The sequence below is a fragment of the Narcine bancroftii genome, chromosome 11, assembly GCF_036971445.1.
Source record: "Narcine bancroftii isolate sNarBan1 chromosome 11, sNarBan1.hap1, whole genome shotgun sequence".
Classification (NCBI taxonomy): Eukaryota; Metazoa; Chordata; class Chondrichthyes; order Torpediniformes; family Narcinidae; genus Narcine; species Narcine bancroftii.
In genome coordinates, this window is record NC_091479.1 from 63,693,895 (window position 1) to 63,803,999 (window position 110,105).

General features: G+C 41.2%; 2 protein-coding genes across 3 annotated transcripts; one reads left to right on the plus strand and one right to left on the minus strand.

The window, feature by feature from the left end:
* Positions 1-715: 715 nt before the first annotated feature.
* On the plus strand, positions 716-58,011 carry etfbkmt (electron transfer flavoprotein subunit beta lysine methyltransferase). The gene is given in 9 exon segments (XM_069902280.1): positions 716-750; positions 2,004-2,337; positions 7,445-7,476; positions 36,037-36,099; positions 36,101-36,261; positions 49,181-49,294; positions 50,659-50,909; positions 50,911-51,149; positions 56,593-58,011. Coding segments are annotated over 8 exon segments (1,158 nt in total). The 3' UTR covers positions 51,079-51,149; positions 56,593-58,011.
* On the minus strand, positions 51,650-74,863 carry amn1 (antagonist of mitotic exit network 1 homolog (S. cerevisiae)). 2 transcript variants are annotated; one of them, XM_069903147.1, is made up of 7 exons: positions 74,756-74,863; positions 67,624-67,756; positions 66,900-67,041; positions 60,546-60,763; positions 53,978-54,034; positions 52,550-52,661; positions 51,650-51,966 (listed from the first exon to the last, which is right to left on the minus strand). In XM_069903147.1, the coding sequence occupies exons 1-7, from the start codon at positions 74,788-74,790 to the stop codon at positions 51,893-51,895; spliced, it is 771 nt and encodes a 256-aa protein (XP_069759248.1). In that variant the 5' UTR covers positions 74,791-74,863; the 3' UTR covers positions 51,650-51,892. The 2 variants fall into 2 exon arrangements, with proteins under 2 accessions (XP_069759248.1, XP_069759249.1); XM_069903148.1 differs by lacking the exon at positions 74,756-74,863 and adding an exon at positions 69,565-69,646.
* Positions 74,864-110,105: the final 35,242 nt, after the last annotated feature.

Below are 110,105 nucleotides of genomic sequence, written 5' to 3' on the forward strand. Positions count from 1 at the left end.
TTGGTAAGAGGGGGATATGGGGTTAGGCACAACTGGCGACAGAACATTGACTAGAACACCACAAACTCCTTCAGCCCATGTATCCAAATGAACTAAGCCCCTCCTGCTTGCACATGACCCATACCCTCCATTTCTTGCTAAATAATATCTATCTAAAAGCCTTCAGAAACCTCCCCTCCCCTCCCCCCCCCCCCCCCAAAGAAAAGTGTAGTGCTATCAATTAGACTCCACAGACCTGGTCGAGATTAATAGGCTTTAATCGCTATAAACTTGCAGTCACATGTTACATGCCGTTGGCCGCATTCCAAGGCAGTACTGAGGGAGGGGATTGGGTGCTACCACCTTCATTAGGAATCCTTCAGGGGCGGCCCAACCAGTACAACGCCTGTAACACAGTGTTAAATTGCAAAGGCTGCCAATCTCCAGTGTAACAATTTTGCAGGAGATGCAGATATCTCTGCTGCATTGACAAGAACACATTCCTTGCAGGTCTGAGATCGAGTCGCATTCCATCTTTCTATGAAAAGTTAAAGCGTTATTGTTTATACAAGTTCTGCTGCTTCTGTCATTTCCTTATTTTGTTCCTGAATTGCAGCATCTGCTTTTCATCCAGCTAGCAGGGTTAAATTCTTCATGCACTTGTCTGCCTTCCCCCTAAAGATTACTCAGCAATGCAAAATATTCAGCAAGATATTAAATATCGGAAATACTCGGCATGTCGAAACACAAGGCACATTACAAGTGGTTGTGGTAATGTCGGGGCGAAGGGTACATTGCAACGCTGCTTCCCCCCCGGTCGCAGCATGTATTGGCAGAGTAAGGGAGCAGACACGGGGTGGGGTAGAGAGCTGAATGGTCTAGTGGTGCCAGGATTCTGATACATCATTACTCACGAAGACAAAAGTTCGGGGCAGAATTAGTCTGTGTTTTCAACAGGCAGGGGTGGGGGGAGAGGAAGGGGGGTGGGGGGAGAGGAAGGGGGGTGGGGGGAGAGGAAGGGGGGTGGGGGGAGAGGAAGGGGGGTGGGGGGAGAGGAAGGGGGGTGGGGGGAGAGGAAGGGGGGTGGGGGGAGAGGAAGGAGGGTGGGGGGAGAGGAGGGGGGGTGGGGGGAGAGGAAGGGGGTGGGGGGAGAGGAAGGGGGGTGGGGGGAGAGGAAGGGGGGTGGGGGGAGAGGAAGGGGGTGGGGGGAGAGGAAGGGGGTGGGGGGAGAGGAAGGGGGTGGGGGAGAGGAAGGGGGGTGGGGGGAGAGGAAGGGGGGTGGGGGGAGATTGGGGGAGAGGAGGGGGGAGGGGGGAGAGGAGGGGGGGGTGGGGGGAGAGGAGGGGGGAGGGGGGAGAGGAGGGGGGGTGGGGGGAGGGGAGGGGGGGTGGGGGGAGAGGAGGGGGTGGGGGGAGAGGAGGGGGGGTGGGGGGAGAGGAGGGGGGGTGGGGGGAGAGGAGGGGGGGTGGGGGGAGAGGAGGGGGGGTGGGGGGAGAGGAGGGGGGGTGGGGGGAGAGGAGGGGGGGTGGGGGGAGAGGAGGGGGGGTGAGGGGAGAGGAGGGGGGGTGGGGGGAGAGGAGGGGGGGTGGGGGGAGAGGAGGGGGGTGGGGGGAGAGGAGGGGGGGTGGGGGGAGAGGAAGGGGGGTGGGGGGAGAGGAAGGGGGGTGGGGGGAGAGGAAGGGGGGTGGGGGGAAATTGGGGGAGAGGAGGGGGGAGGGGGGAGAGGAGGGGGGAGGGGGGAGAGGAGGGGGGAGGGGGGAGAGGAGGGGGGAGGGGGGGAGAGGAGGGGGGGTGGGGGGAGAGGAGGGGGGGTGGGGGGAGAGGAGGGGGGGTGGGGGGAGAGGAGGGGGGGTGGGGGGAGAGGAGGGGGGGTGGGGGGAGAGGAGGGGGGGGTGGGGGGAGAGGAGGGGGGGTGGGGGGAGAGGAGGGGGGGTGGGGGGAGAGGAGGACAGGGCAACAACTGCAGCTGGGCTGCTGCGGGCTCGCTGGTCGCGGCTTGTTGCACAAGCGTGGCTGGCCCCTAGCGCCCTCGCCGCGGGACTTCCACGTCGCTCGGAAGGCTCGGAGCCTTCCCCACTGGAGCGGCGAGCTATTATCGTCCGGAATACGGAAGCAGTGAGCCAGCAGCTGAGCCCGGAGATTCGCCTGCGGTTCCTCACGCCGCACTGCCCGTTCTGGAGCCAGGCAGCACAGCGGTGGCCCTTCGGCGACCCCTGCTGGGGTATTTATTGGGCCGGAGGCCAGGCAGGTCGCCCAGGCTCTGTACGAGTAGGTTGCCGAAGCGCTGTCCTAGATCGCCCAGGTGCTGCTCTAGGTAACCCAGGCACTCTCCGGGTACGTCGCCCAGGCGCTGTCCGGGTAGGTAGCCCAGATGCTGTCCTAGGTCGCCTGTGCGCTGTCGGGGTAGGTCATCCAGGCGCTGTCCTAGATCTCCAGGCGCTGTCCGGGTGAAATTGAATTACCATTGTCTAAACTCCAACAGCTTCAGCCAATTCATTTGCACCTATTAGGACATCATTAAAACTGTCCTCTCTATAAATTCTTAGCCATAATGAAAGTACTTCATGCCAAAATATCAAAGAAACTAAAAATTTGTAGTCTTTTAGCTGGTTTGCTAAAGATTCAGCTTCTGCTTTTACCTTGGGCTCGTCTGTTATCTCTGATATTTCCACAAGTGCATCATATACTTCTCCAATCTGAAAACGAATGGCTTTAACACTATCAATCCGAGACTCCCACCTTGTGTTGCTCAAGGGTTTCACTGATAACCCGGGTGCGTGTTTGTTAAAAACTGCCCACCTCTTAGTTGATGCTGAGAACAATATGTAGATCCTTTGCAAGTTCCCAAAAAATGTTATAGTATCTGGACAACACTTGGCTACATCCCCAAGTAAAAGGTTATAATTGTGACATGCACAGGTTGCAAAGAAAGCTCTTGAGTTATCCTTCAACAGTCGTGCTTGTACTCCAGATGTGTGACCTTTCATGTTGCTACCGTTCTCATAGCCTTGGCTTCTAATGTCTTTCACCTCTAAATTTAATTCCTTCAGTGTGTTTAATAATGTTTTATATAAATCTCCTCCTGTGCAACTTTCAACCTGCATAAACTTTATGAGATGTTCATAAACACCAGAAGGAGCCAAGTTACCATCAAGCACATACATACCTGATCGTTAGAGACATTTCCTCTTGGTGACTCATATCAGGTGTGCAGTCTAAAATTATGCTTTTATGCATTTCAGTATCTCATTCAAAACAGCTGTAGCCATAATGTCTGAGTATCTTTTCCTAAATAGTGATTATGAATTTCGTGGGTTTTGACTTTCCGCAAATGTTCCTCAAGAACAAAAGTCACTGTATATGTGTGAAAAAGAAAAAGTGTATATCATGGCTAATGTGATTTATGGTGTGAAAAATAAAAAATTTAAAAAAAAAGAACAGGGTCAAACTTTCCAAACAGATCAACAAGACCCAAAAAGTTTCCATTGTGTACACTTGCGTTACCAACTTTTTCCTCTGTTCCTCTAAATGCTAGATTTCTCTCAGCAAGAAACTGCGCTATTGCTACTAGCCTTTTGAATACTTGCTGCCAGTGCTTTGCACGTTCATTGACGATTATTTCAAGTTCTTTGGAAGCCACATGGAGTTTCTGGGAGTTACACCAAAGACTTTGTAGTGGACAGACAATTGACAAAGAACTTGAAATAATGGTTTTTAGAATTTTCATGCTCACACAACCTTGTATGAAGATTAGACCAGTTGTTGAATCCACTTGTTGATAATGCACTGGTTGTGTTCTTACTAAAAAGTATACAATAAAAGCAATATATTCTATCAGCAGACTGAGGGTATATAATCCAAGGTCTTTCAACACACTCCCCATTTGAAAGTTTCCTCTTACAGTGAAACTTTGAAAAACACAATCCCTTTTCATTTCGTGGAAAGTTGTTCACTGGAATAGCAGGACCTTTCATTGTTAAATAATCTCTTACATTTTGATTTATGTATGCTGGTCAGTTGACTGGGTCATCATAAATGTTCATTACTATTAAACTGCAAGAAAAGGAGAATGAAGAAACAAATGGTAAAACTAAACAAAAATGGGAACAAGATTTAAATATAAAGATAAAAAAGGAAACATGGGAGTAATTATGTTCTGGAACGATGAGAAATACAATAAATACGAGGCTACGTATGATACAATATAATTGGTTACACAGACTATACATTACACCGCAAAAGTTAAATAAATGGGACCCAACAGTATCTGATAGATGTTTTCGATGTAAAAAAGAAATGGGAACAACAATTCATGCAATCTGGACATGTGAGAGAGTAGAAAAATTTTGGGATGATCTCAATCAGATATTAAATAAAATAACAGAAAACAATATACCAAAGAATCCAGAGATCTTTCTCCTAAGTAACATAAAAAACAAAGAATTTGGAATTGATTTGGAGGATGCACAAAAAAGATTTGTTAAGATAGCCCTAGCCATAGCAAAAAAATGTATTATGTCAACCTGGAAATTGGAAAATAATTTGAAAATACAACAATGGTATATAGAAATGAATAAATGTATTCCATTAGAAAAAAAATAACATATAGTTTAAGAAATAATATTGAAATATTCAAACAAATATGGGAGCCTTACATTAAATACAATAGCGAAAACCTACTGGGGACAAACATTACCTAAGTTGATGGAAGGAGAAGGAAAGAAAAGAATAGACTCAGTAGAATTTCTGGTGTATTTTTGTTGAATGACAACATTGTCTGACTGGTTTAATGCAACCTAGATTGTATACCTAAAATGGATGAGGGGGGGGTGGTGGGGGGGTGGCTTGGGAGGAGGGGGGGGGGGAGAAAAAGTCACTGTATATGTGTGAAAAAGAAAAAGTGTATATCATGGCTAATGTGATTTATGGTGTGAAAAATAAAAAATTAAATTAAAAAAAAAAATGTTCATTACAACTGTACTCATGGATGATCCATCATTGCATGATGTTTGGGCTTGGTCTTTTTCGGCTATAAGTGGACTTTCCGCTTTGGCACTTGGGGTCTAGTGAGATCGTCTTCAATTTGATTCACAGCAACCCGCTCCCTCAGGTCGGTAAATAATGGACTACAAAAATGGCTCGCTGAGCCGAGTAAAAGTGCGCAACCGCGCATGCGCGATGCGAATGAAAAAAAACTCACCGACGGGAGGGGGGACCAGCTGGGGAGTCGATCTCCACAGCCGGCAACGACAGCTGCAGAACACCTGCAGCAAGAAGAGACCACAGAAGACAATAGAAACAAGAGAGAAGAGGAGGAAAGGGCACCAAAGAAACAACAGATGGCCAACCCAGAGGAAGAAGAAGAGGAAGAGTACAGGGAAATAGAAGAAGAAAAGAAAGGCAAGATAAAGGATATACTTTCTCTTATTAAAGGATACATGGAGTCATTTAAAGAATGGCAAACACAGGAATTTAAGGATTTAAGAAAAAGAATAAACAACACAGAAGAGAAAATGAATAAAATAGAGATGACCTTAACAGAAATGGGAAAGAAAATGGACAAGATGGAAGAGCGGGCAGTAGCAGCAGAAATGGAGGTAGAAGACTTAAAAAAGAAATTGGAGGAATCTAATAAAAAAACTAAAGAGACACAAGAACTACTAGCTCAAAAAATAGATACAATGGAAAATTATAACAGAAGAAATAACATAAAGATAGTGGGCCTTAAGGAAGATGAAGAAGGCAAGAATATGAGGGAGTTTATAAAAGAGTGGATCCCTAAGACCCTAGGATGTCCAGAACTACAGCAAGAAATGGAAATAGAAAGGGCACATAGAGTATTGGCCTCTAAACCACAACCACAACAAAAACCAAGATCTATTGTAGTAAAATTCCTAAGATATACTACAAGAGAAAAGGTACTGGAGAAGACAATGGAAAAAGTAAGAGAGGGCAACAAACCACTGGAGTATAAAGGGCAAAAAATCTTCATTTATCCAGATATAAGTTTTGAACTCCTAAAGAAGAGAAAAGAGTTCAATACAGCAAAGGCGATTTTATGGAAGAAAGGGTATAAATTTATACTAAAGCATCCAGTGGTATTGAAAATATTTATACCAGGACAACGAAACAGACTATTCTCGGATCCAGAAGAAGCACGAAAATTTGCAGAACAATTACAAAAATAGACTGAGGGAGGAAGACGGGTAATGAGAGTTAAAATGATCACGATTGATATGTATGTGGGTAAAGAGGTATAAGAGTGAATAGAGACAATGTGCATACGTGAATGTATCTGTACTTAGAGGAAAATATCAGTTGACGCTTGCGAGTGGATTCGCAAATCCAAATGGAGAGGGGAGATGTGGTTGTCCGACAAGGGATAAAGGACAACTCAGGAGGGGAAGGGGAGATTGGGGATAAATAAGATAGAAATAGGAGAATAAGGAAAATGTTGGATGTTGTAGGAATGTTGTCTTATAAAGAGTTGAAAATAAGAAAACAGAAATGGAAAAGGAGGAAAGGTAATGATGGAAAAACGGAAAGAGAAGATAAACAAAATATAAAAGGGCTACGCTGAACTATATGACTTTAAATATTAATGGAATACATAACCAAATTAAAAGGAAGAAACTACTAAATTTAAATGAATAAATGTATTTCATTAGAAAAAATAACATATAGGTTAAGAAATAATATTGAAATATTCGAACAAGTATAGGAGCCTTACATTAAATACAATAGCGAAAACCTACCGGGGACAAACATTACCTAAGTTGATGGAAGGAGAAGGAAAGAAAAGAATGGACTCAGTAGAATTTCTGGTGTATTTTTGTTGAATGACAACATTGTCTGACTGGCTTAATGCAACCTAGATTGTATACCTAAAATGGATGGCTTGGGAGGAGGGGGGGGGAGAAAAAGTCACTGTATATGTGTGAAAAAGAAATAGTGTATATCATGGCAAATGTGATTTATGGTGTGAAAAATAAAAAATTTATAAAAAAAAAATTTGATTCACAGCTGTGCCAACCTTTTCTAACTTGTTATCAATTTCATCATTGAATTCATCAACTGAATTTGGACTCAAGACTGTATTGTCATTTTCTGAATTGTTTTTATTTTCTTCATCCTCAATACATGGGCGCTTCAAAGATCGAGTGACGAGGAATTTTGTGATAGCACCTCTATGTTTTTCATTTTCAGCTACCTTAGCCTTGGCCAGTGCTCATTTCTGGTTGCCACTTAAATACTTACGCCCTTTGTCTCTATCTCTGCTTGTGCTTGCCATGTAAAATGACATACAAATTTTAAGCTGCTAATTCTCTGGGCTATATTTTTAAGGTAAAAAAGGTAAAAGATGTATATTTTAAAATGTTTAAATTACACAAAAAATTTGACGTTAGCAATTTGTTATAAAATTGGACTCAACATCCCTGATAACATGTCTACATTGTTCCAACAGTGGAACAATGTTGTCATCGTTGTTGGTTCAAGGTAAGAAACCAACGTCAATCCCACGTCATTTTTCTCGTTAGCTTTACATTGTTCCAACATCAGTTGCTGACGGAACAACGCACCCAACTCTCAACTTGTGAACGCCACCGAACAGCAAAACAAGCGACCGATTCTGGATTTGTTGAATGACGACAACTTCGAATAAGTTAAGAATTGCCTTTTTTTAGTGACTGTCAGGTTAGTTAGTTAAGATACGTTTCAGAACCGGGGTGGGGGGGGGATGCACTTTAATTTTGCTGGTTTTTTTTTTTAGCTGATTTTCTAGTCAAATGTCAAGCGCTGGTTAGTTGCTAGAAAATCGGCGGAAAAACTGATGGGTGTAATGGATGAAATTCGCTCCTGAAGAAAACAATTTCTGCATGGTCAAGCTAAACTGCACCTGTTCCAAATCACCAAAAACATGAAATAGGCTATATTAAGCCTTGGCAGTGCAATAGGATAGCTAGTAACAGTAAATTTTGATACTAATTCAAACCACTGCAAAATTAGAAACAATGACAAAGACAGCCTTGCTAAGAATATCTGGATCTTGTAAAGATGAATAACCCCAAGATGTACAGTACATACCCCTACAGCTGAATAACCTTGTAAACCAGCTCGTAAAGATGTAGGCTATAAACCCCACAGCGACCTAGCCTAGTAAAGATTAACTTAAACTAACCTAACTTCGGGGTTATTCATCTTCAGAAGACCCAAATATCCTCACCAATTCCATCTACAATTGCTATCATTGTCAGAAATTCTACGCTTAGGCCTAGGTTATTTACATTCAGGCTAACTCTTAAGCCTAGGCTATAGGCTAGCATGACGCTATCTCAATCTCATATTAAAGTACAAGTTCTCTTATTGATTATCCTGTTTTGATCTTGATAATAATAAAAGATGCTTCATCAGCTCCGGAATACATCTATCTTACTGGGTCAAATGAATACGAAACATGAAATTTTTACCAAGGGAGACAAAGGAGGCCTATAGCCAGTAGTTTAATCGAAGACATATTTCCTAAAAATATTTCGCAGAGATAATACGATAAATTAAGGGCAATTACTTCACGAGTTCACTGACAAATCCCTCAATTTATAATTATTTTCTTACCAGTTTAAACAAAGTCCGTCACAGTGTTCTCTGCTCAAGGCCTGGGCTCAAACAGGTGCACAGGGCCCACTTGAGGTGCGGGGCCCAATTTGGTCAAATAGGCTTAAAACCGGCCCTGGTCGCCCAGTTCTGTCTGGTGCTGTCTGGGTAGGTCACCCAGTCGCTGTCCTAGGTCACCCAGGTGCTGTCCAGGCAGATCACCCAACTCTGTCCGGGTAGGTTGCCCAGCTCTGTCCAGATAGGTCGCCCAGCTCTGTCAGGGTAGGTCGCCCAGGCACTGTCCGGTTAGGTCACCCAGCTCTGTCTGGGTAGGTCGCCCAGGCACTGTCCGGGTAGGTCGTCTAGGACTGGATGAGCTCCTCCGCAAATCCCATAGAGCCTGCTGACCTGTTCCCATCGCTTCTGGAAAAACTTTCGGTAATCTTTTGCAAGCAGTTACTTGCTTATGGCCAAGTAAGCTGTAAGTGCGGTGATATAGTTGGCAGTAAATATGGCCGGAATGCCAGACTTTGGCTGCATCATGACTCCTCTGAACATTGGATCCTTTCTATTGACCTGAGGGAGGACCTCAGTTTAAAGTGAGACCTCTATCAACACAATCAATACTGTACTTTCAGAGTGCCTGTAGATGTTGTCTTGAAGGCTGGGGTTTGAGGCCACAAACTCCTGGCTTAGAGGCCAGAATCTCTTGCATTTTATACCCAGTTCTTTAGAAGGGGGTTATGAGCCTTGAAGTTTTGTATTTGGTTTAGTGAAGGCCCTCCCAGTCCTCTGAGTTCCTCCAACATTTTGTGTGTTGCTCCAGTTTTCCGGCCTTTTTCTTTTGCCTGCCACTGCTACTGGCCAGGGACCACCAATGTTGGAGCCCATCACACTGAAAGGACAGCAATGTTACCGAGTCAGGACAGTGTATGTTGCGGAGGGGAACGGTCACCTCTCCCTTCCGCTCTTGCTTTGTTGATGGAGTTCATGGCCTTGGGAGGTGGAGTTGGGAGTATATTGGCCGTCCTTCGGTTCGAAGAAGACCCATTGTTGTGTGGTTCATCTGTGGACACAAAGGTGACTTTGCGGTCCCGGTCTGAAAGTGCAGAGTCTAGCACAACGAGGGCACTAGAAGTCCATTGTTATAACTGTGGCTCTGACGTGGTCTATTCTGAACACGGGACAGCAGTGTAATGAACCAAATGCTAAAAAAAGTAAAAATAGTGGTAGACAAAAAGTGAGGCCGTGTCTTTGTTTCATTTTTTATTCAGGAATCTGATGGCAGTGGGGAAGAAGCTGTCCTTTTACCGTTGAGTGCTTGCCTTCAAACTCCTGGTCCTTTTCCCTGATGGTAGCAGAGTGAAGAGGGCATGGCTTGGGTGGTGGGGGTATCTGAGGAAACAGGCTGCTTTTTTAAGACACCACCTCACATAGATGTTCTCGATGGAGTGAAGTCTGGTGCCTGTGATGTCGTAGACTGAGTTAACAACTCTCTGGAGTTTTCTCTTGTCCTGAGAGTTGGCACCTCCATACCAGACAGTGATGCAACCAGCCAGAATGCTCTCCAGTATACCTGTGAAATTTTTGAGGGTCTTTGGTGACATACCAAACCTCCTCAAACACCTCACAAAGTCTAGCTGCTGTTGAGCCTTCGTGATGGCATCAACATGGAGGCTCCAGGCCAGATCCTGGGAGATGTTGACACCCAGAAATTTGAATTTCTTTTTTTTTAAATTTTTTATTTTTCACACCATAAATCACAATAGCCATGATATACACTTTTTCTTTTTCACACATTTACAGTGACTTTTTCTCCCCCACCCTCCCTCCTCCCAAGCCACCCCCCACCCCCCCTCTCATCCATTTTAGGTATACAATCTAGGTTGCATTAATTCAGTCAGACAATGTTGTCATTCAACAAAAATACACCAGAAATTCTACAGAGTCCATTCTTTTCTTTCCTTCACCTTCCATCAACTTAGGTAATGTTTGTCCCCGGTAGGTTTTCGCTATTGTATTTAATGTAAGGCTCCCATACTTGTTCGAATATTTCAATATTATTTCTTAAACTATATGTTATTTTTTCTAATGGAATACATTTATTCATTTCTATATACCATTGTTGTATTTTCAAATTATCTTCCAATTTCCAGGTTGACATAATACATTTTTTTGCTACGGCTAGGGCTATCTTAACAAATCTTTTTTGTGCATCTTCCAAGTCAATTCCAAATTCTTTATTTTTTATGTTATTTAGGAGAAAGATCTCTGGATTCTTTGGTATATTGTTTTCTGTTATTTTATTTAATATCTGATTGAGATCATCCCAAAATTTTTCTACTTTCTCACATGTCCAGATTGCATGAATTGTTGTTCCCCTTTCTTTTTTACATCGAAAACATCTATCAGATACTGTTGGGTCCCATTTATTTAACTTTTGCGGTGTAATGTATAGTCTGTGTAACCAATTATATTGTATCATACGCAGCCTCGTATTTATTGTATTTCTCATCGTTCCAGAACATAATTTCTCCCGTGTTTCCTTTTTTATCTTTATATTTAAATCTTGTTCCCATTTTTGTTTAGTTTTACCATTTGTTTCCTCATTCTCCTTTTCTTGCAGTTTAATATACATATTTGTTATAAATCTTTTGATTAACATTGTATCTGTAATCACATATTCAAGGTTACTTCCCTCTGGTAAACTCAAATTGCTTCCTAATTTATCTTTCAAGTAGGATCTCAGTTGGTAATATGCCAGCGCTGTATCTCCAGTTATATTGTACTTATCTCTCATTTGTTCAAAGGATAAGAATCTACTTCCTGAAAAACAATTTTCTATTCTTTTAATCCCTTTTTTTTCCCATTTTCTAAAGGAAAGGTTGTCTATTGTAAAAGGGAGTAGCTTATTTTGCGTCAATATTAGTTTTGGTAATTGATAATTTGTTTTATTTCTTTCTACATGAATCTTCTTCCATATATTGAGGAGATGGTGTAATACTGGAGAAGTTCTATGTTGTACCAATTTTTCGTCCCATTTATATAATATGTGTTCAGGTATCTTTTCCCCTATTTTATCTAATTCTAATCTCGTCCAGTCTGGTTTTTCCCTTGTTTGATAAAAATCTGATAGGTACCTTAATTGTGCGGCTCTATAATAATTTTTGAAGTTTGGCAATTGTAAGCCTCCTTGTTTATACCATTCTGTTAATTTATCTAGTGCTATCCTCGGTTTCCCCCCTCTCCATAAAAATTTCCTTATTATTTTCTTTAACTCTTTGAAGAATTTTTCTGTCAGTTGTATTGGCAATGCCTGAAATAAGTATAGTATCCTTGGAAAAATGTTCATTTTAATACAGTTTATCCTTCCTATTAGTGTTAGTGGTAGCTCTTTCCAATGCTCTAAATCGTCCTGTAATTTTTTCATTAGTGGATAATAATTGAGTTTATATAATTGGCCTAGATTTTTGTTTATTTGTACACCTAGGTATCTTATTGCCTGCATTTGCCATCTCAATGGGGATTCCTTCTTAAATTTTGAGAAATCCGCGTTATTCATAGGCATTGCTTCACTTTTATTTACGTTTATCTTGTATCCCGACACTTCTCCATATTCCTTCAATTTCTTATATAGTTCTTTTATTGATAGTTCTGGTTCTGTTAAGTACACTATCACATCATCCGCAAATAGACTGATTTTATATTCCCTGTCTTTTATTTTTATTCCTTTTATATTATTATCTATTCTTATCGATTCTGCTAGTGGTTCTATAGCTAGCGCAAACAATAATGGTGATAGTGGGCATCCCTGCCGCGTTGACCTGCTTAAGTTAAATTGCTTTGATACATGTCCATTTACTGTCACTTTCGCTAACGGTCCCTTACATAATGCTTTAATCCAATTAATATACTTCTCCGGTAAACTGAATTTTTGCAATACTTTGAACAAGTAATTCCATTCTACTCTGTCGAAGGCCTTCTCTGCGTCTAATGCAACTGCTACTGCAGGTGCTTTATTTCCTTCTACTGCATGAATTAAGTTAATAAATTTACAAATATTGTCTGTTGTGCGTCTTTTTTTGATAAATCCAGTTTGGTCTAAATTTACCATTTTCGGTACCTGTTCTGCTAATCTGTTTGCTAATAGTTTAGCTATTATCTTATAATCTGTGTTTAGCAGAGATATTGGTCTATATGACGCTGGTGAGAGTGGATCTTTCCCTTGTTTTAGTATCACTGTAATTATTGCTGTTTTACATGAATCTGGTAAGTTTTGTGTCTCATCAATCTGGTTGATTACATCCAGGAGGGGCGGTATTATTAGGTCTTTAAATGTTTTGTAGAATTCTATTGGGAGTCCATCCTCTCCTGGTGTCTTATTATTTGGTAATTTTTTTATTATCTCTTGTATTTCTACTGTTCCAAATGGTTCTGTTAATTTATTTTGTTCCTCTATTTGTAGTTTTGGTAGTTCAATTTTGGTCAAAAATTCATCTATTTTCCCTTCTTTCCCTTCGTTTTCAGTTCGGTATAATTGTTCATAGAATTCTCTAAAGTTTTCCTTAATTTCTTTTGGATTATATGTAATTTGTTTGTCTTTTTTCCTTGTTGCCAATACCATTTTCTTAGTTTGCTCTGTCTTAAGCTGCCATGCTAAGATTTTGTGTGTTTTTTCACCTAGTTCATAATATTTCTGTTTTGTCTTCATTATATTCTTCTCCACCTTATATGTTTGTAATGTTTCATATTTTATTTTTTTATCCGCCAATTCTCTTCTTTTGGTTGTATCTTCCTTTATTGCTAATTTTTTTTCTATGTTTACTATTTCCCTTTCCAACTGCTCTGTTTCCTGATTATAGTCCTTCTTCATCTTGGTTGCATAACTTATTATTTGTCCTCTAATGAATGCTTTCATTGCGTCCCATAGTATGAACTTATCTTCCACTGATTCCGTATTTACTTCAAAGTACATTTTTAATTGTGTTTCAATAAATTCTCTAAAATCCTGTCTTTTAAGTAGCATGGGGTTTAATCTCCATCTATACATTCTTGGAGGGATGTCCTCTAGCTTTATTGTCAGTATTAAGGGTAAATGGTCCGATAGCATTCTCGCTTTATATTCTGTTTTTCGAAATTTGAATTTCTTGATCCTCTCCACTGCTGAGCCCTCGATGAGAATTGGGTCATGTTCCCCTGACTCTTTCCTGAAGTCCACACAATCATCTCCTTGGATTTGCTGACGTTGAGCACAAGGTTGTTGCAATTACACCGTTCAACGAGCTGATCTATCTTCCTCCTGTACACTTCCTTATTGCCGTTTGTGATTCAGCCGACAACTGTGGTGTCACCGGCAAACCTGTAGATAGCATTTGGAATTGTGCCTGGCCACACAATCTTGGTTGTATAATGAGTAGAGCAGTGGGCTAAGTATGCATCTTTGGGGTGCAACTGTGTTGATAATCAGTGAGACTTCAGTGAAGGGAAGGAAGTTTAGGGGAGACATCAGGGCTAAGAGTTTTTACACAAAGAGTTGTGGGTGAGAAAGAGGAGTCACGTGATGGAGTAGTGGCCGATCAGGGAATTCCAGCCCTCTCCCGAACAGTTAAAAAAGCACACAAAGCACAAAAGTACAAGATTAAAATTTACAACAAAGTAAAAATAAAGGTGAGAAGAAAATGGCAGCGAAGAGAGAAAAGTCGAAAACAACGGGAAGAAAAGAGGAAGAAAGAACGTTGGAAGAAGAAGGTGAAGGCCTTACCTGTCCGAAGAGGCCTGCCGCGGAGAGAGAAGCCCGCTCCCACAGGTCAGTGGAAGTCCCAAGCTCGGGACTACAAAAATGGCTCACAGAGCCGAGTAAAAGTGCGCAACTGCGCATAAAAAAAACACACTGACGGGAGGGGGGAACAGCTGCGGAGTCGATCTCCACAGCTGAGAGAGACACCTGCAACACAGCAGCAGGTGCAAAACACAGACAATAACGACAACAAGAAAGAAGAGGGTAAAAAGAAAACAAGGAAACAACAGATGGTCAACCCAGAGGAAGAAGAAGAAGAAGAACAGAAAGAAATGGAAGAAGAAAAGAAAGGCAAGACAATGGATGTATCTTTTTTTAAAGAATATATGGAATCAGTGAAAGAATGGAAATTACAAGAATTTAATGAGATAAAAAGAAGAATTAAGAATGCAGAAGAAAAAATGAATAAAATAGAAATGGTCATGTCAGAGATAGGAAAAAGAGTGGAAAATATGGAAGAACGAGAAATAATTGTAGAAATGGAAGTAGAGGACTTAAAAGAGAAATTAGAAGAATCTAATAAAAAAGTTAAAGAGGCACATGAGCTGTTAGCTCAGAAGATAGATATAATAGAAAACTATAATAGAAGAAATAATATAAAGATAGTGGGCCTTAAGGAAGATGAAGAAGGCAAGAATATGAGAGAATTTATAAAAGATTGGATCCCCAGGGTCCTAGGAAGACCAGAATTACAGGAAGAAATGGAAATAGAGAGGGCACATAGAACTTTAGCCCCGAAACCACAACCGCAGCAAAAACCAAGATCCATTTCAGTAAAATTCTTAAGATATACAACAAGAGAAAATATATTGGAGAAAGCAATGAAGAAAGTAAGAGAAGACAAAAAGCCACTGGAATATAAAGGTCAAAAATTTTTTTTCTATCCAGACATAAGTTTTGAACTCCTGAAGAAGAGGAAGGAGTTCAATACAGCAAAAATAATCTTATGGAAAAAAGGATATAAATTTATGTTAAAGTACCCAGCGGTACTTAAAATAGTTATTCCAGGGCAACAAAACAGACTATTCTCGGATCCGGAGGAAGCACAAAAATTTGCAGAACAACTACAAAACAAGCAGAGAGATGAAGACATGTAATAAGAGTAAAAATGACCACGATCTATATGCATGTGTGTATAGGGGTATATGTGTGTATATATATATATATATATATATATATATATATGAAGAAGAAGAAGATAGACAAGAATTAATAAGGGAGGGAAAGGGAATAGAGGGAATAAGGAGGGAATTAAAAGGGTGACCTTTGTTACATATGAAAATTGAAATCTTTTCCGGGGGGGCTGGGTGGGGAGGAGTTATGGTCACTGCAAAATCAGTTGACGTTTGCGAGTGAATTCGCAAATCCAAATGGAGTGGGGAGATGTGGTTGCCCGACAAGGGATAAAGGGCAACTCAGGAGGGGGAGGGGAGAATGGGGTTAAAGAAGTTTTAAATAGGAGAATAAGGAAAATGTTTGATGTTTTAGAAATGTCTTATAAAGTGTTCAAAACAAGAAAGCAGAAATGGATAAGAAGGAAAGGTGATGATGGAGAAACGGAAAGGGAAGATAAACAAAGTATGAAATGGCTACGTTGAACTATATGATTTTAAATATTAACGGAATACAAAACCAAATCAAAAGGAAGCAACTGCTAAATTTACTGAAAAAAGAAAAAATTGATATAGCATTTGTGCAAGAAACACATTTAACTGAATTGGAGCACAAGATATTAAAGAGAGATTGGGTAGGACATGTAACAGCAGTGTCGTATAATTCAAAAGCAAGAGGAGTAGATATATTAATCAGTAAAAATGTACCAATTAAAATAGAAGAGGAAATAATAGATCCAGCAGGGAGATATGTAATGATAAAATGTCAGATATATTCGGAGTTTTGGAATCTACTCAATGTATATTCACCTAACGAAGAAGATCAAAAGTTTATGCAAGATATTTTTTTGAAGATAGCAGATACGCAAGGGAACATATTAATAGGAGGGGATTTCAACCTGAATTTGGATTCAAATATGGACAAAACTGGGAAAAAAATTAACAGAAAGAACAAAGTAACCAAATTTATAATTAAATTTTAACGATGGAAGAAATGCAACTTTTGGATATATGGAGGAAACAACACCCAAATGAAAAGGAATATTCATATTATTCGGGTAGACATAAAACATACTCAAGAATAGACCTATTTTTGTTATCAGCTCGTATGCAAGATAGAGTAAAAAAAACAGAATATAAAGCTAGAATATTATCGGACCATTCACCCTTGATATTGACAATAGAGTTAGAGGACATCCCTCCATGAATGTATAGATGGAGATTAAACTCCATGCTAATTAAAAGGCAGGATTTTAGAGAATTCATTGAAAGACAAATTAAAATGTATTTTGAAATAAATATGGAATCAGTGAAAGATAAGTTTATACTATGGGATGCAATGAAAGCGTTCATTAGAGGGCAAATAATAAGTTATGTAACCAAGATGAAGAAGGACGATAATCAGGAAACAGAGCAGTTGGAAAGGGAAATAGTAAATATAGAAAAAGAATTAGCAATGAAGGAAGATACAACTAAAAGAAGAGAATTGGCAGAAAAAAAAATAAAATATGAAACACTACAAACATATAAGGTGGAGAAGAATATAATGAAGACAAAACAGAAATATTATGAACTAGGGGAAAAAAACGCACAAAATTTTAGCATGGCAGCTTAAGACAGAACAAGCTAAGAAAATAGTATTGGCATCAAGGAAAAAAGACAAACAAATTACATATAATCCAAAAGAAATTAAGGAAAACTTTAGAGAATTCTATGAACAATTATACCAAACTGAAAACGAAGGGAAAGAAGGCAAAATAGATGAATTTTTAACTAAAATTGAACTACCAAAATTACAAATAGAGGAACAAAATAAATTAATAGAACCATTTGAAATAGTAGAAATACAAGAGATAATAAAAAAATTACCAAATAATAAAACACCAGGAGAGGATGGATTCCCAATAGAATTCTATAAAACATTTAAAGATTTATTAATTCCTCCCCTCCTGGAAGTAATCAACCAGATTGATAAAATACAAAGCTTACCAGATTCATGTAAAACAGCAATAATTAAAGTAATACTAAAGCAAGGGAAAGATCCGCTCGCACCAGTGTCATATAGACCAATATCATTACTTAACACAGATTATAAGATAATAGCTAAGCTATTAGCAAACAGATTAGCAGAGTATGTACCTAAAATGGTAAATCTAGACCAAACTGGATTTATTAAAAAAAGACGCACAACAGACAATATTTGTAAATTTATTAACTTAATTCATACAGTAGAAGGGAGTAAAGCGCCAACAGTAGCAGTTGCTTTAGACGCAGAGAAGGCCTTTGACAGAGTAGAATGGAATTATTTATTCAAAGTTTTGCAAAAATTCAGTTTACCAGAGAAGTATATTAATTGGATTAAAGCATTATATAAGGGGCCATTGGCGAAAGTGACAGTAAATGGATATATATCAAAGCAATTTAACTTAAGCAGGTCAACACGGCAGGGATGCCCACTATCACCCTTATTGTTCGCGTTAGCTATAGAACCACTAGCAGAATTGATAAGAACAGAAAATAATATAAAAGGGATAAAAATAAAAGACAAGGAATATAAAATCAGTTTATTTGCGGATGATGTTATAGTATACTTAACAGTACCAGAACTATCAATAAAAGAATTATATAAGAAATTGAAGGAATATGGAGAAGTGTCGGGTTACAAGATTAACGTAAATAAAAGTGAAGCAATTCCAATGAATAATGCAGATTTCTCAAAATTTAAGAAGGAATCACCATTCAGATGGCAAATGCAAGCAATAAGATACCTAGGTATACAAATAAATAAAAATCTCGGCCATCTATATAAACTCAATTATTATCCACTAATGAAAAAATTACAGGACGATTTAGAGCATTGGAAAGATTTACCATTAACACTAATAGGAAGGATAAACTGTATTAAAATGAACATTTTCCCAAGGATATTATACCTATTTCAGACATTGCCAATACACTTGACAGAGAAATTCTTCAAGGAGTTAAAGAAAATAATAAGGAAATTTTTATGGAAAGGGGGAAAACCGAGGATAGCACTAGATAAATTAACAGAATGGTATAAACAAGGAGGCTTACAACTGCCAAACTTCAAAAATTATTATAGAGCCGCACAATTAAGGTACCTATCAGATTTTTATCAAACAAGGGAAAAACCAGACTGGACGAGATTAGAATTAGATAAAATAGGGGAAAAGATACCTGAACACATATTATATAAATGGGACGAAAAATTGGTACAACATAGAACTTCTCCAGTATTACACCATCTCCTCAATATATGGAAGAAGATTCATGTAGAAAGGAATAAAACAAATTACCAATTACCAAAACTAATAATGACGCAAAATAAGTTACTCCCTTTTACAATAGATAACCTTTCCTTTAGAGAATGGGAGAAAAAAGGGATCAAAAGAATAGAAAATTGTTTTTCAGGAAATAGATTATTATCCTTTGAAGAAATGAAAGATAAATACAATATAACTCAAGATACAGTGCTGGCATATTACCAATTGAGATCCTAATTGAAGGACAAATTAGGAAGCAGTCTGAGGTTACCAGGGGGAAGTAACTTTGAATATGTGATTGCAGATACAATGATAATCAAAAGATTTATAACAAATATGTATATTAAACTGCAAGAAAAGGAGAACGAGGAAACAAATGGTAAAACTAAACAAAAATGGGAACAAGATTTAAATATAAAGATAAAAAAGGAAACATGGGAGTAATTATGTTCTGGAACGATGAGAAATACAATAAATACGAGGCTACGTATGATACAATATAATTGGTTACACAGACTATACATTACACCTCAAAAGTTAAATAAATGGGACCCAACAGTATCTGATAGATGTTTTCGATGTAAAACAGAAATGGGAACAACAATTCATGCAATCTGCACATGTGAGAAAGTAGAAAAATTTTGGGAAGATCTCAATCAGATATTAAATAAAATAACAGAAAACAATATACCAAAGAATCCAGAGATCTTCCTCCTAAGTAACATAAAAAACAAAGAATTTGGAATTGATTTGGAGGATGCACAAAAAAAATTTGTTAAGATAGCTCTAGCCGTAGCAAAACAATGTATTATGTCAACCTGGAAATTGGAAGATAATTTGAAAATACAATAATGGTATATAGAAATGAATAAATGTATTGCATTAGAAAAAATAACATATAATTTAAGAAATAATATTGAAATATTTGAACAAATATGGAGCCTTACATGAAATACAATAGAGAAAACCTACCGGGGACATTCACTACCTAAATTAACGAAAGGAGAAGGAAATGAAAAGAATTGACTCAATGGAATTTCTTGTTTATTTTTATTGAATGACAACATTGTTTGACTGGTTTAATGCATCTTAGATTTTGTACTTTAAATGGATTGGGGGGAGGTAGGGAGGGTGGGATGGGAGGAGGAGGTGGGGGAGAAAATGACACTGTATATATTTGAAAAGGAAAATGTATGTATCATGGTCAATGTGGTTTATGGTGTGAAAAATAAAAAAAAATTTAAAAAAAGAGTTGTTGGTGCTTGGGATGCCTTGCCATGGATGGTGGTGGAGGCTGAAACATTAGGGACATTTAAGAGACTCTTGACAGGCTCATCGCTTGAAGAAAATTAGAGGATTATGGGGTAGGAAGGGTTTAGTATTTTTAAGGATATATGGGTCAACACAACATTGAGGGCCGAAGGGCCTGTACTGTGCTGTAGTATTCTATGTTCTATTAGAACATAAGAAGTAGGAGCAGAATTAGGGCATTCAGCCCATGAGACTGTTCGACATTCAATCATGGCTGATTTATTTTTCCATCTCAACTATCTACTTCTACCTTCTCCCCATAATCTTTGATATCCATACTCATCAAAAATCTGTCAATCTCTGCTTTAAATTTACCCCATGACTTCTCCTCCACCACAATCTGTCACAACGAATTCTGCAGATTCACCATCCACGTGCTAAAGAAATTTATACTCTGTTCTCAAGGGATATCCTTTTATTCTGAGGCTTGTGTAGGCTCATGACGAGATACATCCTCTCTTTGTCCACTCTCTCCACACCTTTCAGTATTCAGTAGGTTTCAGTAAGATTCCCCCCCCCCCACCTCCCCTCATCCTTCCAAACTCCAGTGACTGCAGGCCCAGAGCCATTAAATGCTACTCATACATTAACCCATTTACCCCCAGGTTCATTCTTGTGAGCTTTGATTTACATCTTTGATTTTATATTCTAGTCCTCTCAAAATGAACGCTAACATTGCATTTGCCTTTTTTACTACTGACTCAACCTACAAGGTAATCTTCAGGGAATCCTGCACTAGGACTCCCAAGCTGTTTTGGATATTAGATTTCTGAATTCTCGCCCAATTTAGAAAATAGCCTATGCCTTCAATGTGGGAAGGGTCTGGGCTGCACGGTGAGCGTAGCGATTAGTGCAACGCCTTGACAGCACCAGCAATTGGGCCTGGGGTTTGAACCGCGCACTCTCTGTAAGGAGTTTGTACCTCCTTTTGTCTGCATGGGTTTTCTCTGGGGGCTGCAGTTTCCTCCCACTATTTGAAATGTACCAGGGGGTGTAGGTCAATTAGGTGTAAATTTGGAGGCATGGACTCATGGGCCAAAATGGCCTGTTACTGTGCTGTATCTCTAAATTTAAAAAAAATTAATTCCCAAGAAATAACTCAGTAAAAACTGGGAAACACATAAAAAAACAATCACTCAGTATGGAAACTGTAGTTAAACAGGAAAATCTGCAGGCACTGGGTACGAGTGTATATTTGTACGCTGGACTTTTGAATAACATTGGATCTCATCGTTTGTAAGGGCGACCCCAACTGACCAATTGTAACCCGGGATGGCCTATTTGCTGCCTGACTTGCTATATTTTTCCAGCATTTTAGGTTTTCAGTATAGATACCACCCTTTCACTCATAAGAACTACTCTGCCAGATGGCCTGCAGTTCAATTAGTTTGGTTTACCTTCTCCGGAAAAGAAGGTAACTTAGCTTGTTGCACTCCCAATTCATAAGCTTGTCCTTTTTTCATGAAATGTAGCCCCCTGCAGGTCAGTTCAGCAAAACGGTTCACGGTTTCTTTACTGTCACGTGCACAATGCACAAAATATGTTTAAGTTGTCTGCCCGTGAAGGAACACAGAGAGACGACTAGTTCGGTGCCCCTACCAAGAAGAGGAAGAGAGGTAGTTGCAAATTTTCAAAAATAAACTAGTTCTCGGGTTATGAATGAGATCCATTCTGTCTTTAAGTCGAATTTGTAGGTAAGTTGAAATATGGTTCTTATTTAGTGTTAGTTAATAAAATAATTGTCTTAGTATATAGGAGGCATGGTTCGAGGGGTAAATAAGAGAAAACTTTAAGCCAAATACAAGGTTACGCACTCAACACAGGGTTAATGACAACGTGATCTGACTTAAAATGGTGGACAGCGTTCTCCTTCCTTAAGCTGATGAACCGCTGAAGCCATGTGTAGTCTGTTCAAAAGTATGAGTTGTCTGTAAGACGGATGTTCTTAACCTGGGGACTTACTGTACAAAAAAACCCATGCAAAGTCTTCCTGGATCCTTTGTGTTATATTCATACATTCATTCATACACTTCTGTATTTTGTTACATTCATTCTCTAATATGCTATGTCGGACAGTTGCTACTTCTGTGGTTCCTTGCATTACTCCCATCTGTTGTTTTGGGGGCTTCCCCTCTGGTTTCAGGTCCCCGGTGTCCAGTAGTGATGGGACACTACACTGTAGTCCTTCCCCACAAAACCCTCGCCTTGGCTGCGCCAAGCCTCAGTGTGTCCATCAGCACGTACTCCTGCAGCCTGAAATGCACCACCTGGCAGCATTCCCACATCAACATCTCCGTGTGCTGGAAGGCCAACAGGTTTCTGGTAGACCAAAGGGTGTCATTCACCAAGTTGATGATCTTCCAGCAGTCCAGTGTGTGACCCCGGGAATAGCCCATAATATTGCTGCTGGGGACGAACCATGACAGGAACCATTGCAGCCTTCACACACTTTCAGCAAAGAGGTGGGTGACTGTCTCCACTCCACCGCCATCGTCCTGAGGGAAACGTGTGTAGTGGGCAATGTTCTGGTCCTACAGGAAGGATCTGACTAGTAGGGGTCTTCCTGATGCTTGTTAGAAATCAAATTCCTTTATGTAATTGTACAGAGCATGTAATATTAAATTGCCTTCTACCTACCATAAGGCCCAGAACCCCTTACAGTCAGAGAGAAAGCGGAGCAAACGAGTCTCTTCAGAGCTACTGAGTTCCGTGGATTCACCTCCAGCGCTCCTGCAGTCGTACAGACTCCAGTTTATCGGCAACCCGAGCTCCAGATCCAAACCTCCGATACGAGCAGGAAGCCATTGGCACCTGATGCCCTCTTTGAATTTGGCTCCAATACCTGTTTCCTATGAGCCTGTCTCCTGCAGCCCTTGTGGGTCTCTCAGCACCTGTGGGGTGGCCTGTTCCAGTCTTCTGCTTCTCAGAGTCTGCAACCCCTCATGGCCACTGACGAACACAGGCACTGCCATCTTGGTATTTATTGGCCTGGAGGCCAGGCGCTGCCAGGTAGGTTGCCCAGGCACTGTCCGGGTAGGTCGCCACAGTCCCGTGGTTGCAGGATTTTAGTTTAAAAGCACCATCAGCCAATTTAAAGCCTGTCCAGGGCCGCCGGCATTAGGACCGGGTGGTTAAACCTTTTGGAACAGCCCCGTGTGTCCGCATTCTGCTCTCCACTCTTCTGCATCCATACTAGCAGCAGTTTCTACTTACTGTTAAATCGGACCCTTGTTCCCTTTTTAACACTGCTGTAATACCCATCGCACTCAGCGAAGTCCAAATCTTTGCTTTATTTGTTCTTCTGGATGCAGGTGTCACAGTTGAGCATAGGAGACCGAATAATGGTTCGGGACTCCAGACACAAATGTGCCTTGAGGGTAACAAATCAGAGATATTTATACACGGTGACAAACAAGTGCGTCTTACACATGATGTTTATGAAGTGCCAGTTGATGAAGTAGACAGAGACGATGTGGTCAAACAATAATCATGGCTTTTGTTAGCAGAAACTCATGGTACAATAATGAAAGACAATAGATGCATATACAGTTATATCCAAGGGGAGTGTCCTTAACAGTAGAGATAATGCACAGCCAATGTACAGCAAGGCCCGCCAGAGGGGAGACAGGCAGCTTGGCAGACATTCACCACAGTCTCCCCTCAGCAGAAGAAGGGTTAAAATCAAAAGGACAGCTGCTAGGAAAGACTGAAGCAAATGATACATGGATACCATGTTTGGCCTTGAGATACTCTAACAGCCAAACTACGCCAGTATCTAGCAAGCAATCGAAATATAATTAGATGTTTTATGAATATGTCAGCCTATCAGGTTGTTTACGAATTCTGGTGCTTCGTCTCAAAATAGGTGGCTCCTTTGCAACCTTGGGAACTGGTACAGGTCCTGGGTCTGTAGTGTGGGAAGGACTGGCTTCTGCACCCACTCCAGAATTGCCATCGTGAGGCAGTGGAGCCTCAGCATGGCCAGCTGAAAGCTTACTAGGGGTCATAGGCTGGGGGGGTGAGTCCAACCTCTCAGACTCACTCTGAGTAGGGGTGCGAGGAAGGGGTGAACCAGGCAAGGCCAGATCTCTTAGAGGTACATTGTCAGCACTCCCGTCTGGGAATTTAACATGAGCGTAGTTGGGGTTAGTATGCAGTAGCTGAACTGTTTGGCTAGGGGGTCTAAAATTGAAGTGCCAGTTGATGAAGTAGGTCAAACAATAATCATGGCTTTTATTAGCAGAAACTCATGGTACAATAATGAAGGACAATAGGTGCATACATAGTTATATCCAAGGGGAGTGTCCTTAACAGTAGAGGTGGTGCACAGCCAATGTTAGTACAGCAAGGCCCGCCAGAGGGGAGACAGGCAGCTCGGCAGCCATTCACCACACTTTAGTAGTTAGCAGTACATCAAGCTTTGACCATGTCCTTACAAAGCAATTAACCAGATATTTCCCTTCCTGGGGAAGGCAGTTAAGAGATGATTTTCTTCTGGGGGTGTCAAAACAACACTCCTGAGCATAGCAATTGCAAGTGTCATTAGATACTCAAGTATAAGGGTGATATATTTTTAACATAATTTAACCCTTAACTTCACATTATAGTTTAATTCTTATCTCCCTGAAACTAACTATGACAAAGTCCCCTTAAAAATGTGGACAGCAAAATCCATCAAGACAAGCAAGTCACCAGAATAACTTTAGACTTTTATTTCCTTATTGCCATTTGCCCGTGGTTTCTCTCTTTTTTTTTTTCTGTAGTAAACAAGAGAATGATTTATTTCAAATTGAACAAGCAGGTGATCACAACATGTTTTAGCACACTATTCATTTATTGCTTTATATAAAAAAATTCAAAAACTGAAACCAAGATTACAACTCCACTTTTTAAAATTACTTTGTAGCACTAGAAACCATTTTGAAGAATTGAAGCCCACTGACCAACCCATCCAAGTTTTTCCAGGAGAAAGCAAGTCAAAAACATTTCCAATTATAAAATTGTAGCATTTTAGCAGTGTAAGTAGTTACAAACGTTACTATTTTCTTATTGTATATCAGCATACGTACATTAAAAAGTTACAACTAATCCTAAAAATAAATGTATTTACAAAAACACTTGATAAAAATATTTTCAATTCTATAAGGAGGTACACAAAAATGAATTGAAGATGGCGATAGGTTTCTCAGGCATTCTGATCATTTGCAGATTCAGTTTTCTGTTCCTTATCAGGTTTGGTTTCACCATTTTGAGCAGGTGCAGTTTCTTCCTGAGTAATCTTTTCTTTGAGCTGTGGTTTTTTGAGTGGAGAACTCTTCCTGACACGTTTCTGTGGTTTGGGTCCTTCCTTTTGAGCAGCGGCAGCATTTTTTTCCAATCTTTCAGATCTTCTGAGTTTCTGAACTATCTTTGGATCCTGTTTTTGTTCACTTTCACTTGATGTCATCCTTTTAGGACCCATAATGGCAGAATTGGGCAAAAACTCGCTGATGAGGTGGGACGGCTTTAGTTGCAACCGCTGTTGCAAGTTTCAAGTCCCGACCAGCGCGCAGAGCGATTTCAGAACACCTTACTCCTGCCCGAGGTTTCTCCACCATAAATATAATTGTACAAACAGTAGCAAAGCAGCGCAAGTGTTTACTAAAATAAGTTAGTTGAGATTGTGAAAGTTTGCTTGATAAATCTAAAAGCTGTGTGTTCATGGTATCTGCTTGGTTTATTTGTTGATAAGAACTGGAAAGGCAGAATCAGTGCAGGGAATAGTGCTAAGGCGAACATTCAGAAGACTCTTTGGCACCTGGCTATAGGAAAAATAGAGGGTTATGGGTGTGAGGTAGGGAAAAATGAGAGCATTGTGGAGGTTTACATAAGTCGACCCCACGTTGTGGGCTGAAGGGTCTGTACTGTGCTGTGAATGTTCTCTGCTCCACTAATATTTCGCCATGGGAAATGATTTTAATTTTTTTTAAAATTTAGACATGCGGCCTTTTGACCCGCAAGCCAGAGCTGCCCAATTACCCCCGATTGATCTACAACCCCTGTACATTTTGAAGAGTGGGGGGAAAAAAAACCAGAGCCCTCGGAGGAAACTCACGCAGACAAGATACAAACTCCTTGGATTCGCTGGCATTGTAACAGCGTGGTGCTAACCGCTACACTAGCTGTGCCGCCCCATGTTTAATTGTTAAACAAGCAATAAAATTAAAGGTGAACTACTAGTCCTTAAAATCAGCATTTTGTTTATATAGTCCTGATTTTGTGTCACTTGGCCTTTGATGTATATACATATCAAACCAATGAACATACCTTAAAGTATTTTCAGAAACATCCCCCAAATGTTGGAAGGCAATAACATTTCAGCATGAGTGGAAAAAGAGTGTGAATATTCCAGGCCAAAGACTTTTTAATCAAAACTGCAACTGGAGTATCGTCACCAGGCAAAATGCTGTGAATAGGCCCATCACCACTTCTGCACAGGGAACCAGAAATGGCTGATAAATGGTGGTCTTGCCAATGGTGCTTTTAAACTGAGAACGATGTGTTGTTATGTCATAAAGTAAGAATTATGAGCAAGAAAAAGCCATCTGGCCCTTTGAGCCTGCTCTATCATTCATCAGATCCATTTACTTCAGTTCAGGTTTCTTGATCTATCCCCATATACCTCCATCTCTGTGTTAAAAGAAACAGTGACAACCTCCACAATCCTGCAGGATGGAGAATCCAAAGATTCATCATGCTTTTGCATCTCAGTCCAAACTGCCTTTCTCTTCATTTGAGACTCTGAACCCTGCTCCTCAGCTGGGGAAATACCCTCTCATATCTTTTGAGTTCTGTAAAATTTCAATGAAATACCAGCCAGAGGCTGAATCGTCTCAGCCTTTCCTCTTCAAGCAACAACCATCCCAGGAACTAGTCTGGTGAATCAGCATTGCACTTCCTTTCTGGGAAGTATATCCTTTTACTGTAAAGAGACCAAACTGTATACAATTAACCAAATAAAGTCAACATGGTCTTAAATAATCGATTAAACATCTTTAGTCTGTACTCAGATTCTTTTGTAATGAAGGCCAAACACACCATTTGCCTTCCTTATTGCTAGATTCAAGGACAGATTATTTCCTGCTGTTATTAGACTCTTGAATGGATCTCACACGGGCTAAGGATGTTGCCCTTCTTTTATTCCCTGCATGATGTTTTTGCAATTTTCTCTATAACAGTGGATCTCAACCTTTTTCTATCCACTTACATACCATTCTAAGTAATCCCTATGCCATAGGTGCTCTGTGATTAGTAAGGGATTGCTTAAGGTGGTCTGAGAGTGAGAAGAAAAAGTTTGAACACCACTGTTTTAATTGTCCCTAATTGAGTTATGTGCACGGTTTCAGAACTCCAAAGGAAATCGGCCAATGACCATTTTTCTCCAGCAAAATATTTCAGTAACAATTGGGTCTAGAGCAGTGATTCTCAACCTTCCCTTCCCACTCACATACCACCTTAAGCAATCCCTTACTAATCACTGAGCCCTTAAGGCATAAGGATTAGTTAAAGTGGTATGTGAGTGGAAACTTGTCCGTGAACTACTCTTTGCAGACGATGCCGCTTTAGTTGCCCATTCAGAGCCAGCTCTTCAGCGCTTGACGTCCTGCTTTGCGGAAACTGCCAAAATGTTTGGCCTGGAAGTCAGCCTGAAGAAAACTGAGGTCCTCCATCAGCCAGCTCCCCACCATGATTACCAGCCCCCCCACATCTCCATCGGGCACACAAAACTCAAAACGGTCAACCAGTTTACCTATCTCGGCTGCACCATTTCATCAGATGCAAGGATCGACAATGAGATAGACAACAGACTCGCCAAGGCAAATAGCGCCTTTGGAAGACTACACAACAGAGTCTGGAAAAACAACCAACTGAAAAACCTCACAAAGATAAGCGTATACAGAGCCGTTGTCATACACACACTCCTGTTCGGCTCCGAATCATGGGTCCTCTACCGGCACCACCTACGGCTCCTAGAACGCTTCCACCAGCGTTGTCTCCGCTCCATCCTCAACATCCATTGGAGCGCTTACATCCCTAACGTCGAAGTACTCGAGATGGCAGAGGTCGACAGCATCGAGTCCACGCTGCTGAAGATCCAGCTGCGCTGGATGGGTCACGTCTCCAGAATGGAGGACCATCGCCTTCCCAAGATCGTGTTATATGGCGAGCTCTCCACTGGCCACCGTGACAGAGGTGCACCAAAGAAAAGGTACAAGGACTGCCTAAAGAAATCTCTTGGTGCCTGCCACATTGACCACCGCCAGTGGGATGATAACGCCTCAAACCATGCATCTTGGTGCCTCACAGTTTGGCGGGCAGAAACCTCCTTTGAAGAAGACCGCAGAGCCCACCTCACTGACAAAAGGCAAAGGAGGAAAAACCCAACACCCAACCCCAACCAACCAATTTTCCCCTGCAACCGCTGCAATCGTGTCTGCCTGTCCCGCATCGGACTTGTCAGCCACAAACGAGCCTGCAGCTGACGTGGACTTTTTACCCCCTCCATAAATCTTCGTCCGCGAAGCCAAGCCAAAGAAAGAATGTGAGTGGAGAAAAAAGGTTGAGAATCACTGCTCTATATATTGCCTGTTTGACTATGATACACCACTCCCTACACTGTTGCCTTATCTGTTATAGGATCTCAGCTGGTCAAACTGTACTTTATATAGCAAAGATTTGGGCCTGAACCCTTCATCAGGGTATGAGCAAAATGCAGGCAGGTGTCTGAATAAAATGGTGGCCTGGGAGGGGCAGAAGAGGACTACAGGCCCATAACCAGGAGGTAATAGGTGAATAAGGGAGGGAGGGCACACCTGCAAACAGGGGGAGGGGGGCATGACTCTGTGAATGGAGAGGGAAGGGGGTGGAGAGGTGGAAGGAATGAGGGCTAGGGAAGGGAGGGAGAACAGGGAGTGGTCTCACAAAAACTGGAGGTCAATGGCACCTGGTTGGAGAGTACCCAGATGGTATATTAGGTGTTGTTCCCCCAATTTACGGGTAGCCTTGGTTTGGCAAAGCATCAGGCCATTGACGAACATGTTGTTGTGCGAGAGGGGCGCAGAATTGAAGGGATTGATCACTGGGAGATCCCTGTCAGTGACGTGGACAGAGTAAAGGTGCTCAGCTAAGCAATCTCACAGTTTATCTCCAGTCTCTCCTTTTTTTTAAATTTTTTTATTTTTCACACCATAAATCACATTAGCCATGATATACACTATTTCTTTTTCACACATATACAGTGACTTTTTCTCCCCCCCCCCCCTCTCCTCCCAAGCCACCCCCCCACCACCCCCACTCTCATCCATTTTAGGTATACAATCTAGGTTGCATTAAGCCAGTCAGACAATGTTGTCATTCAACAAAAATACACCAGAAATTCTACTGAGTCCATTCTTTTCTTTCCTTCTCCGTCCATCAACTTAGGTAATGTTTGTCCCCGGTAGGTTTTTGCTATTGTATTTAATGTAAGGCTCCCATACTTGTTCGAATATTTCAATATTATTTCTTAACGTATATGTTATTTTTTCTAATGGAATACATTTATTCATTTAAATTTAGTAGTTTCTTCCTTTTAATTTGGTTATGTATTCCATTAATATTTAAAGTCATATAGTTCAGCGTAGCCATTTTATATTTTGTTTATCTTCTCTTTCCGTTTTTCCATCATTACCTTTCCTCCTTTTCCATTTCTGTTTTCTTATTTTCAACTCTTTATAAGACAACATTCCTACAACATCCAACATTTTCCTTATTCTCCTATTTCTATCTTATTTATCCCCAATCTCCCCTTCCCCTCCTGAGTTGTCCTTTATCCCTTGTCGGACAACCACATCTCCCCTCTCCATTTGGATTTGCGAATCCACTCGCAAGCGTCAACTGATTTTGCAGTGACCGCTATTTCTCCCCACCCAGCCCCCCTCAGAAAAGATTTCACTTTTCATATGTCACAAAGGTCACTCTTTTAATTCCCTCCTTATTCTCTCTAATCCATTACCTTCCCTTATTAATTCTTGTCTATACTATCTATATTTTCCTCTAAGTACAGATACATTCACGTATGCACATTGTCTCTATTCACTCTTATACCTCTTTACCCGCATACATATCAATCGTGATCATTTTTACTCTCATTACCCGTCTTCATCCCTCAGTCTATTTTTGTCTTTACCCACATACATCTCAATCGTGATCATTTTTACTCTCATTACCCGTCTTCATCCCTCAGTCTATTTTTTTAATTGTTCTGCAAATTTTCGTGCTTCTTCTGGATCCGAGAATAGTCTGTTTTGTTGTCCTGGAATAAATATTTTCAATACCGCTGGATGCTTTAGTATAAATTTATACCCTTTCTTCCATAAAATCACCTTTGCTGTATTGAACTCTTTTCTCTTCTTTAGGAGTTCAAAACTTATATCTGGATAAATGAAGATTTTTTGCCCTTTATACTCCAGTGGTTTGTTGCCCTCTCTTACTTTTTCCATTGTCTTCTCCAGTACCTTTTCTCTTGTAGTATATCTTAGGAATTTTACTACAATAGATCTTGGTTTTTGTTGTGGTTGTGGTTTAGAGGCCAATACTCTATGTGCCCTTTCTATTTCCATTTCTTGCGGTAGTTCTGGACATCCTAGGGTCTTAGGGATCCACTCTTTTATAAACTCCCTCATATTCTTGCCTTCTTCATCTTCCTTAAGGCCCACTATCTTTATGTTATTCCTTCTGTTATAATTTTCCATTGTATCTATTTTTTGAGCTAGTAGTTCTTGTGTCTCTTTAGCTTTTTTATTAGATTCCTCCAATTTCTTTTTTAAGTCTTCTACCTCCATTTCTGCTGCTACTGCCCGCTCTTCCATCTTGTCCATTTTCTTTCCCATTTCTGTTAAGGTCATCTCTATTTTATTCATTTTCTCTTCTGTGTTGTTTATTCTTTTTCTTAAATCCTTAAATTCCTGTGTTTGCCATTCTTTAAATGACTCCATGTATCCTTTAATAAGAGAAAGTACCTTCTTTATCTTGCATTTCTTTTCTTCTTCTATTTCACTGTACTCTTCCTCTTCCTCTTCTTCTTCCTCTGGGTTGGCCATCTGTTGTTTCTTTGGTGCCCTTTCCTTCTCTTCTTTCTTGTTTCTATTGTCTTCTGTGGTCTCTTCTTGCTGCAGGTGTTCTGCAGCTGTCGTTGCCGGCTGTGGAGATCGACTCCCCAGCTGGTCCCCCCTCCCGTCGGTGTGTTTTTTTTCATGCGCATCGCGCATGCGCGACTCCTCACGCATGCGCGGTTGCGCACTTTTACTCGGCTCAGCGAGCCATTTTTGTAGTCCATTATTTACCGACCTGAGGGAGCGGGTTTCTCTCTCCGCAGCGGGCCTCTTCGAACAGGTAAGGCCTTCACCTTTTTCCTCCGTTGTCTTCTCTTCCTCTCTTCTTACCGTTGCTTTCGATTTTTCTTTTTTTGTCGCCATCTTCCTTCCACCTTTATACTCACTTTTCTGTAACTTTTATTTCTGTGCCTTTGTGTTTTCCTTTGTTTTTCCCGACTTTTCTGGAGAGGGCTGGAGTTCACTGTCCGGCCACTACTCCATCACGTGACTCCCCCATCTCCAGTCTCTCTGATGTAGAGATGGCTACAACAGGGGCATCGGATTCCCACAGGTTCACAAGTGAAGTGTTGCTTCACTTGGGAGGACTGTATGGGCCCCCGAATGGTGGTGAGGGAGGAGTTGCGCTCATGTTTGGCACTTCCTTTGGATACAGGAGAAGGAGCCAAGGGGGTGATTAGTGGGAAAGGATGAATGGATAAGGGAGTTACTGAAGGAGCAGTCTCTATGGAAGGCAGAGAGAGAGAAGGAGAGAGGAATTGTGTATAATGCTGCGATCTTGTGGTAGATGTGTTTAGGGGCAGAGGGGGCCAGGGCAGATATGCAGGAAAATGGAGGAGATGTGGGTAAGTGCTGAGTTGAAGTTGGTAGAGGGGAAGCCACATCTTCTGAAGATGGAGGACATCTCAGATGATGTAGACTGGAAGACCTAATCTTATCTGTTTGTCTGTTTATTTTTTTATTATTTGCACTTCCTGCTGTATGGGTTGACTTGCCTGGATAGCACACAAAAAGGGCATGGTCAGCGTAGTTCTGCTACAGTGCCAGCATTCGGGACCGGGGTTTGAATCCCATGCTGTCTGTAAGGTGTTTGTACAATCTCCCTGTGTCTGCATGGGTTTCCCCAAGGGCTCCAGTTTCCTTACACCCTTCAAAACGTACGGCTTGCAGGCCAATTAGGTGTAATTGGGTGACACAGGCTCGTGGGCATAAATGGTCTGTTACCGTGACATATGCCAAAATTTAAAACTTTTAAAGAATTTTAAACTTTGCTTCATATGTATTTTGGTACCCATAACAATAAAACCATTCATTCACCTGCACATTTAATTTCACCGAACTGTGTGCAAGGACAGCGAGGGCCCTTTGAACATTAACATTTCCCAAAACACCACTATCTGAATACTTGACTGTTTTGTGCATCAATGTGAATTTCCTCACATTTTTTCACAAAATGTTGCACGTGCCATGTTCCTCCCTCCATTCACTTTGCTGGTCTATAGTATTTTTTAGACAGCAATGTCGGAAAAATCTCGGAAAAATGTAGCATAAATTAACATGATTACTCACCTTGTGGTTGTTTACACGGCACTCTGTAAGTTCCTGTGTGCATTAGTCCCCGGTGCTTTGACGTGGAGCAACGTGGCCTGCATCATCAGCTGGACATCGAATTCATGAGGTGAGTTTTGCCGTGCAATTTAGACTGCAGGCTTTCCCCAAAAAGTATTAGGGGTCCTGCAGGATAAATTGCGGTGCAGGAATTGGATAAAACTTCCTGCACTTTCCTTTTTAGATTGCCCATGTCACAGCAAATTTTGTTGTTTTGCTGTTAAATGCCTGCGGCCTAAAAATCCTAAGAATCTCCTCAGGTTTTACATCTTCATCTCTACTTACTGTCACTTCATATTTAACACTTCGCCACAACAAAGTAGGGAAAAATAATAAGGATCACGAGTATACCATTTGGTGCCAGGAGACTGCTCTGCCATTTAACGAGATAATGGGTGATTATCTGACAAGGTCCTCCAGCTTTTTCATGTTTTTACTACAGTTACAGCATCTGTAGATTTTCCTGTTTCATTCTCACCAGTATTACGCTCTGCTTTCACAACCCAAAACCTGCCTGGAGATTTTAGTACTGCTCTCAATTCAAGCCACAAAAGCATCCTTTGTCTTGCGCTCTGTGTCTGCACCCTCTGGGGGTGGGTCACACTTATTTCCTGTAACCATTATCCCTGCTGAATTTTATTGTTAATTCCTGCGGATGCTGTCACAGAAAACCTGGCAGAGTAAAACATAAGTTCCAAAGTGCCTCATTCTGTTTAGCTGAAGTCTCAGTAGATGCAAACTATTCAAAGACTAGCATTTGTATTGTATTTGGCATTGGGTTTGTTCTAAATATACATGCCTGAAGCCTATTGCTCCCTGAGAATACAACTGTTTCCTTTCATCTTGCTGCTTAGTAGAGTTAATCTCTCTCCTCTCTGCTTTCAAAGGACTTCATTCTCGAGGTCATGCAAAAAATATTTACATAGAGCTCTCTGTAAACTCAAGTTAAAGAAGAAAGGCTGGGTTGCACTTAAGAAGTACCTTAAGATCTCTGGTCATCCAAAAGCATTTTACTCTCTGTGTCGGGGAAGGACTTGGTGAAGCTTTAATTGCAAGTCTGATCTATACCAGGATTTCGAGGATCATCTTGCATTCTGCCTTCGTCCCCAGAATAAATCCTATCTTCTGACTTATTGATGTTTATACTTGCAACAGAGGAAGGTTCATTGGGTTGATTTCTGGGATGGAAGGTTTATCATATGAGAAAAGAATAGGGAACAGACAGACTGAAGTTATACTTTCAACAAGTTAGAAGATTAAGAGGAGACTTTATTGAAACCAAAAAAATCTCAAGGGGGTTGACAGGGCACGTGGAAGTAATGTTTTATTGAGCTGGAGTACGTGGACAGGGACTTAGAGCAAAGGGTTAGCCAATTAGAACAGAGCAAAGAAGACATTTCTTCACCTAGACAGTGGTGAATATTTAAAATCCTTGACCGAAGATGGTCGTCTAGGCTTGCTTGCTGAGAGTATTCAGGACAGAAATGAATGGTTTTTCTGATATTGAGAGAATCAAGGAATATCGGATTGGTGCAGGGAAAGGAATCAGGCACAAAGGGCTGAATGGCCTCCTCCTGCTTCTAATTCTGATCTTCACAAAGCTGTATGCAAAGCGGTCAAATACTCGAAGACTTTGCCAATGATCTCTAGACCCCACAGCCCTTTTCGTCTGAGAATTTCAAAGATCCATTGCTGTCAAGGTGAAATTTTTTTAAATTTCTGAATCAATTGTGCACATGCCCTAGTAAGGTCCTTAAGAGTTTTTGTGCATGTCAAGGGGACGTACAGCACAGAAACAGACAACCTAGCCCACAGTGTCCATGCCAATACCCACCTATACCAGCACTTGGTCCAAAGCTTTGTGTGCCTTGAAAATGTCTAGATAATTCTTGTATGTTGTAAATATCTCTGTCTCCTCCATCCTCTCGTACAGTGCATTCCAAATTCCAACCCCTTGGATGCAAATAATCTTCCTTACATCCATTTGACTCCTCACCAGCCCCAGGAATCAACTGGAAGAGGGACTGAGATTCTTGGCTCCAGTGACCAAACAGAGAATGTTGAAATTATATTAAAGAATGACTGGGCAAAGTCTGATAAGGGTGGGAAGTGGGGGAAAGATTCCATTGGACAAAAGGAATGCGTATGGGATAGCTTTTTGGAGCAGCTTGTTGATGAGCCCACCAGGGGATCAACTGTTCTGGATTAGGCGTGTGTAATGAACCAGTGGTGATTAGAGACCTAAGGTAGAGAAACTCTTAGGTGGTAGTGATCATAAAATGATTGAATTCACTTTGAAATTTGAAAAGGAGGGGCTAGAGTCAGATGTGTCCATATTTCAGTGGTGTAAAGGAAATTACATGAGAGAGGAACTGGCTAAAGTCAATCGGAGAGGCACACAAATGGGGAAAGCAGCAGATTCGCAATGGCTGGAGGTACTGTGAGAAATGAGGAGAGTGCAGGACTGGTGGTACAGACCAAAAAGAAAGAAATGTGGGCATGGGAAAATCAGACAGCTGTGGCTATCGAGGGAAGTGAAAGCAAAAGAGAGAGGTAGACAAGGAAACAAAAGGGTTAGGGTTAGAGAGATGGAAGACTGGGAAGCTCTTAAAAACTTAGTGAAGGGATTAAGGAAGGAAAAGATTAATTCTGAAAGGAGGTTAGCAAATAATATCAAAAAAGGATACTAAAAGCCTTTTTAAATATAGAAAGAGTAAATGAGTGACCAAATTAGACATAGGACTGATAGCAAACGACGCTGGAGGAATTGTTATGGGAGACAAGGAGATAAAAGGGAATCTAGGACAAGGGGGCATAATTTCAGGATCATAGAGCGTCAATTTCAGAGATGTGGTTAAAATTTCTTTAGTCAGGCAGCCGTGGAATCTCATTGGGTGTATTTAAGGCAGTGCTTGACAGGTATTTGATTAGTGAGGGTGTCCAGGGTTGCGAGGAGAAAGCTGGGGAGTGGGGCTGAGTGGGAGGATGTATCGGCTCATGATTAGAATGGTGGAGCAGACTCGATGGGCCAATGGGCCGACTCCTATTGAATATCTTGTCATCTTGTGAAAAAGACATTTACCCAAGGAATGAGGCTGCTGGGCTGAAAATAGGCAGCGGGAAGAGGAGAAAAGGACTTTACAAAGCTATGGTGCTTCAAGTGATTTTGAACTACAAGGAGCCAAGTGTCCTAACTAACTTGTCCTCAACATTGTTCTTAGATACGTTCTGGATAATCCCGCTATCACAAGGGCAAAGAAGATTTTGGATCTGGGAAGTGGCTGCCATTGCAGCATTCATGAGCGGAGCGACAGAAGGCCTTGCCAATGACATTGACCCATGTAAGCACAAGCGAACTGGATGTGGAATTGTGTCTCTGGTTATAACTGGTTTACCTGAAAATGTTAAAGTTGTGAGGAGAACAATTTTGGTTGTTAAATGGGAAAGTAAGAGAGAATGAATTGCAGGGCTATTGGGAATAAGTAGGGAGTGGGACCTACAGAATTGCTTTCCTTAGACAGAATGCCCTCTGTGAAATATCAGGGATTATGCAGCATGGGTGGGTAATTGCATTGGTGCACAGATTTGTGAATTATTAAAAGGTAGAACAAGCTCCAAGGAATGATGTGTTCTTATGTGATTTGGGAGAATTTATCGAGAACAGCTCCTGTTATTGTCTTTGTACCAGAGCTCCCAGTTCACCCAGCCAGTTTGCTTTGACATATTTGTGAAGTCATCACCATGGAGTTGGAACTGATCCATTTTCATGCACAGCAGTGATTCATGGTCTAGTAACCGTCCTAAGGACCAGTAATCTTGGATGCTTTCTATCGTACCCCCTGTCTAGTTTGACGCAAATTCATCAATTGGAGTACCTGAACAATTCTTCTGTTTGAAATCAACTAACAAAGAAAGAATAAGAAATCCTTTCCAAAGGCACTTAATTCACGTGGTTTGCCCACACAGATAGATGAATTCAATCACCATGGAATACTTTCAAAATGATAGCACAAACAAACCTTTAGATTATATTCCCCTTTAGATTATAAAATAAAATAATTGTAGGCTGGACACAGTGGGGTAGTCAGAAGGAATACAAAAAAAAGATATTATTAGCAAGGACTGATGAAAGCGTAGTAGGAGCCTGCATTTTACAAGGCACAAGGCAAGCCATTGTCAGAACATGAGGCGATTTGGAAAGCGTAGGAAGTTGAAACAGAAGAAATGGCAATCACGTACTGTACTTGGCAGAGATTAAGGACAATTTTCAAATAACTTGGGTTCTTAACCCAAAAACCAATTATCAGTGCTGATCCACTCGATGAATAACTGCGGGGAACTGCAATTGTTGTTTGTTTTGTAAGTTTCTGAAGGAATTAGATGCATTGGTGCACAGAAAGCAGGTATAGTCATCTGCATTAGTCCTCAGATTCTGCTTATGAGAACTAATAATTCTCTTGTTCATCAAATGGATAAAAATGTTGTTTAAAGCTGTTCTTGGAAGCACAATGGGCATTTTTTGGAAAGGGACAGTTTTTTGGACAGTTGGAGGAAAAGTTCTGTTTCTCTGCATGCAGTACATAGAGTATGAGTTTGAGTGTATTTTAAGGAACTGTCTACGATGTAGTATGACTAGATATACTGTTGTACAAGGTACGCTATTAGTTGTGTTGATTACATTACATGAAGAATATTTTGCTGGTGGCCTACCCTTGCTGCTCATCAAAATGAATAATACCACAAAAGATCCAATTAATACTGCAGTGTATGAAGGCACACATCAGAGGAGATGCTGTTACACCAGATCTTGGAGTTGAAAGCAATCCCAGTCTGATTCCTAATTACCAGCTCAATATTGAATGAAACACAAAGGTCTGTATACACTGTGACTGCAGTCAAAAACATACCAAAATGCTGGAGGACTAAGCTGGTCTTTCAGCATCCATAAAAGGCAAATATATATTGCTAACATTTCAGGCCTGAGCCCTTCCTCAAGGAATAAGCAGAATAACCCAAGAGCAGGAAATCTCAGAAATCTAGACAAACAAGAGGATATGATGGGGGAAAGGTAAGAATTTATGTCTGTGCAAAAGGAGATAGGAAAGGGAAAGACAGAGCTGGGGGAAGAACTGAGGTGGGGGTGGGGAATTTTAATGAAAGCCAGAGAAGTCGATATTAATACCATCCGGTTGAGGGGTGCCCATTCAGAAGATGAGGTGTTGTTCTTCCAATTTGCGGGTGATCTCAGTCTGATAGTGCATGAGACCATAGACAGATTCGTCAGCAAGGGAATTGGATAGAGAATTGAAATGGGTGGCTACTAGGAGATCCACATTATTGCGGCGGACAGAGCCGAGGTCCTCAATAAAGCATTCTCACAGACTGCATCCAGTCTCTCAATTGTAGAGGAGACCACAGCAGGTGCACCAGATGCAGTTGACGACCCCTGCAGATTCACAAGTGAAATGTTGCCCCGAATGGTGGTGAGGGATTGGGTGAAAATGGAGCATGTGCTGGGGTCACAGGTGCAGGGACCAAGGGGATGATTGGTGGGGAAGGAGGAGTGGTCAAGGGTGTCATAGAGGGATTGGTCCCTGTGGGAGGTGGAGAGGGGAATATGTGTCTAATGGGATCACAGAAATGGCGGAGGAGGATGTATTGGATATGGAGGATGGTGGACAAGAGGAATCCTGTCCTTGTTGAGTGAGGGGGTGGAGGGAGCCAGGGCAGATGTGCAGGTGATGAAGGATTTGCAGGTGAGTGTCGAGTTGATGGTGGTAGAGGGAAAGCCATGTTGTTGAAGGAGGAGGACACTTTTAATGCAGATAGCAATTACATTCTGGAACAGACCCCTTGTAGAGCTGCTGGATACAGAAAGGATCAGAGACTGCAAGAGGGAATTAGATTGAGAGAGAAAATTTGCAGCGCCATGGGACAAGAATGTCAAGATTTTGATGCACATTGGAATCTGGAGGTTTCAGGTCGATAGTTCCTTGAATTGACCACAAAAGTAGATAAGGTGTTAAATGCAATGTTTAGAATGGTTGCCTTCATTGGCTAAGGCATTGTATGTAAAGATAATGAAGTCAAGTTGCAGCTATATAAAACTTCGGTCTGCACTTGGAGTATTATGTGAAATTCTAGTCGCCACATTGCAGAAAGGATGTGGGGGCTTTGGTGCAGAAAAGATTTACCAAGATGTTGCCTAGATTAGAGGGCATAGGGAGATGATCGACACACTTGAGTTATTTTTCCTGAAGCTGAAGAGAAACTGATAGAATTTTACAAAATGAAGAGGCATAATTATGATAAATTATAAAAGGGTGGATGGTCAGAATCTTTTTCTGAGGGTAAAATGTGGTATACCTGTACTAGAGGACATATACTTAAGGTGGGCGTGGAAGCAGGGGATTTTAAAGGCGATGTGCTGGGAAATTTTTGTTTTACTCCGTGATGGGTTCTAGTGGTTGTGGTGGAAGAAAATATGATGGTGGTGCTTCACAGACTTTGAGATAGACAATTAAAAATGCAAGGAATAGAGGAGAGATATGTGCAAGGATCAGTTTTAGTATAAATGGGTATCATGTTCAATGCAGACATGGTGGGCTGAAGGGTCTATTCTGCACTATTGTATGTGCTGAGGGAATTGCTCCACCAGGAGGCAGCAGGCAATTAATGGGCCAAATAGCCTCATTCTGACCCATAAACATTCTGTGATTTTCCAGTTCTTTCTGATGTCCAGAAATGGGTTTATGCCAACTGAATAATAAACAGAAGCGGAAAATTTAGTTAATGTTTCAAACTAAGTCAAATATTTATGACCCTGTTGAAATACTTGAACAGGGCAGCACGGGCATTATAGTAGGAAGCGCAATGCTGTTACAGCGGCAGTGACTTGGGTTCGAATCTGGCATTCTCTGTAAGGAGTTTCTACATTTTCCTTGTGTCTGCTTGGGTTTCCTTTAAGTGCTCCGGTTTCCTCCCACATTCCAAAGACGTGGTGGGGGGGGGGGGTGGGGGGCAGGGGGGGGTGGTTAAAAAGGTCAAATGGTCACATAGGTATACTTGAGTAGCATAGGCTCGTGGGCCAGAAGGGCCTGTTACTGTACAGTGCCTCTAAATCAGTGGTTTTCAACCTTTTTTCTTTCCACCCACATACCACCTTACTAATCACAGAGCACCTATGGCATAGGGATTACTTAAGATGGCATGTGAGTGGAAATAAAAAGGTTGAAAAACAATGCATTAGTTTGACCTTAAAAAGTTTGGAATTAATCTCATGATGAGCTGATGGATTGGCTGAAGTACTTGTCTTCCTGCCTTTCTTGCAGTGAGCTCTCAAAGGACCATGTGCTGGGATCACATGTGGATGAGTGAAAGAGATGGATGTTGGTGATTAGCATAATAACAAAGTGAATTGAAGTACCATAAATAAAAGACTCTGTGTTGGTCCCCTTGATTAAAAACAGCTCCTTGCCATTTGGTTAATTGTGTTGTGGAAGATGGTGCAGTCAGATGCAAAATGTAAAAAGAAAGGCAAGTCAATAAAGATTAAAAGTGCAAATTTAGAAAAAGTGAGAACAAAATGGTTGCAGAAAGTTTTAAAAAAATGAATTGAGAATGACATCAGAAATATGATTGATCACAGAAGCAGATTCACACCATATGAATCAAAATGGTAAAACTATTCAGTGAAAGTATTTCCGCTCTTCTTCAGCACCACAGTAGTGGAGCTACTGCCTCATTGCTCCAGCAACCTGGATTCAGGCCTGACTTCCTTTGCTTTCTGTTTGGAGTTTACACTTTCTACCTGCAAATGTGTGGGCTATTTTTCCAGGGGCTCTGCTTTCCATCCACATCCCAAAGATATGCAGGCTAGTAGGTGATGAGTAATCATTAACCACAAGCAAATTAGAAGCGAGTGATTAAAGGCTTTAATAACATGAAATAACATATGAAATTTCATATGCTGCTGGCCCAGTTCCAAGGCTGGAATGAAGGTGGGGAGACTTAGGCGAGTCAGCCTTTGTTGGAGAATCTTATGGGGGTGGAGTTACAGGGTCAGAGACAGGCCAGCCTGTACAGTATGGGAGTGCATTAATGCAATGCCGTGTTCCACCACAGTAGGTTAATTTTGCTGCTGTAGATAGCCTCTGCTACGTTACAGAGTGATGGAATCCAGGTGTTGATGGGACGATGGGATGAGTGTAAATGGGAACTTCATGGTGACACAGACTTGGTGAGCTAAAGTCCTGCTTCTATGCCGTCTGACTATGAGAGCCAAGTACCGATGATGGACAATCAGTAATCAAGAGCCAAGCACTTAAAATGAACCGGAAGCCAAGAGCTGGGAAGGAGCAGATTTCAAATATTTTCGTGTGAGGAAATTCCTGCTAAGCTCAGACGTTCCTGTTGGTTTGCAGTTCATGTCACCATTGCACCTCTATTCATTCACTTACATGAGTGGCAGTTGTAAAACTTGTTATTTATTCTCTATTTTTAGTTATCCATAAGAAGGTGTTGCTGAGGTTGTCCATATGCCAATCCTTCACTGTCTGCCTATATAAGCTGTTACATCATAGACCAGCAGCAATAGAAATTCACCCACCAAGACAATGGTATCTTCAAAACAATATTTTTTTAAAATTAATAACTATTAATACTATAATATCTTACTTAACTCTAACTTACACCAACTATGTGCAAGTGTATATATGTGTGAATAGATTACACAAACCATTACAACTTAGGCACAATTCTGAAAAGTCAAAGTTCAGTTTTAGAAATATTGTGTTGAAACTCAGAAATTTTAAAACTGTTGTTCAAAAGTAATTACATAGTTGAGACACCGAGTCATCAGATTTCTTAAAACTCACAAATTCTTGTTGAGTTGCTTTCAGAGAAAGGTTTCTTCATATGAATATTTTATCACAACTTTCCCCTTTCTTGGAAAGGAGTCACAAAGCTTGTGACCTCCATGATGCTTTCACAGACCCAGGCAAGGTTCAGAAGAAGTAACCATCAAAATGGTCATGATCCAGATGCAAGAAGGATTTTGCTTTCTTACCCCGATATGGGTCTGTCAGAAGTGACCATTTCAATCGCCACATTATTATTGCTGTCTCTTGTCAAAGAGAAGCAGCAGGAGTGACCATCTTCTCCCGATGTCACTTTAAATGCGTCCAGATGATTTTCTGATGAACTAAAAATGCTGCTTTCTGAAGTGTCTTAAATCACATGACTTGCTTGAGCAATAGTGGTTGGTTTCATTTCTTAAAAACATGAGCCAACGAGCAGATGGCCCCTTCTGTTTAAACAGTTGTATCTTTGAATAAGCATTCATGTTTCTGGATTTCAATGGAACAATAATGGAACAAATGGGCCAAGGGAATTAGAGGAACAAATTTGTAGGGAGATAACGTATATGTGTGAAAATCATAGGGTAGTGATCATGGGAGATTTTAACTTCCCACACATTGATTGGGATACCCATACGGTTAGAGGGCTGGATGGGCTGGAGTTCATTAAATGTGTTCAGGATTGTTTTCTAAATCAGTTAGTAGAAGAACCGACTCGGGATGGTGTAATACTGGATCTCCTGATAGGGAACGAGCTAGGTCAGGTAGCGGACATTAATGTTGGAGAACCAATTGGGTCTAATGACCATAATTCTGTTAGTTTTAGGGTAGTTTTAAGGAAGAGCAAGGAGAGGCCTAAAGTTGAGGTTCTGGATTGGAAAAGAGCAAATTTCGTAGGAATAAGAAGGGATTTGGGGAGTATTGAGTGGGACAGGATATTTTCAGGTAAGGATGTTAATGAAAAATGGAGGATATTCAAAAAAGAAATTTTGAGGGTACAGAGTAGTTATGTCCCAGTCTGGATCAAAGGAAAGCCTGGCAGTCATAGGGAGGCTTGGTTTTTGAGGAATATTGGAAATTTGGTTAGGAGAAAAAGGGAGGTGTACAAAAGGTATAAAGAGCAGGGAGCTGAGAAGTTGAAGGAGGACTACAAGGAGTGTAGAAGGAATCTTAAGAAAGAAATTAGAAAGGCCAAAAAAAGGCATGAAGAGGCTTTGGCTGACAGAGTAGAAATAAATCCAAAGAGTTTCTATAAGTACATTAAAAGTAAAAGATTAGTGAGAGATAAAATTGGACCCCTTGTAGATAGCGAGGGTAGGCTGAGTGAGAAGTCTGAGGAAATGGGGGAAATTTTGAATGATTTCTTTGCCTCGGTATTCACTAGGGAAAAAATGTTGAACCAGTTGAAGTAAAGAAAAATAGTGGGGAGGTCATGAAGCATATAAGGATAACCGAGGAGGTAGTGATGGCTGTGTTAAAAAAGATAAAGGAGGATAAATCTCCCGGACCGGACAAAATATTCCCTAGGACACTCAGGGAGGCTAGTGGACAGTTAGTGGGACCATTAACAGAGATATTTAGGATGTCACTGGCCACGGGGGTGGTACCAAAGGATTGGAGGGTGGCGCATGTGGTTCCTCTGTTTAAGAAAGGGTCCAAATGCAAACCTGGGAATTATAGGCCTCTAAGTCTGACGTCTGTGGTGGGCAAGTTGATGGAAAGTGTTCTGAGGGATGCTATTTACAAATTTTTGGAGGTACAAGGATTGATAGGGAGTAGTCAGCATGGTTTTGTCAGGGGTAGATCATGCTTGACAAACCTGATTGAGTTCTTCGAGGGGGTTACAAAAAAGGTTGATGAAGGGAAAGCTGTGAATGTTGTCTATTTGGACTTTAGTAAAGCTTTTGACAATGTTCCCCACAGGAGGTTAGGAAAAAAGGTGGAGGCATTAGATATAAATAAGGAGGTAGTGAAATGGATTCAGCAGTGGTTGGATGGAAGGTGTCAGAGAGTAGTGGTAGAAAATTGTTTGTCCAATTGGAGGCCGGTGACTAGTGGAGTTCCTCAGGGTTCGGTCATGGGTCCACTATTATTTGTTATATATATTAACGATCTGGATGTAGGGGTAGAAAATTGGATAAGCAAGTTTGCGGATGACACAAAGATTGGTGGTGTTGTGGACAGTGAGGTAGATTACCGTAGATTAAAAGGTGATTTAGGAAGGCTGGAGGTGTGGGCTGAGAAATGGCTGATGGAATTTAATACAGATAAATGTGAGGTGCTGCATTTTGGAAAGGCAATTTAAATAGGTCATATACATTGAATGGTAGACAATTGAGGAGTGCAGAGTAACAAAGGGATTTAGGAGTTATGGTAAATAGTACCCTCAAGGCTGATACTCAGGTAGATGGTGTGGTGAAGAAGGCATTTGGAATGTTGGCCTTCATAAATCGGAGTATTGAATTCAAGAGTAGGGAGGTTATAATGAAATTGTACAAGGCATTGGTGAGGCCAAATTTGGAGTACTGAGTACAGTTTTGTCACCAAATTATAGGAAAGATATAAAAAAAATAGAGAGAATGCAGAGAAGGTTCACGAGAATGTTGACAGGATTTCAAGGTCTGAGTTACAGGGAAAGGTTGTGCAGACTGGGGCTTTTTTCTCTGGAGCGTAGAAGATTGAGAGGGGACTTGATAGAGGTGTTTAAGATTTTAAAAGGGACAGACAGAGTAAATGTGGATAGGCTTTTTCAATTAAGAAAGGGAGAGATTCTAACTAGAGGACATGGTTTAAGATTGAAGGGGGAAAATTATAAGGGGAACGTGAGGGGAAATTTCTTTACGCAGAAGGTGGTGGGGATGTGGAATGAGCTTCCGGCAGACGTGATCGAGGCGGGATCATTGGTTACATTTAAGGAAAGACTGGATCATTACATGGATAGGAGGGGACTAGAGGGGTATGGACCGGGTGCTGGTCAGTGGGACTAGGAGGGTGGGGATTTGCTACGGCATGGACTAGTAAGGCCGAACTGGCCTGTTCTGTGCTGTAAGTGGTTATATGGTTATATGGTTATATAAGAAAACTTTTATTGGCTCTGAACTTAGGTGCCTTGGTGTCTGCTTCAAATGGTGTTCTGTGTGTCTTTCCCATTTACAAACCCCCATAGTAACTCTCTAAAATATAATATATAAAAATACAGTTTAAAAAAACATAAGCCTATAACTAAACCAAGAGAAGTGACTTTCTGGTCCTTGTAAAGATTTTAACTTTGTTGCCTTTGCATTTGATGTTTCCTGTTTATTTCTGACCATTGCTTTCCGTGCTCCCGCCCCTGCTACCTGAAAGACTGTTTTTTTGTGAACAGATTCTGTCTGTGTAATGGATTTTCCTTTGGAAATGTCTTATTTCCTCTAGGAATTGGGGAAAGGAAGAGGAATGGTTAAACTGAACAATAGTTGCTATTTTTCAGATCCAGAAATCCAATAGAGCCACTTGGGGTCATGAGAGAGAAAGGTACCTACCACCACTGAATGGGAAACAGAAGCATGGATCCATCCAGTTTGAGAATTCTCTGTGTTGGGGAGAGATGCACAACCATCCAAAGTAGCTTGTAACATAGCCACCTGGAGGTGGTAACAAGAGTCTGTAAGATTCTGATGGTCTCCAGACAAGCTCTGCACTCATCATGCAGGAATGGGTGGAGCCCTGAACCTTGACCCTTCAGGCTGATCAGCCAACAATACGCACCCTGACCTGCCTCCCTCCAACCCTCATGGGTAGCCTCTCCTCATTGAGAAGTGGGGTGTTTCATTGCTGGGTTGAATTTCAAATTTTTTAAATTGTATTTTAAATTTTATTTTTTAAAATTAGATGCAGCACAGCAATAACTCTACCGGCCCATGAGCCCATGCCTCCCAACTACACCGATTAACCTATAAGCTGATTGTTGACTTAAGGAAAGGAAAGCCAGAGATATACAATCTAGTGATCATTGGGAGATCAATGGTGGAGAGGGAGTCTCTATCTCAGAGGATCTTTCCTGGACCCAACTCACCCATGGCCTTGTGAAGAAGGCACGCCAGTGCTTCCTCGGGAGTTTGCGGAGGTTTGGTGTGACACCAGAAACTCTGTTAAATTTCTACAGATGTGCTGTGGAAAGTGTGCTGACCAACACCATCATAGTCTGCTATAGGAACACTAATACCCCTGAGTGTAAAACCCTCCAAAAGGTAGTGTACACAGCCCAGGACATCACAGGCAAAACCCTCCCCACTATTGAGTACATCTGCAGGGAACGCTGCTGTCAGAGGTCATCAAAGACCCATATCACCCAGCACATGCTCTGTTCTCGCTGCCATCAGGGAAGAGGTATTGGTGCCACGAGACTCGCGTCACTATGTTCAGGAACAGCTGCTACCCCTCCAACATCAGACTCCTCAAAGACAAACTCACTTAGAGACTCATTTAGGATTCCTGTTTATTTTATTATTTTCTTTTGTGTTCTCTGTATTGCACAATTTGTTTACATTCATTATCTGTTTACAGTTCTTTTATTTGTTTACATTTATGCTCTGTAGGGGTTTTTTTGCACTACCAATAAGTGTAACTGCTGCACCCACTGGTAAAAAAGAATCTCAGGGTTGTATGTGATGTCATGTAAGTGCTCTGACAATAAATCTGAAATCTGAAAAAAGGGCAAGAATTTGAGCCAGTTTCCTGGTACCCATTTTCCTCACACACCAATGGGAGACAGAGTCTCACAGCAGGCTCCTAGCACAGTAGTGCTGTCAGTAACACATCTCTCTCTATATATACCTGGGCAGAAACTTTGCAGGATCCAGAGGCTTCATGCGATACAGGGTAGCTCAATGGGCAAAAGACAGAATAGACTGTTGAAAATTGTGACTTCAGTAAAAGGTGTGGGTTTTCAGAGCAATTCTGGCTCTCCTTGTCCAGAAATAATGGAAAGCTATCAGGTAGATGTGATGAGCAACTGGATGGTTGACCCTCACTGCAAGAGGATTTGAGTATAAAAATCTTCTTACCCAGGCCCTGATGTTACCATACCTGGAATATTCTTCCTTAAGAAGGTCTTGCTTTGGAATCAAGGGACTGGGGTTAGTGCAGGAAAGTGACACTGTGGGAAAAGACTGGCTATAAAAGGAAGACCAATTCCATGGGACTGAATGACTTAATCTTGCTTTTATTTCCAATATTTTGTTTCATTCTTCAGAAGAGGCCACATCCTGTTCTCAGTTTTTGCTTTTTTTTAAAATATGGCAAGCAAGATTAGGGCTGAGCCAATCATTCACTCTCCCTATCTCCTTTCACTGTGTTACGTCCAGAGGACCCCAAAACCCAGCAGCAACAGAAATTCACCAACACAAATGGTCACTTAAACAAAAGTTGCTTTTAATTTTCTTTAAACATAAAAACAGGATCAAACTTTCTTATTACTATTAACTTAACCCCTTCTAATTCTAAGTGGATGTGTATTAATGTGTACATATTCAGCAAAGTTCTTTGATTCACAGTCCAATCTCACTTCTCTCTCCTCCAAGTTCACTTGTATTATGCAATTCTTGTTCTGTGCGCAAAATTGAACATTTATGAGTTTTCACCAGCTCTGGTGCTTAAAGGTTATCGCTCAGGAAGGTTCTTGTTAGTTTCAGAGAATTTCTTTCAATTGTGTTGCTTGTTAGACACAAACAAACTGATTCTTTCTGATCAGCCACTTCTGTCTTGCCAAAGAACCTTGCCCCATCATGGGTTTTGCAAATGATAACCTCTTCTTCTAGGTCATTACAGAGTTCTGCGTGTTTCCCCTATTTCAGGAGAAACAGTCTAGCCAGCCATTTCCTCTTTTAAGGACTACAAGAGTTTTTCAACAGGCTGAACTCAGAACTCGCAACCAGTCTTCAAAATAGGGTTTCAAAAGGCTTGCCAGCTTGTCCTGTTCCAGTCCCAGCTGCTGAACTCCGTTTTCTCTCTATAAGAAGCCTATTTATTTTTCTTCCTCTCTGCTTGCAAAACCACATGACCCCTCTTGGAACAGAAGACTGCAACCAGACAGATTTCCGGCACTGGAATCAGTTTCTTGAGCTTGGCCATCTGTTGCTTTAAAGCAGGGGTGTCAAACTCAAATTCACGGAGGGCCAAAATTAAAAACTTGGACTAAGTCGAGGGCCGAACTAAATATTTATTGAAAACTTTCAACAACATCTGCATGTTTTCTCTTCTTTCAACATATGTAATGTTAAACTTTTTCTTATTAAAATAAATGTTTAATAATAGTTTTGGATAAACTCTTTCCAGAAGCATTAACAAATGAGAAATAAAATATTCAATAAATAATATTTCTCTATAGAGGATTTGTCAAATGTTGCTAGTGTGCTGTCGAATAGTAAAATCTGAGGGCTATTGAGAATGTGGGAGAATAACACGATTCCTGAAACAATCAAATGGGTGACTGATTGTGGTTGTTTGCCATGCCATTTTTCCATTGGTACAGATATCCTTTGATTTACACACTTTTCAAGTTTTATGCCTAATGAGCTTGTATCCAGGTGCAGGACCATTTTTAACCAGGAATATATTTATCACTGTGACATGAAACTATTGGAAGATCGTTTTATCCTGAGATTAAAGTTCATAATACTTACTCAGGCCTGTATGCGGGAGGGCGGGGGTTTGCGGGCGATCAGGTTGGAAAACGACAGTGCAGGGGCATCGGCTCTCGCTGCAGGGCGGCATCTCGGCGGATTAGCGGCCCCGTCACCGTGAGTCGCGAATCGGCCTGCGGCAGGGAGGGGGAGTGGGCAACGGTCCTGGTGAGGTCAGGCCCGAGGCCTCCGGTTCCAGGCGCTGGGAAGCGGCCTTGGCTTCCCGACACCGGCCAGGCCGCGCTGCGGTGGGGGGGGCGGGCGGGGGGTCACGACAGTGCGGGGGCCTCGGCTCTCGCTGCAGGGCGGCATCTCGGCGGATTAGTGGCCCCGTCACCGTGAGTCGCGGGTCGGCCTGAGGCAGGGAGGGGGAGTGGGCAACGGTCCTTGCGAGGTCAGGCCTGAGGCCTCCGGTTCCAGGCGCTGGGAAGCGGCCTTGGCTTCCCCTGACACCGGCCAGGTGAGACCCTGCAACGTAAACAGAGGAGGTGGGAGCGATTAGCGGGCTGACTCCAACGCATTCTGGGATTTGTTGTATTACTGTGCATGCGCTATACTGGCGCGGCGGCCAGCGGGTCACCTCTAATACATTTTTTAAATGATCTTGCGGGCCAAATATAATTATACCCACGGGCCAGAGTTTGACATGTGTGCTTTAAAGACAATGGTACATTTACTCCACAGCATCAGTCCATTTAACACCTACTTGTGACATCTTCATAGGCCTTCTTCAAAGTCTCCTTATGATAGTTCTTGCATTTTAAATAAGATATCTTTTGTGAAGTGTTTCTCTCTCTTTTAAAAACATTTATATGTAATTTAAAATATATAACCTGTCACAACACCTTCATCCTTCTATGCTCTAGGAAAAAAAGGCCCACAGACTCATAACTCAAGCACTTCAGTCATGCCAACATCTTTTCTGCACCAATTACAGTTTAATGACAAACTTCCTATCGGTAAGTGATCGAAACTGCACACAGTGCTCCATGTGGTCTCACTAATGTTTTGGACAGTTGTAACATGATGTCCCATCTCCTGTGCTTATTGCCCTAAATTGTACCTAATTGACTCATTATGTGCATGGTTTCAAAAACTCCAAAGGAAATGGGCCAATGACAGTTTTTCTCAAGCAAAATATTTCAGTAACAATTGGATCTAGAGCAGTGGTTCTCAACCTTTTTTTCCTGTTCACATAACCACAAGTAATCCCTTTCTAATCACAGAGCATCTATGGCATAGGGATTACTTAAGTTGGTATGTGAGTGAAAAGAAAAAGTTTGAAAACCATTGAACTAATGGATTTGGCTGTCCACTGACATTATCAGTGGAATGGCATGACAATTTGATGCAAGGCACTGGAATACTTTTCATATTTTAAAAAGCAGTCATGTACTCAATTTCAAGTAAGCGCTGAATTAAAATATCACCTTTAGAAATATTTGTTGTTATCTCAATGACACTTTATATAATTTTTTTCCTTCACAGGTTTAAATTTCTCTTATTTCACATTTATCAATATTTTTGTTTTATTAAATGATGCAATATTTTAATTTTTGATAAATTTAGTCAGTGACCAAATTACACAGTGCTTGACACTTTCTTTCTGGAATCAGTGGAAACTCAAAACTTCTCCACGAGATTTTCAATACTGGTCAATTGAAATTCCCAAGAGTTGTTCAAATAGGTATCAAAGGATATGGAACAAAGGCAGGCAAGGTAAATATTTTTTTAACTAAGTGGGAGAAAAGGCTTGATGGCAAGATCCATTCACAATACTAATTGTTTAAAGAAAACTTTCGATGATGAAAAGTATTGATTTTTAATTGAACAAACAGGGAACAGAGTGGTATATTTATGCCATGTGCAGTTTTTTTTTGCACTACCAATTAGTGGTAATTCTGTCGCGTCCACAAGAAAAAAGGAATTTCAGCATTGTATGTAATGTCATATATGTACTCTGACAATAAATCTAAATTATGTAAAAACAATGGTGCAGAAACTCAGCAGGTCAAACAGTGTCCTTTACATAGCAAAGATAAAAATGCATAACTGATATTTTGGGCTTGAGCCCTTCATCAAGGTATGGAAAAATGTTGGCCTGCTGACATTTTTCATACCTTGATGAAGGGTTCACATCTGAAATGACGGTTCTATATTTTTACCGTGGCTATGCAAAGGATACTGTTTGACCTGCTGAGTTTCTTCAGCATTGTGTTTTTACTTCAACCACAGTGTCTGCAGACTTTCATGTTTCACTATAGAGTGGTATGTACATATTTTGGTGGCATTCTTACATTTTTTTAATCTTGATTTCCGACAGTTGTAGCAGTCACTATAACAATGAACTGCGAACTTAACAAAATCCCACCGCCGCACGTAGCAACAGAGAACTTAATTGGAAAGATGGAAGAAGGATGGGATGTGATTCTTCTGGGTGACATGTTTTATGATGATGAACTTGCCATTGATCTTCACAACTGGCTGAAAGAATACAAGAGCCTTCACTGACCAGAAATTCTGATTGGGGATCCTGGAAGAGCAGAGTTTACAAAATATGTTGGGAGAAAACTGGCTGAAGAAGATTGCTGAGTATGAACTTCCTGCATCTACAAAGGAGGAGAATTATGGATTAACTTCAAGCAGTGTCTGGAGATTTCTGTACAGTAACACCAGGCTAGTCCAATCAGTTTACTGTCGGAGTACAATAGTTGGCCATTCAGCCAACTTTCACCTCACCTAAAGAGAGACTAATCTGCATTCTGGATACAAGAGCCTCCACAGCATTCTTGGATAGTGAAATCCTAAGATTTAGTGAGTCAGTGTTTTTTTTCTATGTCTCTGTGCTGAATGATTGGCCCCTAACTTTGAGAGTGTGACCTCTGGCTCTAGACACCTCATTTTGGGAAACATCAACCCAACATCTATCCTATCAAGCCCCACAGAATTTTATGTATTCCCATAAGATTGTTTCCTATTATAAGACTGCACACTAAATCTGCTTAACAACTTACACCATGAATTTGCCATGACAGAACAAGAGGAATTCTCGTTAACTTTAACTCAACAAGGACCTGGAATTTAAACAGAGACTTCAGAATTTATAGCATTCTATCACCGTATATCTAACTTTATATCTAAGTTATATCTAACTTTAGTTAAATATAGGATAGACAAATGTATGGTCTTTCCATTGAATTTAACCCACAAATCAGATTTATTCCAGTAGGTCTTGAAATTTAAGTCACTATAAATCACTCACTCTATCCTTCCTTACATTTAAAAATAATTGAAAAATCCAGTTGGAGTCAAAATTTTCATACAGACTCAAATTTCTATTTATTTGGTCTGAAGTTATGGGCACTAATATATTGCATACAATTAAATGCGACATTCCACATAAATAAACAATCTATGGTGAGGTCAGCAACAAAGAAGAAACATTTAATTTATAATTAGTTAGTCACAACTTCATCAGAATATGCTCAGAGCAGCTAGTGAATGGAAATTACAGAACATATAAATGACCATATAGATTAAACAGTGGGAAAAAAAAATTAGTAGACTGTCCATGTTACTTGCTTCATTTGATTGGGGCAGGCTAATTGCTGCAGAGCTTCTCTTGAGCGATCTGTAAACAGAAAGTATAGCACAATTGAAAAGAAAATTACATCCTTCCCAAAATGTTATTCTTCTCTTGAAGATCCAAGTGCTGATTTGTGATTGCCAGTACCTCACCAAAGCCTGGGCTACAAGTGCTGGCAGGCTCAATGATTTTTGGGAGGTGGAAAATTGCACTCAATCATGTTCTTGTCCCAGGTTAAGAAAAGTCAGCCAGCTTTTTCACTCCACATTGGGAATGACAATAGCTTGTGTATGCATCGTCGTCAGCTGAGACAGGTTGTTATACTCCTTTGGTCGATTATCAGTTGGAGAAAGGGTTTCCAAGCAGTATTTTTAAGCTATGAGTGCCAAGGGTACACGGTTGTTTTTTTCCCTCTCTCCTGCTTTAGATCAAAGCACGCTGTAGCCACAGAAGAGATCGGCCGACACAAGTCCAGAAGCAGAGCCAAGAAGAGGGCTGCATGGCTCAATACGAAGCAGAATGGGACAAGTGTTCAGTGGGCCTTAAATAGGTTTCATATTCCAAACCAAGTTTGCACAAGCAGCAATATTAAATACATATCATGGGGCTGCTCTGCAACCTAACTCACCTGTTATAAGTGGACAACCATGGAAAAGAAGAATGAAAATATGGGGGCAGAAAATGAGCACACTTTCCACTGCTTCATCTGTCAGGTTCACACAACGGTCCATATGAATCTCCTAAAGAAAAGGAACCCTGATATTAAAATTATTTGGAAAAGTTAAATCCTATTGTAATAGCCAGATGTGAACCTATCAGCTACCAATTTTCGAGCAGAATCAGACTCAGAATTTATTGTCATGTTACACGTCACACAATTCTTTGTTTTGTGGCAGAATTACCGAGCAAATATTGCTATATATAACCTTTCAAAAATAAATAAATAGTGCAAGAAAACAGTTGCAAAGATTGAGAGAATTATTTTTAGTTGCTATAACTATTGTCATAAGTAAAAATGCAGCAATCAGTTTTGCGTTGATAAAAATTTAACAAACAAGCTTAATCTTCGAATACCGTGAGTATCCATCTGAATGAAAGAAGCACTTTCCTACTGAAATATGGAACCTTCTGGCAAGGCAGCAAGCTTAATATTGTGACCTTGTACTAAAACTTCTGAACTTTACTGACTTTAGTAACAGCAGTGCACCACACATCACTATTTGCATTTCTAGAACCAGTCAAACAGAAATGTAAAGATGCTGCTGCCTGAAATGTGAAATAACAACACAAAATTCTGGCAATATTCAGATGGACTAACTCTTTCCCTCTCACAAATGCTACTTACCGAGTTTCACCAGCTCAAGCATTTTACAGCTTTCATACTTGTTTTTTCCAGTGACTTTCTCTTTGAACAAGCTATAAATTGTTTATATTTTTCAAATTAAAGAATGGTGGTTTGTGTGACTCCATCTTCAACGATGTCCATTGGTGTTGCCAACTACAACAAATTTGATACTGAAACTGCAGGCCTGTATTCAGGCCTCATCTGACTTGCAAAAAGGTCAAATGCTTTTGAAATCAGAGATTATAAGAGGACGCAATACTGAAGCAGAGATTAAAAGTACTAATTTAGTTTGAGGTGGGAACCATTTAGAGGGTACAAGCTGAAGATAGGATTTCATAATTAAGTTAAAATATGCCCAACACTTTCCCATTCCTTTCCTCAAGATCTTTTCTTTATCTTCTTCCTCCTGCCTGTTCTCGACTCAAAATCTTCTAACTAACCTTATCACTCTCTTTCTCTCTCCTCTCACCCTGTTCTGGATCATCATATTGCCCACTCCTCTGTCTTCCCAGATTTCCCTTCTCTTCAAGTCATACCAAGAGCACAAAAACAAATTTTCGATAAGTCATTGAGTTATGTTCAATTGTAACATAGATTGTTATAAAACTAAACACCGCACATTTCCAACTCAGAGTATTCTAATGTAGCAGCGAGAAAACTAAGGTATGGACAAAATTCACATAGAACACAAACTGCACTGCTTAAACTTACTTTTAAATTGTCAGAACACACTCCATTCACTAACCCAATGACACCAGCATCAGAAACCTGATGAGATGAAAAGAGCAACGATGATTAATAAACATAAGAAAAAGCATTGTGAAACACAACAGATCACATCCTAGCCTCATCAGAACCGTGAGCACCACCCCCAGTAATGCTGTCAAAGTACCCTATGTTTCTGATATTCACAAACATTTAAATTTTAATTACATTTAACTTTTAAATAATTATGCATTAAGTGTGTGTGTGTGTGTATATTATGTACCAATTACTTTATTTATTTCATTTTTACATTGTATACATGATAAAGAAAACTAAAAAACTTAACCTGAACTTAGCTATTAATGGAAGTCAGTGGCCCTATTCAAATGAATGTGATTGCCCCACCTGTCTGAACCTGAAGGGCTTGAAACAGAGTGGCAACATCCAACTTCCAGAATGCTTCAATTTTCTAGACTGATGTGGAGACGTGAACATTGAAGATGCACACATCATCAATGGAAGTGGTTCCCTATGGAATTGCTGGCCACACTGGAACTTGATCCAGTCCAATGACTTTTTCTGGTGTGTGTCATTTTACACCTGATGTTATCAAAGGGGAAACAGGTCCTTTGACCCATTTTGTCTGTGCTGACCTATTACGGTAACTGCTGATCCCACTGACCTGTACCCGGAATATAACATTCCATATCCCTCCCATCCATGGAATTTGCTGATCCCAAATTTTACTTAAATGTCAAAATCAAGCCTGTATTCACCACTTCAGCTGTGAGTTTATTCCACACTTAATGCCCAACGTCCACATAAATTTCATCTGATGGCCACATACATTTTTGGAAGGGATTGGCAGGTAGGATTAAATGTGAGAATGGAATAAAATTAGAAAATAGGGATAGGAAATCCTTCAAATTTGCTTAATATGATTGTGCCTCATTTCCTTGAGCTCAATAACCCATATTTCTGGAGATTCACTACCCTCTGAAATATTGTTCCTATGCACCAGTTTTAAATGCCTGTTCTCTCCTCTACATCCTCCCCCCACCCCCCAACCTGGCAGATTCTTCCAGCAGTGAAAATATTTACACATCTACCATCATTACCCTCATTATTCCACACCAAATAACTTAGATCAAATATCCTTGGCCATTTGGAATGAGAAGGTTTTTTTATCACAAGTCCAATGCATTTCAGACTACTTACTTCTTTACCCAAGGGTTTCCCTCCACCATTGAATTCTACATGATCTTTCTCTCCATAGACTGCAGAATGAATCCAAGATTTCTGTTGGTTTGACTGATGCAAGATGTTTTGGACAAATATGTTGGCTCACTGATACAAACACTAATCAAAATCATTAAACTATGCTATATTTTAAATGGTATTTCAAATCTTGCACACAGCACGTTTTCAACTACCTTCAATCATTCCCCCTCAAGATCTTACCACTGGTCTTTCATTCTGGCATTCCATTACTCAGCAACTGGGAAGTCAACACATTCTTTGCCACTTGTTGGATTATCACCTGTCAGTCAACTAGTCTCTCTTTTATAGTTATTCAAAACATTTAAATTTAATCATATAACCATTTACGGAGCGGAAACAGGCCATGTTGGCCTTTCGAGTCTGCACCGGTTCACTGATTTTGTCTACAACAAATGACAGAAGGAAAACATGAGGGGTGGTCACTTTTCTTTACTTAACAGAAACACATCTCAAATATAATTTTTTTAAAAAATCTATCCAATTCACATTTGAACAAATCAATACTAATACCTCAAGAGATTGTGTTAACAAAAAAAAATGGTTTAATAGTTTATCATTTGGTAGCAAGAGTCAAGGAGGCTCAGCAACCCAAACGCTACCTTTCAAAAAAGGTTCAGTTCCCATTACACCAACCTATGTCTTTCATTGCATCAAGGAGTAAATTAAATGTAATTAAATTGAAAAACGTCAGAAATGCTGAACATGAAACTATCAGATTGTAGCAAAGTCCTAAAAGGAAGGAAATCTGCCATTGTTACAGTCCAGCCAATATGCAACTGCAGATCCACCAAAGAGATTGCTGGTAAACTGCCTCATTTGTTCAGTCAATAAGGGATGGATAATACTATAAGAGAATGACTTATCAGGTATAACAAACTCAGATCAAACATGTTTTTACAAAAATAATCACTGAATATCATGTATACACCTTCTACTCATAACAATGAATGGATTTTATCCTCAGACACTGGAAAAACATTAAATAGAGAAGAATGGGAATATTTATTTGTCACCTTAGTAAAATTTAATTTTGGCCCAACTTTTATACATTTGATAAAACTTTTATATACATCTCCAAAGGCCTCAATCATACCAATTCCCAGTAATCCAAGCTTTTAAAACTACATCAAGGCATGAAACAAGGCTTTCCTCTGAGCCCATTGCTTTTTGACTTAGTACTGGAACCGCTTGCTATTGCTCTGTGGGCAAATCCTGATATTTATGGTTTGTTGAGAGCAACTACTGAACATAGGTTATCTATGCAGATGACCTTTTATTGTTCATTTCCAACCCTGAGTTATCCATACCTAATATACTGTCATTACCTTTTCATTTAACAGATTTGCTAGTTATAACCCCTCTTCGCCGCCCATAGCAGGTTTGCTCTGGCAGCCACCTTCCTGGGATCATCGAAGTCTTCCTCCACGATGAACTGCCGGATGTCCTCAAGAAGCCTCTCCAGGAAGATCTGCTGGAACAGTGGGCAGGAGGGGTGACCATTGTTGAGAGCGAGCATGTTGCTCATGAGGGCCCTCTCCCGCAAACCATCGAAAATGCGGGTCAACAACTCTTTGTTGACCACATACCTTCCTTGTTCTGGGGGCTGCTGAAGGAAGTTGATGATGCAAGCTGTGGTGTCCTGATTGAGGATGATGACCATGTGGAAGTAGCACGTGTTGTGGGCGGAGATCTGTTGAATGGCAAACTGCACCTTGGCTTGCTGGAACCACTCCCGTGGTTGCGATGTCCAGAAGCCGGCAGCTTCAACGCTACAGCGTTGATCGCAGGTGGCTCTTCCATCTTCGGGTCCAAAGCACCATTTGGACCAGTCGGAGTCACCACTGTAACGAGATTGGTATGGCTACAGCTAGGTCATAGCTCTTCATTATAGCCCTAAAGCTGCAGCTTGAATCCACAGAAGAAAGACACACATGACAGTAGAGTGTATTCATTGGCAGCTCTGCCTTTTATACTCAGCTCAGCCGCGTCACCACCGGGGCCTGGCTTGAGTGAGCTGGCTGCCGATTGGTTACCTCGGGTGCCAGGGCCTCGATTGGGCTCCCTGCGATCCACTGGCGGTGATTGACCAGTTTCACTGCTTTGCCAGTGGCCTATGGAAATGGACCGTTTCAGGCCGGTCGCCATGTTTGACAGCCATTTCATTTGTCGGCCCAAGCCGCTACAGGACCGACATTTTAAGAACTTTTTCAACCCTATTTAGGATCACTTTAGATCCATGTCTAGTAATTGCACTATTTGTTTTTGGTAAAGATATTAATATTATTTTATCTTCTGATCAAAGATAGGTTATGGCATCCTCCACTTTATTTGCAGGAAGAGCAATTCTATTAAAATGGAAAGATGAGTTCCTACCTGCACAAAATTAATGGTTATTAGATATTGTGTCCTTTTTAAATCTGGAGAAAATTAGGAATAATGTCACAGAAATCAAGATTTCTCTTGATAAGACTTGGGGCCCATTTATAACTCACTTCCATAATTTGACTAATTGGGTGTGAAGATGAACATCACTGGGTGTGGTTTTCTGGATCCCCTGAGGCCACTTGGTTGGATTTAACACTACATACAATATGAATTTTAACCTTGATTGCTGTGGGTTTGAATTTTTTTATTTTTATAGTGTTTGGAAACCACCTCATATCTTGTCTACTCCTCTTAATTAGTAATCGTTAGTAACAATTACTGATTGTCTATTAAATGGTAGGTGTTTCTTTTCTTATTTTTGGGTGGGGGGAACAAAGAGAAAATATATAAAAGTACTTTTTTGTATAATTGGCTATGGATAATGTTTTATTCAATTTTTCCTGTAATTATGCAAACAATTAAATAAAATTTAAAATATGTGTCCAATCTTCTTGGCACACGACCTTGATACAAAATATGTTGCAACTTTATAGCTTACAATAAACAATTACAACCATAACAGTCAAAAGCGGCCTGCTTCTTATCTGCTGATTCAGAATAAAATTAACTATTTTAATGACAATATATTTTAGAAACAATTAATTGGACTTCCAGCTGAATTTATTCATTAGTAGAAGTCCTGTTTTATTCCCCTTAGTTATACAAACAAATTTATAAAAACCGTGCATCTTGGCGCCTCACAGTTTGGTGGGCAGCAACCTCCTTTGAAGAAGACCGCAGAGCCCACCTCACTGACAAAAGGCAAAGGAGGAAAAACCCAACACCCAACCCCAACCCACCAATTTTCCCCTGCAACCGTGTCTGCCTGTCCCGCATCGGACTTGTCAGCCACAAACGAGCCTGCAGCTGACGTGGACATTTACCCCCTCCATAAATCTTCGTCCGCGAAGCCAAGCCAAAGAAGATATAAACAAATAGAATTTGTTGCCAAGCCACATTGAAATATTACATGACCAAGATCTTAGTTAAATGGTAGATTTTAAGGAATACCAACAGACAGACTGAGCCCTGGTAAGGAAATCCCAAATCTTAAAACACAGACAGTCAAAGTACAAAAGTAATGGTGGGGTTATTCAAGGTGGGGATTTCAAAAGACCAGAAATGGAGTACAAGGTCAAGTTGTGGAGCTAGAAGAAATGGGAATGTCTGAGGCTATAAAGAAATTAACAATGATGAGTTCCAAGCACTGATGTTTAAGATCATGCTCCCTCTTAATGTGCAATAGTGTTACAAGGTAATATCATTAGTTGTCATACATGGAAATGATTTAAAAAGAATGAATGATTTTCTAGTTTTTAAAAAAAAAACATTTAGTTTTCAAAGTCAATTTGAAGAACTTTTCAAAATTGAACCAGAGCTCCAAGTTAGCAGAAAGTACATAAATTAGCATTTTGTATGTCAAAATGTTTTACTTTGATTACTTATGTGCCACAGGTGTGTCCTGACACTTAAATAAATTGCCATCTGGTGCAATTTACTGCAGAAGTACATATGCCTGCAATATAATTTTGATCAGGTGAAACTGACAGAGGTTTGTTGAGAACTGTGGTTCAGTATGAAGTGCAGTGAGTGGAGTCTATTTTATTCCTTCTGCATTATACACCACATACAAAAAATGCAATTAATGTTGATGAATGAGTTTGATGGAGGTGTAGTAGCAACAGATATTTGTTAACTTTATTTACCTTTAAGGGCACAAATCCTCTTGAATCTTAATAGTCCTCGATGTTATTAGCTTTGTGGAATGAGAATTATGATCTGACTTTGTCTAATTAAATTGTGACAAAGAGTGACAAGGATTATCAGATTGCTCAAATGAATAGGAAAGTATCTATTTAAAATAGTGTAAGAAGGTCCCAAGTCTATGCCAAATTAACTGAAAGCACTGGAGAGCTGCAATAACTGGTCTCAAATTTTAAAAATTGAGGGACTGTCATCAACCTGCTGCTACTTGGAATTCATTAATAGCAAACAATGAGATAGCATCTTGCTATTTAGTCATCTTTCCAATGGATAAATAGTGAACAAGTGAAAAATGGCTTTGAGGAATTTGAGGAAGGCTCCCAAGAAAATTGCATTATTTTTGTTTCATTAATAGAACAAGTATATAAACACATAACTAATATGTAAAATTAATTCACTGTTCAATGATCCCATACCATTTACTAAGTAGCTATATCACATGGTGTCTCTTAGCCATAATGATTTTACACAACCTATGTCCTGTTCTGACAAGTGGAAATTTCAACCCATAGGCAGGTCTTGAGATCCTTGGACTTTAAACCTGTATTGTGAGTTTTTCTTTAACCATGTGTCTACAGATTTTCATATTTTACTTTAAACATGAGCAATTAAGGTTCCTGAACATCAGGCCATTCACTTGTACACAATAGGTGCTTCCAAGAGAAGTATCAACATGAAGTATCATTCTACTTTGTGTGCAACTGGGGTAACTTCTTGAAAATGTGATGAGATTTATTTGTGAATTATTTGAACAAATCATTTTTAAAATAAGTATTCCAATTACTATTCTTAAGCAATTGCATTTTCATTTGCCAGGCGTTGCAGTTTTTTTTTATTTGACCCCTCAACCAAGTGATTTCTCACAGACAATGCTGCGAACAGAAGTTTACAGCCTCCTGTTAGGATATTTTTGTGGAAATGGGATGAGGCAATTACAATGACCTGGACTCCTCAATGGCATATGTTATCCAAAGTGGTCATTTGGATTAAATATGCAAGGACCCTGTGGAACCAAACCAAATATCTAACCTCTGGCGAGAGGATAACAAAACAGAATATGGATACAGAAAATCGAATACATTTTCCATCATATTTTTCAGTGTACCTTTGTGGCTGAAAAATCTACACTATGCAGAAACTTGCAGTTCTTCCCCAGTGCTTGCAAACTGGCATCAGTGACACCCACGCAGCCACTAATATTGATTATCTTCAGTAGTTTGCACTGTTGTGCAAGGGCTACAATCCCTTCATCCGAAACATTCTGGCATCTTCGGAGACACACTTCCGACAAATGGGGACAGGATGAAGCAATGACTTTCAATCCTGCAGGAAGCCACAAAATCATGTTTCAAAGGAAGCATACATCAATAATTCCAAAAACAGAAAAAAATTTTAAGCTACAGTATTTTATTACAGGTCTTGAATATTGAATAGATTCTTGCATTGTCTGTATTAATATCTATATTTTTGTAATTGCTGTTTTCTAATTAGAGTGATAAAAAGTAGATTAAGGAGCAAAGCATAAGGGAATGGAGATGGATGATGGTTGTTGGACAGGAGATGAGGAGCACAAGGAACCAAAATAGAGAGGGAACAAATCAGTCACTGACTGAAATCCAGATGTTTAATTCTTTTGTGGCATGAAATACCCACATCTTCTACCCAATAAGGATGCATTAAAAATAGATAATGCTCCAATTAGTCACTCTAATACTGTATTTTCACTGGCAGCGTGACACAATGAGAATTTTTGGTTTTCACTCTTGAAATGTCACCCTTCTGTCAATGTGGCAGATGCAAGTGTTATGCCCAGCACATAAAAGCCACAGTTTGACTGCTTCCAATGGCAGCACTCTCATCTGCTCTCAGGTGACAGGAAAACACCTCACTGAAACAACCTTGTGACTCAAATATTCAAAGCTGTGAACTTGCCAGAATTATCTTCATACACTGGTGGCTAATACTTTGACAATAAATTCTAATTCCTGCCAGGCAAGGGCCAAATATTGTGAGAGTATTAGCAGGCAACCTAAAAGACTGTGGATAGCCTTTGCTTCCATGGAAGAACAATGCTGAGCAAAAGCTGCCTGGTGCCTGAAGAAGGATCCTGTTTGCTCCTTTTCCCAGAGAATGTAATCCTGAGGCAGGTTATCAACATGTGCTAAGAGAATAAACAGAAATGCTGGAGGAACTCAGCAGGTCTTGCAGTGTCCATTGAAGGTTAAGATATGTTACCGACATTTTGGGCCTGAGCCCTTCCTCAAGGTATGAGCAAAAAAAAAATGACAGGCATCAATTAAAAAGGCTGGGGAAAGGGAAGAATGGAAGGCAGCAGGAGTACAGACAAAAGATGTCAATTAAATAAAAGGACAGGAGGGAGGAAAAGTGAGAATTGATTGGAGGGTTTTTTGTCTCTGACAGGGAAAAGGAGAGAGAGAGACAGCAAGAGAGAGGGAAAAAAAGCTGCCCCCCTCTCTCTCTCTCTCTCTCTGCTAAACAGACAGTTAAAACTTGAAAATCAAGATTTTCTTCATCAAAAGTGGACAAAGAAGCCAAGGCAACTGAGAACAAAGACGGAAGAAGCTCCTATTCAACCTGGGACTTTGGGTGAAAGTCCGAAAGGGAGCAGTGCAAAAAGGGTGGCTGGACTGGCAAAACCTGGTAAAACTGGGGAGTTGGTTGGGAGTGTTGAAATGTTGATAAGAAACCGAAATAAAAGTTTGTCAAAGACCTGATGGAGAGAATGGGTTGAGCAGACGTTGAATTGATGAAAATGCATGAATCGAGGGAAGAGACCCAGTGAACATTTTTCAAAAATGGATTCCACAAGTGTTAGGAGAAGATAAATTTGGAGAAAAACTGCATATTGAGAGAAAGCACAGAACCCTTGGTCCCAGAAGAGTCAGTGACCAGAGACCATGACCAGTACTGGTGAGGATTTTAAGCTACCGAGAACAGGAGATAATTCTGGGAGCAGGCATATGATTACTATAAACAGAATAATGGCTCGCCAATGTTGATCATGAATAGAAGAGATGCAAACTGTTGAAGCTGGAAGATTTGTAATGTACATTGCAAAATTTATGCAGAATCATGGATGTTTATGAATATTTACACCCCAAACTATGATGATGAAGCCTTTATGAAGGATATCTTTTTGAAAACAGCAGAGAGAAGACAAAATATATTGATTTTCAGAGATTTAAATTTTTGCTTAGATCCAATATTGGACAAATCAGCGAGAACAATAAAAGGGCATTATCATTTATGAAGAATTTAAATTTAAATGACTATATGGAGGTGGCTCAACCCCTTAGAAAGAGAATACTCGTTCTATTCAAGGGTACATGATTTACATACAAGGATTGACCCATTTTTAATGTCTGCACAGTTACAAAGTAGAGTGGTAAAAATGGAATATTTGGCAAGACTTATCAGACCACTCACCATTAATGCTAACTATTACAATAAGAGACAGATAGAAATATAATCTTTCTTCTACTGACAATAGTTTTCTAATATGGGATACACTTAAAGCTTACTTGAGTCCCTTAAAAAATTCATATAAATCCTTCTTCTTTCGTAATGAGGCATTAAAGCACCATCTATAGATACTTTCTTGCTTTTCCATTATCATAATTAATGACAAATTATTTTTTCTATTAAGAAACTTAAGAGAGAATATGCAAGAGAATTCGGTTTAGAGAAGGATTTAATAAAATTAGGAAAAAAATCATTTATCAGGAACACAAGAAAAATGTAGAATATTAGAGAATAAAAAGACAATATAATACACTACAAACATACAGACAGAAAAAATTATCCTAAAATCTAAACAAAAATATGAACTAGGAGAACAGGTACACAAAATGTTATCTTGTCAGGTTAAAGGAGAGGAGTTATCAGAATGATAAATCCAATAGAAACAGAAGCTGATGCTATAACATATAATGAAAAAAAAAATAATACATTTAGACAATACAATATGAAACCATATAAATCATAAATAGTAGGAGATGAAAACAAAATGGAAATTTTTTTAAACAAATGTTGAACTTCCTATATTAGAAGAGAGAGAAACAAATGATTTAGATGCACCTTTTACAAGGGAAGAAATAGAGAAAGCTTAGCTACTTTACAAGCTAACAAGTCCCCGGGGGAAGATGGGATCCCTTCTGAGTTCTGTAGACAATTTAAAGATTTGTTGATGCCTCTTTTTCTGAATGTGTTGGACCTGGTGGTGTAGACCCAAACCCTCCCAGAAACTTTTCAACTGCTATAATTACACTGCTACCAAAGAAAGGTAGAGACTGACAAAAAAACCTCATCATACAGACCAATATCACTTCTGAATGCAGACTATAAAATTCTAGCAAAGGCATTTGTAAGTATTTACTAAAATGAATACATCCAGATCAGGTGGGATTTGTTAAAGGAAGTAATTCTTCAAATAGTCTGTCAGTGGTTCTCAACCTTTTTCAATCCACTCACATCCCACTTTAAGTAATCCCTATGCCATCAGTGCTCTGTGATTAGTGTGGGATTGCTTAAAGTGTTATGTGAGTGGGAAGGGAAGGTTGAGAACCATTGCTCAAGACCCAATTGTTACTGAAATATTTTGCTTGAGAAAAATTGTCATTGGCCCATTTCCTTTGGAGTTCTGAAACCGTGCACATAACGAGTCAATTAGGGACGATTAAAACAGTCATTTTCAAACTTTCTTTCCACCCACATACCACTTTATGCAATCCCTTACTAATCCAGAGAACCTATGGCATAGGAAATACTTAAAGTGGCATGTGAGTGGAAAGAAAAAGGTTGAGAACCATTTGGTTGAAGTAGATTTGCATTCAGGTGTTACATCCAGGTCTCCAGAAACTGGAACCCAAACATAACTATTTCTTTAGATGCAGAAAAGGCATTCGTCTGACTAGAATGGATTTTCTTATATAAAACAATGGAAAAATTTGGTGGAGGTAGAAAATTCATTAATTGGATATAAACTCTATTATAAGCTACCAGCTAAAATTTTAACTAATCGAGTAGACTTTATCACTTTATCACCAGCATTATTTATTCTAGCTATTGAATCTCTGGCAGAGATTATAAGAAAAGATCCATATATTAAGGTCTTCAAAGTTGGACAAAAAGAACATAAAATTAGTTTATTTGCTGATGATGTGTTATTAGAATATTAGAAAAATATGGAAGAATATCAGGATATAAAATAAATATGGATAAAAGTGAGATAATGCCATTGCAAAATTTTGTTTATGAAAGATTCCAAAAAGACAATGGATTTAAATGGAAGAAAGATAGAATTAAATATTTAGGAGTAATGACAATAATAATTTACAGAACTTGTATAAGCTCAAGAAAAATAGAAGATTTACAGAAATGGAAAGATCTGCCGATTACATTAATAGAAAGTGTAAACTGTACAAAAATGAAGGTAATGACAAGATTTCAGTATCTCTTTCAAATCATTGCCTATTGTACTAACTAAAAATTTCTTTAAATTATTACATAAGACAATTCCGATGGAATAACAAAGTACCAAGAATTGAACTGGAAAAGTTAACATGGGTCGATAAACTGGGAGGACTTAGACTTCCACATTTTAAGTATTATCTATCAGCACAAGGAAGATTTTTAATCATATTTCTTTATAAGAAATAGTCCCCCTTTGTGAATTTGAATGGGACTGAATTCAATAAAAGAGGTAATGAAAGACTTTATTTATAAATGGAATGTTAAGTTCTTAACAAAAAAAATTGACAATCCTATATTAATACAATGATCAGAATATGGCAAGAAATAAATGAATGTATTGAAAAAAAAAGCAGGTATTTCACTGATGACACCATTACGTAAAAATGAACTACTGGCTATGGATCTGGGTAACAAAATATTAAATTAATGGTATGACAAAGGAATAAGATATGTTGATGATTGTTATATGGAAAGATTTCTTAGTTGTTCAAAAGGCACGAGATAAGAATGGAATAGCTAATGGGACATTCTTCTGCTTGCTCCACATTAGAATTGTTAAGAGAAAGTTGAGGACCAAACTTGACCACACCTGAAGTTAGTGAGGTGGAACAAACAATTTGGTTGGGAAACACCTAAATTTATATATAAGATGTATTTTGCTCTCCAAAATGAAAGTGCAAAACCAGGTTTTCAGAGATCAAGAAAGAGATGGGAGTCAAATTTAGGAGTTGCAACTAATGGAAAGATGTTGGTCTGATTGATGTTTGGATAGCATGACGTCAATTATAAATGCAAGATATGGATTAGTACAATATAATTTTCTACACCAATTATATCTCACACCACAGAAACTATATAAATCAAAATCAGAAATATGGGAGATGAAACAGGAACATTTGTACATGCTATATGGTTGTGTATGAAGGTGAGACCTTTCTGGCAGGATATGATTGAAATACTAACAAGGATAACGGGGATGGTCTTCATGGGCCACCCAGAGGTTTATCTTTTGGACAACTTTATTGAAATAAGTAATAAACTAATTAAATTCTAATTTTCACTTGTTTAAATAACTTCATCTGTGGTTAAGAAATGTATTGCGATTACTTTTAAATCCGACTCCCCTCTACAGATAGCACAATGGAAGTCAGAGATGAACAGAAAAAAAAAAATCACTTACAATCTAAAGAACAAATATTATATATTTATAAAAAATATGGCAACCATATTTAGACTATATAGGGGCCCACATATAAAAAGCTGCTACTTATAAAAATATAAGTGACCTTCCCAATGAAGATTTTCTTTTTTAAACCCAATTGTAAGCCCTGACGGGTACAGATTTATACTGTGAAGGGGGAGGGCGGGAAGGGGCTGTTGTGTTTTGTAAGTTAAAAAAAAGTTATATACATTTTTTTATTTATTTTGAAAATGGAAAATTTTGATATGTATATTTCTGGAAAAAAAAGAAAAAGTACAAAGTAATTGAATTTGAAGCCGAGTGTTTACAAAACATGAAAAATTTGGAGGCTAATAGGAGATAAATGGAGGCACAAAAAATCTTCAGAGATAGAGTGGATATGAAAGCCCTTTTTCCTTAGAAGAGAGTATATATGGATAACCATTTAAAATATTTAAATGAGACAAGATTTTTTTTAAAAAAACACAATAGTGGATTCTTTTTTCTTAGCCCCCATTTGTAATATTAGAACCCTGATTTGGTGGGAACATTATGAAACTTGTATTGTCATATCAAGAGGCAGCATGTTCTGAAACCATTACAAACAATTATAACTTTTGAGGCACATAGAAAAATGGTTACTTTGTTTGAGTCATCTTATTTTAACTTTTACAAGATCTTGTCTTTACATGATAATGATTGTGAAGCAAGAATAACTGCTTTGTTTTATCCTCAAGTCCTTTATCCCTTCCCCTCTGTGTGTTTAAAATAAGCAAAGAAAAATACCTGCAGAGGTTACAGAGAGCTTGCAGTCACTGGAACTCAAGTTGATTTCCCTCAGCTGAGTGCAAATCTGAAGCATGATCAACCCATGGTCAGTTATGTCACAGTCACGGAGATCCAGTTTCTGGAGACCTGGATGTAACACCTGCATGCAAATCAGCTACTGTCAGTACACAAGTGAATGGCTTTGAAAAGGAAAGAAATTAAGTACAACTCCAAGTACTTAACAACAGATGTCCTTCAACCTTTAAGTTAATCTGAAGGTATAGATAGTGTAAAGGAATTCTTGTAAAGAATTTATTCAGTAAGAATACAATTGACACAAAAATAATCTCTATACTGGTCAAAAGAAGCTTGAAAACACTCGGTGGTGACAGATGTGCCGATATTAGCTGGACATGTGGTAGAAGAAAACATATTCCTCTACTGGTTACAAGCATTAATGACACTAAGTGAACAGACATTTGGTCAAGGACAACAGGCTTCCCTGTAATACAGTATCCACTCATAACTTCAACAGCTGTCAATAACCCTGAAGGGTATGCTTGCAACAGCAATAACACTGATGGCTCTATCATGCAAAATGTATGCCCTTGATGACAAAAGCAGCAATCCTATCAGGAAAAAGATGATGACAAGAGGAATGATTAATTGCTGACCATGACAGAATCAAATTATTTTGCTTCATGTTACCTACATTGTGGAAAACAAGTCCTTTTTTGCTCACCTGACTCATGTTCTCATCTGTAATAAGTCCCTGCAAGCTCATTATTTTAATTAATTTGTCTTTGAGATTTGGTGGCAGAGTTTGCACATCAGCAGCATACCTAGAAAGTGATTTTACCAGAGAGCATAGGCATCTAAAAATAAACAGAAACATGACAGGGTAAGATTAGAATGAAGGCCAAGAAAACTTTTTGAATAATAGATTCAAAAAAGATGCAATGTAGAGGCACAGTGGATTTGCAAGACTCGTTTATTTCACTCTTCATCGTGACATTCTTTTGGTTTTCTTTGTAACTTTTTAAACTATACATTTGTTTTCTATATATATATATATATATATGTATATATGGTGTTTAAAAGAATCAATTTTTATTTCAGGAAAATGTCTAATATACAATCTAGTGACAGCACCCTTTGTTGAACTTAAAATGGCGTGCGACTTCGATTCTCTAAGGGCTGGATTGACAGACAGGAGCCAGGAGTAGGCCTTAATGAGTACTAGTCAAACTTGGACATTTAAGTAGCTTTCTTGAATATGGCTTAAATTTGTTTTAGTTAGCCAGAGACTAGGGAGTCCTGGAGTAAGGTAAGTCAGCCTAAATAAGAACCCCCAGGTTAAGCCTGATTAGGTGAAGTATGAGCACACGCTGTTGGTCTAATAAAAACCTGGAATGGAGGAGAAAACACCATTATGAGGTGTGAATCCTCATAACCATGGCAGAAGTAAAAAGAATTTGTTCAAAATACTTTCGTGAGTATGGAAAAAATGCTACTAAAACAAATTGAAAGTATAAACCGTACTCTGCTCCTGGGCCGCAATGTGCAGTGAATTCAATCTAAATGAAAATGTAACAATGAGAACAGTACATCTTCAGGTGAGATATTTCACATTTCTCATTCATATTTTTGTGACATCACTTATAATATCTGCCTTTATAGACTCTGTGGAAGAACCTTAAACTGGCTTTACAAAGAGAGAATGCAGAGATCGGAAGAGAGTGATTTAATACTGGGGTGGTGGACCACCAAAAAAAGAGAAAACTGACCTACATCTGCTGTCTGGAATCATAGAGCACAAGGAACCTCTGGATGGTGTATCAGACAATGACTATTTGGACAGTTTAGATGAAGAACTGAACATAAACGGTGTTCTTTTTCCAGAGGACAGGAATCTGAACAGATTGGAAGATCCATTGCCCAGCGAGTGTGCACCATTCACATCTGCTATAACATTCATGAGAGAAGATGCTGCCATCATATTTCAGCAGAAACCAATGCGTGAAAAGTTAGCCAGAGAATTTCATGAATATGGAATGAGACAACTTAAGGAAGAACATGAAAGGAAAATGAGAATTCTACAGGTGGAATTGGATATGAAGATGGAAGAGAGAACAATGATCCAAAAAAGATACAGTAATGAGACAATTGTGATTCCAGCCAATATGATAAGTAAAAAATAAATGTTTTGTCATTTGGATATTCACGAGTGTGAGTATTTTAATCACCACAAACTACATTTTAAACCAGCCTTGGTTTAGTCACTTATTTAATTTTGCTGCTCACTATTTTAATTTTGTACAGAACAAACATTATCGAAGCAAAAATAAGTCATTGTAGCGTGTGCTGTGAAATGTGGAGTAAGAACGACACACACACAGTCGAGGTCGAAGATTGATTTATTGCCAGCTCTGTCTCTGATGACAGGAGTGACATCATCACAGTGCCGGCCTGATTGGCCGGTATTCCCACCATTGCCTGCTGTTTCCCACCGTGCAGGAAGTCATCCAGGTTGACGGCTATTGGTAGTTGTGGGGCCCTCGCATTCGCTGGCCATTTTGTGAGCCAGGTCATGACTCAGTTCGTGGGCTGCTACATGACCCCCCTACCCCCCACAAACAAGAACTGGCAATAAGAGTGTATGTTGATGCTTTTGGCTGCCTACCTCTGTGTCGTGGGGGCTGAGTCATGACTGGCTGGCTAATGTCTTCATGGGCCGGTTTCAGGTGGTCGAGGGTGAAGGTCTCCTCTTTGCTGGCAATGTCCAATATACACATCCACCTATTAGGCCTGATGACACTGTACGTGGCCTTTGGAGGGTTGCCTGGTGCACTCCCTGTCGCACAAAAACATAGACAGGTATGCATGTCTTTGGGGACAGAAGATTTGGGCTGGCCATGTGGCTGGGGCTGTGGAGGGGTTAGGGTACCCAGTCTTTCCCTCAGCTGTTTCAGTGCCACCATGGGGGCTTCTGGATCTTTGGCAGCAGCCAAGGACTCCCCCTGGGATTACCAAGGGTGTGCCATAGACCATTTCTGCTGTGGAGGCATTAAAGTAATCTTTTGGTGCAGTGTGTATCCCCAGAAGGACCCAAGGCAGTTCATCCACCCAGTTGGTCTCCTTGAGCCAGGCCATCAAGGTGGCTTTCAGGTGTCTGTGGAACTATTCCACTAATCCATTATCCTGCGGGTGATATACCATGGCATGGTGGAATTGGGTTCCCAATAGTTTGGCCAGTGCCTCCCAGACCCCCAAAGTAAACTGTGCTACCCTGTCAGAGGTGAGATGTTCTAGAACTTCGAACCTGGACACCCAGGTGTTGATTAGTGCCCTGGCGCAGGTCTCCATGGTCATGTCGGCCATGGGGACTGCCTCTGGCCACCTCATTGAATGGTCAACTATGGTGAGGTGGTATGTTGCCCCACGGTAAACCAGCAGTGGCCCAAAGATGTCAACAAGAACGCTGACTCAAAAGTCTGGGGACATGCTTTAGTGTGAGTTTGCAACTTGGACGCTTGACAGAGTGTGCAGGTCTTGGCCCATTGACTGACCTGCTTGTGAAACCCATGCCAGACCAAACTGCTGGCCACCATCTTCACCTGTGGTTCTGATGTCTGGATGTGCTAAGTTGTGCACCACTTCAAAAACCTGCCTTCGCCATGCTCCCGGCACGATGGGTGGGGTTTGCTGGAGATGTCGCAGAGGAGCATCTGGTTGCCGGGGAGATGACAACCTCCTCCAGCCGCAACCCGGAAAGCGCTGTCCTGTTCAGTGGGATCTCAGGATCATCATGTTATGCCCTGGCTAGGGACGAATAGTCTATGCCCTGGGATAAGGCGTGGATGGACGATGGCAATTTGCTGGATGTCCATGGTGAATTCGGACACATAGGAAAGGTGATTCTGCTGCCTGGCCAACCACCGGTCACTTTATAGAAGGCAAACGTCAGTGGTTTGTGGTCTTGAATTTTCTGCCTTCCAGTAAATATTGGAAGTGCATGACTGACAGGTACAGCGCCAATAGTGCCTGTTAAAGACACTGCATTCAAGTTCAGCTGGCCAGAGGTGCCTGCTAAAAAAGGGCAGGGGCTGCCATTGTCTGCTGATCAGCTGTTTGAAGACCCCTGACTGCTGTGCTGGAGACATCCACCACGAGGGTGGTTGGCGCCTCCTGCCTGAGGTGATCCAGAAGGGTGGTGTTGGCCAGAGCGTCCTTCACCTTCTGGAACATCTACGAGGTCTCCCCCATCCCAGGTAATACAATACAATTCCGATTCTCCAAAATCCTCAGTTATCTGAAATTTTTTTTTAAATTAGGATAAATGAGGATATCTGAAATTCTCATTTATCCAAAAATTTTCCAGAGCCGAACTGACCAGAGACCTTGGGCTCCCACCGCCGGCAACAGTGAACCTCAAGCTCCATCATAAGCAGGGTCTTGACGGAGAAGTGTCGATGATCGGCAGTGGCCAGCATTTTTTTGGGTGAGAATTAAACATTATTTTAAAGCTTAAAAAGCCTTACCTTGTTTTTGTTGTTGTTTAAACACTGTTACAAGTGTTCAAAAATGACCGGTTCTCCGAAAAAAGCATTTATCCGAAATGGGCCTGGTCAGTCCCGAACATTTCAGATGATCTGAGTTGTACTGTATCTTTATTTTTCCCCGCCATGAGCGCAAAAAAGTAGTGCATGGTTCGAGCTGCTGCCCGAATGAATCAATGGTAGAAGTTAATCAAACTGGTGAACTCCTGCAGCCCTTCATGGTGCGAGGTTTTGTGAACCACAACGGCCTCCACCTTCTCGGGCAGTGGTTTTGCCCCATACCTGCTGATCCGATGCCCCAAAAAATCGATTGTGTCCCGACCGAACTGACATTTGGCAGGGTTGATGGTCAGTCCGAACCCATGCTGGCTGGTTACTAGTTGTTGGAGATGGGCCTTATGCTTTGAATGGTTGCAGCTGGCAAAAGATACCATCCAGGTAGATGAACGCAAATGGGAGTTCCTGGCACACCTCGTCCATCAGCCGCTGAAAAGTATGAGCAGCATTCTTAAGGCCGAAGGGCATCCTCATGAATTTGAACAGGCCAAAGGGGGTGATTATGGCAGTTTTGAGTATGTCCTTGGGGTGCACTGGATTTGATGATAACCCCTGATTAAATCGACCATTGAAAACACCTGTGCCTCTTGTAAGTTGGTGGTAAAATCTTAGATATGGGGCACGGGGCATCCGTCCAGTATAGTGGCCTCGTTGAGGTGTTGATAATCATCACATGCCTCCACCCTTTTGTTACCTTCGGGTCCAGGTGCAGTGGGGAGGCCCAGGGGCTGTCCGACCACCACACTATCCACAACTCCTCCATTTTCTTAAATTCCTCTTTGGCAAGGGCAAGTTTTCCTTAGCATGGAGCTCTCGGTGAGGATGTGGTGCCTTAACCTCTGCTTTGGTTCCGTGGAGAATTGTGGCATCATGACTGTGGGGAACTCTGCCAGGATACGTGTGTAGGCGTTGTCAGATAGCATGACGAAGTCAAGGTGTGGGGGTGGGGGACCCCAATAGTTTGGCTTCCCTCAGGGGCATTGTTTGATAAGTTCTGGCGTGCACCAAACACTGCCTTTTCAAGTCTACTGGCAGGCAGTGGGTGCGCATGAAATCAGCTCCCAGAAGCGGTTACACCACTGCCACGACAATAAAAGCCCACTTATATTGGTGGCCAGTAAATCGTAGAGGGATGGTGTGGGTGCTGTAAGTTCATATAGAGGTGCTGTTCGCTGTGCTCAGTGCTGGGCCTGGCTTGGCGTTCCGGGTGTTGTGGGCTGTGGGGGGTGGGGAAGGAGACTTATTTTGGCACACCTCGTCATTGTGTCGTCAAGAGGAGTCAAGTGCCCAACAGAGTCCCACACATGGAGGAGGCTGTCACATTGGCTAACCGCTGCAGCCATTTAACGACAGCTGGCCATGGCGTTTCCCGGAAACACTATGGGTGGGCAGCATCGACGGGCCCCTGCACCCCATCACTGATAGCAATAACAATATGGCTGGATAAGGGGCTTCACTTGCCTCTCCGTCTGCTGTGGCTTTGTTGCCGACTGGGGTTGGGGCTTGGAGATCTGTTACACACTTGCTTCACTGGCACCACACAAGTCACCAGTTTCACGATGCAAGATTCCAGATGGCAAAACTTCAAATTGATCAGAACTTGGAGAAAAATGGGTAAAATGCTCCCTCTTTGAGACAGAGAGGAAAGTCTAGGCTCAAGCAAAGAGATTATCTCATGCATTTTCTTTGTACATACGAAAGCAGTGTCAAAAAGTTATTTCATCAAAGTAATTTAATATCCACAAGTACTTGTTTGCCAGGCTTCTGTAGTGCATGCTGGTCTTCAGTGAGATATTCCAAATACTCCACACTCCCTCCCAAACAGCACTAAGCAGAAGTTAAACCTGCCTCTTTGAAAGTTAATTTAAGCTTCAATTTAGTCCTAGAGTAGCTCTGGGCCTCCCTCTTGCAATCGGCTTAGTTTAATCCAGAACAGGCTAAATTTATGATTATTTTAAGATAAGTCAGTGCAAGTCGCTTTGAGTGAAGATAGCTCAAGCAGATAATTTAGTCTGGGACTAGATTGAAGCTCTGTCTGTAAAACCGGCTTAATCTAACATGACTATGACCTTAAGGTCACAGCATTGACATTGGAAAGCTTTGGTATCGGGGGAGGGTCTGTGAAACCATGTATTTTATATCAACATGGCCTCTTCCCAATCACACATGGCCGGTCATTCATCGGATACGTTGTTGAAGAAAACTACCATTATCAAGTGAATTGAATCTCCATTTTGAGAGAATTAAAAATTAAAGACAACTTGGCAATTTTACAGCTTCTCTGCATCTCAGGTCTGTACCATAAAAGTAAAAGGTCACAATCAGTCTCCAATGCTTGAAAATTCAATCCAGAGCCCCCACTGCAACACAGAACATGAAATACCCCAAGTTCAAATGCTGCAGATAGAGAACCCAGGGCGTATGGATAATATCAAGAGACAGAATTTGCCAAAGGTGGGAATAAAATTAGTACAACGTGGAAACAAAAGGTCTTTAAGGAGTGGTGACAGTGCACAAGGGTGGGAGGAGGGCCGCACAGGCATCAGGCATATTCTGAGGGGGAGGGGGAGGGGGAGGGGGGGAGGGGGGGGAGAGGGGAGGGGGAGGGGGAGGAGAGGGGAGGGGGAGGGGGGGAGAGGGGAGGAGGAGGGGGGAGGGGGGAGGAGGGGGGAGGAGGAGGGAGGAGGGGGGAGGGGGAGGAGGAGGGGGGGAGGGGGAAGGAGGAGGGGGGAGGGGGAGGGGGGAGGGGGAGGGGGGAGGAGGAGGGGGGAGGAGGAGGAGGGGGGAGGGGGGGGAGGAGGGGGGAGGGGGGGGAGGAGGGGGGAGGGAGGGGGGAGGGGGGAGGGGGAGGGGGGAGGGGGGAGGGGGGGAGGGGGAGGAGGGGGGGGAGGAGGGGGGGAGGGGGAGGAGGGGGGGAGGGGAAGAGGGGAGTGGGAGAGGGGAGTGGGAGAGGGGAGGGGGAGGTGGGAACATGCACGTATGTGATGTGGGGTAAAGGAGGAAACGAGAGACGAGGTGGGGAAGGCAGAACAAAACCACAGTAGAGGCCGGAGCGAGGGAGTTGGGGGGGGGGGGGGGAGAGGCCGGGGCGGGATGAGTGGGCAAGAAGGGGGGCCAGAGTGGGTCGACCGGAGCGTGGAATGGCCAGGGTTGACCAGGGGTGGGGGTAGTGACGGGGGGAGGGGGAGGGGCGACACCCGCTTGCTGATCCGGGAGGGACGGCCAGGGAGGCCACATTAATGCAGACCGTACACTTACAGATCGAGCAGCGAGGAAGCGAACAGCTCGCCCATCTCGCGCCCCAAAACTAAACCGTCTCCCCCCCAACCTCCGCGCCGGGCACGCTGGGAAACCTGACCGTCCCGGGGGCTCACGGGAAATGCAGTCCAGGTGGCGTGTGAACGAGGCCCTCGCCTCGTGGGGGATCATGGGAAATGGAGTCCGTCCCCTCCTTCAGGTAGGGACGTTGCACTTGCATCGTGGATACTAATTTATCTCTCTCTCCTTGCTGACCAAATGAATTAATTTACATAGAAACATAGAAGATAGGAGCAGGAGTAGGTCATTCGACCCTTCGAGCCTGCTCCGCCATCAATGAGATCATTTGCCATTTGCCAACTGTTAGTCAGTATGTTTGTAGGTACAACTAGGGTTACCAAATGGAAATACATGTTCAAATTTAAATTCATATGATTTATAATTGTGAGGGATACTGGAATGTTAGGAGTCCAGAGATACTGGAAGCAAGTGCCAATTAAGAATAAAGTATTATGGGTTAACTTAAGGTGAAGGGATACTGGAATGTGAGGAGTCAAGCAAGTGCTCATTAGAGATGAAGTATTATGGGTTAAATCAGGGTGAAGGGATGCTGGAATGAGAGGAAGGGTTGTAAAAGTGTAATAAACTAAGGATCTTCAAAACAGGATAACAAGTAGATAGCTTTAGCAAGTCTTAGGGATTGATTAATGAGTGAAGAACAAAGACATGATACTTCTCTGGCTAACAAGTTTGCAGGAAGACACATAAACTGATGAGAAGTTAGAATCCATGTGGGCAGAATTACCTAATGCTAAACCAATCCAGGAGGCAGAAGAATGTTGGGGTGAAGGTATCTCTGTACTGAAATGAAATGTATAAAAGTTGGGTCAGCCCCAGTGTCTGTGTGTATTCCCAGGGTAAGGGGAAGCACCCAACTTTGCATTGTTGTAATAGTATAATAAAAGTTCTTTGTTCTCAATTTTTGTCTCGAGCAAATTCTGTGAAAGTACTTCTGTTTCTCACAAATGGGGGCTCGTCCGGGATCCCACTCCCTCCACTGACAGAGTGCCCGACGACGAGGGTAGGTGCACCCCGGCTGATTCAGCTGGACTCACGGACGGCGGGTGACTTGTCAGTGGACGAAGCGAGTGATATCCGAGAAGAGGCATTGAGAACAAACGACGGGAGGATGTTAAGGAAGCGTGCTAGGAATAGCTACTGGATCCTGGTAAGAGAAATTTTACTTACTTGTTAGTATGGGAGGTGTGAGTAGCAAGGGAAATAGTCCTAAGGAAGGACGGGACAATCAGATAACTAAGCAAAGTCCGTTAGGATTAATGCTATCTGATTGGGGTGCGGGGAAAACCCGTGGGAAAGACAAACAGACCATGGTCAGGTATTGCTGTCTGGAATGTGTTAAAAAACCCGATAAAAGGGAATTCGGTATATTGGCCAAAGCTCGGATCCGAGGATGACTGGATGTGTCAGGCATTGAACATCTGGCTCTATCAAAATCAAAGCGATAATATTGAGAGCAGAGAATATGCAGCCTGCTGGCTCAGGGGATCGTTTGATCAACTGATTTTGAATGAAAAGGAATGCAAGAAAGATAAGGAACCTTTTGTCCCTGAAACACAAGGATGGGATGTGTTACATTCCCTTCCTCCACCTTATGCTCCTCCTATGCCGGCTCCTATCTTTCCCCCCCCCCCCCCTATGCTCTACCCTTCTGCACCTTCCCCTCCTCTCCCACAGCTAAAGGAGAAGAAAGTAGGGGTGGTATGATGACCCTTCACAAAGTACTCGATTACCACCTCTATTGACAAGAGAGAGAGGCGACTTTAATTGAGAGCAGTGTGAGACCCTCAGGGAAGAAAAGGCAGAATCCTTTGATTCATTTGCCAGAGAGCAGGAACCTAGACATTATAAAGGAGAGGATAAGCCAGAAACTAACTGGATGAGACCTTTACGGGAAGTTCCCATGGGAGGGGGGTCTCGGTTTTGTAAATGTGCCCGTGACTAGTCCGGAGGTGCGTTATTTTAAGAGAGAATGCCCAATGCAAGCCAGGGAGATGCGACCTTACACACTGATGTGTTGGAATATAGGGGTTAATTAATCATAGAAAATATGTAGAATATATGCTTATGTACTATTCAGTTTGTATACATGAATTCAGTACTATGTAACAATTTAATATTTACCTCAAAGTGAAGGGAAAGAGTAATGTAAGTAAGGGCAGCCACAGTATGTAGCAAAGTTGGCTGATTACAGTAGGTTTAGAATTGCCTGCTCCCAAAATACAAAAGAGAGGATATGTATGAAACAATTTAGTAGGAATGTTAAGGCAAAAGGAGGCGTTGATTAGCATAAACAAAAAGAATCCAGAGACTGTCAGAAACAAAGAGAATGGAATCAGTAAGAAGCTAAGACAAAAGGAGGTGTTTAGTAGAACAGAAGAATATGGCCAGATGAGAACAAAGAAATAATTAGAAATATCTGGGGTATTAATTGATTTCTGATCAAAACAACAGGATATTCTGACCTTGAGGATTAAGAAAAGATGGGAGCTCTACACCCCAGATAACTGCAGAGCAGGAAATTACTTGTGATAAATCTTATGCAAGAAATCTAGCAAAGGAAGCCAACTTTTGTTCTGTACGATAAGGTTGAGCTATATAAACTGTAGAGACTGGACAGTAGAGGTCAGTCTTGGGGAATAGCTCACTGTGCAGGTGACCTATGAACTAATGACTGAACCAGAGCTCTGTTGAGCTTTATTCTTATGCTGTGAAATAAACTGATTCTCCTATCACTTCATTTAACGAACACGCTGGACTCAGACGACACATAGACTAAATTAAGGGTAGGGTAAAGCCACAGTCAGACAGATGGAAGCAGATTATGAATAGGGGGGGTCACGGTTCTCAGTCAATACACACCGTGGGGCTGCACGGAGAACCATTGGTAAATTTAAGCATAGAACCCCACAGTGACAAGATGACCTTTTTAGTAGATTCTGGGGCAGCCCGGTCTAGTATTTTACAACCAGCCGAGGGTGTTAAGATAGAGGGGACAGTGATGATTTCGGGAGTTGGAGGAAGAGATTTTACGGTCCCTGTATTAAGAGATGTAAGAATGCAAATGGGAGAAAAGATAATAACACAGGATATTTTACTAGTTCCCCAAGCTGGGGTTTGCTTGATGGGACGTGATTTACAGGACCAATTGGCTATCGGTACCAGACCACAGGGATCAGGTATCGGGGTTCAATTTTATGTGCTGATAGAGGAGGATCGGAAAATAATAAATCCTAGAGTATGGGCGGAAAAAAAAGGAAATAGAGGAGGGTTAGATGTTCCTCCCCTGCAAGTTACTTTAAAAGATTCTGAACAAGTAATTAGACGAAAACAGTATCCAATTCCTATGGCTGGCCGAAAGGGGCTGCAGCCAGTAATTGACCAGTTGGTGAAAGATGGTATACTCGAACCTTGTATGTCACCTTTTAATACCCCAATTTTACCTGTCCAAAAACCAGACGGTACCTATCGATTAGTGCAGGACTTGAGGGAGCTGAACAAAATTATTCTCACCCGTCACCCGGTTGTACCTAATCCCTATACAATAATGGGTAAAATCGATCCACATAGTAAATGGTTTAGTGTGATTGACCTCAAAGATGCTTTCTGGACCTGTCCGTTAGCAACAGAGAGCATTTTCCCTTTGAATGGGAAAATCCTTTCACTCGATGCAAGAATCAATATCGGTGGACAGTCCTTCCCCAGGGCTTTACAGAATCACCAAATTTATTCGGTCAGGTCTTAGAACAAATACTAGATGAGGCTCCTCGGAGAGAGAATTGTCAGTTGATACAATATGTTGATGATTTTTTAATTACGGGAAAAACATATGAATTAGCTAAACAGTATACTGTTGGACTTTTGAATTTTCTGGAGAATAAGGGTCTCAGGGTGAGCGAATCCAAATTACAATTTGTTCAATCAGAAGTTAAATACTTAGGTCATCTGGTAAGTCAGGGAACTAGGAAAATAAGTCCAGAGAGGATACGTGGTATATTACAGATACCCCCCCCAGAATGCCCAAGAACTTAGGAAATTCCTTGGTTTAGTGGGATACTGTAGAATCTGGATTGAAAATTATTCTAGCCTGGTCAGATTTCTCTATGATAAACTCACAATTCTAGGGGGCGAAGCTGTTGTCTGGACAGAGGAAAAGATTAAAGATTTTAACTTGGTGAAACAGTGCCTTATTAGTGCCCCAGTGTTGGCTTTACCCAACCTAAATAAGCCATTTGACCTATATACCAATGCGAAAGGAGGTGTAGCCACCGGAGTACTAATACAAGAAAGGGCAGGCTGTTGACAGCCAGTTGCTTTTCTGTCAAAAGTTTTAGACCCTGTTTGTCGTGGTTGGCCAGAGTGTGTGCAAGCCATCGCAGCCACTGCTATTTTAGATGAGGAAGGACAAAATATTATGTTTGGTGCCCCGATGATAGTTCACACCCCTCACACAGTCCGCAATATTCTCTTACAACATGCTGGAAGGTGACTCACAGACTCTAGAATTTTAAAATATGAAGCGATCCTAATGGATAGGGATGATTTGACCCTGATTACGAATAAAGAACACAATCCAGCAGCTTTCTTGGTTTCTCCAAATTCTGACAATACCATAAATTAGTTAGAGCATGTATGTTTAGAGGTAATAGATTTACAGACCAAAATTAGAGATGATTTAAGTGATGAGCCTTTACAGGAGGGTGAAAGGTGGTTTATTGATGGATCTTCTCGTTGCATTGATGGCACTTGCTATAGCGGGTATAGTGTAGTGGATGGGAAAGAAGGAGTGGTGATTGAAGCCGGTCACCTTCCCGGTCATTGGTCAGCACAATCTTGTAAATTGTATGCCCTCTGTAGAGCTCTCCAGGGTCTAGAGAACAAGGTGGGCACGATCTACACAGACTCAAAGTATGCTTTTGGTGTAGTGCACACCTTTGGGGAGATCTGGAAAGAGCGGGGAATGATAACTGGAAAAGGACAAAAGTTGATTCATAAACTTAATTGTCCAATCTCTAGATGCTCTTACATTACCTGAGGAAATAGCTGTAGTTCATGTATGGAGCCATCAAAGTGGTGACAGTCCTGAAGCACAGGGGAACAGACAGGCAGATGCAGCTGCCAAACAGGCTGCGCTCACGGAGATAATAGACATGCAGCTGTTACTGCCCACCCCTGGAGTATCCTATTCATTCTATTAAACCTGGTGATTGGGTATATGTAAAAGCATGGCAAGATCATCAACTAAAACCTGTCTGGGATGGCCCCTATTGTGTACTTTTGATTACAGACACTGCAGTGCGAACGAAAGAAAAGGGGTGAACTCAAATACAACGAATTAAACAAGCTGCTGATCCATGGACTAAAGACTTTGATAATCTACCCTCCACCGGGCGTGCTGTCCTTCATCCTTCTGATCTGAAAGTTACACTACGCCGGGAAAAAGTGCTGTAATGTTGTTTTTACCATTTACTATATTGTTTACTTGTTGGTTCCCCGTTTTTGGGACATCCCTAAATTACTCACGATGTATTAAGTCCTCCTGGAATAGGGGCAGCAGAGGTGACAATTATTTACCTTTAGAATGTAGACAGGGCATAGATATAAAGTATAGTCATAGTGGGGTATGGGTTAATATACGATCCCAACATGGACCAGGGGAACAGAATGGCTCTAGAGGAGTAGATTTGATTTGTATTTTGGCCTAGACAGGTATTAAAGAGAGGAGTTTTAAAGGGATAGCACAAAGGAGATGGTGGGACAAAGACAGACAGAATGGTAGTCAGGATTGTACATGTGGCAGAGATAGAGTTAATACATATGCTAATGTTCACAGACAGGCTGCAACTCACAGGCTCAGTGATACTTATGCTAATGTTTGCAGACAAGCTGCAACTCACAGGTTAAGTGACAAGAAACACCCCTCCCCAACTTGGTCTCCTGTAAAGCATCCTTTGGGTCACACAGACATTCGGAATGTTAAAAAAACCACCACTGTAAGGGGAGTTCCAGTTGTAAACGACGCAAGCTGCTCCAGAACACCACAGCTGCTTGGCATTTAAATCGTTTAATCAGACTCCAGCCTTGGAGATCATCACCAAACAGACAGCGATGGCCCTGAATTTATGGGCTGAAGAAAGACGACAGATACGAGCCACAGTTCAACAAAACCGCCTGGCTCTCGATTACTCGTTGGCTGCTGAAGGCAGCGTTTGTGAAAGACTGGTTAAGGACAATGCTCACAACGGTCAGGCGGTTAAAGACACTTCTTCAGGAGTTCGAAAATCTTCCCATGCCCAGGTTCAGACAGGGCAACCTTGGTCCGGTGTGGGATGAACTAGAATTTTTATTGGTAACTGGAGTCTGATATCCATAGCTCTTATAGCAGCTGGACTCGCTATTCTGGCCATTATGGTGCTCCCCTGCCTAAAGACTTGTGTGCAGTGTTTAATTCAACGGGCCCTTCGGCAGGTCACTACAACCCAAATGATGTATGCTTCCCAAACTCCGTCTGATGATGCTGAGGCCGCAGTTCGTTTACTCACACGCTGGGAAAAGGACCTAGCTTAACAGAACACTACCGAATGGGGATTTACTAAGCGTAGCTAAAGAAAAAGGGTGGATTGTGAGGGATACTGGAATGTTAGGAGTCCAGAGATACTGGAAGCAAGTGCCAATTAAGAATAAAGTATTATGGGTTAACTTAAGGTGAAGGGATACTGGAATGTTAGGAGTCAAGCAAGTGCCAATTAAGAATAAAGTATTATGGGTTAACTTAAGGTGAAGGAATACTGGAATGTGAGGAGTCAAGCAAGTGCTCATTAGAGATGAAGTATTATGGGTTAAATCAGGGTGAAGGGATGCTGGAATGAGAGGAAGGGTTGTAAAAGTGTAATAAACTAAGGATCTTCAAAACAGGATAACAAGTAGATAGCTTTAGCAAGTCTTAGGGATTGATTAATGAGTGAAGAACAAAGACATGATACTTCTCTGGCTAACAAGTTTGCAGGAAGACACATAAACTGATGAGAAGTTAGAATCCATGTGGGCAGAATTACCTAATGCTAAACCAATCCAGGAGGCAGAAGAATGTTGGGGTGAAGGTATCACTGTACTGAAATGAAATGTATAAAAGTTGGGTCTGCCTCAGTATCTGTGTGTATTCCCAGGGTAAGGGGAAGCACCCAACTTTGCATTGTGGTAATAGTATAATAAAAGTTCTTTGTTCTCAATTTTTGTCTCGAGTGAAATCTGTGAAGGCACCTCTGCTTCTCACATAATCTACATACACATATGTTTCTTTCTTTGGCTTGGCTTCGCGGACGAAGATTTATGGAGGGGGTAAAAAGTCCACGTCAGCTGCAGGCTCGTTTGTGTCTGACCAGTCCGATGCGGGACAGGCAGACACGATTGCAGCGGTTGCAAGGGAAAATTGGTTGGTTGGGGTTGGGTGTTGGGTTTTTCCTCCTTTGCCTTTTGTCAGTGAGGTGGGCTCTGCGGTCTTCTTCAAAGGAGGCTGCTGCCCGCCAAACTGTGAGGCGCCAAGATGCACGGTTTGAGGCGTTATCAGCCCACTGGCGGTGGTCAATGTGGCAGGCACCAAGAGATTTCTTTAGGCAGTCCTTGTACCTTTTCTTTGGTGCACCTCTGTCACGGTGGCCAGTGGAGAGCTCGCCATATAATACGATCTTGGGAAGGCGATGGTCCTCCATTCTGGAGACGTGACCCATCCAGCGCAGCTGGATCTTCAGCAGCGTGGACTCGATGCTGTCGACCTCTGCCATCTCGAGTACCTCGACGTTAGGGGTGTGAGCGCTCCAATGGATGTTGAGGATGGAGCGGATCTACATACACATATGTACATTGAGATAAAATAATATCAGTACATGCGAAAAACATATACTAAAAATACTGGTAACACGGTCATCTGGATTAAGTGAAAAATTTAATCAGGTTAACTTTATGTGGGAGAGACCATGTTACCAAAATGTTTATTTCTTATCCAATTAAAATATACATACCTTTAATTATTATTCACTGATGCCTTGGCTCTCCTCAACACGTCCTTGATTTGCAGAACTTGCCTGTAAAGGGATATACTGGAATGTGAGGAGTCAAGTAAGTGCTAATTAAGTATGATGGGTTAAATCAGGGTGAAGGGATCATGGAATGTGAGGAAGGTTTAAACAAGTATAATAAAATAGGGGTCTTCAAAACAGGATAGCGTAGATAGATTTAGCAAGACTTTAGCAATGAGTGAAGAACAAAGACATGATATTTCCTGGTAAACAAGTTTGCAGGAAGACACATAAACTGATAAGAAGTTAGAATACACGTAGGCAGAATTACCTAATGCTCAACCAATCCAGGAGGCAGAAGAATGTTAAGGGGGAAGGTACCTCTATACTGAAATGAAATGTATAAAAAGTTGGGTAAGCCCCAGTATCGGTGTGTATTACCAGGGTAAGGGAAAGCACCCAACTTTGCATTGCTGTAATAGTATAATAAATGTTCTTTGTTCTCAATTTTTGTCTCAAGTGAAATCTGTGAAGGCACCTCTGCTTCTCACATGCTTAAAAATTCCTTGCACTGATAGTCTATGTTCCACTTGCATTTGTAACGTTGCTTCTGCTGTGGTCACATCCAACTTGTTTTGTTCTTTTGTCCATTGAACATTCTTCTTTGGCTTGGGTTGCGGACGAAAATATATGGAGGGGTAATGTCCACGTCAGCTGCAGGTTCATTTGTGGCTGACAAGTCTGATGCGGGACAGGCAGACACGGTTGCAGTGGTTACAAGGGAAAATTGGTTGGTTGGGGTTGGGTGTTGGGTTTTTCCTCCTTTGTCTTTTGTCAGTGAGGTGGGTTCTGCGTCTTCTTCAAAGGAGGTTGCTGCCCGCCGAACTGTGAGGCGCCAAGATGCATTGTTTGAGGCGGATATCACCCCACTGGCGGTGGTCAATGTGGCAGGCACCAAGAGATTACTTTAGGCAGTCCTTGTACCTCTTCTTTGGTGCACCTCTGTCTCGATGGCCAGTGGAGAGGTCGCCATATAACACGATCTTGGGAAGGCGATGGTCCTCCATTCTGGAGACGTGACCTACCCAGAGCAGTTGGATCTTCAACAGCATGGATTCGATACTGTTGGCCTCTGCCATCTCGAGTACTTTGATGTTGGAGATGAAGTCACTCCAATGAATGTTGAGGATGGAGTGGAGACAACGCTGGTGGAAGCGTTCTAGGAGCCGAAGGTGATGCCGGTAGAGGACCCCATGATTCGGAGCCGAACAGGAGTGTGGGTATGACAACAGCTCTGTATACGCTAATTTTTGTGAGGTTTTTCAGTTGGTTGTTTTTCCAGACTCTTTTGTGTAGACTTCCAAAGGCGCTATTTGCCTTGGCCAGTCTGTTGTCTATCTCGTTGTCGATCCTTGCATCCGATGAAATGGTGCAGCCGAGATAGGTAAACTGGTTGACCGTTTTGAGTTTTGTGTGCCCGATGGAGATGTGGGGGTCTGGTAGTCATGGTGGGGGAGTTGGCTGATGGAGGACCTCAGTTTTCTTCAGGCTGACTTCCAGACCAAACATTTTGGCAGTTTCCGCACAACAGGACGTCAAGCGCTGAAGAGCTGGCTCAGAATGGGCAACTAAAGCGGCATCGTCTGCAAAGAGTAGTTCACGGACGAGTTGCTCTTGTGTCTTGGTGTGAGCTTGCAGGCGCCTCAGATTGAAGGGACTGCCATCCGTGCGGTACCAGATGTAAACAGTGTCTTGATCGTTGAGGTCTTTCATGGCTTGTTTCAGCATCATGCTGAAGGAGATTGAAAAGAGGATTGGTGCGAGAACGCAACCTTGCTTCATGCCACTGTTAGTGGAGAAGGGTGGTTGCTGTATCTGACCCGACCTTGTTGGTTTTCGTGCAGTTGGATAACCATGTTGAGGAACTTTGGGGGGCATCTGAGGCACTCTAGTATTTCCTACTCACGGTGTTGAAGGCTTTGGTGAGGTCAACAAAGGTGATGTAGAGTCCTTTGTTTTGTTCTCTGCACTTTTCTTGGAGCTGTCTGAGGGCAAAGACCATGTTAGTAGTTCCTCTGTTTGCGCGAAAGCCGCACTGTGATTCTGGGAGAACATTTTCGGCGACACTAGGAATTATTCTATTTAGGAGAATCCTAGCAAAGATTTTGCCTGCAATGGAGAGCAGTGTGATTCCCCTGTAGTTTGAGCAGTCTGATTTCTCACCTTTGTTTTTGTACAGGGTGATGATGATGGCATCATGAAAGTCCTGAGGCAGCTTTCCTTGGTCCCAGCAGAGCTTGAAAAACTCATGCAGTTTGGCATGCAGAGTTTTGCCGCCAGCCTTCCAGACCTCTGGGTGGATTCCATCCATACCTGCTGCTTTGCCACTTTTCAGTTGTTCAATTGCCTTATATGTCTCTTCCCGGGTGAGGACCTCATCCAGCTCTAGCCTTAAGGGCTGTTGAGGGAGCTGGAACAGGGCAGATTAACAAGAAAACACACTCCACATTAGCCTAATGGAGCTGGTATGCTGAACATGTACTGAAATAAAATTGACAACTCTTAAGAAATGCTTTTCAAATTTAATTTGCTGAAGCACAGAATACTATCTTTCATGAGAAACACACACAAAACACTGGAGAAACTCAGCAGGTCAAACAGTGCCTTTATGCAGCAAAGGTTTGAGCCCTTCATCAAGGTTTTACCACTAACTTTCATGGCGTAACTTGGTTTTCCATTCCTTGGGATTGTATTGCATCTCTTGATTAATGAGTATTTTAGTGGTCGACATATGATTTTATTGCCTGAATCTAGTTTTGAAGAATATGTACTTTCCATACCAAAAAAGGGATATATATCTGATTTGTATTGTATTTTACAAGAAATTGATAGTAAAAAAGACTGGGATAAAGATAAGTTGAAATGGAAAAACCAGACTGGACGAGATTAGAATTAGATAAAATAGGGGAAAAGATACCTGAACACATATTATATAAATGGGACGAAAAATTGGTACAACATAGAACATCTCCAGTATTACATCATCTACTCAATATTTGGAAGAAGATTCATGTAGAAAGAAATAAAACAAATTATCAATTACCAAAACTAATATTGACGCAAAATAAGCTACTCCCTTTTACAATAGACAACCTTTCCTTTAGAAAATGGGAAAAAAAAGGGATTAAAAGAATAGAAAATTGTTTTTCAGGAAGTAGATTCTTATCCTTTGAACAAATGAGAGATAAGTACAATATAACTGGAGATACAGCGCTGGCATATTACCAACTGAGATCCTACTTGAAAGATAAATTAGGAAGCAATTTGAGTTTACCAGAGGGAAGTAACCTTGAATATGTGATTACAGATACAATGTTAATCAAAAGATTTATAACAAATATGTATATTAAACTGCAAGAAAAGGAGAATGAGGAAACAAATGGTAAAACTAAACAAAAATGGGAACAAGATTTAAATATAAAGATAAAAAAGGAAACATGGGAGAAATTATGTGCTGGAACGATGAGAAATACAATAAATACGAGGCTACGTATGATACAATATAATTGGTTACACAGACTATACATTACTCCGCAAAAGTTAAATAAATGGGACCCAACAGTATCTGATAGATGTTTTCGATGTAAAAAAGAAATGGGAACAACAATTCATGCAATCTGGACATGTGAGAGAGTAGAAAAATTTTGGGATGATCTCAATCAGATATTAAATAAAATAACAGAAAACAATATACCAAAGAATCCAGAGATCTTTCTCCTAAGTAACATAAAAAACAAAGAATTTGGAATTGATTTGGAGGATGCACAAAAAAGATTTGTTAAGATAGCCCTAGCCGTAGAAAAAAAAATGTATTATGTCAACCTGGAAATTGGAAGATAATTTGAAAATACAACAATGGTATATAGAAATGAATAAATGTATTCCATTAGAAAAAATAACATATAGTTTAAGAAATAATATTGAAATATTCGAACAAGTATGGGAGCCTTACATTAAATACAATAGCGAAAACCTACCGGGAACAAACATTACCTAAGTTGATGGAAGGAGAAGGAAAGAAAAGAATGGACTCAGTAGAATTTCTGGTGTATTTTTGTTGAATGACAACATTGTCTGACTGGCTTAATGCAACCTAGATTGTATACCTAAAATGGATGAGAGGGGGGGTGGGGGGGTGGCTTGGGAGGAGTGGGGGGGGGGGAGAAAAAGTCACTGTATATGTGTGAAAAAGTGTATATCATGGCTAATGTGATTTATGGTGTGAAAAATAAAAAATAAAAAAAAAAAAGATTTAGGACATAAAATAGCTGAAGAAGCTTGGATGGAAATTTGTCATATTCGGAAATTAATTAATGCTAGACTAGCAATGATTAATTATAATTTTATTCATCAGCTATATTTAACGCCGGAGAAATTTAAAAAAATTGGTTTTAGTAAGTTGGATTCTTGTTTTCGATGTGATCAGACGGCCAGTACTTTTTTGCATACTGTTTGGCTTTGTGATCGATTGCCACAGTTTTGGAAAGGTATTCAATCTGTTTTTAACAGTTTATATAATATCCATCTTGTATTAGATCCCGATATATTTTTATTAGGGAACATGCAATCATTAATCGATTTAGGTTTAGAGGATTATCAGATTTCATTTATTTATTTAGCTTTAGTTGTGGCTAAGAAATGTATAGCACTTACTTGGAAAGATAGAAATATACTAACTTTAGATAAGTGGTATTTGGAAATGAAATTTTGTTTGACTATGGAAAGGATATCTTTTTCAATTCAGGATGTCTTTTTATAAGTTAAAGTGGACTCCGTTTGCTAATTATATGCATTTAAGTTTGATTTAAATATATGTTTAAGTGTGATATTTTAGAATTGACATTTTTTTTGTTGTTGTTAGAATTTTTTTAGGTTAAGTTTTATCTCTTTTTTTGTAAGTGGGTATTTTTTTTCATATATAATGTCAATTTTATTAACTCTTCACTCTTTATTTTGTGGGGGGAGGGTTGGACTAATTTTAAGTTAGACTATTAATATTGTGTTACAATTAACGGGGGGGGGTTATTTTGTGTAGTTTTCTGATGTAATATTGTAATCATGCCTTTTAAAATTTTTTTCTATTTTTCTTTAAATGTAATTCTTTATTGTATTCATGTTATAAAAATTTTAAATAAAGTCTTTAAAAAAAATGAGTATTTTAAATGTTGCCCACTGACAAAAAGAAAATTGTCACAAATTTATATCCCTTTTTTTGAAACAGTACACATGATTCCACTTGTTCCCATGCTGTAACATCCATGTAAAAGTATTGGATTCTTCAAGAGATGAAATCCATTTCACAAGATAGTCATGGTAAGTGCTGTAATAATTATCCACCAAGTTGGAATTTCTTTCTCTATTCAAAAATAATGTCACTTCTAAGGAAAGCCTTGGCACATAAAGGGATAAACTTCTAATCAATTGTTTCTTTTCAAAATCAGAATTTATTATCATGAGTAAGTCATGAAATTCGGTGTTTTACCAGCAGCGTCATAGTGAAAACATTCATATTATAACCATCTTACAACATCACTATAAAAAATAACAATAGTTGTGCATGACAAGTAAGGCAGTGTCTTTGGTTCATTGGCAGCGGGGAAGAAGCTGTCTTTGTGCCGTTGAGTGCTCATCTTTAGGCTCCTGTACTTTTTCCCTGATGCTATATGAGTGAAGAGGGCATGGCCTGGGTGGTGGTGGTCTTTGAGGATAGATGCTGCTTTTTTAAGGCACCATCTCATGTAGATGTACTCGATGGAGTGAAGTCTGTTATCTGTGGTGAAGCAGGCTGAGTTAACAACCCTCTGGAGTTTATTCTTGTCCTGAGAGTTGGCACCTCCACACCAGGCAGTGATGCAACCAGCCAGAATGCTCTCCATGGTTCACCTGTGGAAGTTTATGAGAGTTTTTGGTGACGTACCAAATATCCTCAGACACTTCACTAAATATAGCTGCTGGTGAACCTTCTTTGTGATTGCATCAACATGGAGGCTTCAGATAGTTTCTTGGAGATGTTGATGCCCAGGAATTTGAAGTTTTTGACCTTCTCCACTACTGAGCCCTCGATGAGGACTGGGTTGTGTTCGCCTGACTTCTTCCTGAAGTTCACTATAATCTCCTTGGTTTTGCTGACGTTGAGTGCAAGTTTATTGTCGTTACACCATTGCCGTTTGTGATCCTGCTGACAACTGTGGTGTCATCGGCAAACTTGTAGATAGCTTTGGAATTGTGTCTGGCCACACAGTCATGGCTGTATAATGAGTAGAGCAGTGGGCTAAGCACGCATTCAAGGGGTGCTCCTGTGTTGATGATCAGTGAGGAGAAGAAGTTGTTTCCAATTTGTATTGACTGAGGTCTTCTGTTGAGAAAGCCAAGGATCCAGTGGCAGAGTTGGCTACAGAGGCCCAGAGTTTGTAGCTTCTTGACCAGCACTGAGGGAATAATGGTATTGAAGGCCAAAATGTAGTCAATGAGAGCAGCTGTATGTATGAATTGCTGTTGTCGAGGTGGTCCAGAGCTCCATGGAGAGCCAGCGATATTGCATTTGCTGTGGAACGATTGTGACGATAGGTGAATTGCAGTGGGTCCAGATCTTTCCTTAAGTACGTGTTAATTCTGGCCATGACCAGCCTCTCAAAGCATCATAGTAAAAGTTAGAGCTGCTGGGCGGTAGTCATTGAGGCAGGTCACACTACTCTTCGTGGGCACTGGGGTGATTGATGCCCTTTTGAAGCAGGTGGGAACCTCTGACTGCAGCAATGAGAGGTTGAAAATGTCTGTAAACACACCGGCTAGTTAGTAGGTGCAGATTTTCAGTACGCAGTCAACAAGTTCCTTTAAGCAATAACGTTGTTTGGTCTTTTTTTCAATTTGCATAATCCTATTCGCTCTATGGACTATTGAAAAAGTTAACAAGAATTTTTGGGACCTTTTCTTCAGAAGTGTGATTTCAGTGCTTCAAATAAACTGAGGATTCTCCAAACTGCATTTATTAAAGAGACCCAATGGGTTTTAGAATGTGACTGAATGGCAACAAAATCACAAAAATCCTTTAATCGCTCAATTTGAACAATAGAAATGCTCCCAATGTGCTCTCATCTGCATCAGAGAGAATGGACACAGACTGCAAAATTATTTGTGTAGCACCTTGGCTTTGTCTGTTGCCATAGTGTTGATCTCCCAGTGGCCACCCATTTCAATTCCTCATCCCATTCCCTTGCTGACATGTCTGCAATGGTCTCATGCACTGCCAGATCACGACCACCCAACTGGGCACTCTCCAACTGGATGGCATTAACATCAACTTCTCCAGTTTCCATTAAACCTCCCCCACTTCTCCTTCTCCATTGCCTTTTCCCCATCTCTCTCTGTCTCTGTCTCTCTCTCTCTCTTTTTGTCACTCTCTCATTCTCGCCTCTTCCCTCTGTCTCCTTTCACAGAGCCAAAATCAATTCTCACCTCTCCTCTTATCATATCCAATGAATCCCCATTGTTGGTCTGGACTCCTCCCCCTGCCTGTCTAGTCTTTATATTGATGCTTCCTGTTCCTGTTTTTTCCTTGAAGATGGTTTCAAGCCTGAAACATAGGTTAAAATATCTTTACCTCCTATGGTTGAGTTCCTCCAGCATTTCTGTGTTTTTACTTTGATTGGACCTAACAGCCTATTTTAATGATGACAATCTGATTTGGACAATGGCCTACCATCCACAGCCAGGTGGCTTTGTCGATCATTTCCACCATCAGCTCAATGCAGCATTGACAGCTGGGGGAAGATGCATCACAATGGAGTAAATGGTTGCCCATGGTCCTCCTATAAAAGCAGAACTAGGTTGTTCAGAGGCAGAAATGGACTATGGCACCACTCTGCATTTGGTGAGGAATTCTTTGAACTTCCTCCTTCAACTAGACCACTTGATCCTGGCAATTACGTCGATGTTGATCAACAACGGCAATCCTGATTCAAATAGACATCAATTATACTGGTATGCAAGAAGAGTGTAGTAACCTGCCTAAATTTCTATCGACCAGTGGCACTCACATCAACAGTGATAATATTTTACAGAAAATATCAGGGATTAAACTCCCACAGGACTCAATGTTATTTTTGTTGGGTGGTTAGCCCTAAGTTAAGGTTAACTCAGTATCAAATTGAATTTTTACAACTTGCTTTAATTGTTTCTAGGAGAGTTTTGAAAGGCTGGTGTTGAAACATATCAGCTCCTGTCTGAGCGACGACATGGATTCTTTCCAATTCGCCTATTGTAGCATCAGGTCTTTGGCAGGTGCCATCTCACAAAACTCTGGAACACAGCAAAAATGTATATATCAGGATGCTCTCTATTGACTACAGTTCAGCATTTAACACCATCATCTCCTCAAAACTGATCAACAAACTCCAAGATCTGGGAATTAACACCCCACTGTGTAATTGGATCCTGGATTTCCTCGCCTACAGACCACAATCAGTGAGGATTGGTAAGAACATCTCCACCACAATTGCCATCAGGACTATGTTCTTAACCCCCTGCTCGACTCAATTTACACCTATGACTGTGTGGCTTGGTACGTCAACACCACCATCCACAAATTCGCTGACGATACCATGATAGTGAGCTGTATTTTTAAAAAAGGCGATGTGTCAGCATACAGGAGGGACATTGAAAACGTGGCTGAATTGTGCATCAATAATAACCTCGCACTCAATAACACCAAAACCAAAGACCTGATTGTTGACTTCATGAAGACAAACCAGATATGTATGATCCACTGATCATTGGGGGATCAGAGGTGGAGAGGGTGAGCAAATTCAAGTTGTTGGGAGTCACTATCTTAGAGAATCTTTCCTGGAGTTAACATCCTAATGGCATTATGAAGAAAGCGCGTCAGCACCTCTACTTCCTCAGGAGTTTGCAGAGGTTTAGTATGACACCAGAAACCCTGGCAAATTTCTACAGAGGTGTGGTGGAAAGTCTGCTGATTGGCTGCATCACAGTCTGCTACGGGGACACCAATACTCCCAAGCATAAAGCCCTGCAAATGGTAGTGGATACAGCCCAGGACATTACAGTCGAACTTTGTCTACTGTAAGGAAGACAGAGAGTCGCCACTTTGTCCAGCACACCTCAGAGAAACAAGGCCCAGTGAAGAACAAACTCCCGACCCCAATTTACAAGATCAGTGCTCTAATCACTGAGCTGCCAGAGCCTCTAGGGCACACATGTCAAACTCTGGCCCGCGGGTCAAATTTGGCCCGCGATATAATTATATTTGGCCCGCAAGATCATATTAAATAAATATTAGAGTTGGCCCGCTGGCCGCTGCGCCAGTATAGCGCATGCACACTGAAGGTGAAAATGAAGATGCCGGAGGTGTGGAGAGATCTCAGAGTCCCGAATCCCGGGGATCGGAGCGCCGCACTCAGCCCGCCCGGCTCCCGGACACACAGACGCGGCTGGAGTTGGGGACCATCCTCGCTGGGTCTGCGCTTCAGCGGCGACGCCGGACCGAACGTCTCGTTGGCAATGCCTTCCCCCTCACTCCATGTGCGGCGGACCCTGCCTCCCACTCCTTTTGTTGGAGACGAGCCCGGCACCGTGAGATCGCAGTTTAATCCCTCTCCAACCATGGGAGGGGGGTGGGAGCAACGCACTCTTCTCAGCCAATTCCTCCACTGCCCCGGACGCCGGCGTTTCAATGGGGGGTTCGGGTGCCTTCGTCAGGCGACCGACCTGTTGGTCCAAGACAAGGGGAGAGCGTACAAACTCCACACAGACAGCACCTGAACTCGGGTGAACGTGGAGCTGTGACCCCACATTTCACATCAGGACTGTGTGTAAGATTGGGAGCAGTGAGACGGAAGCTTATTTTGTTCCTGTGATTTAAGCCTTTCTTGGGGTCGGGGGGGGGTCCTTCTCTGACCACTTGCCTAACAATTAACCTAATCAGATGTGGAGTTACCACAATACAACAGTTCTCAACCTTTTTCTTTCCACTTGCGTCCCTGTACCATTGGTGCTCTGTGATTAGTAAGGGATTGCTTAAGGTGGTCTGTGGGTGGAAAGAAAAAGTTTGAAGACCACTGTTTTAATCATCCCTCATTGACTCGTCATGTGCACGGTTTCAGACGCTAAAGGAAATGGGCCAATGACAATGAAAGAGTTTATCCAAAACTATTATTAAACATTTATTTTAATAAGAAAAAGTTTAACATTACATATGTTGAAAGAAGAGAAAACTTGCAGATGTTGTTGAAAATTTTCAATAAATATTTAGTTCGGCCCTCGACTTAGTCCAAGTTTTTAATTTTGGCCCTCCGTGAATTTGAGTTTGACACCCCTGCTCTAGGGGAAAGGGAAGGGAAAACCAGAAGAACACAAACTGGTCCTCATCCAGGGGTTAGTGGCGAAAAGGGTAAAGAACTTCAAATTCCTAGGTGTCAGCATTTCTCAAGATCTATCCTAGAGCCACCAGTTTGAGGAGATTTAATATGTCACCAAAGACAAATTTCTACAGGTGTACCATAAAGAGCATTCTGACTGATGCATTGCTGACTGGTATGGAGGTGCCAATGCACTGGACAGGAAAAGGATGTGATCTCAGTTGTGATCTCAGCCTGCATCATCATGGCCATCAGTCTTCACTCCATTACGGACAGCTACAAGAGGCAGTATCTCAAGAAAGCAGCCTCTATCCTTCACAACCCAGCCAGGCCATGCCCTCTTCTCACTGCTACCATCAGGACGGAGGTGCAAGATCCTGAAGACAAACACTCAACGGTACAAAAACAGTTTCTTCCCACCCTGCCATCAGATTTCTGAATGGACAATAAACTACAGACACTACCGCATTTTCTTTCTTCTTTTGCACTAATGGATTTATTTGTTTAGTGGCGTGTATATGGAAATGTAACTTGTAGCGATTTTTTAACCTGCAAATAATGCTGCTGTAAAACAATGAATTTTGTGACACATGTACATGACAATAAATCTGATTCTGCAACAAGGTTTGTAAACTATGACATAAGAACAAGCATCCACACTAAAATGAAATAAAATTCCTGTCAGTGGTCTGGGAAGGAGCTTCAGCTTGCTAGTTCCCTTTCCCCACGCCAAATGGTGGCTAGCATTTTTTTAATAGGAGGTCCATGGTAAGTAAAGGAATACTTAAGGAGTGTCATGTGTGAACAAAGCCTGAGAACATCTAATCGAATTGAATTGTTTGAAGCGATAAAAGTATTCAGTGCAGTTGAAAGAAAGACATTATTTCCACTGACGGGAGAATTGAGAATGAAGTCCCTCAGTCAAAGAGCCTGAAATAATTAAAAAGACAGAACGTGGGATGAGCATTATTGTTGTATGGAAATGTACGATATTGGAAAGTCTACAATTTATGAAATAAAAATATTACTGCAGAAAAGTCCTTGGAAATGGTTATTAGATTTGTGGAACAGAACCATAGCTTCACTCTTCAGGACGCCATGCATGTGTGCATGGTGCAGAATAATCTTATCACAAAGAAATGGCAAGGTTACAAACAAGCTAATATAGAAAAATGTCTAAAGAAAGCAAAAGAAGTGTCAAGCAGGGCAGCAGATGGCGCAGACGCTGCAAGTGTTCCATCCAGGAGAGCAGCTTTATTCCTCCTTAAATTTTGAATTTTAAAAATATTGCCTGAGAAACCGGAAAATCTGGTCTGACCCAATCCCAGAGCAGTCTGGATTTTTGGACTTCTACTGTCAGAAAAACACAGAAATGCTGGAGGAGCTCAGCAGGCTCACAGTGTACATTGAAGGTATGAATCAGGTGCCTGTTTGCTTTTTTTTAAAAACTCATTCCTTAAAGAAGGGCTCAGGCCTGAAACATCAGTTATATATCTTTACCACCTATGGTCACTGTGAAACCTACTGAGTTCCTGCAGCATTTCACCATTGAAAATTGTAGCAATGACACATTAATGAGCTCAGGGTGGATGAAAATACTGTAACTAAGAAGCAGGCAAATTATGAATGGATGTGCCACAAAACATTGTAGAGTTAAGGCAGTGGTTCTTAACCTTTTTCTTCCACTCACATACCACTTTAAGCAATCCTATGCTCTGTGATTAATAAGGGATTGCTTAAGGTGATACGTGAGAGGGAAGAGAAGTTTAAGAATCACTGCTCTAGACCCAATTGTGACTGAAATATTTTGCTTGAGAAAAACTGTCATTGGCCCATTTCCTTTGGAGTTCTGAAACCGTGCACATAACGAGTCAATTAGATACAATTAAAACAGTGGTTTTCAAACTTTTTCTTTCCACCTAGACACCACCTTAAGTAATCCCTTACTAATCATAGAGCTCCTATGGTATAGGGATTACTTAAAGAACAAGGACAATAAGCAGGATGATGTTGCCAGGCAGTGGAGGCACTCAGATCAAAACCTTCATGTGCTTGGACAACATCACTATCTTATGTTCAGATACATGTTTGGACTTCAGACTGATCAGCATCTGTGGCTATTTTGAGTCTGCATCGGATGCCAGGGTAAACTGGAAGAAGTGAAGCATGAAAGTCTGCAGATGCTGTGATTATTGTAAAAACACCCAGAAATGCTGGAGGACTTCGAGACCGGCTGAGACAGATCTGACTACCTGAAGGTGTTGGGGATCTGGTTTGGAGGGAGCGATACACGCAACAAAAATTGGTCCACCATAATTGTGGTCTGTGGGTGCGGAGCACCTCAATAACAGGATCATCAGGTGTGAGGTGCTCTCAGGACTGTGATACGTGGTGCAGGTGTGGCCTTCCCCCCACACCTCTGCTTTGGCAGTCACCAGAGCAGCCTTCCCATTCATATGGGGATCCAAGATGGAAAGGTTCCAAAGGGTGACCATGTACAAGTCACCAGACAATGGGACCAAGGGCATACCCTCCCCAATGAGGCCTCATCCTGATGGCTAACTTCATGAGTGGCTGCATCAGGCTTTCTGTAGAACCAAAGTATGAGGGTGCCAAATGCCTCTATATGTTAAGGTTCTACCTGTCTCAGATGTTGTGAAGGATAGGACTGGCCCCACTGTTGCATTTTCCAGTCAGCTGAACCTTGCCTCAGTATCTAACCATCAGACAATGGTCAACATGGAATGCCCTGCAGACATTGAGGGACAAGAGCCAAATGGACACTGAGGGGTGGTTCCCTGAGCAGAATGTCCAGAACATCAGGCGGAATGACTCTTTGTCAGTGGTGCTTAGTACTAGAACTGACCTGGCTGGTGGTGAGAGGAGCCCTCCTGGTTAGATCCTTCCTGTATGACAGAAATGTCACCCTCTACACAAGTTGTCCCCGAAATGACTTCAATGGAGTGGAGACAGTCGCCCACTTCTTCGCAGAGTGTGTTGAGAAGAGTGCAAGAATCCTTTTTGCAGTTCATCCCCAGCATCAGCGTGGATGATGATTTATGGACTGTTCCCAGGGACACATGCAGAGATAACCATTTGGTTTCCATTAAAAAAATTCCTTATATCAAACTAAGGTTCCAAAATCCTGATTAATTTTCACTGTCAGATTAGAGAAATTAACCATTAGACCATAACCACATACCTAATACACTATAAGTTACTGCATTTGTGGAGGTATAAGAGAGTGCCAACTGCTGTAACCTTGAACAAAAATTGAGCTGCTGGAGATATCCTGTTAAGGCCATTTCAGATCGCCCAAAAGTTGAGATGTAAAGGCGGAGAAACCCCACCAAAACGCATAATCACCTACCTTTCTGAATGTGCAGAAGTGGTCTCCGAGCGGCATATTCCAACCCCTCTCGGCAAGGGATAATCTCCACGGCGCACCCCTCCGCCGATCAATCTGAATGTATAGCTGCGCTAAGCGATTGTTTAGAGGCAGGCTGATGATGCCATCAGTCCGCAACCCATCTTTCCACTCACCCCTCTCCCTCCAGTTCAGGGGGAGCGGGATCCATTGGGGCAGCGGCAGCTGTCAGCATGGGCTAGCGGGAGTTGTCAGTGGGGGCTGGTGGGAGCTCTCAGCAGAGGCTGTCGGGGCAGTTGGAGTAGCAGGGACCATTGGGGCAACGCGAGGCAGCCAGGGACAGTCGGGGCAGTGGGGGCCGGCAGGGCAGTGGGGGGCAGTTGGGGCAGCGGAGACCGTCAGGACAGCGGGGACTGTTGGGACAGCGGGAGCTGTCAATGGGGGCTGTAGGGGCAGTGAGATCCATCAAGGGCAGCCAGAACTGGCTGGGACAGCCACACTGGGCCACTTCAGCCTCAAGGCCTCTCTCTGCGGCTCAATGGCTGTCTTGTCTACTCATATCCCCCATGCAGCTGGAACTGTAGGAATCATAAGTAGGGAAGATGGCCATTGCTCTGCCGCATTTTTATGATGAGTGGTATAACAACACCAGTTGCCCCACCTCCATCAGATCCGGGTGTCGCTATGAGCTGCTCTCTGAAAGGTAAGTTCCCATTTTTACATCTGCTCAGTAGCCGGTCTCAAGGCGGAGGCCCAACATGAAATGGCCTTTAGACTGCTCACAGAGGAACATTGAAACATGACTGGATGGTCGCAACTTATGATGAGAGGAATGAAAAAGCTGCAAATATTGGAATCTTGAGCTGAGAAAGAATTGCCAAAAGAACTCTGACTCTATCCACGAGGAGAAATAGTCACCCAATGTTTTGAGTCTAGACTTTGTATCATGACTGTTGATAAAGGGTCCAGATCTGAAAGTTGGCCGACAATTTTTACTCATGGATGTTGTCTGACCTGCTGAGTTCTTTCAGCAATTCTTTGTCTACGTCTGACTTCTGATTAACTTTCTTTTTCTATTTATCCGATGTCTTTGCCCTTTGCCCTTGGCTTGTGGACCATTGGCAAAGGACCATTGGAGTGAATAATGTTTGTCATTATAATATACTCCAAGAGTGAAGTAATTAGATTCAGGGATCATTGAGAGGTTAGATTGTGGACTGCAGGTATTCTGAACCGTTTCAGAGCTGGAAGTGATAGTAGAGAAAAGGGTAGGTTGAAGCTATGGAGGGACCATAAAACAAGTATAAAAATTTTAATATGGGGCACAGAGAAAGAATAAGATGAGATTGCAATATGTTTTAATTCCAGCATTGTGAAAACACAGGAGGAGGATTTAAAGAATGACACATTTGTAGATTAGGAGGAATATGTTGATTCTCCAGGGAAGCAGTGACCTCGTTAATATTGATAAAAGAAGCATAGAAAGAAGTGGCTGCAGGACATTCTTAAAGGGGAGGGTGAACAGCCAGCTATCGTGGTCCAAATTGGTACCAATGAGATAGAAAAAGAGTGGGATGAGTTCCTTCAAGCTGAATTTAGGGAGCTAGGAGACAAATTAAGGAGTAGGACCTCAAAAGCAATAATCTCAGGATTATTATTGGTGCCACAATCTAGTCAGAGTAGAAAAAGCAGAATAGTTACAACGAATGTGGCATGAGAAATGGTGCAGGAGGGAGGGTTTCAGTTTCTTGAGGCATTGGGGCAGATGGGACAAGTACAAACCTGATGGTCTACATCTGGGCAGGCCGGGATCCATGACCTCGGGAGATTGTTTGCTAGTGCTGTTGGTGAAGGTTTAGACTAATGGGGCAGGGGGGTGGGAATCTTCAAAGAAAGAATGAGGAAAATGGTACAGAGACCAAAACTAGAGTTAGGAAAGAGAAAAAGAAAAATAGATGGCAGGAGAGTCAAAATCAAAGGATGTAGAGGTCACTGGATTCTAAAAGGACAATAAACATAAGGGCACTTTATCTAAATGCCCGTGGTATTAGAAACAAAGTTAGTGAACTTCAGCCACAAATCAGTCCCCAGGCATATGATTTAGTGGCCATCACAGAAACATGGTTGCAAGATGGACATGATTGGGAATTGAACTTTCAAGGGTATTGGGTAGTACGAAAAGATAGATAGGATGATAAAGATGCTGAGGTGGCGTTCTTAATCAAGGATGAGATCAGGGCACAAGTGAGAGACAATATAAGATCTAAGGAACAGAATGTTGAGTCTCTCTGGGTAGAGATTAAGAATAGTAAAGGGAAAAAAGACACTGGTGGGAGTTGTCTTATCGCCCACCAAATAGCAATAGGACAGAGGCACAGGGCATTAACTGAGAGATAACTGAGGCATGTAAGAAAGGAATGGCAGTGGGCATGGGGGACTTTAACTTCCTCGTAGATTGGGAAAATCAAGTTGGTTGAGGGAGTCTGGAGGATGACTTCATAGAATGCATCCGTGATAGCTTTCTTGAGCAGCAAGTTAAGGGACCAACAAGGGAGAATGCTATTTTAGATCTAGTATTGTGCAATGATTTACAATCAACAATCTAGTAATTAGGGACCCTCTTGGAAAGAGCGATCATACAGATGAATTTCTCATGCAGATGGAGGGTTCAATAGTTAGATCTAAAAATAATATTATGTTTGAACAGGGTAGACTGCAACAGGATAAGAGAGGAATGGTCTGTGTGGACTTGGAGCACAGGATTGTTGGCAGAACAGTTGAGGAACACTGGAAGACTTTCGAAGAGATTTTTCACAGTGTTCAACAAAAAATATATCCCTGTTAAAAATAAGTGCAGTAAGAGAGGAAAGAGTCTACCTTGGTTAACTAAGGAAAGTATGAAATTAAAAGCTCATGTTCCAAAGTCGCCAAGAGTAGTGGGAAACTGAAGGATTGGGAAAACTTTAAAAGGGAACAAAGGACAACTAAAGAGGAAATAAGGCAAGGGAATAAGGATTATGAAGGTAAATTAGCACAAAATATAAAAACAGATAGCAAAAGTTTTTATAAATATATGAAACGGAAGAGGCTGACAAGGCCTCTTGGAAGATGAGAGAGGGAGATTGATATTGAGTAATGAGGAAATAGCCAAGGCATCGAACAGATATTTTGTGTCAGTCTTCAAGGTGGAAGACATGTCCAGCTTGCCAAAAGAGTGGTGATAGGGATGTGAAGGGAGGTGAGGGCTTCGATAAAATAATTGTTACAAAAGAGATAATGATGAGCAACTAATGGGACTGAAAGTGGATAATTCCCCTTGTCATGATGGGATGCATCCTAGGGTATTGAGGGAAATGGTGGGAGTTATAGTCGATACGTTGGTATTCATTTACCAAAATTCTATGGATTCCGTGCAGGTCCTGGCAGATTGCAAGACAACTAATGTCACACCACTTTTTAAAAAAGGATTTAGGCAGAAGACTATTGGCCAGTTAGCTTAACGTTTGTAGTTGGGAAAATGCTTGAAGCTGTCATTAAGGATGAAATAGCAAGGCATTTAGAACAAAAAGGTTCCATCAGGTAGATGCAGCGTGGATTCAGAAAGGGCAGGTCTTGCTTGACAAACTTGCTGGAGTTCTTTGAGAATATAATGGGAGTGGTAGATAGAGGGGAACAGGTTGATGTTGTATATTTGGATTTCCAGAAGTCGTTTGATAAGGTGCCGCACAAGAGACTTATCAATAAGATATAGATGAATGGAGTCTGGGGAAGTATATTGGCAAGGACTGAGGATTGGTTAACTGACAGAAGGCAGAGAGTCGGGATAAATGGGTGTTTTTCTGATTGGCAGACAGTGGTAAGTGGGGTGCCACTGGTGTCGGTGCTGGGCCTGCATCTGCTCACCATTTACAATGATGATTTGGAAGAGGGAACAGAGTGTAGTGTAGCCAAGTTTGTGAATTATACTAAATTGAGTGGAAAAACAAATTGTACAGAGAATGTGGAGAGGATGCAGAAGGATATAGTTAAGTTAGGTGAGTGGGCAAAGGACTGGCAGATGGAGAACAACGTTAGTAAATGTGAGGTCATCCACTTTGGCAGGAAAATAGAAGAGTAGATTATTATTTAAATGGTGAAAAACTGCAGCATGCTGTAGTGCAGAAGGACTCGGGAGGGCTTGTGCATGAATTGCAAAAAGTTGGGTTGCAGGTACAGCAGGTTATTAAGAAGCCAAATGGAATGTTGGCCTTCATCACTAGAGGAATTGAATTCAAGAGCAGGGAGGTCATGCTGCAACTGTACCTGGTACTGGTGATGCCGTACCTGGAGAACTGTGTGCAGTTCTGGACTCCATACTTGAGGAAGGATATACTGGCCTTGGAGGCAGTCCAGAGGAGGTTCACCAGGTTGATCCCGGAGATGAGGGAGTTGACCTATGAGGAGAGACTAAATCGTCTGGGATTATACTCACTCAAATTTAGAAAAATGAGAGGAGATCTTATAGAAACATATAAAATTATGAAAGGGGTAGATAAGATAGAGGCAGGGAAATTGTTTTCACTGGTAGGTGTCACCAGAATTAGGGGACACAGCCTCAAGATTCAGTGGAGTAGATTTAAGACAGAGATAAGGAAAAACTGTTTTTCCCAGAGAGAAGTGAATCTGTGGAATTCTATACTCAGGGAAGTGGTTGAGACTACTTCATTAAACATATTTAGGGTTAAGTTAGATAGATTTTTACATATAAAAGGAATTAAGGAATATGGGGGGAAAAGCAGGTAGATGCAGTTGAGCAAATGGTCAGATCAGCCATGATCTCCTGCTCCTATTTCTTATGTTATTTAACACAGAGATTCTCAAACTTATTACATACCTATTTCCATCAGTAAATAAAAAAATCTACTAGCTATTGGGAAACAAGTTTGATATTTTAATGTCTGTTAATGTCTGCATTCCACAACATTTACCAGTTTGATTCCTGGAATGGCAAGTTTATTATATGAGGAGATAAAGCAGAGTGGGGGGCAATACTCTCTGCTGAATTTCAACGACTTAGAGATAATCACAATGGAACTTAAAAACAAAACCACAAGGGGTTTGACATCTAGCAAGGATCTGGTTTTTCCCCTGGTTGGCCATCTAACCCAGGGGTCACATGTCTCAAAATAAGCCATTAGGCACTGAAATGTTGTGACTGATAAATCTTAGGAATTCTCTACACATGAAGCTCATTCACTGAGCATATTCTAGCATAATTTTAGACTTCTAAGTGAATCAATGTTGGTTGTATAGAGATGGTCTTACTGAATGTTGGGGTACGCACAAGGAGCAGAATGACCTATTACTTTTGTTCTTGAGTACAAGTTCTAATTTTAAAAAAAACTTTATTTAAAAGATTTTGAAACAATTTACAATCAAACATAACAAAAAAAGAAAACACAATTTTTATATATTAAAAAAACACCCTCCCACCCCTTTAGCGAGCTTCCTTAAGGGGAGTCAAATATAAAAAGAAAACATAGAATATATACAGTATTTCAAAGTATTTCTAAATTCATATTTTCCAAATAAGGAGATCACATATTAACAAAAAAAGTATAATTATCATGCAGGTTACATGTAATTTTTTTCCATAATACAAGCTTTCAATTAATTTTGCCAGCGTATTATATTCATCTCCACATTATCTTTCCAAGTACTAGCTACCCATTTTCGTGCTGCAGACAACACTAAATTTACAAAAGCAATTTGAAATTTATCCAACCCCAATCCCTTCAAAGAAACCATATACCCCAATAACAAAATCGATGGGTCTAATGGTAATTTAATTTAAAATAATTTTACCAAAACCAGTCTAAATCCTTCCCAAAATGGTTGTACTTTAATACAAGACCAAACAGCATGTAAAAAAAGTTCCTGTACATAATCCACATCTAAAACAAGAGTCTGAATTACTAAACCCATATTTTTTCAGTTTCTCTGTAATCAAATATAACTGATGTAAAAAATTATAATTAACCATTCCATATCGCACATTCGTCACTTTAGTTACACTAATCATAACACATAACCTCCCAATTATCTTCAGGAAAAATATAAGTTAAATCACTTTCCCATTTAGTCCTAGATTTCTCCCATCCATACTTTCCTGTGACAATTGATACATATCCGAAATATAACCTTTCTTTGTTACAGAGGAAATCAAAGATTCAAATTTCATCAACATAGATAAATTTAGTTCTTTACCATAATTATCTTTTATCAGAGCTCTAAGTTGATAATACACAAACAAAGAACTTACAGATATATCAAATTTCTCAGTCAATTGATTAAAAGAAAGAAATTGGCCTTCTTCAAAACAGTCCTGAACTATTTTTATACCCTTAAAATTCCATCTCTTTAAATGATTATTGAAAATTGAAAAAGGAATAAGCTGATTATGATATAACCATATAACCACTTACAGCACAGAACAGGCCAGTTCGGCCCTACTAGTCCATGCCGTAGCAAATCCCCACCCTCCTAGTCCCACTGACCAGCACCCGGTCCATACCCCTCCAGTCCCCTCCTATCCATGTAACGATCCAGTCTTTCCTTAAATGTAACCAATGATCCCGCTGTGAGAGATGGGAAAATTGATCTAAAATTATGAACATGGAAGAAACTAAAGGATGCAGGAAAGCAGAGTCAGCACGATTAACATAAGAATCTTCTAGTCTTTGTGACAAGACCATAAGACTAAGATAAGGAGTGGTAAGGAACAATAGAATGTAGGAAGTTGAGGTAGTCTGGATCAGATAAGGGTCTCCTAGCCCTGGACAGAAGTACCAAGTCCTACATATCTAATTAGCTAACCATACACAGATTTATACATATGAAATTAGCCAACCCTAGATAGAATGAGTCAACTCTGCATACCAAGAGATTGTAGCCCCAAGAATCAGGAAGGTGTGAATAAGGACAATGACATGATGGGGCACCCACAGGATACCCCCTGGTCCTCCAAGTGTACTGAAACTGCACGTAGGCAGGAAGGATTACCTATGCCAAACCCATCCAGGGGGCAGAAGAATGTAAGGGGGAGGGCACTCTGATACTGAAATTGACTGTATAAAGGTTGGGTGAGCCCCAGTATGTGTGTGTATTCCCAGGGTAAGGGGAAGCACCCAACTTTGCATTGTTGTAGTAATAAATGTTCTTTGTTCTCAATTTTTGTCTCGAGCAATTTCTTTAAAGGTACTTTAATTTCTAACAAATGGGGGCTCGTCCGGGATCACACTCCCTCCACTGACAGAGTACCCCGACGACGAGAGTAGGTGCACCCCGGCTGATTCAGCTGGACTCACAGGCGACGGGTGGCTGGTCAGTGGAGGAAGCGAGTGATATCCGAGAAGAGGCATTGAGAACAAACGACGGAAGGAAGCGCACTAGAGCATTACTACTGGAACTCGGTAAGAGTAATTTTACTTGTTTATAAGCATGGGAATAATGGGTAGAGAGTCCTGGTTCAGGATGTGAACACCAGATAGCTACGTACAGCCCGCTTGGGTTGATGTTATCTGAGTGGGGCACAGGAAAGACCCGTGGTAAAGAAAAACTGACAATGGTCAGGTATTGTTGTATTGAATGGGTTAAATACCCGGTTAAAGGGAGCTCCGTGTACTGGACAAAATTCGGATCCGAGGATGAATGGATGTGTCAAGCTTTGAACCTATGGCTCTATCAAAACCAGAAAGACAATGTTGAGAGCAGGGAATATGCAGCCTGCTGGCTCAAGGGACCCATTGAACAACTGGTTTTGAATGAGAAAGAATTCAGGGATAAGAGAGAGGAGGAACCTTTTGTCCCTGAATCACAGGGTTGGGATGTGTTACATTCCCTCCCTCCACCTTATGTTCCTCCTATGCCGGCTCCTATCTTTCCTTCCCCTCCTATGACCTACCCTTCTGCACCTTCCCCACCACCCCCACCACTAGAGAAGAGAGAAGAGAGCAGGAGTGGTATGATAACTTGCTCACAAAGCACTCGATTACCACCTCTGTTGGCAGGAGAGAGAGGTAACTTTAATTCAGAACAGCGTGAGACTCTTCAGGAGGAAAGGTCAGAACCCTTTGATTCATTTCCCAGGGAGCAGGAACCCAGACCTAATAAGCCAGAAACCATTTGGATGAGACCACTGCGGGAAGTTCCCATGGGAGAGGGTCTCGGTTTCGTAAATGTGCCCCTGACCAATACTGAAGTGCGTAACTTTAAGAAAGAACTGACCTCCCTGATAGAAGATCCCCAGGGATGTGCCGAACAGTTAGACCAATTTTTGGGACCAAATATATATACAATATGGGGGTCTCGACATAGAATCCCCAGCAGGGGAACAATTGGTACTAACTGGTTTTGTTACCAACTCAGCCCCAGACATTAGAAGAAAATTACAAAAGACAGAAAATTGGCATGAGCAGGGAATAACCCAGCTTCTACATTTCACACAAAAAGCATTTGTCCAGACATCTGAGGATAAGCAGAAAGCAAAGGCTAACATTTTGATGCAAGCAGTTAAAGTAATAGTAGATGAGTAACATGGAAAAGGCAGGGACTGTGTGCCAGCTCCTGAATGTTGGGAGAAGCGTCGGGAGTGGGAGAGTAGAGACCAGAGATAATTTCATAAATCACGACTTCCCACTTCAGTCACTGACTAATATTGATTAAAATTCATGCTAAAAATTAAATGTCATAAATGATCGTTTTTCAATACTGTAGAATTAGCGAATTTAACTACCAGTTAATTCCAATTTATGAAATAAATTGTATTTAAATGTGATTTTGCACAGGGAGTACCTGAGAGTTGTGATGTTATAACATTTGCAGGGAGAAATGTTTGCGCAAATAGGGTGAGTTCGACACATCTTATTTTAAGTGTATGTAAGATAAAGAAAGGATCTGATGTGTAAAGTGGCTGGATCAGCCAGTTGAAGGGGGAGTGTGCATGTCCCTTTAAGTGCACTGTGGCACTTGAAATTGAGGCTTCAGGCTCTTGTCTTGCAGTTAGAGGTATGGAGTCCTATCAATACATTTAGTACATTTCTTCTACACATTCAGCAGTCAAGGTCCGTGAGTTGAAAGATCACCCACCTCTGGAGAATAAAGATACCTCTGGGGATTCCTATGGGGATTCCTATAAGTTTAATCATTCATTTCTCTGGTGCATTTTCCTCTGGAGTGAAATTAATGCCTCAGCACAATTTCTCTGTATTGCCGCTGTTATTTAATTCATGATAACTTTCTCCATTCATCAGGTTTATATTTAAATCCGGTAGTGCGGAAGTTACATTGTAAATAATCACGGAGGTAAACCCTGCGCGACTGGATTCAGCTTAATGGAGAAATAAACCTGCAAACTGGTCTATGGTGGTGTGTGAGTACTGCAATAGGTGGAATATGATTTAAATTGGTGGCATCGTTCAGAACAATTGGGCGTATAGGAATAATAGCATTAATTACTCACAGATCTTGTACCAGATGCTATTCAGTACATCTTGACTTAAGGACTGGAGAAATTGGCATGTTAGAATGAGATTGGCATGGCACCAATATTTCTTGATTCAATAATGACTCCACAAGCTCCAGGATTCATGCAGCAGAACTTTTAAGTGGAATATAATAGAAACTAGCCTGTACTTAAATTATTGTGTGTGCAATCTTCATAAGAACATCTTTTAACTTTTTTTGGTGCCTGTTTTACAGACTGTTTTAAATAAGGCCAGCTCCTGTGAGCTGTAGCACAAGGCATTTTACTTAAGGCAGAACTAAAGGTTGAATATGTTTCAAGTTCTCTTGCAGGGGCTCTTGTGCTGCAATGTCTGTTATGTACCCACTCTAACAAATTAGAGGGTTGTGCCCCATACAGACAAGCAGCTCCAACTGCATTTTAATAAGGTCTAACATATTCAAAACCCATGGAAATATGGTTTGTGTTTCATTTTACAATTTTTACACTAACACAAAGGAAAGTCAGATTGTTATTCATTTTATTAAAATCTAGTGATTGGTTATATGTAAAAGCATGGCAAAAGGATCAACTAAAACCTGCCTGGGATGGTCCCTACTGTGTACTTTTAATTACAGACACCGACAAACAAGAGAAAAAGGCTGGACCCACATTCAAAGAATTAAACCAGCTACTGAACCACAGAATCACGACAGTCAAACTCAACCCTCCACCTGGCGTGCAGTGCCTCATCCTTCTGACCTGAAAGTGACACTACACCGTGAAAAAGTGCCGTAATGTTGTTTTTACCATTTATTGTATTGTTTAATTGTTACTTCTCCATTTCTGGGACATCACTTAATTACTCACAATGTATTAAGTCCTCCTGGGATAGGGGCAGCAGAGGTGACAATTATTTTCCTTTAGAATGTAGACAGGGCATAGATTTAATGTATAGTCATAGTGGGATATGGGTTAACAAGGGATTCCAATACGGACCAGGGGAACTGAACAGCTTTAGTGGAGTACATCTAATTTGTATCTTAGCCTACACAGGTATTAAAGACAGGAGTTTTAAAGCGATAGCACAAAGGACATGGTGGGACAAAGACAGACAGAATGGTAGTCAGGATTGTACATGTCGCAGAGAGAGAGAGTTAATATATATGCTAATGTACACAGACAAGCTGCAACACACAGTTAAATCACAAGAAACAATCCCCCCCCAGCTTGGTCTCTTTTCATCACCCCGTGAAGGGGAGCACCAGTTACCAACAACGTGAGCTGCTTGACACTTTAATATCAGGCTCCAGACAGCCTTCGGAGATCGGTGGCCCTAGGGTTCGGGGCTGAAGAGGACATCAGATACTAGCCACAATTCAACAGAACCGCCTGACTACTGCTACTCGTTCGCTGCTGAAGGCAGCGTTTCTCACAGACTGCTACTCGTTCGCTGCTGAAGGCAGCGTTTCTCACAGACTTCGTCAGGACAATGCTTACAAAAGTCGGGTGGTTAAAAGACACTGCTTCAATGTTTCAACGTGAATCTGCCCATGCCCATGTTCAGACGTGGCAACTTCGGACTGATGTGGGATGGACTAGACTCTTTACTGAGAACTGGAGCCTGATACTCACAACCCTAATAAGCAGCTGGACTCGCTACTCTGACCTTCATGGTGCTCCCCTACCTAAAGACTTTACACAGAGATTACAATTCGGTTATTGACCAGCTGGGTAAAACTACACCTTACACTTGAAAGATCAGTATTACTGATCTAAAAGAAAAGTGAGGAAGGGGGGGGGGGGGGGGATCAGTCACACTGACACTAGTAACCAAAGATCAGTAACACTGATCATGGTGAAAGATCAGTATTACTGATCTAAAAGAAAAGTGAGGATTGTGAGAGATGGGAAAATTGATCTAAAATTATGAACATGGAAGAAACTAAAGTTCATCAGTAAATGGCTGTAACCAGTACAAACAGGATAAGCTTGGGGGTTAGGATGCAGGAAAGCAGAGTCAGCACGATTAACATAAGAATCTTCTAGTCTTTGTGACAAGACCATAAGACTAAGATAAGGAGTGGTAAGGAACAATAGAATGTAGGAAGTTGAGGTAGTCTGGATCAGATAAGGGTCTCCTAGCCCTGGACAGAAGTACCAAGTCCTACATATCTAATTAGCTAACCATACACAGATTTATACATATGAAATTAGCCAACCCTAGATAGAATGAGTCAACTCTGCATACCAAGAGATTGTAGCCCCGAGAATCAGGAAGGTGTGAATAAGGACAATGACATGATGGGGCACCCACAGGATACCCCCTGGTCCTCCAAGTGTACTGAAACTGCACGTAGGCAGGAAGGATTACCTATGCCAAACCCATCCAGGGGGCAGAAGAATGTAAGGGGGAGGGCACTCTGATACTGAAATTGACTGTATAAAGGTTGGGTGAGCCCCAGTATGTGTGTGTATTCCCAGGGTAAGGGGAAGCACCCAACTTTGCATTGTTGTAGTAATAAATGTTCTTTGTTCTCAATTTTTGTCTCGAGCAATTTCTTTAAAGGTACTTTAATTTCTAACACCGCCTTGACCACGTCTGCCGGAAGCTCATTCCACATCCCCACCACCCTCTGCGTAAAGAAATTTCCCCTCATGTTCCCCTTATAATTTTCCCCCTTCAATCTTAAACCATGTCCTCTAGTTTGAATCTCCCCCTTTCTTAATTGAAAAAGCCTATCCACATTTACTCTGTCTGTCCCTTTTAAAATCTTAAACACCTCTATCAAGTCCCCTCTCAATCTTCTACGCTCCAGAGTAAAAAGCCCCAGTCTGCACAACCTTTCCCTGTAACTTAGACCCTGAAATCCTGTCAACATTCTCATGAACCTTCTCTGCACTCTCTCTATTTTGTTTATATCTTTCCTATAATTTGGTGACCAAAACTGCACACAGTACTCCAAATTTGGCCTCACCAATGCCTTGTACAATTTCATCATAACCTCCCTACTCTTGAATTCAATACTCTGATTTATGAAGGCCAATATTCCAAATGCCTTCTTCACCACACCATCTACCTGAGTATCAGCCTTGAGGGTACTATTTACCATAACTCCTAAATCCCTTTGTTGCTCTGCACTCCTCAATTGTCTACCATTCAATGTATATGACCTATTTAAATTTGCCTTTCCAAAATGTAGCACCTCACATTTATCTGTATTAAATTCCATCAGCCATTTCTCAGCCCACACCTCCAGCCTTCCTAAATCACCTTTTAATCTACGGTAATCTACCTCACTGTCCACAACACCACCAATCTTTGTGTCATCCGCAAACTTGCTTATCCAATTTTCTACCCCTACATCCAGATCGTTAATATATATAACAAATAATAGTGGACCCAGGACCGAACCCTGAGGAACTCCACTAGTCCACCGGCCTCCAATTGGACAAACAATTTTCTACCACTACTCTCTGACACCTTCCATCCAACCACTGCTGAATCCATTTCACTACCTCCTTATTTATACCTAATGCCTCCACCTTTTTTCCCAACATCCTGTGGGGAACTTTGTCAAAAGCTTTACTAAAGTCCAAATAGACAACATCCACAGCTTTCCCTTCATCAACCTTTTTTGTAACCCCCTCGAAGAACTCAATCAGGTTTGTCAAGCATGATCTACCCCTGACAAAACCATGCTGACTACTCCCTATCAATCCTTGTACCTCCAAAAATTTGTAAATAGCATCCCTCAGAACACTTTCCATCAACTTGCCCACCACAGACGTCAGACTTAGAGGCCTATAATTCCCAGGTTTGCATTTGGACCCTTTCTTAAACAGAGGAACCACATGCGCCACCCTCCAATCCTTTGGTACCACCCCCGTGGCCAGTGACATCCTAAATATCTCTGTTAATGGCCCCACTAACTGTCCACTAGCCTCCCTGAGTGTCCTAGGGAATAACTTG

Excerpts from the sequence above, each read along its gene's own strand:
- amn1 (XM_069903147.1), bottom strand. The coding sequence starts at position 74,790 with ATGGGCGAGCTGTTCGCTTCCTCGCTGCTCGATCT. Across the intron at positions 60,764-66,899 it reads GCTCTCTGTAACCTCTGCAG|GATTGAAAGTCATTGCTTCA; the intron begins GTATTTTTCTTT and ends GGCTTCCTGCAG. Across the intron at positions 51,967-52,549 it reads TGGTTGTCCACTTATAACAG|ATCGCTCAAGAGAAGCTCTG; the intron begins GTGAGTTAGGTT and ends TTCTGTTTACAG.